We start from the raw sequence: 144,179 nt of genomic DNA, 5'->3' as shown, positions 1-144,179 counted from the left end.
CATTTTCCAGCTTCCAGGCTTCATGAGGGTATGCTTGATTCCAGCCACAGGGGGAGCTGCTGCTTCATCATCCACTGTGACCCCCAGTCCTTGATTGATTACTTCCTCATTCCTTTCCGCACACTACTGGATGATTTTTATGGTGTTGTAAATTAGTTAAATTAGCCTCCCCGCATAAGGGGTACCTGAATTTCTTATCTGATAGATGCAACTATCTTTTGGGTTGCTTAGGTCAATAACTAGATGGGCTATTTTTAATGGTCGGGTGCTCAATCTGACGCGGGCTGGCTCCTAACTCATGACCTCTTAGTCAGTAGTGATTTATTCCAGCTGGCTACTAACCAGCTGCACCACAGTCTGGCCCTAATTTTTAAAAATTCAACTGTAATAAATAGCAATAAATTGTCTGCTTTTTGTGAGCACAGTTTTATCTTTTTTATTAATACCCCAGCAAACAAAAGTAAACCATCATTTACTCTCCTCTTCCAAGTGGTTGTCACTCTTCCTAATTTGGAAGTGGGAAGCCTCCTTAAAATGTCGTTGCTGTTGCTGCTGCTGACTGGCTGGGTGCCTTCCTCTTCTCCTGATTCTCCTCCTCCTTCTCCATCCCCCTTCGAAGGAGGAAGAAGAGGGCGGCTGGAGGCACCTTCCTTGCATGAGAGACGGAGGAGTAGAAGGAGAGGAAGGCACCCAGCCTTACTTATCCTTGACTGATGAGAAGACTGGAATACAGGTCTCTGTCACATTTCAATTTTTTCCATATCATGCAATGGAGTTTAATTTTCGTTTTTTAAAAAACAAAAATATTACAAAATTTTGATGAAAATATTTTTAAAGGTTATCTATAGTACAGCCTCTGAGACTGGTTTCTGTGGTTTTATTTCATCACATCTGACAAAATATGTTCTTTCTAAGTATTTTTTAGGTCTCCCAATGTAACACTATGGCATTCTTGGTCTAGAGGTCCTCTATTTCAACAGAATTCACGATTGTCTATGGTTTTGTGTATCTACATCAGGCCTGCATAACTTGGCAGTAGTAAGGGGCCAAAATTAGAAAGGCTAAGCCTCTTGGGACTATAAATAGGTTTTTAGCACCTCACTTTCCAAGTAAGGTTTAACTCAGTGTTTCTCAATTTGGGGGTCGGGACCCCTGAGAGGGTCATGAGGTGTGTGTCAGAGGGATCACCAAAGACCATAAGAAAACATTTGTGCCAAGATGGTCCAGATCCATCATTGTTTGAGTACACAGTGCTCTCCAGATGTAGCTGCACTACAACTCCAAAACTCAAGGTCAATGCCTACCAAGCTCTTCCAGTATTTTCTGTTGGTCATGGTGGTTCTGTGTGGCAAGTTTGATTCAATTCCATCATTTGTGGAGTTCGGAATTCTCTTTGATTGTAGGTTAACTAGAAATCTCAGCAACTGCAACTCCCAAATGACAAAGTCAACCCCCTCAACCCCATCAGTATTGGGTGCATCAGGTATTTATGCCAAATTTAGTCCAGTGAATGAAAATACATCCTGCATATCAAATATTTACATTATGATCCATAACTGTAGCAAAATTACAGTTATGTAGTAGCGATGAAAATAATTTTATGGTTGGGGGTCACCACAACATGAAGAACTATATTAAGAGGTCATGGTCGTGGCATTAGGAAGGTTGAGAACCAATTGATTATTAATTAAGATTGTTGTTGTCGTGTACCCCATGAAGATGAAAAGACAAGCCTGGAGGGGCTGCAGCTGTTTGCTTTAGTTGAGCCTACTGGGAAGAGCAAGGATTCTTCCTCTCCTCTCTTCTCCTCATTGGGCCAGGCTGTGGTGCAGCTGGCTAGTAACCAGCTGCAATAAATCACTACTGACCGAGAGTTCATGAATTCGAAGCACGGGTCAGGTTAAGCCCCCAACTATAAAATAACCTGGCTTGCTGTTGACCTAAGCAGCTCGAAAGACAGTTGCATCTGTCAAGTAGGGAAATTTAGGTACGCTTTATGCAAGGAGGCTAATTTAACTAATTTACACCACCATAAAACTGCCAGCAAAACATGAGGAAAGGAATGAGGAAGTACAGCCACTAGTGGACGGTAAAGCAACAGCTCCCCCTGTGGCCGGAATTGTGAAGCTGGAAAAATGTTAAATGCCTTTGTGCCTGTCTATACTGTATGTTGTTTGTCTGTTGGCATTGAATGTTTGCCATATATGTGTTCATTGTAATCCACCCTGAGTCCCCTTCGGGGTGAGAAGGGCAGAATATAAATACTGTAAATAAATAAATTGCTGAGTTGACTGGGTGCAAACTGCTTTTGTACATTGACCTCAATTTGCATCAAATGAAGTAGGTGAGTTAAAAGGGGAACATGAGAGCAGGATAGAAAAATTGGGACATTTTCAAAGCAACTGGAGAAGCAGGATGAGAGAGGGTTAATTGGAGCTGTCCCTGCCCTATCAGGGTTGTGGAGGAACTGTCTTATTTGGTAATAGATCTATATTAAGATGCTAAGGGGGTTATTTTGGCTGAAGAGAGGGTAAAATTGCCTTAAGAAAATAAACACATATGCAATAGTAAGGCTAACTAAAGTCAACGAGTCTTACAGATCTCATCCTGTAAAGGACTGCACTTTTCTGAACACAGACGTCCCATAAAGACATACTAGGGAGCAATTTGCACTGAACTCAGTGTGTATATATATAGGCCTATGTTTTAATGCACTACATATTTTTAGATTGTATACCCACAGCAGGAACACTTTGGCTTATTATTGTTTTTAATTGATCATGTTTAAGCCACTCTGGGGGCCTTTTGTTGGAAAGTTTTAAATGTTTTAAATAAATAGAGTATTCTTAGCATAGAACTCAAGCTGTTTCATAGAGCTTTGCAATCTACTGATTGTGGACAACAGCTTCCAAAAGTCTCAGTAATATGTCCATGTTCTAATTGCCTGGTAGACTCCCTTCTACACACAGAGTAAATCTAGATCTATGTCTCTTCACCCTTCCTAGTTACATATCCTCCAATGGTCCCAATTTGGCAGGAACAGTCCCAAATTAGTTTTCTGACACCCCAGTTTTTCATCATTTTTAATATGCCCCAGTTTACAAAGACCTCACCTTACTTTAATTGTAGCAAAGTGCAAAAGTAATTTATCCTCAATTAGGTAGAGGAGAAAAGAAATAAAATCTTACATTTTCCAGTAAGATCAGACAAAAGTAAACTGTTGCAGCCTCTTCAATTTGTATGTTTGTCTCCGTTAATTTAACTTTTGCCACCTTGACCACACTCTGATATTGCTTGACCACACATGCCGCAGTGTTCATCTGGGAAATGTTGGAAGTTATGTACCCAATTTCCTCACTACAGTGTTGTTGTGAGTTTTCCGGGCTGTGTGGCCATGTTCCGGAAGCATTCTCTCCTGACATTTCACCCACATCTATGACAGACATCCTCAGAGGTTGTGAGGTCCTCACTACAAATATGGCTAGCTATTGCCAGCATCTTTTAACTCTCACACCCTACCCACAATGCTTTTCTTCAAAACCCAAGCGTTGCCATACTCTGCATCTCAGAAACACCCTGGCATTAAGCCACCTTAAGTGTCCCACCACTATTGCCTTGCTAATTTTGCACGATCTAGATGAAAACCTGTACTGTGTTAAATCTTACCATGCATATGAAATGAAAATAAAATGCATTTGAAGAAACTGGCTGTAATCCTAGAAAGCTTAGGCTGAAATAAACTGGCTCTTTCAGCCTAAACTGCCCTCAAACTCTTGCCATCTTTCCCCTTTTGATTTTAAATTTGTTTGTATTTATGTTATTTGAAAACAAATTACCTAGTTTTAAAAAGGTATAAGCTCCCACCTACCCTCAATGAATATTCCTCATTGTGTTTTCAATGGCTTGAGCAGATTTTTTTTTTTGCTTTCTGAAGTATGTTGCTACTTGGCAAAGTTGTGTCCTCTATGCTTTGCTGAACTCCGGAACACAGATGTCCCATTTGTGTTTCATTAGTACCTCAGTCTCTTGGAGGCTCCCGACCTCTGCACCAGGCGATAATTACCTGGCTCAAACCCATGCTCTCTCCAGCTGGCCGGGGAGCTGCTCTGCTCTCAGGCCAGGGTTCGCTCTGCTGTCAGCCCTTTCCAGTCAACTGGACGGCTCAATCGGCAGAACTGATCAAAGAGGGATTTTTTTATAAAAAAAAAAGAGGGGGAGGGAAAACAGGGGCAAGATTCCACCAACATTGGCCTGATCTGATAAAGCATCTTCTCAGAAGGATGCAGAAAGCCTTCCTAAAAGAGAAACTGGGAATGTCATGTAGAGATATCAAGAATGAGCTTGTCATGCCTTCTATTAAGCGCTTTGTTTTGTCCTATTGGAGGAACATAGAACGCTGTCTTATATCATGCCAGGTGTATAGTTATAGAAGGGAGAGTCCCCTCCCCGGAACCATGACATTTTCCTTCACTCTCAACATTTCTGGGTAGTTTGAGCATCCAGATTTCCAAAATCCAAAACATTCCAAAATACACACTTGCCAGATGGGTGGCTGAGATAGTGACACTTTAACTTTCGGATGGTTCAACGTACACAAGTGTTGTTTCACGCACATGACATGGAGACAAGGGAACTTTTGAACAATGGGCAGAAGTTTCCAATACTGCAGGGACAAAGTCTTTAGTAATAGCACACTTGTGCTCTACCCTGTTCTCCTATACAATTTTGATGTCTTAATGTATAGGTTGATAATCCCTTGCTTTGAAAGCTGAAATACAGTGTTCCCTCACTTATTGCTGGGGTTAGATTCCAGGACCACCCACAATAAGTGAAAAACACTATATTTATTTTAATATTTATACATTATTTTAGTAGTTATACTAAAAGTCTTTATCAGCCAATCATGTGTTGATAAACCGTGTCCTTCTCCTCCCATTGCCACTTGTTTCTCTCCCTTTGGCTTCTCCTTCCTCCCTTTCTTAGGCTGTAAATTGTAATTTTTTATGATTTATAATAGTCTTTGAGAGTTTATTGACAAACCGTGAAAAAGCGAATCCGTGAAAAGTGAACCGCAAAGTAGTGAGGGAACACTGTACTCTAAAATTCAAAACTGTTCACATGGTGGACTGAGATGGCAGGATTTTTACTACCTTGCTTAGAGATACTGCAGGAATGAATCTGGACCTTCTATATGCAAAGCATGTGCTCTACAGCTGACCCTTAGCACTTCTCTAAGGAGCTCTTATCCCCTTGTGACTCTGAGGATAATCATCTATATTGAAAGAGACTCCAGTAATTGTACTGGAACCATCTGACACGAGTAGCAAAATGAGTAGTGAAGGGACACAGCTTAGTGACAGAAGACATGTTTTGCATTCAAAAGGCTCCATCACCAGCATCTCCAGGTAGTTCTGCAAAGGCTTCTGGTTGATGCCTTTGAGTCCAGATGCCAGAATTGAGATGCTTCGGATTATAGTTCCCATCACTGGCCATACTGGTTTTGGGCTGATAAAAGATATTTTCCAAATATTGGGCTATACCACGTTAACTGCCATGTATCAATGCTGTGAAATCACAGAAGTGGTAGTTTACAAAGGCCTTGTCTGCCAAAGACTACCGTAGCTCCCAGGATTCCATAGTATTGAGCCATGGCAGTTAATGATGTGTCAAGCAGCATACTGTGTAGATCAGTGGTTCTCAACCTGTGGGTCCCCAGATGTTTTGGCCTTCAACTACCAGAAATCCTAACAGCTGGTAAACTGGCTAGGATTTCTGGGAGTTGTAGGCTAAAACACCTGGAGACCCACAGGTTGAGAACCACTGGTGTAGATGCTCCCTCAGTTGCCTTTCACTAGACAGATCAAGGGTCTGAATTATTATAAGGTAGCATCCTATATTCCTAATGCCCAGATCTTGTAAAAATTACTTCTTTGGACTACAGCTCCCACAATGTCTCACCTTTCTCCAGGCTGTGCTTCTGACTATTGAATTTACAGTTCATCAGCAATATCATGTCCAGCACAAGACATATTCAATTCAGATTCATCTCAACTTTCTCTGTTAAAAATGGTAATTGATTGAAAGAGTTTAGTAGTCCCCCAAAGAACTACAGAAATGTTCTATGAAATTTAAAAGACACAAGGTCAATAAACTTGACAATGGGCTAAGCTATATGGAATTACCATGAAATATAGGTCTTTCAGAGGTTTTCCAGGTAAAGATGAGGCTCCACCTTTAAGCAAGGCTTAAAACTAAATCTCAGGCCATAGAATCATAGAGTCGGAAGAGATCTCATGGGCCATCCAGTCCAATCCCCTGCCAAGAAGCAGGAAAGACACAATCAAAGCACTCCCGACAGATGGCCATCCAGCTTCTGCTTAAAAATCTCCAAAGAAGGAGCCTCCACCACACTCTGGGGCAGAGAGTTCCACTGATAAACAGCTTTCACAGTGAGGAAGCTCTTCCTAATGTTCAGGCAGAATCTCATTTCCTGTAGTTTGAAGCCATTGTTCCGCGTCCTAGTCTCCAGGGCAGCAGAAAACAAGCTTGCCCTCTTGGAGATCAAGAGTTCTCCAGACCCTTGATCATTTTAGTTGCCCTCCTCTGGACACTTTCCTGCTTATCAACATCTCCCTTCAATTGCGGTGCCCAGAATTGGACACAGTATTGCAGGTGTGATCTGACCAAGGCAGAATAGAGGGATAGCACGACTTCCCTGGATCTAGACACTATACTCCTATTTATGAAGGCCAAATCCCATTGGCTTTTTTTGCCGCCGCATCACATTGAAAGCTCATGTTTAACTTGTTGTCCACGAGGACTCCCAAGATCTTTTTCACACGTACTGTTAAGCCAGGCATCCCCCATTTTGTATCTTTGCATTTTTTCTGCCTAAGTGAAGTATCTTGCATTTGTCCCTGTTGAACTTCATTTTGTTAGTTTCGGCCCATCTCTCTAGTCTGTTAAGATCGTTTTGAATTCTGCTCCTGTCTTCTGGAGTGTTGGCTATCCCTCCCAGTTTGGTGTCGTCTGCAAACTTGATGATCGTGCCTTCTAACCCTTCGTCTAAGTTGTTAATAAAGATGTTGAACAGAACCAGGCCCAGGATGGAACCCTGCGGCACTCCACTCGTGACTTCTTTCCAGGTGAACACCCTTTGGGTTTGTTCGCTTAACCAATTACAGATCCACCTAACCATAGTTTTGCCTAGCCCACATTTGACTAGGTTGTTTGCCAGAAGGTCGTGGGGACCTTGTCGAAGGCCTTACTGAAATCCAGATACACTATATTCACGGTCTTTGTTATATAATTGATTACCTATTCCTACATGTCCACAACCTGAATCCTATAGATTCCAAAGAGGGAAAGATGCAGGAGAAACAAAACACATGTCATGAGTCACTTGCTGAAAGTTTCTGTTTCTCTTTTCCATGTTGCCTGGGTTCAACTTTAGTAACAAACTTATTTTTGCAGAATTTTTTACCTTATAAGGGTAAGAGAACCTTTCATTTCAGACCCGTTCTCATAGATAGCTTTCTCCTGCTTGTGTGTTCAGATGCTATTTGGCAAGATACAGACTACACCTACATAATTGATCCCCCGGTGTCAGCCCCTTGTGCTGGCAGGACTGTTAACCTGAAGGTTGGGTTGCTGACCTGAAGGTTGCCGGTTCGAATCTGGGTAAAGCGTGAATGAGCTCCCTCTGTCAGCTCCAGCTTCCCATGTGGGGACATGAGAGAAGCCTCCCACAAGGATGATAAACATCAAAAACATCCGGGCGTCCCCTTGGTGATGTCCTTGCAGACGGCCAATTTTCTCACACCAGAAGCGACTTGTAGTTTCTCAAGTCACTCCTGACACAAAAAAACCCTACAGAATTCATTCGTCCCATGTAGAGCCAGAGTGGTGTAGTGCTTTGAGTGTTGGACTATAACTCTTGAGACTAAGGTTCAAATTCCCGCTCACACTCTCTCAGGCTGCATCTACACCAGGCAAAGTACCTCAGAGAACTATGGAGCTGCCCTGGATACAGCATGGAGAGTCCACACTTCCTGGCATGAAAGTGCCTTGAAGCTTTCCAAAGAGAGGACTATCCTCTGAAAAAGATGAAACATGGCCACTTTATTTGGAAGTTAGTAAAGTTGGCTGGTCCACATGTATTTTGTATTTAAGCTTCTGCTGACAAGCCAGAAAGTAGTCCAGAGTGGGAGACCTGCTTGCATCCAAAGGCAAAATATTTCTATAAATGATAAACTTGCATGAGATGGCCAAAGGCTGCCAAAAAACCTCAATTGATGGGGAAAGCTACCATAACTTATTTAGCATGATGGGTAGCATTTTAGGCCATATGAAAGCATGGTCAGGAACACATACTAATAAAAACAAACCAAGCCAACATGTTTCAGGATGCATCAGATCCAGACTTTATAGCAGTGGTTCCCCAGGTGTTTTGGCCTACAACTCCCAGAAATCCCAGCCAGTTGACCAGCTGTTAGGATTTTTGGGAGTTGAAGGCCAAAATATCTGGGGACCCACAGGTTGAGAACTACTGCTTTGTTGGAACTGTGTGAGATGCTGATTCGCTTAGCAGGATGGAATTCAGTACTTTGGAGAGCTCCTTTAAAATACAGCTTAAACCTCAGTTCAAATTAGGCCTGTGCGATCAATGAAAAGAAATTCAATACTCATTATTAAATTAGGGGGGATCATTTCTAAAGTGTTTCTAAAATATTGTAAGGGGTCCATATTGCAATTATAACAATATAATGATATTTTTATTACTTTTTTGTTATGTAATTGCACCAGCGGGAAAGCTTCTGGGGCTCCTTTCTTCCTCATTTTTAGAGCTAGAGGGATGAAACTTGCTACAATGGCAGAACACATTTACTACTGCCCCCCTCCCCAAGTTTCAGAAAGTTTCACATACCCACTGATTTTTGGGAAATTTTTCATTTCTATTTTCAATATTACAACATAACCATGACATCATTACTCCCAGCTTTCAGAAAGATTTACACATCCACTGATTTTTAGGGAATTTTAACCAACATAAACTTAACAGAAATATTTCACTGGAAGACCCCCAGGGGTCATTCAGTCCAACCCCCTCCTGACATACAGGAAAAGCACAATCAACATATACCCATCCAGCCTTTGAAATAATAATAATAATAAATGCCAAAAAGATCTCAGCCGGCATTTGGAAACAATAAACATTGACAAAATTACGATCTGCCAACTGCAAAAGGCCACCTGTAACGGAAAGCCTTATTTTATTGTTAATTTTTGCCTATGTTATTTAATGTTGATTTAGAGACAAAAGTGGGCAGAAGTTAGCTACTGATGATTAGCCATGTGTCACCATGGTAACGTAGCTGCTTCGGTAGAAATGTAACAATTCTAAGCTAGTGAAAGGGGCGGAGCTAGCTGGAGGAGAAAAGGAGGAATTGTTAAAAAGAAAAGGGGAGTCAGATCTGGGTTTTCTAGTGAGGTAGAACTGAAAAGAAAAGGAATAGGGGAGAGACAAAGTTTCAGTCAAGTGGTTAATGTTGAAGAATGAAAGATATGTTTGGTATTGTATATATGTAAAACTGAAGAAGTAAACTATTGACACAAGTTATGATTGTTGGACTGAAGTAACCACAAATAAATAGTTCTCTGTTTCAAATAAAGAAAGTGCTTCTGAGTGGTAAATTGCTTGACTTAGTACCAGTAGAAGATTTGTCTCAAATATTGCCCCTCAGTGACTCATCATATTGTACATGCACATGTACAGACTCAAGGGTTTATAACTGGCAGAGGCTGGGATCCTGAAAGAAGGATTGCCCCCTGCCTGTTTATGAAGTGGACCCTTGCACCACCCTACTGGGATCTGCGTGCATCATCCGAAAATACATCACACAGTCCTAAACGCTTGGGAAGTGTTCGACTTGTGATTTTGTGATACAAAATCCAGCATATCTATCTTGTTTGCTGTGTCAAACTATGTTGTTTTGTCAATAATAATAATAATGCAGACTGTGCAAGGAAGCTGACGAAACCATTGATCATATTCTCAACTGCTGTAAGTAAATCGCACAGACAGACTACAAACAGAGGCACAACTATGTGGTCCAAATGATTCATTGGAACTCATGCCTCAAGTACCACCTCCCAGCAGTAAAGAACTGGTGGGATCACAAACCTGCAAAAGTATTGGAAAATGAGCACGCAAAGATACTGTGGGACTTCCGAATCCAGACTGAAAAAGTTCTGGAACACAACACACCAGACATCACGGTTGTGGAAAAGAAAAAGGTTTGGATCATTGATGTTGCCATCCCAGGTGACAGTCGCATTGATGAAAAACAACAGGAAAAACTCAGCTGCTATCAGGACCTCAAGATTGAACTTCAAAGACTCTGGCAGAAACCAGTGCAGGTGGTCCCGGTGGTGATGGGTACACTGGGTGCCATGCCAAAAGATCTCAGCCGGCATTTGGAAATATAGGCATTGACAAAATTACGATCTGCCAGCTGCAAAAGGCCACCCTGCTGGGATCTGCGCACAGCATCCGAAAATACAGAACACAGTCCTAGACACTTGGGAAGTATTCGACTTGTGATTTTGTGATACGAAATCCAGCGTATCTATCTTGTTTGCTGTGTCATAAAATAATAATAATAGTAATAATAGGAAACCTACTAGCTAAACTTTTGAGTCACTGCCTCTCAACCATGCCTACCTCACAACAATGTTGGGTTCAGCTCCCAACAATCCCCCTTTATCTCAAAATCCCTTTAGAGAACGAACATGGGGTTTCCCCTACCAAAACTTTCAGGAAGGAGGAGGAGGCACAAGGCGGTAAGCAGAATTCTGGGAAATGTAGTTTTGGAAGGCAAGGACCCATGAGGCAGAGAATTCAAAAGGCCTCACCCTAAACTACATTTCCCATAACTCCACTTGCTTCAGAATACCAGGCTGCTCTTGTTAAAACCTCAAAGTGACGATCTCTGCCTGCCTTTCTCTGGGCCAGCCATGTGCTGGAGGGACTTCTTCCTTTCCCGGCCATTCAACCAGGCATCCCTCCCTCCTGTCCATCCATCCCGGGACCCTCTTGCTGCTGCCCCCTTTAAGGAAAGAGCCTTGGGGCCCTTTGGGGGAACCAAATGCAGCCCTTTGGGGGGGGGGGGAAGCGGTGATGGAGACCTGGAGCCATTCACGAGACTTACATAACTCTTCTGAAAAGTAATAGGTTAGTGTTTTGAATCCTACGTCTTTTGCATGGGCGCCATCCGCGTTTCTTAATATCACATCGTATGTACGAATCTTACAAAATAGATCCAACATACGAGGCACAGCCTTTTGCACCTAATTCAAATGCATTCCTTGCTCACAGCAGAATCAAAAACCGCCACTGTCAATAACTGGAGAGCAAATGGCAGAAGATCCAAGTTGACTATGAGCAAAACCTAGCTAGAATCAACATTAAAACCATTGTGTGGGTATGATGATCATAAAGAAAGTGTATTGCTCTATTGAGCGGCAACTCTACACGAGAAAGGCCAAGCAAGCTACTTCACACAGACCTAGTAGATCAACTGAAAGCCTGCTTAATTATGACTAAATTGTAGCACATTTTGCAGATAAAATTGCTTGTTTTAACTGAGATGCCATAGTTATTATCTAAATAAAGGATGGATATAGACTAGACATCTGCAGGTCATGTTATTATAGATGCTTTTTGGTTTATAACAGATACTATCAGGTTATGTTAGAATAATAGAATCATAGAGTTAGAAGAAATCCCAAGGGCTATCCAGCCCAACCACTCACCATGCAAGAAAAGCACAATCAACACACCCCTGACAGATGGCCATTCAGCCTCTGCTTAAAAACCTCCAGAGGAGGTGACTCCACCACACGCCGATGAAGAGAGTTCTACTGTCAGTTCTTACCATCATTAAGTTCTTCCTAATGTTTAGGTGGAATCCCTTTTCTTGCAGCTTGAATCTATTGGCCCATGTCATTCCAAAGCCCACAAATCTGGTCTGGAAGGTTGGCAGTGGTCATCATTTCTCTACTTAATCTTCTCTGCTCCAAGCTAAATATAGCCAGCTCCCTAAGCTGCCCCTCATAGGACTTGGCTTCCAAGCCTTTGACCATTTGAGTTGCCCTTCTCTGAATGTGTTCTAATTTGTCAATATCATTCCCAAGTTTGTTTCCCAGAATGTTATTATAGATACATTTCAGCTCCTGGAGACTGAAGGTGTAGACAAGCAGCATGGAAAGATGACACCTACAGCTTGTATTTTGGATCCTTGCCCTAGGAAATGAAGTTTAGTGAGGCATTAGCACTCTTTGCCAGAGAAGGCTAAATCCTTGTAAAATTACAGCTCCCATGATTCCATAGCATTGAGTCATGACAGTTAAAGTGGTGCCAGATTGTATTAATTTTACTGTGTAGATGCACCTAGATCCATCAGGTAGGCAGACAGGCAGGCAAGTCAGGGTCTTTTCAGTATTAGCCCCAGGTTGTTTGGAAGCCACCCCCAAAGGGAACAGATATGCCCCCTGTATGTCTTTGTAAGTTTCTAGAGAGACTTTCAAAAATATCAGTTTGAAACTGCATTCTCCTGAAAATGCTCTGAGCTGAACTCAGTTTTGTTTTAGTTTTTGTAATTCCATTGGTTGATATGTATTTTTTTAAAATTGCTTTATGGTTTTAATTATCTTTTCTAAGCAACCTTGGGAGGGCTTTGTCCTGAAAAGTGGCATAGATTTAGCACTCATTACACACACATATATATATTTCACATTGGGGGGGGGCACACGGCCCCTCCCATAGCGTCTCTGCTGCAAAAGCACTTCTGTGGCTTTGAGTATCTCACCAGGTATTCACGAATCGCTTTCCAACATATCATTGTATCCATGAAGGCTTTTTTAAAAAGCAGAAGGGAAATAAAAAGGACGAAAACAGAGGTATTCATATATCATTGCAGGTTTCAAATGCTGAATTACAGAGGCAAGGAGAAAAAAAGCTTTATGAATGTATGAATTTAGGTAGGTTCTGTCATCCGGGTCAAAGAAACGCAGGGACTTGAAAGTGCAAAATGCCCTTCTTTCCCTGTGTAGATTAATCCAGATCAGGGTAGAAGTAGCATGCCGATGTGAGGTGGACATGGAAAAGAATGCATAATTTCTTTCTTTCAGCACACGTAGATACAAAAAATGCACGGAGAATCCTTGTAATGGTTGATCTGAATAATCTCACACAAAGAAAAATATAAAGAATCGGTAGTCGCGAGCATCAGCTTTTGTGCTATTCAACAGCACAGAGAAAGAAGGGCGAGGGTGAAGTTTGAGGCAAGTACAGAGTAGCGTAATTTCTCCCTGCACAGCCACAAATAAAATGAGTCTCGACTTGGCAGGATTAAATTAAAGATGGATCTTGTACTTGATGATAGTTTGATAGAACCAGAGTTTGTAGTGCTTGTATCATGAACATAAGTGGATCTCTCCAGTGGCTAGCTGTGTTTTCTTTCTGCTCAAGCATTTACCATGGCACACAAATGTTAACTGGTTTTATCACGTGCTCATAAGGTCTTTTTTCCCCTCTGTTATTATTTTTTTTAAAATGCTATTCAGGTGAGCTTTGCTAGAAGAGGATAATTCGACCATTGGCTAATGATTATGTCTCGACTTTAAAAGGGAGGGCTATTTGTAAAAGCTGCTGTTCACCTTTTTTGATACTGCATTTTCCAGAATATCGGGATATTTTTAAACACTCACAGGGAGGATATCACTAGATGCATATCCCTCCATATCAGCTCAGCAAACCAGAAGGCAATACTATCCAGAAATGAAAGTTTAGCCAGCAAAGCCAGACTTGCTGAAACCCACTGCTAGTGAAAGACAAGGCAATTTTTAAAGCCGTCATTTAAAGTGTGGTGGGCATATATCCTTGCATTCAGGTGAAGGGAAATGAGGGGAAGCATTGCTGTTAAAATGTGTTATAGGGGTCTGAATGTTATATGACAGCTCCAGAGAACAAGATTTGAATCCATGCTCAGACTTGGAAACCAACTGAGGGACCTTGGGCACAACAAGCCTCAGAAAATAGCAAAAGCAAACCCTGCTCTGATCAAATCTTGCCATTAGAAAACCTAATGATAAAGTTGCTTTATAGTGACCATAAATAAGGAATCTCTTGAAGGTAAAATAACCACAATTGCTGTTGAAAGCACATGCGTGTGCGCGCGCACACACACACACACACACACACAAATTAGTTAAGCATCTAATGAGAATAGAGATTCTGCAAATTCACAAATATATATGGTTTAACTTCAAAGCTATTATCACATATACACAACTATTTTATCAAGAGGAACAGTACATTTATATTAATTTTGTTTGTCGCTCACAAAATGAGAAAGCAATTTTCAATACCAGACCTGATTTGCAAGACTAATTCAAGGGAGCTGTCCTAGACCTCAGTTACCTAGCCATCTGGTCCATGGAACACAATGGGGCCTTACCTCTGAATAAGGGATTTTTGGCATTCGGGAGGTTAATTTTCCTTATCAAAAGTGTACAAAAATCCTAATTTTGCAAAGTAGCAATGCGGGGGGGGGGGAGAGAAATCAGCAATTGGGGGCAAGAAAACGTTGGTTATGCTGCACTAGACATTGCATACTCCGGGGATCAATTATAAAAACACTCATTCAGCTATTTCTATTCAAATGAACACCTGAAGAGAAGGTCTCAAATGGTTTTAAAAGTGTGTGGATATTACTGGATAAATGTTAGCCCAATAAAAGAGATCATCATCTGCTATTTGTGTGCATTTAAGTTGACACTAAAAAGATCTTTGTGGAGGATTGCCGTTTCCTCTTTCTCTCTGACTCCCCCCTTCCCGACAAACCCTGCTTTTTTGTGAGCATGCATCTTTTATTTCCTATTCCCTGAACAATTTGAGAATTGAAGAAAACCGTACCAGATGAGCCGTTCTTTAAGATTAAAGGGGCAGCATTTAGCTGAACACACCTGAACGAGGAAGGAGTCTATTCCCTTCGACACTTATAAATATGGAAGGTTACACTCAGAGGCAAAGTTACAAACCCCATAATAAGAATTCAGGAGCCGGCGTTTCAAAACAGAGCCTTGCATCTTGCCCTGTAGTCTCAGCATGAGGGCCGTTTGAGTTCCAAAATTTATTGTCCTGATCTTGCCATCCACTTTAGCCCTGTCCTTATATATAGGCAAAGGTGTATATTTTCTTCCTCAAAAAGTTTTTCTTACCTCCCACATTCATTTAGAAGCACAGGGCAATTATTCACCGATAGCACCGAAAGTATATTCCATTGTTCACTTGAAATATGAAAAATGCTCGTCTATTAAATCAAAATACCACCAAGCTTCTGGTGGGGACACAAGAGTATTAGAAGATCAAAAATAAAGAAGTATTTGTCACCTATGATGAATGGCAATCAATCAGTTGTGATTTCTTGTAAGTATGGTAAGAATAGTACCATTAAGCAAATAAACTGAATATAATGAAATGAAATACAACACCCCACTTTAGTCTCATAAACATCAGTTCAGGATACTAAACAGTTCCATTAAAAGTACTTTTTAAACACTGTTCTGAAAGCCTCTCCAGAATTGTTTCTGCATGAAGGGGGTGAAATGCTTTAATTAAATAAACAAAAAAAATTAAGATGTGTGTGTGTGTGTGTGTGTACAAAGACAGTGGGAGGAATAAGCAGGCATCAACCATTATTCTTAATAAAATCATTGTATTTCTGTTGCAAATTTCTCCAATGGAAAAAAAAAAACCCTGAATGTAGCTATTAAAACAATTAGTTTGCTTCCCACAGCTTGTATTTTATTTTCCTCCAAAAACGTTTAAAATGAACATGCATCTTTTGGTTTGCTTTTATAGACTTCGAGAGATTAAGCAAAGAAGGAGAAGATCTATCTGAAGCTGCCTGTGTTTTATTTGGTCGAAAAAGAGTTATTCAATATCCATTCATTTCAGGTTCTTTTCCAGAAGCTTAGGATATAATTGCATCGTTTAAAAAACTAAGCAAACATTTAATCCCCCTCCTCCTTGTGAGATTTTAATCTATACTTCTCACCAAATTGCCTCACTCCATACAAGAAAAGTCAATCCAAAAATTCATATTGGTGATTTCAGTCTCCATACACCTATTAGACCTGTTTCTTACAAAAGGGTCTTATTCACTACTAACCTGCTAAAATATGAGCTGTCAGTTTCAAATAAAAATAGACTGTATTTCCATGCATTTGCAAATGGTGACTGTTTTATAGAACAAAAATCATATCTGTAATCTGGAATTGCATTTGATTTTTTTTTTCAAGCCAGGAATGTTTGTCCATCCTCATCCTACAAAAGCATCAAGGGATGTTTGTTAATGCCGGTTCTTAGTTGGTGAGACTTCTAAGACCTTTTATGACCAAAAGTAGCATCCTCTCCTTTCTTGCTCATAGTCTAGAAACTCCGGAGGTAAACCCACTGATTGAACTATTGAGATGTTTTTATGTACATATATCATGCAGACACACACCTAGACATGGAGAGGGTTAATTGTATTTTATTCCTTCCCCCTTCCCTTGTACAGGCACTCTTTTCCGCTTCTTTCACAACTGTGAAAAATTACTCTCAACGATGGCAACCATCAAAGACCAAGCTCTGATTTCAGATCTAACAGTGACACCTGCAGTCAATTCAGACTCATTGATGCTTCTGTATTGATGCATGTCCTCTCGCAAACAACAACACATATGGGATTCTGCTGATATGGGTTGAGTATCCTTTATCCAAAATGCTTGGGACCACAAGGGTTTTGGATTTTGGGGATATCCCCCACACACCCCCCCCCCCAGATTTTGGAATATTTGTATTTACATACATGTTCATAATAAATTAATAAGCCATGTTGAAGATGGGACCCAAATCTAAACATAAAATTAAATTATATTTTAAATAACCTTATATGCATAGCCTGGAGACAATTTTATGTACTTTTAATAATTTTTGCAGGAAATAAAATGTGTGTATACAACCATCAGAAATAAAAATATATCACTATCTCAGCCACCCATGTGGACAATTTCAGATTTTAGAGAATTTTGGGATAAAGGATGCTGAACTGTAGATTGGAAAACTGGGCACATCAGAACCATGTCAGTACAAAAAAAGCTCATCATCCCTACAATATTAGAAACTTCCACAATTTGTTCAAAAGCCCCCTTGTTTCCATGAATGCAAACTCATATGTCCCTTAAAGCAGAAAACGTTGCCACATGATATCAGAAAGGCATGGCTTGTGGTAGAGGACCATCAGCTTAATCTTTTACATTCAAGTCACTTATCCATCTGGCAAACAAAGGGACATAATTCAGAGGCTGTGTTATAGTCTCAGATAAAGCAAGGTTGAACAAGACATCTTTCTGTGATCCTGATGGTGAGCATCTGCAAGTTGAATTGGGATGGACCAAGAGTATGATTCAATGTAATAGCTTTGCCAGCTTTTTCTCCACCATTGCTTTTGTGCTTTCAACAGCAGGATGACATGCCGAAATTAAAGTGGGACAAACTTTTCTGATCATTTTATAAACAAAACTTAGCTCAAGTAAATTTCTGCATGTCAGATGGCTATTAAAAGAACAAGAAGAAGCTAAAAAGAAAAAAAAGAGGCTGTGGGAAACAGAAAAAGTCTAGGGAAAGCCATAGCCTAACATTACAAGAAGGTCATGTTGTCGACCGCGTTTTAGGGGATCGGGCCCTTAAGGAGAGAGCCGATCCGGTCCTGAGAGAACGGACCTTGGTGGAGCCAATAGGAAAATATGAGCCGCAATACAACCTGAAGCCGAAATGAAGAAGGTCCGCCAAAGTTGAAGGAAAATCCGCCAAGGAGTCTTTATTGAGCGATTCAGCTGAAAAGGACTCTAGTAGTGATCATTCAGTCTACTAGGGTACCACATAATCAAAATAAAGCCATATTTATACAAAGTTTCAGTCTGACAGCCCTTTGAATTTCCCGCCCCACTCCCCCGCCCATCTGATCGCTGGTTGGCTAGGAGGTTGAACGAAGCGGGCTTTCGTTTCCCGCCTTGCTCTGTTGGCCCAATAGGGAGCTGCTTTTTGTCCCCACTCAAGCCAATCAGGGAGGAGAAGGCGGGAGTCACTGAAACAATGAAGTGACTGAGCAGGAAAGATCGGATTAATTCCTGCCCGGCCGATTTCTAAAGGGATTAATGACAGCAATCAAGGGTTCCTGTCACGTATACAGATTTCAGATATGCCTTGGGGTGGTGATGGGCCATAATTGACAAACTCTGCAGGGCGCCTTCCTGAGGTGTCCTGGATTTTCTTTTGGAGGAGATATGACAATGTTTGCCTTGGGGGCGAATCACCTTCCGGTCAATACTCCGAATTCGGCGACTCAGGCCCTATATTGTCCATGCAATCTGAATTTGATTGGGTTAAGCGGTGGCGGATTATCCTTTTGTTTTAGGGAAGGGAAGCCTGGGTCATAGGATCTGGGGTTCATGTTGAGTTCAAAATATTTCCTATTTGATTTCATGATTTGACAATTATGTGAAATAAAATGAAAAATAAAATGAAGTTGGAATATAAACCCTGCTGGGAAAAATACATATTTTCCGGGGATCCCAAAGAGTACAAATACATATAGGCAGATAGATAGATTTCAAGGAAATAAGGGAGAATCCATAAAGGTGGGTTACATTGCATAAGGGGGAACCATGAATGATATAAACAATTGAAAACATTTGATAAGAACGAAGTTCACAACATCTGGGGAACCCAATATGGGAATTCATAAAAGTGGAGTTTTAGCAGCATGATTTCACAATTCATGAAGTTAGCCCAACGATTAGAAATTCATACAACAGTGATTCATGAGGGTGTCCGGGTACATAGAATATGAAAATTCACGGATACATTGGGAAAAGAGTCCATCTGTGGTGGAAGGAATTCATAGAAATAGCATGGGGAAGAGGTACATGAGGGTTGCAGTCTTTGGAAATATAGGATTTCATAAGTTCAGGGGTAGGTCTGGGAAGAGTGTCCCTCTTATTCATAAAGTTATGAAGGTATGAATGAAACGTGGAGGGCGCCCGTCCAGGCACCCTCCTGGCAGCTGTAGAGAGGGTGAAGGTCCTTGGAGAACTATGTCTCCCCAGCGGGAGAGCGATCCCCCATCCACAGTTCACAGAAAGGGACCAGTGATCTCTTAAAAACCATCCCGCGGGTCGCGGGGATAGGAAAGTCCGGGATAAGGCTGGAAGAGAGCAGTCTGGCTTGAAAAGAGCAGTCGGTTCCGTTTGACAGTCAGCTGATGAGGTGCCGAGAACTGGACCGATTTTGGTTCCGCTGGTGGTCCTTGAGTCAGGAGCCTTAGGAAGGGTTAGGACTAAAAGAGGAGTGTGCTAGGTGTAATTTTGATAAAGATATGAGCCAATTTGTATCGCCCGCCGTATTAATCTATGGCGGAGGAGCCTCAGCCAGAGTTAAAAGGACGGACGTGTTAGATAGAGAGAGAGAGAGATTGCGTGCAAAAGAAGGAGTCAGGGAAAGACACAAAATAACCAGGTAGAGAGTGTTACTGTTAAAAATGAATGCTACTTTTATTGGGGGATTTGTTACATAGTTCAGGGAAGGGGAAAGTGAAGAAAAAAAGATCTTTTAACAATAGTCTGCTGCGGTCCCGCTCCGTTCCTTAGGTGATGGATCTGCGGAACTCTCCGCTGCGGGTTCAAATCAATTTGAAAGCTGGGGCCTCGGTCATCAGTCAGAGCTATGGGGAGAAGGCCAAACTTTACAGCATTGCCAATTTTGGACAATTTTGTTTTTGTGTTAGAGAGTTGCATCAAATCCCTGAAAGGAGTCTGTCTCTGCCCCACACACAAGGGGCTTTTGCAGGCAATTTCACAATTTTATTACCATTTCTAGACCACTTTGGGCTCAGGGAGGTCCTTTTTATCAAACATGAAGTGACACAGTAGACTCTACTTAGATTGGCAGTCACTTAGACTGGTGGGGAAAGTGCAACCTGTAGCTCATATGAATGCCCACCTGTTCATTGTCTTCCAAGTCCCTCAAGTCAAACACACCAACATTTGAAAATGAAGAAGTTCCAGAAGATATGCCAAGATGTAGATATACTTTAACTCCATATCCTCCTTCTAAGCCTTTGAAAACACTACAAACCAGCCAGTCTCAACCAGAAGTGACTTCCATTTTCAAGTTCTGATTCACAAGGAGATGGTTCAGAGGTGAAAATGGCCCTCTCTGTTGCAGTTGCCAACCTTGCTGTAGACTCTCAGAAACAACAGAAGGCTTTCATATCACCTAACATTGATTTTTTTTGGGAAGATTGAATTTAGGATCACCAGCATTTTAAGTATATGCACTCAGACCAGCTATAATCACTTTAATTCAATCATCCCATGGACAGCAGCAACATTTAACAGAAATGGAAATGCAACCTCAAATGAGAAGTCTCTCTTTCTTTCTTTCTTTCTTTCTTTCTTTCTTTCTTTCTTTCTTTCTTTCTTTCTTTCTTTCTTTCTTTCTTTCTTTCACACACACACTTTACATATTGCCATAAATGGATACCTGCCACCCTCAAAAAAGGAAGAATTTGCTTTGTCTAAAATTTAAATATACTATCATACATGTTCAGATGGAAACATACATTTGTTTTGATGTTAAATGCCATCAAGTCTACTTTAACTTATGGAAATCCATGAATGGTAGACCCCTAAGTCATCCTCCCATCAGCAACCCTGCTCAGGTCTTGCAGACTCTCCGCTGTGACTTATTTGAATGTGTCTATCCATAAGGAGTACAGTTGTCCTCTTTTCTTGCTGCCTTCTACCTTACCAATCATTATTGTCTTTTCTAGGGAGTCATATCTTCTCAAAGTTATGTCAAGTTGGATTTGCTCTAGACGCATTTATTTGTCCTTTATCCTCAGCACGCTTCTCTAGCAACAAATCTTGAATGAATTGATTCTCTTTTTATCTGCCTTCTTTTATTCCCAACTTTCACAACCCTACATGAAAATGGCATAAGTTCAGTGTTCAATTCTATATATTTACACTGTCCTTCCAAGTCCTAGTCGTCTTCTGATTTCTTGACTACTCAATGACTGTGCCAAGACATAGAAAACGTTGAACTATTTCAGTATCTTCATCATCTACTTTAAAGTAATCTGTGGTCATAATTTTTCTTTTCTTAATGTTGAACTGCAAAACTGAAATCAGTAATAAACCTGCAGGAAATAATTGCTGCAATAGAAATTAGAATGCAATACATTTCACCAATCTGGGGAAGATTAGTGGCCAAGGGATGTATGTTCATTCTGCTGTCCAGCAACTAACAATAGCTTCCTATTGCTGTTCCTCTGATGGTTCATTTTCTTCAATTACAGTAGAGTCTCACTTATCCAAGCCTCTGGATAATCCAAGCCATTTTTGTAGTCAATGTTTTCAATATATCGTGATATTTTGGTGCTAAATTCGTAAATACAGTAATTACAACATAACATTACTGTGTATTGAACTACTTTTTCTGTCAAATTTGATGTATAACATGAAGTTTTGGTGCTTAATTTGTAAAATTGTAACCTAATTTGATGTTGAATAGGCTTCTCCTTAATCCCTCCTTATTATCCAAGATATTCACTTATCCAAGCCTCTGCCGGCCCGTTTAGCTTGGATAAGTGAGACTCTACTGTACATTCCAATTTTCGATGTCATTAAGAACACAGTCCAGATATTTCTGGTCGGTTGACAATTCTGTTCATAAAAGACGTTATGCCTTTTTTTTTTTTTTACATGGACATCAGGACCCAAAATACTAAATAACTAAAATGGCTTTGAGAATCTAGGGCCAAAGTATTTGTTGTAGCTCTTTCCTTTTTGCATTGCTAGAAAGACCATGGCTAGGGGCCCTTCACATCATCTGAATATGAAGTAACTGGGGTGGAGTGAGTGGGGGAGAACCCTTGATCTATTATTTGTTTTCTGCTTCCACTATTATTATTCTGCTTCATCACACAGGCTGCAAAACAGAATAAGCAGCCTGTCACGGCATTACAAAGGGAACCCTCAACTTTTTTTTTCCTATGGAGTATGCAGATCATTGTTATTGCTGTTGTTGTTATCCATCTTGCTGACCCACTTTTCCAAACCAGAAAGAGATCTTCACAAAGTTCAAATACAATCACTCCCTTTCCATCTTCTCTTTCTCTCTCCCCCCTCCATCCTCTACAACCTCCCTCCCTCTTCACTTCTTGTCTTGAAAACTTTATGAATTTGGTGCTCTCCTTGTGGATATGAGCTGTGAATCTCTGATCTGATTCCTCCTGTATGCAAATGTCCTTGCTGCCTCTGTGTGTGTGTGTGTGTGTGTGTTAGAATGTACAAAAAGATTTCTTTATAACTTTTCTCAATATTCTGCTGATTGCCAGCTCAGTAGCAGATGTGCTGTGCTTAATGGTGCATATACAAGAAGCATTCCCTAATCCCTAAATGAACTTCTTATCTCTAAATATATACAGGATAAGCTATATAAACTCCATTTAGCTACTATGCTATTAAATCTACCAGAACTGAAAAGGGAACGAATATTGTTAAACCAAGCACCTGTTTGGGGGGGGGGGGGTATTAAAAAAAACATATCCCCCAAATACAAAACAACAATGCCAACAAATCAAAATATTAAAGCAGAAGTCAATACAAATAGGATTGTTTTGTGTTCAGCGAGAGCACACTTGCCGCTTTGGCTAATAAAGGGAACAAAGGTTTTTGTCCCAGAGCAGAAGAGCAAAGCTTGCACCAGCTTTTAGTGGGATCCACAGATCCATATTGCTAGGTGGAACAAACTGAGGTAAATTCAGTACAAAACCATGGGAAAAAAGGGAGATCACCATGTTCGTTCATAAGAACAAAACAAAAATCTAAAACCCACAGCCAGTCAATATCTTTATTAGAAGTAACTGCAATTCTACAACAGTGTGGGCACTCTCTAAAACTCTTTATTAGGGCTAAATACTTAAAGGGGTGTGGAAGATGGAGGCCCCTAAATTTGGATCAAGGCTTAATTGGGCTTCATTATCAGCTTGGGCAATTTATCCATCCGCCCAGTGCCCCCTCAGGCAGAATATAGATAAAGATTTTTTTTTATTATTATCATCAATAAAGCAATACAATAATCACAACCGCCAGGACTGCTGACTGAATGGTTGGCGGTTTGAATCTGGGAGGCAGGGTGAGCTCCCGTCTGTCAGCTCCAGCTTCCCATGTGGGGGCATGAGAAAAGCTTCCCACAGGATGGTAAAATATCCTGGCGTCCCCTGGGCAACCTCCTTGCAGATGACCTATTCTCTCACACCAGAAGCAACTTGCAGTTTTTCAAGTTGCTCCTGACATGAAAAAAAATTCAATTGTATGGATACAACCTTTAATATATACCTACCTGAACTGTAAGATCTTCATTAGAGCCTGTTTATCAGATGATCCAGGCTAGATCTACACTTCCATATAATCTACATTATCAAAGCAGATAATCCACATTATCTGCTTTGAATTGGATTATGTAAGTCTAATAGGGCTGTGCAAAATTTCAATTGTCCATCGTAAATTGGATGTAATTAGTTAGATTTATACATACGATGTAATATCTGACGCTCAGGCATTGCCCACGCCAAAAATTTAAGAATCGAAACTTTCAGTTGGTATTTTTTCATAATTTTCATAAACATCATAACTCTTTGTGATGTCGTTTTAATTCACAGAGCAACTGAACACTACCGGGAGGTGAAGCCAAAATTGTTTCCATGGGTGAGCACCTTTTGCCTTACAACTGTTTTATCCTTTTGCTGCATTTTAGAATTTTTTTGAGACTACTGGGCCGCTGAGTGCATTGCTGACCTATTTGTGTGCATTGGCAGCCAATAATCACCATACAACAAATTGTTTCAGTCAGGTACAAGCCTTTTTTACACATTTTCTAGTGCTACTGCTGTGCTATTTGTGTGCATTGAGCCAAAACACACACAAGTTGTTTCAGTCAGGCACAAGCCTCTTTTTTTTTTTTTTTGCAACATTTTCTAGTGTTACTGCTGTAAAATCAGTGGATGAGTGAAACATTTTGAAACATGGGGGGAGGTAACAGTTGTGAATGTGTTCTACAATTGTACCAAGTTTCATCTCAATAGCTCTAAAAATGATGGGAAAGGAGCCCCTGACGCACCCCTAATGGTGCAAGTACTTAACATAATAGCAACGGAAAATTATTACTTCCTTATAGTAATGAAATGGACCCCTTACAATACTTCAGAAACACTTTAGCACCCCCTGATTTCATAAGGAGCACTGAAACTTTTTTCATTGATTGCATAGCCCTAGAGTCTACACTGCCATATAATCCAGTTCAAAGCAGATAATCTGGATTTTATATAGCAGTGTAGATCCAGTCTGAGGCCCCTTCTATAATGCTCTATATCCCAGGGTATGATCCTAGATTATCTTCTTATCCCAGATTATATCCCAGTTAGTACTCATATAATCCAGTTCAAAGTAGATAATCTGGGATCAGATCCTGGGATATAGGGCAGTGTAGATCCAGCCTAAGAATACCATTTGAAACAGTGACTTTTTGGTGATAGCCCCTTCCTTTGAGAGCTAGTTTGTGCCATCCAGTGCAGCAACTCCTGGTGTCACCCATGAACTTCCCCCAATACCAGATCATACTACAATATTGTAGCTAAATATCATAGCATTTGACAAATTCAGTGTCTGTTTTTAAAAGTTGCCTTTCTCCCCACAAGGACTCAAGACAAAGCTAACTATAAGACTGTTTTAAATTAAAATTTGAATGCGATTTCCTGCTTCTTGAATGCGATTTCCTGCTTCTTGGCAGGGGGTTGGACTGGATGGCCCATGAGGTCTCTTCCAACTCTACTATTCTATGATTCTATGATTCTATGAAAAATGTGCTACTGCACAAAAAATATTATAGACAGTGGTTGTGGTGCACCTCCCACCCTGCCTTAATAACTCCACTGACGAGAGCCCATTATATGTTCATTTTGGTGCAGTTGATGATCTTTCATTTTATCCAGACATTTAAACTAGGATCTACTGTCCCCTTTTTGTTGGTGTTAAATGTTTTTCTTGTTTTTATGGCTCTTTTATTCTGATGATTTTATTTTCAACTTTTATGGTCTTAAGCATTCCATTCTCAGCAACTTAGTTAATATGTGTTACTGGGCAGTATATGCATGTGGCAAAGAAAGAGATAAATAATACGTAACTGTATAGTGACTTAGACACATTCTATTTTCCAATAGGGCTTTCCTTACTAATTCTGTTCCAGTTGAACAGAAGTCAGGGGTCTTACCACTGAGTAAATGTGTACAGGATCTTCCGTCTCTCATTCATGGGGTCATCATAAGACAAGGTCTAAGGTAAAGGTAAAGGTTTTCCTCTGACATTAAGTCTAGTCGTGTCCGACTCTGGGGGTTGGTGCTCATCTCCATTTCTAAGCCGAAGAGCCGGCGTTGTCCATAGATGCCTCCAAGATCATGTGGCCGGCATGACTGCATGAAGCGCCGTTACCTTCCTGCCGGAGCGGTACCTATTGATCTATTCACATTTGCATGTTTTGAACTGCTAGGTTGGCAGAAGCTGGGGCTAACAGCGGGAGCTCATCCCACTTCCAGGATTTGAACCATTGGCCTTTCAGTTAGCAAGTTCAGCAGCTCAGCAGTTTAACCTGTTGTGCCAGCAGTGGCTCCAAGACAATGTCTACTTGTTGTCAATTAAAAAATAACAGCCTACCGTGTCTATTCAAAATTAGGTTCCACTGAAGGATTTTAAAAACAACATCAACAAAAAAATCCTTTTCAGAAATGGAAAGCGGCAGCTGTCTGCCCTTTCTTTCTTTCTTTTTTTCTTTCTTTCTTTCTTTCTTTCTTTCTTTCTTTCTTTCTTTCTTTCTTTCTTTCTTTCTTCCTTTCTTTCAACTTTTCAAAAGTTACCACCTACTGATTGCTGGAATTCATATCCCTTTTTTTCTTTTACAGATATTCAAGGTAGATAAACCATCTACTATTTCAAGAAGGAAGATGAAACGGCAACTGCCCCGAATTTAAGTTGATAACTAAAGAAGCAAGATTTTCTTTTTTAAAAATGGAAACACCCTCTTTTTTGTTTTGTTTCGCTCTGTGAAGGTCCACTTGCTAAGCATAGTTTCTGATTCTGAGAGTAGGGACAGTCCTATTAAGGAAGTCGTGATGACAGATAATGTGCTCAGTGACTCTACATGAAACACATCCGCTAGAGGTAGCGGAGCAGTTATATTTCTTGGACCCTTCCCTATGGATGTCAGAGAGATATGAATTAAGACAAGGTTCAAAATGAATATTGTGATATGAATTCCTTCATGTGGCACTTCTAAAAAGCATATTGTCCCCCTTCTTGGAGTTATTTGATGGCTAACATAGACTGAGAAGGATTATGAAAGTTGTTAGACTGGTGTCGCATTCCCTGTCGCCACTCTCTTGCCACCCCCATCTTCTGTCTAGTATGTGCTTGTCTTGTCTGTCTGTACATGTCTCTCTGTGTGAAGTGTGTGCTGTCAAATTAATCATAGATGTGGGTATTTATATAGGGTTACCAACGAGTCTGAGGAGATGTAAAGTTGGGGAAGTGTGGGTGTGTCAGGGTAAAATGTAGGGTTTTGACCATGTATCGGGTCTTGGCACAAACCATTTCATCAATTTCATGCATGAGTTGACAGACAATGCCCACTCCTGACCCCTTTTCATATCACATCATACCTCCTCCTTTAGAAAATCCTGGGTTGTATGAATTTCTAAATGCTACCATATCAACTACTGGTAAAGGATTTTGCTAGACTTTAACCCACCAGATATAAATATAATTTATTTGATTTATACCCTGCATTTCTCCTAAATAGGACTCAAAGCTCTCAGTCTATGGTCCAGAAGGCCTAACCAAGCAGAGCTAAATGGCACTGTCTAGAAGAATCTTCCACCTTGTGCGATGGTGGAGCAGAACAAACAATTCAGCATCTGTATCCTTGCCCACAATGCCCTGCCTTATGCACAGAGGAAGAACTGTTTAAAGTTACAGACAATGTGGTCACTATTATTTAGCTGCTTGTGTTCCCTCTATTTTATCAGTTTTATACTTGTTTTTTAATACAAGGCTTATGACACGGAATAAATAAACAGTATTCAGAGCCGGCCCTAGGTATTTTTCAAGTGTAGGTGAACAGAATTTTGCCCCCCCCCCCAAACCAATCACTGAAAAATAAAAGCGTTGGATAAGCGAAAATGTTTGATAATAAGGAGGGATTAAGGAAAAGCCTATTAAACATCAAATTACATTAAGATTTTACAAATTAAGCACTAAAACATGTTTTACAACAAATCAACAGAAAAAGGAGTTCAATACCTTGCGGAGGCAGGCCGCAGGAGAGAGGAGTTGCCTCGATGGCGCCCCCAACAAGATGGTGCCACAGGCAACTGCCTAGTTGGCCTAGTGGTTGAACCGCCTCTGACAGTATTGCACACTGGGAAAAAAGATCTGATGCTGCTGTTCTTCTTTTGCAGAGACTAAAAAACGTCCTTCCAGGGGCAGAAGTGACATGAAACTGTAGAACCAGATGGCAATGATCATTAGCAATGGAGCAACAGTGGTCTCTCCTTGGAAAAGTTTGTGTAGTATGGCTTATTGCTGAAAAAACATATCATGCTGGATGGCAGATTAGGGACTATAGTAATAATAACAGATTTTTCTGATCTCTAGGGTGAAGTGCAATTTAGCATCAATTTCAGGCAACAATTGTTAATGCACAGATAGCTGCACTACCTAGATCTATGCAATATTAAATGTGAGGCGTTCCATTCTGTATTCTTCCCTCTTTCTTCAGAAGCCCAAATGAGTGGGTTGAAATGTTTTCTCCAGGAATCTTTATACCCTTCAATGCAACTCTATGGTCAACATCCATCAGAAATTGACTACAGAGTCCACTGTAGACCCTAGAGATTCCTAGATGCTTGTTATTTCATGCCGAACAGCTCTTACTATCAGGACGTTCTTCATAATGTCAAAGATTTCACGTAAACATTAGGAAGAACTCCCTGATGGTAAGAGCTGTTCAGAAGTGGAATATGCTGCCTCAGAGTGTGATGGAGACGCCTTCTCTGGAGGTTTTTAAGCAGAGCCTGGATGGCTATTCATCCTGAAAAGACAGCAAAGTGTGTTCCTGCATGGTCCTTGTGTCCTCTTCCAACTCTATGATTCTATGGGTCTAAGAAAAATAGGATTTTTTTTCCTGGGCCACTAACCCCAATGAATGTGGAGGGCTGACTGCATTCTCATTAGGTTGGCTAATCCAAAAGGGATAGTGAAGATTGTGGTTTTGCAGAAAGGCTCAACTTCCCAGCATTTACTCCTGAAACCTGCAGAACACCTGCCTGCATTATGTTCAGCTCATGTCTGAGCTATTGTATTGTCATCTTGGATGAACATTTTAAAAAATCCCCTCTGCTTATGAGGGAATGGGGGAGGAAATTCCCTCAAACAAAGAAAAGCCAACATTTCAAAAATGAAACCGCTTATCCATATGCAAATGTTTTGCGATTACTCCATAGAAATACTGTGTCCTAGTTTTTGAAATATATATTTCACTTTATGTCTCACACAGCTGGGTTTATATTGGCACTCACGCTAATATGCAAAATACACGTCTCTTGCATTCAGAAATGACTCTCTTTATAAAATGCCAGGAGGGCACCTGCTTTCTTTTGAAGGCTCCATCGTGCCAAAAATCGAGGCAGCCATTTGTGGCGTTCTTCCAGCTCGGACTATATCGCTTTCAAGGCTTGCCGCCAGCTCAGGACCAAAGAGTGTTTACTTCAATGGATTCGGCCTGGTCAAAAAGTTTCACACATTCTGTGGGAAGGCTGGGATAATTAGAAGTGGCCTTTTGAAGAGAGGAGGACGTCAGAGTTGATTGTGTGCCGTGTAATTATAGAGCTGATGCATGGATGGCACACAGACTTGCACATGTGCTCACAAAAGTGTCCTGATCAGCTGGAATAGCCTCATCTACATAGTAAAAAATATTCCTTATATAGAAAATATCAGCCAGTCTTTGTAAAAGTCACAGTTGCATTGCTAGGAAAATAAAAGGATGGAATTCACACTCATTTTGAGATGAGGGGAAACAGCCGCTTCTGTCCTTTGGATCATCTTCAAGATAGCTGCCTCAAATTTTGAAAGTTAAGGCTCAATGCTGGTCTTACACTAGAAAGAGACCTCTATCTTCTCTTGGACCTGACAATCCTTCCAACAGAATAGAGTTCGGCAACCATGGCCCTCCATATATTGTCGAACTGCATCTCTCAACATTGATCATATTGGTAACAGGAGTTACAGTCCAACAATATTTGGAGGGTCATTATTGCCATTACCAAGCCTTGTTCTATTAGAAGGGTCATCAGGTCCACCTCTTGTTTCAAAAAAATTAGGCTGCCATCTTATTTAGTATTTATGAGGTTGTAAATCATTCCTATAATCCAATAACTTTAGCGATTCATATTTATGGTCATTAACGTGTGAATGTGATCTCTCAAAGCTATGCTTTAACTCAGGCAGCATTCCAACTGGAGTGTTTCTGAGGCACTGCAGATCAAGATACTGAGAAACAATGACCAACATTCTCCTAGTCACAGTTCGCATTGACACATAGAGCTGAGACATGATCCAAAAAGGTCTCTCCAGCTATCTGTCTCAATGTGCCCTTTAACCAGGAGAATACTGTAATCACCATTTCCCAACACATTGATCTGCGAAAATCTTTCAGTAGGGGTGCTGTTTGTCTTAAAAATAGATATTGAGGGGCGGGGAAAAGAATCAGGGGAAGTAGTTATGATTTTTTTTTTGTGTGTGTGTCAGGAGCAACCGGAGTTGCTTCTGGAGTGAGAGAATTGGCCGTCTGCAAGGACGTTGCCCAGGGGACGCCCGGATGTTTTTGATGTTTTATCATCCTTGTGGGAGGCTTCTCTCATGTCCCCGCATGGAGCTGGAGCTGATAGAGGGAGCTCATCCACACTCTCCCCGGGTGGGATTCGAACCTGGCAGCTTTCAGGTCAGCGACCCAACCTTCAAGTTACGAGGCTTTTATCCCCTTGGCCACCGGGGGCTCCACAGTAGTTAGGCTCCACAGTAGTTATGATGATAGAGATCTATCAATGTAACTACATCTGACAATACAGCATATTGGCCCTAACGTAATGAAGGGCCTTTAGTCATAAACTCATAGAGTTGGAAGAGACCACATGGGCCATCCAGTCTAACCCCCTGCCATGTAGGAAAAGTGCATTAAAATTGGCCATCCAGTCTATATTTAACAGCCTCCAAAGAAGGAGCTTCCACCATACTTCGAGGCAGTGAGTTCCACTGTTGAACAGCTTTTACGGTCAGGAAGTTCTTCCTAATGTTCAGGTAGAAATAGAATCAGTAATGTTGGGGTTTGTCAGTGTAATGGAATTATCATACAATTATGCAACTTAACATCTTTGTGAGATTTGTGAAGAAAATATGGGTGGTGTATAAGTACAAACAGGGCCGGCCCCACTATTGAGGCACCTGACGCCGCCGCCTCGGGCGCAGGCCCGGGGGGGCGCCGTCAGGCTGGGCGGGAGGCGGGGCACCGCCCTGACGGTGCCCCGCCTCCCGCCCAGTGCGCCCTGGCCCGTCTGGCCTTTTCTAGCTGGCCAGACTGCAGCGGAGGTCCCTGCAGGCCGCTATCGCGGCCTGCAGGGACCTCCGCTGCAGTCTGGCCTGCTAGAAAAGGCCGGACGGGCGAGCGGGAGTAGCGTGGGAGGCGGGGCCAGCTCTGACGCCGCTCCCCCCCCCCCCGCCCAGCGTGCCTTGGCCCTGCCTCCCACGCAGCGTGGGAGGCGGGGCCAAGGCACGCTGGGCGGGGGGGGGAGCGGCGTCAGAGCTGGCCCCGCCTCCCACGCTACCCCCGCTCGCCCGTCTGGCCTTTTCTAGCAGGCCAGAGTTCAGCGGAGGTCCCTCCAGGCCGCAATCGCGGCCTGGAGGGACCTCCGCTGAACTCTGGCCTGCTAGAAATGGCCAGACGGGCGAGCGGGGGTAGCGTGGGAGGCGGGGCCAGCTCTGGCCCCGCCCCCCCGCCCAGCGTGCCCTGGCCCCGCCTCCCACGTTGCGTGGGAGGCAGGGCCAAGGCACGCTGGGCGGGGGGGGGGGAGCGGCGTCAGAGCTGGCCCCGCCTCCCACGCTACCCCCGCTCGCCCGTCTGGCCATTTCTAGCAGGCCAGAGTTCAGCGGAGGTCCCACGCTGCGTGGGAGGCGGGGCCAGGGCACGCTGGGCGGGGGGGCGGGGCCAACTCTGGCCCCGCCCCCTCACTATTCGCCCTGGCCCCGCCTCCCACGCAGCGTGGGAGGCGGGGCCAGGGCACACTGGGCGGGGCCAGGGCGCCGGTGGCGGGGGCGCTTTTCAGCACCCCCGCTTCACATCAAAAAATATCTCCGGCCGGCCCTGAGTACAAATTATATACTTTTTCATATTGCCACTATCTCTTCTTCTTCTGCTTCTTGCTCAGATCTCCTGGACTCTGTAAAGTGCTTGATGGTGGCAACAGTGGTGGGAGTAGCACTAGGGACCTCTTCACATGGCCCTATTGGGCCGTGCCATTGCACACAAAAGAGAAGGGGCAGGAGGCTGCTCGTGGCACCTGGCATACCCTCCCTCCTTCCTCTATCACACAGTGGAGATGGGACAGGGTGCCCAGGTTGGCACCCTGTCCCTGTCCCCATCTGATGGCACCCTTTCTGGCATCATATGGCAGCTACCCAAACAACACTTTCCTCTCTGTAGCAGCGGAGAAACACCTTTTGGTGCTTCCACCTCACTTTGGGAGAAATGTGGACAGGGTCTGCGGTGCGTCATGTGATGGCACACAGCAGGTTCCATCCTTGCCGAAAATAAACGCAGCAAAATGCGCTATGTGAAGAGGTCCTAAGACTTTGAATGATATAAAAATTCTTAAGAAGCAGGACAATATTCTGCATTTCCCTCCAGTGTTCTTGGCATGCAGGCATCACTCTACCAAGCTCATTCATATGCACGAAGAGATCAACTAGCAACGTTCAAGACAGCAGGGAGTGAAGGGGGTGGGTAGGAGAGAAAGTGAGAGAATTAGGGATTCCACGTCCATCTCTGTGCACTTTTCAGTCCTGTTGCTGACTCCCTGGGTGACCTTGGTCAAATTGCAACCTCTCTATCTTCCTTTACCCATCTAATATGCATCTTACTTCTATGGTCCAATATTTGTTTAGCTCCTAGGGCTGTTGTGAAGCTTAATTAATGTTTGCCAAAAGCTTTGAAATCAGATGATGGAAGGTGCTTATATAAAGTTCAAAATATGACAAAGACAACGGAGGGGTGTGAGCGTACGGGTGCGGGGGAAGAGAGGAGAAATGGCACAGCGCCAGAACATTCACTAGGCCCAAGCAGCTTCTCATATCAGGGTTGTCCATATTTCAGCTCAGAGTTTATCAGTAAAAAAATATACAAAGTTGTTTAAATAAAGGACTCATACATATTCAGCTGTGTACAGAACCAGTCAGCAGCATTTATAGGATTTGAAAACAGGAGGCTGCAAGAAGAAGAACCAGGAGCAAAACAGATAGTGGACCTTGAGCACCTTGCCATAAATAAAATCTGCCTTCTGTCGTGTTTGTATATGCTAAGGACAAACCTGCAGCGTAAATACCAGAGGAAGTGTGAAATTTTTAAACAGAGAAGATTTCCAGGGAGTTGGCTTCAGCAAAGCAAGCGAGAGAGTGAATCTTCAATGCTTTGTCTTCTTTCCAAGCAAAAACCTAGCTATATACACCAGATAACATCTGAAGTGGCAAACTAAAATGTGCACTGAAACTTATAAAACCTTTGTGTATACCTTTTTGAAAATCTGCAGGGTCAAGTTGATATTGTCAATTGCTTTGCATGATTTATTTGACATAGTTCAGATCTTGTGGAGATTTATCCTAAATGCACTAGTTAAGAGTCTAGTATGCTTTTGACACACTCATGATCTCTTTCCTTGTGTGAAATGAATACTATAGGGAGGAACATATGGTCAACTGTGATCCAAAATTGGACAGTCATAAGCCAAGATTGAAGACAAAGTTTAAGAAGTGAACTAGCTTTATCAAAGGGCTCAGTGAGACCTGGGATCTCAGGGATTTTCAAAGGTAGGAGCTTAATAGGCTTGATCGATCCATGAAAAATTTGATTCTAAACTCGTTTCAATACTAGAGGGGGCAGTTTTTTCGTTTTTGTTGCTAATAACGAATTTGGCCCCCAAAATTTTTCGAAATTAATGAAAATTCGTTATTTTCTAAATTAATTCGTTAATGGCGGACGCGCATGCGCGGTGGCCCAAAAACAGCCCGAAGGGGGGGGGACTTAGGGGGCTCTCCCGCCCTCATTTTTTGAGTGATCTTCTTCAAACTTGGTACAGTGGTAGAACACATTTAACACTGATAGCTCACCAAAATGTGGAACGTTTCCCTTATCCTCTGATTTTTGGCAAATTTTCATAGCTTTTATAATAAACCTTTTTTTAATAATTGCAGTAATCTGTTCCTGGTTTGAAAGTCTTATTTCCTGTTAAATTGGGTTGTCTTTACTGTGAAAGTCATTGTTCTACTTCAGAAACTTTGTTTTTGTGGCTGAAACTTTGTTAAATTGGTGTGTGTGTGATATATATTGTGTATATATATATATATAGTCCCTGCTTGTGTGTGTGTGTGTGTGTGTGTGTGTGTGTGTGTGTGTGTGTGTAGGTAAAGGTAAAGGTATCCCTTGACGTTAAGTTCAGTCATGTCTGACTCTGGGGGTTGGTGCTCATCTCCATTTCTAAGCCCAAGAGCCAGTGTTGTCCATAGACACCTCCAAGGTCATGTGGCCGGCATGACTACATGGAGTGCCATTACCTTCCCAGAAACACCCAGAAAATGGGAATTCCAGACAGGAAACAATCAGGGCCAGCTAATACCTCCCAACAAAGGATTCCCCCAGGTAGGAAGCAGCCAGGCTTTGAAGCTGCAAGGCTATTCAATGCTAATCAAGGTGACCAATTGCAACATTCACACTTGCCTCCCACAGACAAGAGTTCTTTCTCCCACCCTGGACCTTCCACAGATATATAAACCCCACTTGCCTAGCTTCGCACAGACGTCAAAACCTCTATGTCTGCCACAGATGTGGGTGAAACGTCAGGAGAGAATGCTTCTGGCACATGGCCATAGAGCCCGGAATACATACCACAACAGTGTGATCCCGGCCATGAAAGCTTTCGACAACACAACCACAGTATCCATTCAAGTTCATGTAGCGTAGTATGGAATGGAGACCTGTATTGGGGGGAGGGAGGGTGCGAATCTGGGCCCCTGGGAGCAGCCGAGGACGGGCCTGGCCCACACCCCCTCGCATCCCGGGCCTCTTCCTTCCTCTTCCTTTTGTTATTTAAACTATATATTGTGAAATTATGGTGTGTTTTTTTTCATGCGTGTTCTGTGTTCAAGATAGGGAGACCAAAGAGGAAAAGCAAGGGAGGGACGGAGGCCCCAACACTTCCGGCTCCCATGCGAACTCCCCCTTGTGTGCCTTGGAGGGTGGAGCATGCTCTCCCTTTCTCTATGGCTCTTTTCAGGTCGCTTGGGAACCCGAAGTGCCTCCTCCCTTTGCCTTTGTGTCCAAGAAGGAGAGAAGGACGTTGCAAGGTTTGCATTGAGGGTGTTTCTCTGGTGGGTTTGGCTTGGAAGGGGGCTCATTAAGGCCCAATTAATTAATGCACTGAGCTGAGGCGAGGCGGCGGCGGCGGCGGCCATTTCCCCCCTCCGTCTTCCTCCTCCTCCTCGGCCTCCTTCCCCCTCGCCCCCTCCCATTGGCTGAGCCTCCCATTGGCTGAGGGGCAAAAGGAAAGGAGTTTGGGTGCTTTGCAAAAGCTTTTTTTTCTTTTCGAAAAAAACGAAGAAATAAGAAAAAACGGCCTCTCGCGATTCGAAACTGCGATATCCAGACGTGTGGACAACCAAGGTTCGATATTGCTTCAAAACAATAGAAAAAAACGAATCAATAACGGTAAACGGGGAAAACGAATTATTTGAGCAAGCCTAGAGCTTAACATTGGCAGACAGCATTGATTCTGCCTACTTGAAGGGACTTTCAGGGGAGCAAATTATGTTTCCTACACATTAGCTTTGAAACATCCTCAAATATGAAGATACTTACAAGCCTTATGAGCATAATGTGTACATAGAAATGCCTCCTATGTGTTCAGTGTAGCTCACTCCCAAGAAAGGTAGGATAGATTGTCAGCAGGCTTTATTTCTGAGAGGACTCACCAACATTATTTTAATATTTCTTAGTGCTTGACCATTAAGTACACTTCCAGTTGATAATTCATAAGGTCAGATCATTTCAGGGGTGGGAGAGTCAACCTCTCAAATTCAGTTGGGATGGGTCAGCTCTCACCCACTCTGTTGCCAGAGTGGACAGCACTTCTCAACCTGTAGGTCCCCAGATGTTTTGGCTTTCAAATAACATCTGGCAAACTGACTGGGACTTGTGGAATTTGTAGACCAAAACACCTGGGGACCCACAGGTTGAGAACCACTGCTCTAGGGCTTAAAGAGTAGGTAGAGAGAGTATGCATCCCATTTGAAATCCTGTGGCTGCCTCCTGTGGCCTTGCAGTTTAGTGAGACCCAGGACTTCTATGCATTGTATGCAACTCTAAGCATTGTAAAGGCTCCTCTCCTAAACTACAAGTCCCAGAATTCTGCGGAAGGCAGCCAAAGGTTTTCAGATGGGATAATACTCCTTGCCTACTTTTTCAGTTCTAGTGTGATAGAACTCATGATGCTGCTCCAAACAGCAAATTCTAGATAGTGTAGATGGGTCAACCAGGTGATTGTTTTCTTCTATCAAGAGAACAGAGGTATGTGTTCCTGGCCACCGTCTCCCTAAGCTGTCCTACTGCCCTCAGGTACAATTAACTATGGTGCCCCATCACCAGTGTTGGAAGATTCAGCTGCCAGTTTGACTGGTTTCTCTGCCCTTTGATCCAAACTGAATCCACATGAGGGCTATATACTAGTTACAGCATGTGCAGTATCCTGCCCCGGTTTGACACCATTTATGCCATGCTCACCCATTTTAATCTGAATGTAAATTGGGCTTGAAAGACAGTTCCCCCTTTCAGAAGTCTACTGGACATAAAAGGACATTTCTGGCATGTTCACAGTATTGGATTATTTTAGGTTACACAACATCAGTGGGTTTTTTTCCCTTCTTCCTTGTAAAGTAAAGGTAAAGGTTTTCCCCTGACATTAAGTCTAGTCGATTCCAACTCTGGGGGTTGGTGCTCATCTCCATTTCTAAGCTGAAGACAACTCCAAGGCCATGTGGAGGGCATGACTGCATGGAGCGCCGTTACCTTCCCATTGGAGCAGTGCCTATTGATTTACTCACATTTACATGTTTTCAAACCTCTAGATTGGCAGAAGCTGGCGCTAACAGCAGGAGTTCACTCCGTTCCCCACATTCGAAACGCCAACCTTCCAGTCAGCAACTTCAGCAGCTCAGCGGTTTAACCCGCTGCTCCAAATATATCTGCGTATTAACCAAGACTCTACCATATCATCCACCTGTACTCCCACTGGATGGCACCCTTACCCTGCTTTCCTTCTTTTCCCTCTTTAACCCCACAAGAACCTCTCTGTTTCATGTGTGTGCATAAATGTGTGTGCTGGGGGAATTAAATGTCTCCTCATTCAGTTTAGACCACATTTAAAGTTCCCAATCAAAAGCCTACTTGCAAATGCAATTTCAAATTTGTCTGAAACGTCTGCCTAAGGTTTGTGTATGTATGCAATTTGTTCTTTACAAATACACTAGCTGCTTTGAGGCCCCATCTACACTGCCATATAAAATTCAGATTATTTGCTTTAAACTGGATTATATGGAAGTGTTGACTCATATAATCCAGTTCTAAAGCAGATAATATGGATTATAGGGCAGTGTAGATCCAGCCTGAGACACTTTTCCTGATTATCTGAGTTTGGTAAGGGAAGAGACTCCACAGAAATACAAGAAAAAATTCTGAAGAATTTCAAAAGAGGCATTTCTGTCAATTCACCTTTTATCAATTATAACTTCTTTTTAAACAGGAATACTTTGAGTGACTACAATCAACCCTTTACATTTGCATGGTAGCCCTGCGAAAATGGGAAAACAGAGAGAAACAAATAATATATATGTTTCCTGAGAGAACACTTCTCTAGGAATTGCTAGATCCTCCAACGTGACTCAGACTATGGCCAATGTCCACCAGCAGTTAACCAGAGCTGCACCGGGGAATCTAGAGCTCCCTAGAGACATTTTAACCAAACTAATCCATTTGAAATAAATCCAAAACAGTCAAACGTAAAAATGTGAAAGCCTTATTGTAATGTGTGCCAGAAAGCATATCCCATCCAGATCTGATTTGGTTAAAATCACTTTCCCTATAAAACATTACAAAAACTAATAAAGAAGACACTGGGAGACTGCAGCTGTATATTAAAACACAAACCCAAGTGAGTTGTCTGTAAAAGTGACATTTGTTGTCTAGGTGTTATTAAGCTAATAAAAACTAATGAAAAAACAAGCTCAAATTTAAAGGGAATGCCAGCAGAAAACCAAAGGTAAGATTATTAGTGGAGAACCCATGTCTTGCATGTACCTAACAGCCTTGACAAAATGCCTGAACCGAGCCAGTTCTCTTCAGGGGGCAGACTTCTTGGCTGAGATGACAAAACATATCCTGTCCCTTCTGGAGCCGGGCAGTTTGCACATGTCGCTTTCTAACAACTTCATCATCAATCTCCTACTAACAACTCCAGTGAAAATGAGAGTGAAATGCTGATTCTCTTAATTTTGATAGGAACATACAAAAATCCACAACGTTTTTCAAGTATAGAAAAAGAAAACATTTCAGCATAAACAAATAATTGAATAAGTGGAAATTTTCAACTGATAGATTCATCCATCCAGGTTCAGGAATGAAAGGGTTTCGATCTTCAAAATCTAGGTTTTAATTTCTATGTATTCAGACATTTGGTGCAGCATTTGGGTTCATGTGTTTCCTTTCCTTTTTCTTTCTTGCTTTTCCTTTGGTCACTCATCGGCAACAGCAAAATGGCCAGCAAACACAAGTAAGCATTGAATTCGGCAAGCATTAATAAATGTCATTTCATTTTTAGTGTTTGCCAAAATTCCTACATTTCTTCATCTTCAGGACAGAAATAATTTGAGACTTTAAACGTTTGATTTGAAAGTGGAGAAAACTGGAATAGTGACAAATTTCTTCCACTGCTACGGCAGACAGAATGAAAAACAGTATGTGCTTTCGCCCAAATATCCATGGGGAGTATATTATATCACAGACAGTATGGACCATAGAGAGTAAGTAGTCAAAATATCTTGATCGAAAGAGATGTTTGTTCAATGCAGGAAATAATGTTTTTTAATACAGGAAGCTAGTTATAGAGAAATCCCTAGCCAAAATCCCCTAGATTGAGAAGTATGTATTACAGAATTGGGCAAAGTGGAACTATGGGGCCACATAGGCAAAGGTTTCCCCCTGATGTTAAGCCTAGTCGTGTCTCACTCTAGGGTGAGGTGCTCATCTCCATTTCTAAGCTGAAGAGCCGGCGTTGGCCATAGACGCCTCCAAGGTCATGTGGCTGGCATGACTGCATGGAGCAGTACCTCTTGATCTTACTCACATTTGCATGTTTTCAAACTGCTTGGTTGGCAGAAGCTGGGGCTAACAGCAGGAGCTCACCTGGATTCGAACTGCTGATCTTTCGGTCAGAAAGTTCAGCAGCTCAGCGTTTTAATCCACTGCGCCACCAGGGGCTCTTTGGGGTCACATATATCCCCCAAAATTGGTTTTGCAGCCCCTGCTTTTAACTATTTCCCCTGACTTCTTTTATTCTGCTCTAAACAAAAGATACAAACAATCTCCTCTGGCGCCTTCCAGGAGTGGCAATTCGCTCTTTAAAAAATTACTATTTAATAGCAAAAACAGAAAACCTTTTTTTCAAAACCAGAAGCAAACTGGGGTCAATTGTATTTATGGTTTATTTGGCACTATGGCTCTCTAGAGCAGAGCTTTCCAAACCTTATCAAAACACTTGTCCCATGTCGCCTGTAGTGTGTTGCATGAAAAAGAAACCTTTGAATTTATGTGAAATAAGCAAATCACATATTTTAAAAATTATAAATGCAAGGTGTTTATGAGATATGCTGTGTCCCCATAAGTTTCATTATTACAATTTATGCATATGCCCATATCTCTTATAAGAGGTTGGTTTAACTTCTGTCTTGTTAGAAAACTGAATTACTGTGTCACAAAACGATGCATGTCTAAAAAGTGTGTTACAACATGAAATGTTTGGAAAGGTCTACTCTAAAGATTTCTACTCAAAGTGGTGGTCCATGGAGTGGGGAATTTCCAGAGAAAAAAGGACTGAGATCCATGGGTACAAATATGGTATCAGTCTGCCACATCAAAGAACTCGGGCAGTACTACTTTACAAGGTCTAAGGGGCATAACATTCCCACTCTGATTCATTACAATTAATGTAGCAGGTATGTGGTCAACAGAGCCCCTGGTGGCACAATGGGTTAAACCGCTGAGACGAACTTGCTGACCGAAAAGTTGGTGGCTCGAATCCAGGGAATGGGGTGAGCTCCTGCTGTTAGCCCCAGCTTCTGCCAACCTAGCAGTTCAAAAACTCAGAAATCCCGCAACAACAAACCAGGGATGAGCTTGCAGCACTGTCTAGTTTGGAAGAAGTTAGCAATGCCATCAGCCAACAACAACAACAACAACAAAAACAAAGCCAACAGACCTGATGGGATTCCTGCTAAAATCTTCAAAGCGGGTGGACCTGAGCTGATACAACTCCACCAGCTCATTGAAAAGGTGGGTGACCGAGAAAATCCCAGCAGACTTCAACACCCTTTTCAAGAAAGGGGACAGAACAGACTGTGGGAACTATCATAGTATCTCCCTTCTAACCTCAGCTGGGAAAATCCTCTCAAGAATCCTTGCAAACCTCCTTCTCCCTGTCTCAGAAGACACCCTCCCAGAATCCCAGAATGGCTTCCGTCCCTCCAGAGGAACAGTGGACATGATCTTCACTGCTCGACAGCTCCAAGAAAAATGCAGGGAACAAAAGCAACCTCTGTACATGGCATTCATTGACCTTGAAAAGGCATTTGATACGGTAAATCGCAGCGCTCTCTGGACCATCCTCCAAAAAATCGGGTGCCCTGACAAATTTGTGAACATCCTGCGGCTCCTCCATGATGACATGATGGCAACAGTCTTGGACAGCAACGGCTCCCAAAGTGACCCATTTAAGGTGGAATCACGTGTCAAGAAGGGATGTGTTATTGCCCCTACCTTATTTTCCATCTTCATCGCTATGATACTTCACCTTGTTGATGGGAAGCTTCCCACCGGAGTGGAAATCATCTATCGGACAGATGGCAAGCTATTTAACCTCAGCAGACTGAAAGCCAAAACCAAGGTCAACACAACATCTGTTATAGAACCCCAATATGCCAATGACAACGTAGTCTGTGCACATTCAGAAGACCTACAATCCAGTCCAACCACCTTCGCAGAAGCATACGAGAAGCTCGGCCTCTCACTGAACATCGAGAAAACCAAAGTGCTCTCCCAACAGGCACCAGCTAATCCCTCTGCAATGCCAGGGATACAGCTTCATGGTGTCACATTAGAAAACGTTGACCATTTCCGCTACCTTGGCAGCCACCTCTCCACAAAAGTCAACATCGACACCGAAATACAACACCGCCTGAGCTCTGCGAGTGCAGCATTTTTCCGTATGAAGCAGAGTGTTTGATTATCAGGACATCCATAGAGATACCAAGGTGCTTGTTTACAAAGCCACTGTCCTCCCAACTCTGCTCTACGCCTGTGAAACGTGGACGGTTTACAGACATCACACCCAACTCCTGGAGCGTTTCCATCAGCGTTGCCTCAGAAAAATCCTGAAAATCTCTTGGGAAGACAGGCGGACAAATGTCAGTGTGCTTGAGGAAGCAAAGACCACCAGCATTGAAGCAATGCTCCTACGCCATCAACTCCGCTGGACTGGCCACGTTGTCCGAATGCCTGATCACCATCTCCCAAAGCAGCTACTCTACTCCAAACTCAAGAACGGGAAACGGAATGTTGGTGGGCAGGAAAAGAGCTTTAAAGATGGGCTTAAAACTAACCTTAAAAACTGTGGCATAGACACTGAGAACTGGGAAGCCCTGGCCCTTGAGCGCTCTAATTGGAGGTCAGCTGTGACCAGCAGTGCTGCGGAGTTCGAAGAGGCACGAATGGAGGGCTTAAGGGAGAAATGAGCCAAGAGGAAGGCCCGTCAAGCCAACCCTGACCAAGACCACCTTCCACCTGGAAACCGATGTCCTCACTGCGGGAGAACATGCAGATCAAGAATAGGTCTCTTCAGCCATCTACGGATCCATCCCCAAGATAGCAAAAACGGAGGACCATCATCCTCGAAGGGATTACCTAAGTAGGTAAGTAAGTAAGTTCAAAAACATGCAAATGTGAGATCAATAGGTACAGCTCTGGCGGGAAGTTAACGCGCTCCATGTAGTCATGCCGGCCACATGACCTTGGAGGTGTCTACAGACAACAGCAGCTTTTCGGCTTAGATATTGAGATGAGCACCAGAGTCGGGCACGACTAGACTTATTGCCAGGATAAAACCTTTATTTTTTACGATGTGGTCAACTCAAGACCATTCTGTCTATTTTCCAACTATTACGCTGAAAACACTTTTGGAAGACTTCTAATTATAACAATAAACACCTTACTACCACCATCACTCACTATTAGACAAAATGTCACATTTTGATTTAAACCTAGGCAATCTAGGTAAAGAATCGCCATAGCATTGCTTTCCAGTGCATGAATGGTACTCCTTTGACAACACAAACCAAGTCTGTGAGACAACTGTTTTGTTGTTTTGTATCTGCTTTTTCATGTTCCACTCTTAAAAGTAGTATATCAGCAGCCTGAAGACATTTATGTATTTGAACTCTGATTTCTAAATAGAAACACTGCCTACTTTTTGGAAGGGCACCAAAAATAAGAGCATAGAGATGTAATCTTACTCCCCACCTTCAGTCACTTCCAGATTCATCCACTCCCAGTTTATCCCAATATATGTCTGGATCGTGAAGCTGTCTCAGTAAGTTCCCTACCATGACTTCTGTATAAAACTCTAATATGCAATACATAAGACTGCATTACACCTGATATGTACACACAGCTGTAAGGCCCAGTGGCTGTTTTTAGTGACTAGTCTACTTAAATGTGCTGCCTAATTTGATCTTTTCCAACCACCAGTCCTTGTAGTTGCTTAGTTTTGTTAATCTTTACATATTTCAATGGTTTTCAATTTTCTTCTTTCCAAACTACAGCTTAAAATTCTTCTCTGGATATGAATTCTTATTCAAAAGCAGCAATAAATGTTATGTCTCAACAGACTAATTATTTCACAGCTTTTGCATCTATCACAAAGCAATTTTATTTGAATTCAGCTTTTTTCCTGTTTGCCTTTAAAGTTCGTTTTGTTATATATTTATTGAAACATGCAGGGAATCCTTGATGTACTTAAAGCAAATTAAAATCATTTCCCCGTAGTGTTGAAAACTAGGTAGTATAGTATATGGATAGAAAAGGAATACTGTAGACAATCCTCCCATAACCTAATCCTCAGCTAGATGTGATCACAAAACGTTGTGGAATTTAGTACCAACAATCTGACATATCTAAACTTCATTAAAAGCCATTAAGGGTTTAACTATCAACCAAAACAGATGGGACATCCAGCAGTGGTTGACTGTATTATCTTTTTATAACAAGGCATCGACTCTGAAGTTTGATATCAAAGTTAGCACTATTCTTTTGGTGATGATAGTGGCAGATGTTTGAAGCCTATAGATTTCAAATACTAGTTTGAACCTTCTCAAATTGCATCTGCTTCCATCAACAAACTTGTGATACATTGGTTCTGCAGAATACCAAGCTGATGCTTTAAAGATGATTAAAGAAAACTAAAAGACTTGTTAATATTGATGTGTTAGGAAATAAGAATGACAATTTGCTTTCAAAAAACACAGGTCTTCAGAAATGTATCTGATTTACAGGAGAAAAGTAGAAAATGGATTTCAAAATGATTTGGTATTTGTAGATGGGATTGGTACACATCACATGTTTCCCAATATACAGTGGTGTGCATGTTGTGTGAATAAAATATACAATATACTTATATAGGGCAGTAACAAGTGGTAATTGAACACACTTTAGATATAGCAATTCTGCAACAAATTTTATTTAAATGATTTATACATTCAAAAATTGAATAAAATTCAAAAAAGCCCTACAAGTAGAGCATTCTTGTACTTCTGACAACTTCTACCTATGTCCTGTATGTCTTCTCTTCCACCTTTCTGAGTTTCCTGAGAAAAGTTGTTCCTGATGCAGCCTGAAGGACTGCATCAGTGGAAATCCTGAAAGTCTTGGAACATCAAAAGGAAGTTCCTTGGAATCTGACCACTTGCTGAAATGAGATTAGAAATTGCTAACTTAGAACAACTTCTACTAAACTGACAGTTACCTGGAAGGTGGGATAATCAATACAATGGTTTACGAATGCCAAATTTGAATACTACTGAATACTAAATTTAAACTGTAGTGAACTAAGAAAAAAGTGATCACATAACACTTTCATGCATTTTACTGTCACCTGTATCGGTTTATATGGCTTCTTCCATTTCTTTGTCATCATTGTGTAGAGATCTTAACTGCAGAAATGAAGGAAATAATGCCATCTGCTGGAAATCATAGGATTAACAGAATGTTTTCACACATGTACTGTTTAAAACATAATACCGATTGTTTCAAAACCTGAATTTCAAAAGCACAAGCTTAAGTCCCCACTACCCCTGCAAATGTTTATAGAAATGTTTTCTCCATAGTTTACTATGAGTAATTAAGTCACATAGTCTGCAAAAATAATTAAAGACTACTTAATTGCTCTTAAACACTTGGTATGGTTATGTTATCCTTTTCTTTCCTTTGAACATATCCGCAGTACAATAGCAAGTGATTGTCTTGATAGTTTCAATTTACCGACTGTTTTATTCAGTATTTTCTTAGCATCATTTTATATGTATACAGTAGAGTCTCACTTATCCAAGCCTCGCTTATCCAAGTTTCTGGATTATCCAAGCCATTTTTGTAGTCAATGTTTTCAATATATCGTGATATTTTGGTGCTAAATTCGTAAATACAGTAATTACAACATAACATTACTGCGTATTGAACTACTTTTTCTGTCAAATTTGTTGTATAACATGATGTTTTGGTGCTTAATTTGTAAAATCATAACCTAATTTGATGTTTAATAGGCTTTTCCTTAATCTCTCCTTATTATCCAAGATATTCGCTTATCCAAGTTTCTGCTGGCCCATTTAGCTCGGATATATGAGACTCTACTGTAGTTTTCCTTTAAGTTAGTGTGAGCCTTCTGAGAGATCATCTTCGACATTCAAAAGAAGCCAAGCGACTGTGGGATTGTGCTGTTTTTTTTATTGTTTTCCATGGAGAAATACATCATCTGTTTACAAAATAGCTCTTGAAAAATACAAGGAGTACAGATACTATAAAACAAAGCAACTCCAGTCATGAGACACCTACGTACATCATGCGAAAGCAACAGTCTGATCTCCAGGTTATGAAAACTAGAATTAAAAAGTCACTATACAGAAAAGAGTCCAAGTTCCCAGCTTGGCAAAACTTGGGTGCAGATACATGAAACGTTTAATAAAATGGGGGGAAAAAATTCCTGATGTGTAAACAAAACGAGACTAAATTTGAGCCTGGCAAGTTCGATCTAAACTCCATAGCTACACAAAATACACAGACAGCTTGTACACTTCAACTGTTAGTTAAACCTTTTGGATTGTGTGGAAGGGGAAAGGGGAGGAAAGGAGAGAGGAAAGTGAGGGAGCATTTTGAAAAGGGGTGGAAGTTGGGTTACAGCAGGCAGTATAGGGCAAGGGCAAGAATTCTGTATACTTGACATTGCAGACAAAATGGCAGAAAATAAAAGATCTTGGTTACTGCACAGCTGGGGAGGTAGGGAATAAGCTACAATCTCCCGAGTCTGGGAAAATTAACTTATTGGGAACAGGAGAAGAGTGAGTCATTTTTACCTCAACATGGAAATGCACATGAAGGAGAACTGAGCACAATGCAGGGAAAGAAGTCATTAAACATGCTGATCAGAAAAAATATGGGAAGGGCAACTTAACCATCCCACGTAATTTTGACTGAATCAAAGTCACATATAGTTTATCTCTGTCTGATAATCAGTCACTGGCATTCCTCACTTTTTCTGCTGCTTAGCCATGAGAGATTTCCATCCCTTCTACACAATGTTGCTGCTAATCATTTTTATAGCTCTACAGAACAAAACAAAGACAACTGGATAAGGAAAGTTTATCAGATCTCGTAAGTGCCTGCTAGAAATGTGATTTTTTTTTTAAAAAAAGTTAATCAGAGAGACTACTTTCAGATGAACTATCTAAAAATAAAACTGTTAAAAATCCTAGGGCAAGCAAGATCTGCATTTTATATTTAAAATCTGAGATGTTTGTAATGGAGACAGGACTCACAGAGTGTACAAAACTCTCATATTTTAGTGATGTAAAGGCCATGAGACAGGGTTATGTTTCACAGGCACAATTTATTTATTGTTTCATTAATGGGGAGGAAACATGTCATTTGTGCCAACGGGCCACAGTTATAGATCTTATGTAACTATAAAGACCCATTTAAAAAAAACACCAGCATTTAATTGGCATGAGTCCTATTCCGCACATACAAACAGAAATACCTTAAAAGTAAAAGCATCTGTATTACTTCCCTCCAAGTAATATGCTGACAGGAACAGGATGGGAATAAGGAGAAGGCTTGATTAGGTCCTGGGGCAATTATTTGATTTTTGGTAACTAATTTGTATGCATTGTAAAATAATCCTCCAAATAAAAAATAGACCACATCTTAATCATGCCCCATCAAATACCCAATACTTCTTTTCTCAAACTTCCAACCTCAAGCCTTGACATTTTCTTTTAAGGGTTTACTGCAGCTTAATGTTAACTGCGCTAGATATAGTGCATACTTTTACTTTCAGTACACAATATATCAGGCCCTTCTCCAATTTGAAGGTCACAGATATTGAAGAATTTCTTCAATAAAAATAAAATCTTTCAAGCTGAAGCGCTAAAATTAGTCATAGTCCAATAAAAAAGTACATAAAAGTGCATTTAAGGGATTCTTTTGCCAGTTTTAGCTCTAGTTGTTCCTCTTCCAAACAATGCATCAACATAAATCCAATCAGTAAGTCAAATATGGCTAGAAATAGTATTCCCACTCTTTTTAAAGGCAGTAATCCTCTGAAGTATTAAATGTAACTGTTGCTAACACATTAATAGTACACCTGGCTTCATATATTAACCTGGACCTCCAGATCAAGTGATTACAGCCCAGCAAGGGAAGTGCACAATATATACCTAAATCCATCTGTGTTCACATTCTTGTCTTGCACCCTCTGTCCTCGGTTTCAGTATTAGAAGACAACAGGTTGAATTGGCAGATACTGTTTATGGACCCCTGAGGTTGGTTTTATCGATTCAATCTTAGTTTTATTGAATTTTTGATAACTGGAATAGGATTTGCAGGGAGAGCAGGGATATCAGAAAGGTCTGTACTGGGCATTTTCTAAGCAGAGAGAGAGAGAAAAGAGAGAAACACTGTTAAAACAATGAGATTAGGAATATGGAAAAATATGGTAAACACAGGGTGGGGCATAAAGACCAGCCACATTTTGAAAGGGCATTTAAAATGAACAAACCTATCTATTTCTGAAAAGTACATACAACAGTTTTGTTTTAATGGGTTTTTAAAACCATGTCAGACAAATCATTTTGTAAGGATGCAGTTTTAAATCAACAGGCAGAATCCTGCTCAAACTCCAGCTTGATATCCCCAATACCATAGCATGCTTATGGCAGAACACCTTGGCAATTGTTGAGTGGATGCTTTTACTGCTTCCACATTTTCTGACATTCTCTCAATTCTAGGTCTGCCGTGTGATTTTCTTTTTAGTGTTGTTCCAATTGCCCGAAGATTAGAAATCCATAGCAAAAATGTTTTTCTATCTGGTACAGATGCATTTTGACCAAGCGCAAAGTGTGTACAGAATGCTCTCTGTTGTAATCACAGAATGATTGTTCTCATAATATTCTTGAACAACAAAGCCCCGATGTTCACCGGTCTAACCAATGAAGGACACTGAAAATGACAGTCTAACTCAGGAGTCTCCAAACTAAGGCCTGTGGGCCAGATGCAGCCCTCCAAGGTCATTTACCTGGCCCTTGCCCTCAGTTTTAGACTTAGGCTCACCCAAAATCTGAAATGATTTGAAGGCACACAACAAAAACAATCCTAATTAACTTGACTACCTCATTAGCCAGAAGCAGGCCCATACTTCTCACTGAAATCCTGATAGGTTTATGTTGGTTAAAATTGTTTTTATTTTTAAATAGTGTATTGTTCCTTCATTGTTGTTGTTGTTGTTTTTTTGGCACTACAAATAAGACATGTGCAGTGTGCATAGGAATTTATTTGCATATTTTTTCAAATGATAATTCGGCCCCTCAACAGTCTGAAGGATTGTGGACCGGCTCTCTGCTTAAAAGGTTTTGAGGACCCCTGGTCTAACTTATCAAATTAGATCTACCTCACTGTCACGACCCAGGCGGCAGAGGCACCAATAACCATACACAGAGGCCAGAATCTAACTAATATCTTTATTGAAGGAATATATAAAGTTAATAAAAACAAGTATAGAAAATAGTCCAGAATTAGACCCTTCAGGAAAGGTCAGAATTAGTCCAAAAAAGCAATGTCCAATAAGAAATATTAAGGTCCAAAGTTGTAATCCAATAACCGAAACACTCACTTTGCCAAGCAAAGTGAGGGGAGATGACAAGGTCCTTAGTCCATAAAACTTGAGCGTGGCTAGGAAATAACTTGATACTTGAAACAAGGCTTGAACGTGGAACAAGGTAACTAAGAACAAGAACAAGGTCCGTGGAATAACTTGGTAAAATCCGTGAAACAAGGCAAGGATTAGTCCTGGGAAACAAGGCAAAGTCCGTCGGTAAACAAAGGCTGGGAAGCAAGGCGAAGGCTGGATAACAAGGCAAGGCTTGAGCTGAAACGAGGCTTGAATCGGAGCGCGCTGTCCAGACACAACTCGCTCCGTAGGCTGACGAATTGACTCCGCGAAGTTGCTACGCGGGCAAAACACCTATATAGAGTCCAACTTTCTCACCAAAGCGGTTCTCTGGGAATCAGAAACGAAAGCTAAACTCTGAGACCAGATGTTAAACTCCTTAAAGATTCTCACGAGAACCAATGTTAATTGGCAACATTCTTAGCTGCTATCCTCGCACTCCTGCGCGAAGCTGAATCCAAACTTCTCTGTTGTTTACAAAACTCCCGGCGCAAGAACACGGGAGAAGTAGGCTCTGGGGTTGTTTGACATACTTCTGGGGCACAACTTTCTTGCAGGTGCAAGGTTTCCAGATCTGCCTGGGAAGGATCTGGCTGAGAGGAATCCAGTTCAGACTGGGAAGGTAAAAAACCCAAGTTTTCATCTTCATCAGGGATTACAATGTCCTGAGCAGGACTACAAGGCCCATGGTTCATCACACTATCCCCCTCCTCAGGGCCCCTCCCAACCTGGGGTCCTCTCCCCGAGGCGCGAGGTCGCGGTTTGGTGGGATAGGTCAGATGGAAGCGACGGGTTAGATCAGGAGCATGGACTGTGGAGGCGTCTTCCCAAGAGCGTTCCTCAGGCCCAAAACCCACCCAGTCAATGAGATATTGTAGGCGGCGGCGATGAAAGCGAGAATCCAAAATGTCCTCAACCTCGAACTCCTCCTCCCCATTCATCAAAACAGGAGGGGGGGCCGGTTGGTCTGTATCAGGACGCACACCATCCGCCGGAAGGAGCAGGGAACGGTGAAACACTGGGTGAATGCGCATTGAACGCGGAAGTTGGAGTTTGAAAGTCACGGGGTTTAATTGCGCCACCACTGGATAGGGGCCAATGAAGCGGGCATCTAACTTCCGGCATGGGCGGTGGGAGGGCAGAAAGCGAGTGGACAGAAAAACCCGATCTCCTACCTTGATTTCGGGGCCCGGCTGGCGGTGTTTGTCAGCGTGGCGTTTATAGTCCTCCTTGGCTTGGTCCAGTTGCTGGAGCAAAAGTTGTTGCACCGCTGTGAGTTCCTGCAGCCAATCCTCTGCTGCGGGAACTTCTGAAGTTTCAATGACAGGGGGAAAGAAACGTGGATGGAAACCGTAGTTTGCAAAGAACGGCGTTTCTTTTGTAGAAGCTTGAACTCCATTATTGTAGGCAAACTCAGACAGTGGTAACAGAGAAGCCCAATTGTCCTGTTGGTAGTTTACATAACAGCGAAGATACTGCTCCAAAGTGGCATTGGTGCGCTCCGTTTGCCCATCTGTTTGGGGATGATGAGCTGAAGATAAGCGAGAGTCTATGCCCAGTAGTTTTTGTAGTGCCTTCCAAAAACGAGAGGTGAATTGAGATCCACGGTCTGTGACTAAACTCTTGGGCAATCCATGTAGTCTGAAAACATGCTGAAGAAATAGATCCGCAGTTTCTTTGGCCGTGGGGAGGCCTTCGCAGGGAATGAAATGGGCTAACTTGGTGAATAGGTCCACCACCACTAAGATCGTGGTGAATCCACAGGAAGGTGGTAGGTCAGTGATGAAATCCGCGGAAATTATTTCCCATGGGCGAGATGGGGTAGGAAGGGGGTGCAAAAGCCCTGAGGGCTTCTCCCTTCGTATCTTGGAGCGCTGGCATACTGGGCAGGTGTTGACATATTTTTCCACATCCTTGCGGATCTTGGGCCACCAAAAATCTCTTAGGATCAAATGCATGGTTTTAAATAGTCCGAAGTGTCCTGCTGGTTTGCAGTCATGACACAGACGAAGCGCTTTTTCCCTGCCCGGTCCGGGTGGGATATAAACATGATTTCTATAGCAGAGCAGCCCATCTTTAAGCGAAAAGGGAAAATGCAGACCTTGGCGAAGTTGGTCCTGCGCCCAGGCATCTGCTTGCTGACTAGCCCTGATTTCTTGAGCACAGATGGGTCCTGGAGTAGGGGAAGTTGAACCAATGGGACTGGATTTGGTGTTCCCCACTGTGAGCGTGGCAAAGTTCTCAGGTTGTAGCAGTTGGGATTCAAAGGTCTCCTTGCGTCCTGCAGCGTATTCCGGTTTACGTGACAGGGCGTCTGCTTGCTTGGTTTGAGCTGGGGTCACATAATGGATCTGGAAGTTGAAACGTTCAAAGAATAAAGCCCAACGTTGCTGCCTCTGATTTAGTTTGCGGGCAGTTCTTAGATGTTCTAGATTACGATGATCAGTGTGGACTTCAATGGGGAATTTGGCCCCTTCTAGCCAATGTCTCCAAGTTTCAAAGGCTGCCTTTATGGCCAGTAGTTCTTTTTCCCAAATGGTGTAATTCCTCTCTGGTGTGGTTAGTTGACGAGAATAAAAGGCACAGGGGTGGAGGTGATCTCCCACCGGTTGTAAGAGTACAGCCCCAATTGCCACATCAGAGGCGTCCGCTTGCACCACAAAAGGGGTTCCAGGATTTGGGTGCTGTAGAATTGGCTGGGAGGTGAATAGTTTCTTCAGTTGCTGGAACCCTTTCTCTGCTTGATCAGTCCAGCGGAAAGGCTGCTTTCCACGGATGCAGCTAGTGATGGGGTCGGACCAGCGGGCAAAATCTGGAATGAACTTGCGGTAGTAGTTCGCGAACCCCAAGAAACGCTGCACCTCTTTCTTGTTAGTTGGCGCCCGCCATTCCAATACTGCTGAAACTTTGGCTGGATCCATGGAAAGCCCTAGAGGCGAGATGCGGTAGCCAAGGAAATCTACCTCTTGTAGATCAAAAGCGCATTTTTCTAGCTTGGCATAAAGTCCATGATCCCGCAGTCGTTGCAACACCATTTTGACGTGGTTCTCATGTTCTGATTGTGATCTGGAAAACACCAAAAAATCGTCCAGGTAGATTATCAAGAATCTGTCTAGATAGTCCTGAAAAATATCGTTGACAAAATGCTGGAACGTTGCGGGAGCTCCGCATAAACCGAAATTCATAACTCGGGACTCGAATAATCCGAATTTAGTCTGGAAGGCGGTCTTCCACTCGTCCCCTTCTCTGATGCGAACTAGATTATAAGCCCCCCGAAGATCCAGCTTGGTGTAGACCTTGGCTCCTCGAAGTCGGTCCAGTAGATCCGAGATTAAGGGCAGGGGATAGCTGTTCCGCTTGGTGATATTGTTCAATGCTCTGTAGTCCACCACCAAGCGTAATTCCCCTGACTTCTTCTTCACAAACATCACTGGGGAGGCGGCTGGGGATTGAGAGGGTCTGATGAACCCCTTGCGAAGGTTTGTCTCTAAGAATTCCCTGAGAGCTTCTTGCTCTGGTTCAGTCAGGGAGTAGAGATGCCCTCGCGGGATCGGGGCCCCCTCCACCAAGTCAATGGCACAGTCATAAGGTCTATGTGGGGGTAATTTTTCGGCTTCTTTCTCATTGAATACATCCCAATACTCGGAGTACTTCTTTGGCAAGGTGATAATGGGCTCGGAGTCTGTGGCATGGCATACCTTGGCTACGAGGCAATGGTTTTGGCAGTACGGTGAAGCAAACTGCAGTTCTCTGTTGGACCAGGAGATGTTAGGGTCGTGGAGTGTCAGCCATGGAATTCCCAAAATCACAGGGAAATGGGGAACCTCGGTAACAAAGAAGGAAATCTCTTCCATATGTTCCCTTATCCACATCCTGGTGGGTTCCGACCACTGGCTTACGGGCCCCGTCTTGAGGGGACGGCCGTCTATGGCTTGCACCACACGGGCATTCTTGAAATCATGATATTGTAATCCCAGAGAGTCGGCATACTCTCTATCGATGAAATTGTTGGTAGCTCCAGAGTCTATCATGGCGTGGATCATGACGGGTCCCCTTTTTGCTGACCATAATGTGACCACGAGAAGGAACAGGACCCCGGTTGGCGGCTCTTGGATGGATTTTTTGACCGGGTTGGCGAGCCTCTCTACACCCGGTCGTTGGCTTCCCCCGCCGGCTGTGTGCCAGTCGGCTCAGACGCCTTCGACTCCGTGGAGGACGCCGCCGCAAGCCGGGCAGCAGGCTTCCCCTTGGCTGGGCACTCTCTGGCGAAGTGGCCCCCGTTCCCGCAGTACCAGCAGAGGTTCAAGCGTTGACGACGGGCCTTCTCGGCGGCATCTAGTCTGGGACGCACATTGCCCAACTGCATCGGCACCTCCTCGCCTCCTCTGGGGTATGGGGTTGGCGGCGGGGGTCTCCACACCGGACGTGGCTGAACACTGGCGGGAGCGGGGGGTTTTGCCCCGGCTCTACCGCCCTGGCCTCGAACCCATTGTTTCCTGTTGGCAATCATGACTTCAGCCCGTAAACATTGATCAATGAGTGCCTCGAGGGTCTGGGGAGGATCCACCTTGGAGATTTCTTCCAGCATTTCAATGTTGAGACCCTCCCGAAATTGTCCTCTGAGGGCTACATCGTTCCAGCCGGTGTTGTGGGCCAGCACGCGGAACTCGGCTATGTACTGAGACATGGGTCTGTCTCCTTGAAGGAGGCGCCGGAGTTTGTGACCGGCTGCCTCCAAATTGTCCTCGATTCCCCAGGTCTCCTTAAGGTGATCCAAGAAGCGTTGTGCTGAACTTAGGTGGGGGGAGGCTTGATCAAACAGGGCCGTCGCCCAGCTAGCCGCTGGTCCGTCTAGAAGACTGTAGACCCACGCCACCTTGATGTCTTCTTGGGGAAACTCGGCATCACGGGCCTCTAGATAAGCTTGACATTGGCGGCGGAAAACATGAACCTTAGCAGCTTCTCCAGAAAACTTGGTAGGCAACGCCATGGCCGGGAGGCGAACTCCGCGCTCCCTCAACCCTTTTATTTCTCCATCCTGCGCGTTGAGTCTGTCACGGATGCGGTCCACTTCGTCCTTGCTGATGGTGTAGCTGAGCGGCTGTCCAGCCGGCGCGGCTCCGGTAGACATCCTGGCCTCGGTTAGTTGGTGCTTATGGGTGGCGGAGTCAAACTGTCACGACCCAGGCGGCAGAGGCACCAATAACCATACACAGAGGCCAGAATCTAACTAATATCTTTATTGAAGGAATATATAAAGTTAATAAAAACAAGTATAGAAAATAGTCCAGAATTAGACCCTTCAGGAAAGGTCAGAATTAGTCCAAAAAAGCAATGTCCAATAAGAAATATTAAGGTCCAAAGTTGTAATCCAATAACCGAAACACTCACTTTGCCAAGCAAAGTGAGGGGAGATGACAAGGTCCTTAGTCCATAAAACTTGAGCGTGGCTAGGAAATAACTTGATACTTGAAACAAGGCTTGAACGTGGAACAAGGTAACTAAGAACAAGAACAAGGTCCGTGGAATAACTTGGTAAAATCCGTGAAACAAGGCAAGGATTAGTCCTGGGAAACAAGGCAAAGTCCGTCGGTAAACAAAGGCTGGGAAGCAAGGCGAAGGCTGGATAACAAGGCAAGGCTTGAGCTGAAACGAGGCTTGAATCGGAGCGCGCTGTCCAGACACAACTCGCTCCGTAGGCTGACGAATTGACTCCGCGAAGTTGCTACGCGGGCAAAACACCTATATAGAGTCCAACTTTCTCACCAAAGCGGTTCTCTGGGAATCAGAAACGAAAGCTAAACTCTGAGACCAGATGTTAAACTCCTTAAAGATTCTCACGAGAACCAATGTTAATTGGCAACATTCTTAGCTGCTATCCTCGCACTCCTGCGCGAAGCTGAATCCAAACTTCTCTGTTGTTTACAAAACTCCCGGCGCAAGAACACGGGAGAAGTAGGCTCTGGGGTTGTTTGACATACTTCTGGGGCACAACTTTCTTGCAGGTGCAAGGTTTCCAGATCTGCCTGGGAAGGATCTGGCTGAGAGGAATCCAGTTCAGACTGGGAAGGTAAAAAACCCAAGTTTTCATCTTCATCAGGGATTACAATGTCCTGAGCAGGACTACAAGGCCCATGGTTCATCACACTCACCTCTCTATTTCGACTACAGCTCACAGTGCTCCCTCAAATTGTGGGAGGTCTTTATGTTCCACCCTGTAGTTTTAGACTTGCAATAAGCTAAAAATAAAGGTACTACTATGTAATAAAGGCAACAAAGATGTACACAGATCAATGTGCTCAGGGAATTCTGCGACAATTAATCACCTGTAAAAAAATTCTCCTGTTTATTATGTTAGAATTCCACTAACATGACATGCCATCATGTCTAGACCCAAAAGCAAAGCAAACGCCTTCCCTCAATTGCACTGACAGTTGGGAACCAATCGGTATTATCTGCTGGACTTAATTCCCTCCCACATTGCCATTCCCTTTTCCTTATGTGTTCTGTCTTATGTAGATTGTAAGCCTGAGGGCAGTGAACTGTCAAATTAACAATTGTAAGCTGCTCTGAGAGCCTTTGTGGCTAAAAAACTGCATAAAAATACTCCAAACAAAATAAAATAAATGAAGAGTGTGTGGATGATTAGGGCTATACAACAAAGCATAAAACATGCAAAATCCCAATAACTTCTTGCACTAGTTTTGAAGGATAGACATTCATACCATTGAGCATCTCAATGGCAAAACGAACCCTACATTATTAATGTTTTCTGTAATAAAACGAAAATATAGGCTCACCTGAGGAGCTTGCAGAGATACTGTTGTTGGAAGCGTTTCTGGTTGAGAAGCCATATCTGATTCTGTGTCAAGTAGTTCCTGAAGGGAAAGGAAACAAGAACACTGTGTCAATATGTCTCAACTGGTTCCCTATCAAACAATAGCAGTTCATATTCTCCTGCATTACCTGTGAGGAAGATGAAAGTCTCTGAAAGGGACATTCTGAGCTACCAAGGAGCATCCCATAATTGTAGGATTTTTACTCATTATGAAGATGGATTTTGAAAAGGTGCAGATGACCAATCCACAACCATTTTGGAAGTCAGGAATTCATTAACTTCTGAAAGTTGATCTCTGCTCTCTTACTGCTTCAATGGCTTATCCTGCCTTGCCTTGGCCAAACATTCCTTCCACTGTTCCATTCAACTTTTACCTTTTCCACACACATACACTGGCAAAACACTCCCTACTCCTTTTGCTCTTATCTGGCAGTTTCTTAAAGGAATTTAAACTTTCTTGTGTTTTTATTTTGACTCCTAGTCGATAGCAGGCCATCTACACAATGACAAGTGTCTCCACAGAGGGCATCAAAAAATACTTGTTTAAATTGATGTAAAAAGACAACTGTGAGCAGTTGGAATCCAGAGCACAACCTTAGTTTCCATCTTATTTTACCTTAGTTTCCATCTTCTCATGATCACTCACATCAAGACAACTAGCATCTTCGTTTATTTCTTCCTGTCACAAAACAGGACAAAAACACTTCTGAGCATAATAGGTCAAGACAGAAGAAGACAGACCTTCTGACTGGGATTTAAAGATCTGTCTTCTCCAAAGGTTGAATTAGACATAACATGATACAAATATTCAGCTGAATTCAAAGAAATATGAGCAAAAGGGAGATATTTGCTCCACAAATGCCTGTAAAAGAGCTATAACAAAAGTTTAAGCACAACCTGCAGCCTTTTAGGTGTTTTGGAATTCAGCTCCCAGAATTTGTGACCACTGAACAAGCTGGCTATGGCTTCTGGGAGTTGGAGGCCTAAACACCTGGAATGGTTATGCAGGCCTGATGTAGAGAAATAAGTGATCAGTTCTACAGAATCTTTCATGCTTCTATCTATACAAGAGTTTGCAAAAAGAGCTAATACCTTATGATCATGAGGTCAATCCCCCAAAAGCACGTATTTATCACACTTTTTGGTTATTTAATATTGTCACTATTCATCATAGCTGCATTTTACATGCATATTTAATGCATGCAAAACCAGAAAACATGTGGGTGAGAACAAGCCTGGGAGAATCACCCAAAAATCTCCAGAGGCACTGACATCCTTTCAGCTGCAATTCCCATGGCCTCAAACCATGAGGAGAGGGGGAAGAAATAAAACAACTACTATTATTACTTCTTCTTCTTCTTCTTCTTCTACTACTACTACTACTACTACTATTACTACTACTATTATGCAGCACACTTGAGCCCTGAAAGGCTGGCTCCAAGAGGCTTTAAACTACTGAATTTGTCATGAAATGTCAGGCTCATCCTTATAAAAGCAAGGCTATAAAGCACATTTAAAGTGTATACAAATGAAATATATATAACCTGAATTTCAACAGAACAGGTCTAGTGCCAATTACTGCATACTATAACAGCTTCAGAGGGGTTGCACATAACAGATTCACATGCACCCAGCTTTTTTCAGGAAGTTTTCACTGAGTATCTCTTCCAATAAAACATCTGCTGAACATCTTTCCAAGTTTGTCTTTAGAAAGTGCCAGTTTGTAAAATGCTTTTTCAGCTGAAAGGAAACAAAAGCATGGCACGTTCTCCCTGCACTGCATGCTGACAATTACCATAACTATATCACATGAAAAGAAAAAAACAAACAAACAAAGAACACTGTAGCACCCAATAGATGAACTGTGAAGAGACAGTCACATGACATTGAAAAAAGAGATTCTGATTTTTGAAAATAGCTCAACATGTTTCATCCTGGACAGATTTTTATAGCTTTCCTCAGGGAGTGTTTCTAAAGCTTATGCCTGGCAACAGATGAAACAAAAAGGTCATAAAAAGTATTTCCAGACTCAAATGCATTGGACTTGTTTTCCAGAATAAAAAAATCCCTTCTTTCAACATCCTGAGATTTTGTTTCTTTTCCACAATATAACATCAACTGGCCTAGTGGAAGCCCATTAAAAATTATTTTGATACTGCTATGGAATCAATGCTATACTTGTGGTACTGCTACCTAGCAATATACATTGGCGTTCGTAGTCCGCAAAAAAAAGTACCTCTTCAGTTTTTATTTTTTTGGGCGACTCTTCTTTATGAGGGGATGATGTCCGCTTCACACCGACTACAGGGCTAGTTACTTTAGCTGCAGTGTTTCCTGAAGGTCTCTGTGGTTGGTTGACAACACGGGTTGAAGGAACTACTCTAGAGATGGTAGGCTTTGGTGGTGGAGAGATGGCTGGCTGTGTGGCAGTTTGAGGAATGCTTTCACTTGAAGTACCTGGGGAGATATATTTTCATAATTACCATATTTAGACAAGTATAATGTGCCATCAATTGTAATGCACACCTCAATTTTGAAGTGTGCATTGCAAAAAAAAAAAATCCTGCTGAATGTAACACGTGGCTTCCCCTTGGGATGGCTGACAGGCAAGGGGAAGCTGTGCCCCTCCATCAGACTGAGTCAGGCGAACTTGCCAGCTTCATTCTGGCAGACGGGCAGCAGCTTCCCAAGGCTTCATTCACGAGGCTTTCAAAACTGAAGGGGAAGTTTTGGAAGGTCTTGTGAATGAGGCCAGTTGGGAGGCTGTGTCCCTCTGTCAGGGTGAGGCTGGTGGGTTCCCAGCCTTGGCCTGATAGAGGGGCACAGGCGAGTTTACATGTGCAAGTCGAATGCACCATCAAATGTAATGCACACCTCACTTTTCATTATGTAATTTTACCCAAAAAAGAGTGAGCATTCGATTTGAGTAAATAAGGTACAAGGCCACTAAAAGATCTACAACACATTAAAAAGTGGACTTTACACTAAAAATATAATCTGAACTCTGTGAATGATCAGAAGAAAGATTTCAACAGCCACACACCACATACAGTGCCCCCAAGCCTTCATGTAGATGTATCTGATTGATACTTCAAAGTTATCATTTTGATTATCAGTAGTTCAATGCAAGTGTTTGAACTACCATGTGTAGACTTAAAGCGGGGTGGCCCCATACTAATCTATGAACTTCCATTGTGCATCAGCTCCATGTCAGACCAGCAAAATTATGCCAGTTGTATTTTATAAACTTTTACAGAATGACAAACAAAAACATGAAATGTTTTTGTCAAGTAGCACACGTCTATTGATAATAATAGTGAGCCTGTATGACAGAGAGGGGGGGAGAGAGAGGGAGGCTTGGTTTAATGGATAAAAAATTTAGAAAATTGTAGAATTATATTGGTTTCCTACCCCCTGAGCTTTCACTGGAATTTGTTTGTGGCACAGTGACTTCAGAAGCCTGTATGTTGGTCACAGAAGCTGCCGTCACAGCTGGAGCAGGACTAGTTCTGCTAAAATAATAAAAAAGAACAGAACACAGCAATGAACTACAGCAAACTTGCAAAACATCCCTAAAATCAGTTGATCAGCAAACCAGTATCATCATTGATAAGCCTCCAAATAGTTCCCTACTATGTCAAAACTAATCTATTTGAAACTACAACACATGGTTGATGAGGTGCATTCAACTCAGTGGGTGATGAATTGTTCATGCCTTAATTACAAGCCTATACAAATTCCAATTCATTATACAGGTACAATCATCCTTGCTGATAATTCTGGAGGAAAAGCATTCTGTCGGTTGCAATAAAAATGATATTCCTGACAGGAGTCTCTAAACATGTAGTTCTAGGGAATCCCCTGAACAGTAGAAAGAGGAGCACAACTGCCTTGATTCTCCATGTCTAGCAACCTCTTCCCTTTATTTCAAACAAGCCTGCTACTGCAGGGAACTATAGCGCTTATTTATTTTAAAATGTGGGCAAATTAACCTTTTAAGGCCCTTTTTGGAAGCCTATGACTTTTAAATTACTAAAAAATCATTGGGGGCTGTGCAGTGATGGTTGGAGTGTGGAGGGATAGGTGTGTTGTTTTGTGATGTGTGCTGGGGAAAGCATTTGATTTTGCTGTGCAATAGTACAATGACAATAAAGCTATTCTATTCTATTTCAAGGGAGATGATGTAAGAACATAATAGAAATAGAAACATCACTATCAAAGGGTCCATTTATTAGATTTTTCTTATAATTTGTGGAAAATTTCAAACCTTATTGTCATATATATAACAGAATTAAAAAATAGACTGTAAAGCTGTAGAGATCAGCCCCAGGAGCAGAGCTTTTAGATGATAGATACAGAACCCCAAAATAGTTTAAACTCTTGCTTTTATTCAAGGTAGGATTCTATTCACATTTCTTACATAGATATGTTTAAGGCAATTCTAGTCAGATTAACATCAATTTACTTTGATAACCTGTTCATAGAGGTCTTAAATATGAAGAAAACCACGAGGCAACTCTATATTTACCATAGAGTTCAGCTGAAAAATGTATGGTAGTAAATAAGCCTTGCAATATGAACCATGTCTCATCACACAGTATGATTTTGAATAGGTTTACAAAGGTTTTTTAAAAACAAACAAAAACTTGTAGGTACACTTGGTGGTACATTTAAAATCAGAGTTAATATTTGAGGTGCATACCCCTGAGAGCTCCCAGAACTGTTTAATGGACTTGTCTTCATAGCACTGGTAGGTGAAGGCACAGATGTGCTGTTATCACTATCCATGGATAAGTCTAGACTGCTGTCATTCAGTGCTGTCAACCTGACCCCTTCTGTTGAATGCTGAAACCAATAAAACAATAAATCACAAAAGCTTTTCAAAAGGAGATATAATTTAAGGAGACTTGAATGAAACGTAATCACACATCCTATATGACAATGTGAAAAGCTATGTACAAACACTGCTCTCAAGTTATGGGCTTGGTTCAATGTTCCTTAACAATCCACACCCCTGTTTCCAGCAGTGTAGGACCAATATGGGTTGTATATTGTGAAGCCTCACTTTAGTATGTGTATGCTTCAGAAACATATGACAATTCCATGAATTTCATGGGCTTTTCTTAGGAAAAGAATAATCAGAGGACTGAGCTTGTTTCATTTCTAAAATACAATGAGATCTGGTACTTTTAGGTTATATGGGTCCCACTTCAGAAACATACTATAATTTTAAAAAAAAAATACAACAAAATTTGCATCAAGTCATGCTTTCTCATCATGGCTATTAGTTGGAAAAGTGATGAAAAAGCCCAAGACACTGCCATTTTGAAAAAAAAAGAATATAAAATAAAGAAATAGAAAACACTGAATTATGGTTTTGAAAGTAAAATTTCAATGGTAGCATCATTTCCATGTTTCATAGCCATGTAAACTGCATTTTAGTTGTACAGTAGAGTCTCACTTATCCGACTTCCGCTTATCCGACACTCCGTATTATCCGACGCCATCTAGTGGCCAATTGGAAACATTGCATCTTTCACTCAATCCAAGGTGAGAGCTGTGGCTCTTTCCCTTTCGAAAAAACTGGAAGGAGGAAAGCGCATCTCGGGAAGGAAGGGGGGTGAATCATCCCATGGGGGGCCATTTATATGCGAGGGAGGGAGGGAGGAAGGGGAAAAAAGGAAACGCATGGCTCTCCCTCCCTCTTTCTCTTGGTGCAGGCAGAGCCAAACCGGCCTTGTTTTCAAATCAATGGCTCGTGATTGGAAAGAAAGAATGGGGAGGGAGATAAACCAAAGCAGCGGGCCCGGGCTTGGGAAAGGGCCACAGGCAAGGCCAAGTCAGGGCTGGCAAGTGGGGCGGGGGCTGGCTGCCTTCTGTCATCTCCTTACCTGGGTGGGTGGGTGGGCGGGCGGAGGATCCTCCCTTCCTCCTGCACGCGCGCACACACACACACATTTTGCTCCAGATCCCCCCTCTCTCTCCTTCCTTTTTCTCCCCCACGCACTCTCTCTTCCTCCTCCTCCTCCTCCTCCCTCTTCTCCCTCTTTTAACCCCTGTCAGCCTTGCAGCAACTTGCACTTCTGGCTTCCTCCTCCTCCTCCTCTTTTAACCCAAGCAAGGATCATTAGAGGCTTAGCACCCTAGAAACACAAGAGACCCCCCCCTCCCTTCAGAGGCTCTCCAGCCCAGCCCCGTTCTGCCAGGCTGGAAGGCACAAGCCAAGCCCTCCTCCCAACACAGAGCCACCCAGCTCCAGGTGAGATTCTGGAGACAGTTGACCAATATCAAATATTTAGCAAATTTTTGTTTCCCAGTGTTGCCATTGCTCTGCTCAATATGGGATTCTAGAGATGATTAATCTACAGTATATCAGTGTGTTCCCAGCTTCCATGGGTTTTGTATTTCAAACATGATGTTTTGATGCTTAATTTGTAAAACCATAATGTAATTTGACATTTAATAGGCTTTTCCTTAAACCCTCCTTATTATCCAACATATTCGCTTATCCAACGTTCTGCCAGCCCGTTTATGTTGGATAAGTGAGACTCTACTGTATTATAAAATATCAGAAGCCTAGCTACTCCTCCACTGTTTTTTTCATTCACTGCTTATTGTCACACTTAGTGAGAAAAAGTATTCAAAACGAATCTATATATCTGATCTCTACATGTACACCAAATTCATTTTTTTATAATTCTGAAAGCTTGCTACAAGAGCCCAGAAAACTGCTGTGAAAAACTGATCTCTAAATACCCTGAAGACAAGTTCCTTAAACATCTTTCCTGTCTTAAAATTTCAGGTTTCACTAAAGTATGAAAACTTCAACCATCTGGGGGCAATTATCATCCAAACAGCAAACCATTATATTAGAAGGGAATAGTGGATTACTTCAAACAAATCTGTGCCTGTTCTAGTAATTAAGGTATGATGATAAGCATTAATATAATTGAGATCCTAAATATCAATCTAGAATCCACTTGTCCTATAATACATACAACTGATAAGCATATCTTTACCTTTTTCTTCTTCTGAAGCACATGACTGGGTAGCAGCTGATGAAGTTGCCTCCTTTTAACATGCATTGCAGCAATTTTCATATCCATCTCAAACATCTTGCTGTTTATTGCTTGCCTATAAACTACAGAATGAGAAGAACATTAAGATATTTCTACTTTGAGGAAAACCATTAACTGAAAGAAATGTGCAAACCTGAGCACTCTGTTTTTACTTTCTTCAATCCTGGTTAAGTCTTCCTTCAATCATGAGAAAGGGAAACTGGAATAATGCCACCCCATTATATTCTGGCACAGAGGCAAGAATTCAGACCTGCCTCTCATCAAACAGAAGAATTTCTTCCATTTACAAACAAAGCCAGCATCCTCAAGGAAAGGAAGAGATCAAACTGTGATTCCCTTCCATATTCTGAACCCCTGGTGCCACCTCCTTCACTATTAAAAAAGTCCCTTGAATCTGATAAAACTCATACTTCATCCTTTTAATTATCTCCAGCACCAATGTTCAGATGGCACAAAGGCAAATGGCATGATATGATAGCTATCACATAGTTGGAAGCCAACTGCGGTATCCCAGCTACTGTCAATTCAGATAACAAGACAGGTCTACTAAAATTTGGGAACTGCCATACAAGTATTTCCCAGTAGTTGTCTCAGTAATTCTAAGGAGGACTATGATCCAAAGGAAAACTAAATTAGACAACTACCAGTATTTCTAAAAGTCAAGCTTACCAGTGTCAGTAAAAGACTGGATGTCGTATGTAAGATCAACACTCAGATTTTCAGAGTTCTCAGTTTTCTTAAACACTAGCCCAATCACCCACATTGTCCGAAATTCTTCCCTGGGGAAAAGATAATACAATGAAAACCATAATCACACACTTCTGAGATGCCTCTTTTGCTTAGCAGCTATCACCAAGCAATAACTGTACCTGCAATTCACAAATAGACAGTAATGGAAACACTAAATTTGCACAAAATCCTTAACACACCCATAAAATCTGGAATGTTCCAAAATTACACACATTTTGAATGAAAACATCAACCAGATTATGAGATTTGCACTTTTAACATACAAAATGATGCTTCTGGTAAATGGAAAAAGACCTAGCATGATTTAAATATTTAACTAAAATATTCTTAAGTCAATGAGAAATACGCTATATGATAAAAAGACAGCTATACCAGAGGGTTGTTGTGTGTTTTCTGGGCTGTAAGGCCATATATATACCTCACAACCTCTAAGGATGCCTGCCATAGATGTGGGCGAAATGTCAGGAGAGAATGCTTCTGGAACATGGTCATACAGTCCAGAAACACACACAACAACCCTGATTCTGGCCATGAAAGCCTTCAATAACACAGTTATACCAGAGTATATTGTGTAGTTTTGACAATCAGACTCATACAGTGAACAGTAAGTGGCTATAGCTTTTGCACTTCACCAAAAACAATCACACAGCAGCAAGTGATTTTTTTGGCTATGTTACATTACCAGCTATGCTAATGAATGATGAGCAACTATGGCCCTATAGATGTTACTAGATTGCATCTTCCATTAGCCATAGGCAGTATATTCAGTTCTAGAAGTTGGAATCCAACAAAAACTGGAGAGCTATAGGTGTTCATACCACTAACAAATACAATATATTCCCTGTATGATTACAAATCTATTAGCATTAGAGTCTTGCAGGTGACCACAACTGTGAAAGCCAATGTCTTATTGTTTCCAAATGCTGGCTGAGATCTTTTGGCATGGCACCCAATGTGCCGATCACCACCGGGACCACCTGTACTGGTTTCTGCCAGAGTCTTTGCAGTTCAATCTTGAGGTCCTGATAGCGGCTGAGTTTTCCCTGTTGTTTTTCGTCAATGCGACTGTCACCTGGGATGGCAACATCAATGATCCAAACCTTTTTCTTTTCCATAACTGTGATGTCTGGTGTGTTGTGTTCCAGAAATTATTATTATAACCGGTATTACTACTACTACTACTACTACTACTACTAACAACATACCATAATATCTTTCAAATGCTTGTGTAAAGCGTTTGAGTGGGATAAACACTTCAACACCAAGGATAATTATCACCTTCCAGCTGTAACTGTATGCCAAATTAGCACCTTATCTATGGAACAGGTTTAGATCCACAGGTGTCTTTAAACCACTGGAAGGCTCCTTGAGGGAACAAAATCTTTTCATGTGATAAAAGAGTCAAAAACCAGATATGCACCTCTAGTATTTACAGATGGTCTTATTTTTTTTTCATGTCAAGAGTGACTTGAAAAACTGCAGGTCGCTTCTGGTGTGAGAGAATTGGCCGTCTGCAAAGAAGTTGTCCAGGAGATGTCTAGATATTTTACCAGTTCGTGGGAGGCTTCTCTCATGTCTTCACATGGGGAGCTGGAGCTGACAGACGGGAGCTCACCCCACTCCCGGGATTCGAACCGCTGGCCTTTTGGTCAGCAATCCTGCCAGCAGAAAGGTTTAACCCATTGCACCATCGGGGGCTCAACATGGTCTTAATGCATCATCTTAAGAAAATATGAGAATGTATACCATCTTTCATATGATTGTGCACACCACCACTACCACATCTTCAACATGTTTTGCACAAAAGTTTATAATTAGTGAAGTTGCCAGAATCTGTACTTGCCAGTGCACCTTTGGATCCAACCCAATATCTGCAATACAGTATGAGTAATGTCGAAGGCTTTCATGACCAGAATCATTGGGTTGTTCTAGGTTTTCCAGGCTGTATGGCCATGTTCCAGAAGCATTTTCTCCTGACGTTTTGCACACATCTATGTCCAGGTTGGTTCATCTCACCTCTGCAGGAGTCTACCGTATATCATGCAGCTGTGGACAAATTTCCATAGGGACCACTAAACGCAGTACCAAACAGGAATCAAGGACCATGAAAGACACTGCAGACTAATCCAACCAGAAAAGTCAGCCTTCAGAGGTGAGATGAACCAGCCTGGACACAACATATTATTTGAGAACACAGAAATGCTTGACCACTCTAACAACTACCATGTCAGACTACACAAAGAAGCCATTGAAATCCATAAGCATGTGGACAATTTCAAGAGAAAAGAGGAAACCATGAAAATGAACAAAATCTGGCTACCAGTATTTAAAAACTCTAAAATCAGGACAGTAAATAAAGAACAACACTCAGAAAACAAGGGAAAGACAGGAAACAAGGGAAGACAGGAAACAATTAGGGCCAGCTAACACCACCCAACAAAGGATCCCCCAACCTTATAACCTGTGGATGCCTGCCATAGATGTGGGCAAAACATCGGGAGAGAATGCTTCTGGAACATGGCCATACAGCCCGGAAAACTCTCAACAACAAAGTATGAATATCTTTGCATAAAACTTTGTATTTTCTGCTCTCGCTGATGTTTCTTTCAATAGCCTCATTAAGACGAGAAGTCTTACTTGTCAGGATTTTCTTTGGGTGCTGGGAATGACTGAGGGTTTACATGAGCCAGTGTAATGAATTCATTCTTTTCCAAACTTCCAACCAATATACGGATTTTTGACTCCACCAAGCCAACCCTGCATGAAAACAAATGTGTTAACACTGGACAGTAAAAGTAAAGAAATATATAATTTAGTTAAGGAACGTAAATTCCAATTTGAACTCATGGAAGCAGTAGGTAATATAAAACTGTGTTCGTAGATCAGCTAATGGACACTTCTGGTGGAACAAATTTTGCTACATGTGCTGTTCACCACTTGGCCCCTCCACCCACCAATATCTGCTCAGTGAAGTGGATTGCAAGGAAAGAGAAGAATGGGAACTATGCCCACACAATGTTGTGGGCATTCAATGCTGTGGACATTCATGTCACAAACATTCAAGGAAAATAGGCAGTTATTGGCATAATTTGTTAACAGCCTAATGCTTGTGAACTAGATTCCATTCACAAAAAAAATTGCTGTTGGGTTTAGTAGGGGTTAATCCTACACCCATGTGAATACCCTTGTAAATTTACAAGGACTGGAGGCATCTAAAAACAGAATTAAAGGAAGTATAGAGAGATGTGGGATAAGACTCTTCCCCTGCTGTCAGAAGCTTCCTCTAGAACAAAGTCAAATAAATATTTTAGACACATGTAGACAAGAGAGAGAGAGAATGTCATAAATTTCATGACTACTGATCACCTTGATTTTCCAAACCTCTCTCTGAAAACAAACCCTAAAGATATGCCCAAACAAATTCTTAAACATTTGTGTTTTCTGGCATGAAACTCCAATTATATGTGAAATGTGGATTTATGATAGCAAGGTGCCTATTTTAATTCCCTGTTGGAAGAAAATGATGACCATCATGATTTTTTAGAAATAAAAGAGACTGCAATCTTTTGGCACTCTAAATACAAAATTCTTTTGTGGCCCAGGGTTTATTTGCTTTAGTTAACAGTGTACTTTTCAAGTGAAGTTCTTTGGATGAAATCAAAGCATCTGCAAAATGCTATTCTTTATATTTTAAAAATAAAACTATGCATGATAAAAATACATTCTGTCAAACCACCATCCTCCATCTAGAGCAGTCACAATTTATGAAAAATAAAAACATAAAGGTAGAAAATGGGGTTCACACCCCAATAAATGCTGACATAGGAGAAAGGGGACAAGTAATCTTTTAAGTTACTTACCATTCTAGTCGTTGTTTTTCTGTTGGTGCACTTGCTAGAAGTACAATATAATGCCTTCAAAGATAAAAGCAATATGTATTATATACTGTCTCAGTTTTTGAAAAAACAATTAAATATTAATTCTGACTAAATTACAATGATATTCTTATGGTCTTCAAAAACACACTCCCTATGAACCAGATCCTCACCCTAATGAATTCTGTCTGCAATAATGAACAGTATTAATCAGTAACAGAAAAATAGATTTGTTAATAATTTTTGTAAACTTGGAGGTGGGGAGATTTAATACTTCGAGCCTTACAGCTAAATATGATTTATTGGGAAGGATGAACATAAATGTATCCTTATTGAAGAAAGCTGGTGCCTAAGGGTTCATAGTGAGAAAGAATGCATGATTAGCACATATTCTGGGTAATTCTGGGAAGTAAAATTCATGAAGTGGACCAATCCTTTGCAAAATTCAAGCAATCTTCACAAATCCAAATGCATGGGCCTAATACAGATGGCATGTGCCCTGATGACACACATAATTGTATTCTTCGCCCACACTTTGGTCCTCAAAATAATCTGCTATCTTTATTGAAGGGGAGGCAACAACATACTTGTAATACAAGGGAAAGAATTGTAGAAATATGAACCATGACTCAGCCACTTCTGAGAACATACAGGTATAGAGTGTATTTTTCTCATAAAGCAATAGACTAAATTGGGGGGGAAATCCAACCACAGAAAAGTAATGCAGCTTTGTACAATATTTGCATCCTGCATTGCATTGGCAGGGACAGAGCTGGGGACATGCTTTATGAATGTTGGTTTGTCAGCAAAGTTAGAAAGAATAAGATCTATGATGCAAAAATATTACAACTCAACAAAAATTAGAATTTTAGTTAACTCCCAGTCCATACTTTCATGTTTCATAAAATTAGTATTACATTTATTTATTTATTTTTAAAAACCCTGATATTACAGGGCGTAGTCAACACATTCTGACAAATACTAGAAGCTAGGCACTTTTCCCCAGTATTTACATGCTACAAGAATGTGCAATCTTACATGAGGGCAAAGAGTATTTTCCGAAAACTATTTTATCATATTCGTATTGATAGTTTATGATCCTTCGTTTCAAAAATACTGCATGAATTAGTTGGTAACTATTATTCTGGGATATAAAATAACTTAACATTTTGTACATTTTGTAAGGAAAAGGATGTGACACATTAAAATCATTAAATATCAGTTTCTGACATATGGTAATGAAAATATTTGTGTTTTATTAAGTTTTCCTCTTTTTCAGTCATATGGGCTAGAATTCCAAAACGCTTGAAGAAGAAAAACCACTTATTTCCGCATGCAAGTCTTGCAAAATGATTTGTACATCTAGTAGGTGCAGCTTGGTGAAGGCAATCTTTGGATCACAACGAACAAGTTTTTTTTAATACGTCTGATTTGAAATTGCAAGGCATTTTATGGGCATCTTTCAGGAGTGCTTTAGTTGTGTATTCTTGCATGGCAGAGAGTTGGACAATATGGCCTTTTGCTTCGTCTCAACTCTAGCAATTCTGTGGTTTTATAGGGGAGAGCTGCTCTACTGGATTTGCCTCAAGAGTTGTCTGAATTATGCCCAAGACCTTTATGAAGCTGGGGCTCATATCTGGGTATAAAAACTAGATCTTGTTGGAAATAAGCATTTGCTGCATTCACTATTTAATACCCAAACACAAAGAACACATTTTCTCCTGCCACGAAATAGCTTGCAGCTAGCTCATTATTATTCAATTTAGTGTCCCTATTCAAACTTCTGTAGCAGTTAGATTTTTTTCAATTCTCATGCTAAGAATTTACTTTTATTTCGTTGTTTCCCAATTAAGTTTTTAGAAAGCAAATTCATATTACTGATGCATACATACTTAAATATTACTTGGAGGGAATTCATGACTGGTACTATGATTCTAAAAATTGTGCATTAACCTAGTACAACTGATTTTAAATCCTTTCATATGTACCTTAGGCAATTAACATACCTACATGCCAATACATACAATACAATGGCTCTCAACCATTGCCCCCTAAGCTTTCTGACCTTCAACTCCTAGAAACACCAACTAGTATGGATAAAGTTTTCTGGGAGTTAGAACCCCATAGTATCTGGAAGCTCAGAATCTGGGAAATGCTAAAATAGAAGAGTAAGTTGAATGCTATCATTAAAGGGGGTTTTGTGTTTTTAAGTATGTTATTTCTGATTTAGTAAGCCAAATCTTCAAAGGCTGGGAAAAAGTAATGTATACAAATTCTAATATTAATGGTTAGGAAACCTGCAACGAAGTATTTTTAGAAACATTGGGAAGTAAATTAATAAGAAATCATGCCAAATAAGGTGCTGATATTTGTAACTGGTAGAGATTTGACACTCGAAGAGCTAACTCCATGAGTAAATCAGTTTCAGCATTCATCGCACATTGGCAACATGAGTAATGAGAATTATCTTTAGTATTCTTGGAATTATCAAAGGCTTGCAAATGCATTATTTTCCACTTTGAAACAAAGTAGATTTAATCTTCCATAAAAGATATGAACCTTTGTTAAGCAAGAATTTAAGAAGCAAAACACAGACACATTATTATGGTCATCAATCTTTTTTTTAATAGGGAAAAGCTGTAATGTCATTCTTTTAGATTAATACATAGCCACCCTATACAGAAAAGTTTACTTTTCACCTTGAGTGGGTAAGTTATCAATTTTAACCAAAAGTAAACAAAATACTCATTTAAAATATAATCATGCTTTCATTATAATACAAGATCTGTACAAGACTTCCTAACAAACTAAAATTTGAAATATCATGAGAGTAATAATATTTTTATTGTCCAAAAATTCCTTCAGAAAAGTTTGAAGATGAGCTCTGGAAAGCCTTTTGCTAACAAGTAGAGTCCACAAGTCTCTCATTTATTACCTAGATAAAACATAGATGAAAGTATGGGAATCAAATCATCCCTTGTCTATCTGCTATGACACCATTAGTTGTTATCCAGTTTAATTGAAAACAAAAGAGAATTTTTTACAGATTAATATATTAATAAAGCATCTTTCATGCCATTAAATACATACTTGTATTTTTGAAAGAAGTTTGGAGCTTCAAAAAGTTTGGACCACTCTGCCTTACTCAGCAAAATTTCATCTGTGATAGCAAGACCTGAATTACAAAAACACATTTTAGCATCTTCGTATATTATTTCTTCCACTAGACAATAATTCATGCATTACAAGGGTTTAATAATATACGGATACAAACATTACAGCTACCCAACTTAAAAGTCTGTTTTAAGTAGGCCGTTATGGAACATTTATTTATTATTTAAGCTTGTTAATAAAATGTAAGAACTTTGTACTGACAGGCTTAGGTCTCTTTAAAGTTTTACAAAACCTTTGCATACTGTACTGCGGCTCATCTTTTAAATAGAAGATTATTGGGACCAAACCACTACCTCATAATGAAAACATGTTCTTGGTCACTGAGTTACCTATGGTAATCTATAATTGACTGAGGATGCTTATAATGATAAAGCTCCAACGCCATTTTATATCAGGGAAAATACAGATCACACAAGGCTCCAACCATCCCTTTAAACCTACCCCCTTGAGTTGATATTTCACTAAGAAATTGCCACAATTAAAGGCCTCCCCACAAAACAGCAGTTTATCACCACCTCCCAAAATCACAAAAACTCCAAAAATTAAGAGCAGATGCTACGTTAGGTGAGTTGAAGAAAACAACAGCATGGCTCAGAAGTGGCCTGTGTTGGCAAATATTGGCACCTGCCCCCAGCACAACTGTCTACCCTGGGTTCTGATGGGAAAATTCTTACTAGGACCCTTTCAGGTTAGGAATTCATAGTGAACAAACTTATTACTGCTCCAGGAAAATACTTTTTAAGTGAATACAAATAGTATATTTGAAATCAAAGCAACTATAGGCAGTCCCAGAATTACAAACATCCAACTGACAAATGACTCATAGTTAAGAATGGAGGTGAGACAACAGGAAGTGAGAAAATTCTGCCCCTCGGAAGGAAATTTCACTCCTGGAAGAGTTATCATGGGGAAAAGGTGTCTCCACTGAAGCTTTATAGCCAATCCTTCTTTTCACAAGCCAAATTTTTCAAAATCCAATTCTCACAGGGACAAAAAGGTGAAATCTTCTGAACAGGGGCAATCAGCAAAACAATGTCTCAGGAGTGTTCAGCCCTCCCTATGTTATCCAGAGAACGCATATTGGGGGGGGGGGGGGAGAGAGAGAGTGCGAGCGCACGCTCACTGGACCTACACTTTAAAATGTCCCTGTTCCGACTTACATACAAATTCACCTTGAGAACAAACTTACAGAACCTATCTTGTTTGTTACTTGGGGACTACCTGTATTTCCAAGCATAACACATAACTACTAGGATGGCCAAAAGAACTAAAGCTAGATGATAAACTATTGTCAAGGGTTGCTCCTTTTGAATTAGTTGAGAATCCTCTTCCTAGGACTAAATACCTAAAAAAAACCTATGGGGTTCAAAGAATATTAGCTAAGGAACAAACATAAATGAAATCATATTATTTAATTCCTTAAAAAATAGATTTTCAGAATTGCTTACCTTGTTTAAATTCTTCAACCATGACCATACGTGTTGAAACGGACACATTGTAGGTGGAGTTCTGCTGGGGGTATGCTGGTGTAATTATAGGCATAAGATGGTACCTATCACTGGGGTTTACCTATACATAACAACAGCCAATCAGTTTTCTTCAATCACATTCAAGTTAAAAAATTTGGATCTGTCCACTGAAAAAAAAATAAATCTAATGCCACAAATAAAATGCTATACTGATAGCTAAGAGCCATTTCAAATCATGACGGTTGCTTTATAACTCACTACTGAGAAATTTCATACAATAATTTCCTGGTATCCTACTTCTAATTTATAAACATTGTAGCAGAAGATTGCCACTGCATTTTAGAAATAAAATAAAAAACCTCTTTTCTTTCCATTTGAAGTTGACTATCCTACTTCATAGTCACACAATTCAGGAGGCATCCGATTCTTGAGGAAGTATTATCAGATGCACAATTATCTGGAACCCCTTTGTAATATGTGGTGTAATTACTCCCGTAATTGTCAAGAAATAGCCAATTTTATTTTTAAAAAAGACTAAGTACCCAACGGAACCAAATGTGTTTAACATAGATTTTATTTAAAGCAGTATATTTGATGAAGGAAGGGAGGAAAGGAAAAGTACGGACGCATTTCAATACTTTTAGATGTTATTTTTAAAGCTGAAACCCTTTCATTTTGTTTAGATACAAGAGTGCATACTTTTCATATGTGAAAGGGTAACAAGGCAAAAGGGTGAACAAGCATAACATTTGATGCGGGCTTTTAATAAAGCTATGTTTGAAACCAAGAAGTGTACAGTCTTCAGAAACACCAATTGTATTTGTGTTAGCCAACAGGCTCCAAAGCCCAGTACTCTGTAGTCATAAGTGTCATTATCTCCAGCTCAGTTTCAGCAAGCCCAGAACTTGTAACTGGTAGAAAATATCCTATTCTATTCCACTTTGTGCCTTGTGCAGGTCTCATATGAACCCAGCGAAAAGCCCTGCATCACATAACCCTATTGCAATGCTGAAACTAAGGAGATACGGACCAAACAATGGAGCATCACTGGGAGTACCATGAAAGCCACCCTGGGTTTTCGAATCGAAGAAACAGACTTAAGTACAAATGTTTTTCTTGCTCTCCATGATAAAAGGATACTATTTTTTTGTTGAAAATAAGCAATTACACTTCTGATGTAGGTGAAGTGTACATACAGTCTTGGCCCAACATGGAACACTATTTTGTGCTTAGTACAGTTGTTTATAGATTCTCAAGAAAACCAGAGTTGATGAAACTGAAAACTGAAGCATATTCACATTTAAGCTTGGGCATCTCAAAATTACTAAATTTTAATATCAAATTTACACTAAATTTTAATATCAAATTTACACTAAATTTTAATATCAAATTTATTATCTGGGACAAAATTAAGTAACATTCCTTTTTAGTGCTGTAAGACTAATATTTGAATATGAAACAAAGAGCTGTTCACTGGGGTTGAAGCAATTGGATTTACAGTTTGAACTTATAGGGGAAAAAATAATACACTAACCCTTGGGTCCCATACAGGCAAATTAAGATTGCATTCTTCTGGCTGTTTCAATAGCACTGGATTTGGCCATTCCCTGTTTAGAGAGATTGTAGTACTGAGTAAGAAAAATACTTATAACAAGCAAGCAAACATGTTTGAATGCGAGTCTTCAGTTTATAAACCAGATGAAATTTCTTTTCAAAGAGAACTGGCTACTTCATTTCTTGATTATGGAACGAACTTATTTCTTTTAATCCATATAACTTTCATGGTGTTTAAAATCAGCAAATGTAACAGTCGAAAAAAACCCATTCATATTGAGATATACTTGCTCACAGTTTAGGGGGACTCAAAACTATTATCCAGCAATTTTATATGAAGAACATTAATGTTTTAAATTAATCCCATTTGTGAAAAACAAAGTAAACTACTGTCAAGAAAAAATACTGGTACGGTATGCATGGCATTTTTTGGACAAATACATATAATATGCCTCCGGGTTAGCTGCAGCCTTCCATGCTCAGACAGTCTCTTAAATGGTATGATGAGCAAAGTGCCACCAATGCTATTGTGAAGTATTACATCATTTAATATATGTAGTTTTAAATATATTTTATTTACTATTAGACCCTTTTGCTCATGTGGTTTATTTCACTGAAGGGATTATTTCAATCATCACAACTGAAAGGAAGGAAATTATGTGGAGGCACATCTACATTGCAGAATTAATGCAGTTTGACACCATCTTAAATGCCATAGCTCAGTGCTATGGAATCCTGGGAGTTGTAATTTGGTGGGGCACCAGCACTCCTTAGCTAGGAAGGCTAAAGACCTTGTAAAACTACAACTTTTATGAGTTCATGACATTGAGCTACAGCAGTTAAGTGGTGTCAAATTGCATTAATTTCAAAGTGTAGATATATACTAGGAGACAAGAAATATTTAGGCTTTGGTGAAGGGGAGAGCACTAAATATTACAGAGGTAATAAGACAGACTGTGCTAGTGGACAGCTGCTAGAATGATGCTGGATACAAGGGTTTACTTCTATATAATACAAATTTGAATTGCCATTTCATATTCACAATATTACCCATTTGTTGTGCATCTTAAATGTTTATGGGGCAAGTTAAACAGATATATATCTGAAGCGTTTACATAAACCAATTGTTTATGTGTGTAATGAACCACAACTGTTTTAGAATTTTAAATCTGACCAGAACAACCCAAAAAGCACAATTCCACTTTTCCTAGTTAAAATTTCAGGGAAGATTCAAATGAGTCTGAAGAAACAAAACAGGAGTACCGTAAATGGACTATGAAGTCATGAAATGTATAAAATGTTTTTAACATTCGAAATATATCACAATGTTTTATCAACTCAATTGAGAAAGCTATGTTAGAAAAATGAAGTCTCCAAGATCCCGCAACTTTGAATGAAGATGGTAGGACAGCTAGCACATTTTGCACACAGAATCCTGAGATTTTAACTTTTAAAAGTGTACGGTTCTTCGTGCAAAACTTTAAAAAGATTACCTCTCTATTGAAAATGCCTTTTTGTTCTTACTGGAAATATTTCAGGCAGCAATTTATTTATTTTTTGAATTTGTAAAGTAGAGATGGGCATAGTGTGGTTTCCAGAGTTGATTTTTACATTTCTGAGGGGCCCTTAGATATTTATTATAAAATATATTTTTTTAAAATTGTTTGCCCTCAAGTGCCCTAAAGAGTATGAGAGGCATCTTCACCATATTTTTGCTAACCTTGTAGTACTATAGGACCATAAGAGGTCTTTAAAAAAATAAGAAGTGACTTCTGCTTAATTCCTACTGTTAAAAACGTGACCTCTTGGAATTAAAATGGCATGAGGGAAGGCTAAGAATATGGTGAAAATGTTCTTGTGTCTCCTAGAAGTCATGTGGGGAATTTTTTTAACCCTTGCAGGGTGGGGGATATAGCCCTTCAAGGACCCCCAGAGGGCTAATACAGTAATCTTTCACAGTTGCCCACCCCAGCCTAGATTCTGTTATTTCCTGAAACACAGGGCATGGCAATCACAGCATGGATAAGACTGGTAACTACAGTAATCCCTTCAGATTTGTGGTTTTGACTTTTGTGGATTTGATTTAAAATATTCTTTCTAGGAATCTCTAGTTCCTCTGATATGACTCCATGGTCAGCTTCTAGCAAAAGTTGAACACAGTGTTGTGCTGGAAGACCTAGATATTCCTAGAGAGGTGTTCGCTCAGGTAAAAAATAGCAATTTCTTTATTTGTATTTTTTCACTTTCATGGAGGTCCTGTGCCCCTAACACCAGCGAATGTGGAAAGCTGACTGCACTGCAGCCTAATTGTATAATTTTATGGATCCCATTCCATTACACCACACCACCTAGATTAGGCATATATGGGGCACCCTCTGTAGTCCTTCTGACATTATAACAGATGGAGTCACAAACGAAGTGAACACATTTCCACCAGAGACTACATGTTTATTTTTAACACTTCAACAAAAAGTTGAAGATGTACAATGAGGGCTATAAAATACGACTTGACAGTTGTTCATCCCTGGCATGGTGTCTTGCAATTCCCCAGGGAGATGCAACTATTCCTTTAGGTGTACTTCTTAACCTGACACCATCTGAAGGAATGCCATAGAAACAACACTAAAATTCAGGGTCAATAATAAATTTTATTTTAGTGTAATCTAAAGAGACATACCATTTAGAAAATACCAAGAAAAATTTATGTACAAGAGTTGATGCTATTGCATTTGGATAAAGCTGGCATGTTCTTGCTACTAGCATAGCCCAGGAAACTCCACCAAGGAAACCTAATATATTGGAATAGATGTTGTGCCCTGTTGTTGTAGAGGAAAAAAAGACAGACAGCTTTAGTCATTTTCACTCAACTAGGAAAAAAACAACTTTTTAAAAGAAGTCAAGTTTGTAGAACTCCACTTACGTTTGGCCCACAGTTTGATAGCTCTCAGTGTTAACCTGAAATTGTCAATGTTTGGTACTAGATGGAGAATTTCATCAGTTACCCTGCAACCTAGAAAACAGAAACCCAGGTTGTATAATTAATTGTAGAGAAATATTATGCAATACTGAAAAGCTTAGTGATTTCTGATGTCCCTTTTGCTCTTCACTAAAGAATACTTTTATGTCACATCATGTCTTCTTCCCAAGCCGGCCAAGGGTTGAGTCAACAGATCCGTTCAATTATGAGCTATGAGACTTATTATGGTCTTATTACCACTTTTTCAACAACAGAATTAAGGTACAAAACACCAATTACAGAGAGTTACCAGATCAGAATTTTGGACTAAATTGTATCCATTCTGAAAGTCAATTTCAGGGTCTGAGCTGTGTGATTCAGTTAATAAATGACATCACACAAGCCAGCCAAACAATTCTGTCTAGGCTGAAAACACATTGGCAAGGCAAGAAAATTCTATAAACAATTTGACTAAAATAGTTTTCCAGAAGCTATGCACTCATAGCTGGAACACACTGCAGGTCTATTCCACACTTTATTATCTCCTACCTTCATGTCTCTGACATGGGAATACGTCTTACAAGGGCAATATGTAATTCTAAAAATCCTTGCGATTTGAAGCACAACATTCATATTACACCTTCTTATAGCAACACCAGAGACACTCCAAGTGGCCAGCTACTGGTCAAAGGACATTTAGTATAATGCCAAGTTTTTTTTAGCTTTGTTTGTGTTTTCAAATACATTTCAACTTGTACCCTCGGTTTGCTTTTGACACGCTAAATAAATAAATATTCCTATTAGAGGGTGAGTTCCAGCATTTGGTCTACAGGACACCTGATGCTTCTCTCCCTTTCAATACAACAGATTACAATATTTTGCTGAAATATTTTAAATTGTTTTACGTTCTTTGGTTGAGTGAACTATAAACTGCTAATATATTAGAACATTTCAACTTAAGAGCATAGATATTTTGTACCAAAGAGTTGTAACCATAAATAAAAAGCACATTAAAGAATGGGTAAAGAGCCTTCCTTAGCTAATTTTTAATCTTCAATACACTTTTAAGTAGCAGGTCATGACTTAATATGATGGAGATTTTAAATTTGCGCTAAAGAAGGCAGATAGTATGAATTCTGTTTCTGGCAGTGAAAAAAAGTCAATAAAGTGGTTTTGCCATACATTTAAATTGTTATTGTAAACAGTTTAAATATATGGCAAAACCACTTTAACTGTAATTTTGATCCAGGTTTAGTCACAGAGGAAACCTGCTGATTTCATACTCTAAATATGACTAACTTTGGATTCAACTCATTATATAACATTAGCATTTATATAACTGATGGCATACAAAATATTTGCAGTTTCAAAAGACTGGCTTCTCACTTATCACAAGTACAGGCAGTCCCTGTACTTGTAGATACGAACAGGTTGAGGGCAACCAGCTGGGGAATGGTGTAGCTAGCTCCCTGTTGCTCTCCAGTCAAGATGAAGGTGGCTGGCGAAGGAAGCTGGCAACAGACTTCTTTGCGCCTCATCTCCAGTGTGGATGGGGACCTTTGGCTTCCTGCCAGCCCCCTTCGCCAGAGTCTTGGAGCTCCAGTTTCATTTTAAAATGTACCAATTCCAATTTACAAACAAATTCAACTGAAGAACAAACCTACAGAATTTATCTTGTTCATACCTTGGGGACTACCTGTATTACACTGCAAATGATAATATACTCACCATTAAGACTTCGTATGCATCTAATGTCTAAATTTTTTAGTAGACTATCATCTCGAAGGTCCAGATCTTCAGGAATAGTCTGCAGTGCTAACCGGGCAAACAAGATATCTATCTAAATGGGCAAAAATAAAAAAGATAAGTAGGTTCTCACTACTTTCATTTATGCATATTTAGTTATACAATTCAATAACTATATCGGGAGAAAGCGAGGATAAAGATAAAATAACTAATCATATGAAATGCCAGTGTCACTTTCAAATGACTTTCTAAGCTATAGTTAAGTTACCATGTCTGTGGATGTACTGAAAACCACAGAACTTAATTTTCTATATAAAAAAAAATCCAAGAAAGCACACTGTTTACTATACAAAAAACACAGGCAGCTTAGAAATATTTAACTGCCAATATGTTCCTACATATCTGCCCCAGGATAACTGTGTGGGCAAGTAAGAGTTGAACTCTTTAAAGTGCTATGTGTATTAACATACATTTGTTTACAGTGTATAGTCTAATTCCATTACATTTAATATGGGGCAAAAGTACATTCTAATGGATTAATAAGGGCAAGATCATGACTAGTCACTATTATTTCCATTCCTTTAAGCTATTGTTCAGCACACACATGGGGTAATAACATAATAATAATAATAATAATAATAATAATAATAATAATAATAATAATAATAATACTTTATTTTTATATCCCGCCTCCATCTCCCCCAAGGGACTCGGGGCAGCTTACATGGGGCCAAGCCCAGATAAAAACTGCAAACCAAATAAAAACATCAAAAAATACAGACACAGCTATTAAAATTCAACACTCTAAACATAACAAAAGAATAAAATGATAATCATATTTAAAATGGATTTGGCACCCAAGCAGAGGGGGTAAAAATGAACTGGGCAAAGTACGAGTGAATATTATAACATGAGGTAGTTGATTGAATGCAACCGTCAATGTGAAAGCAACCTGGGAGGGGCGGACGCTGTGACTGTAAGCAAACTGATAGGGCAAACTAAAATGTAGTACAGTAGATGAGGAAATGGCCGCAGCTTTAAGGTCTATCATGGGGTTTTTTGGGGAGTTCATTCTCCAAAAGCCTGTTGGAAGAACCAGGTTTTAGGCTCTTCCTAAATGCTACCAGGGTGGGGGCTTGCCTAATCTCCCTGGGGAGTTCCAGAGCCAGGGGGGCACCACAGAGAAGGCCCTCTCCCTTGTCCCCACCAGCCGCGCTTGTGATGGGGGTGGAAGCGAGGAGCCCCCCCTCCCCCCAGACAACGCCAGCTCTTCGGCTTAGAAATGGAGATGACAGGGGAAACCTTTACCTTTTTATTGTTGGAAATGACAATCTCCATCAAGCCCCCTCTAGCAATCTGTTTGTCTATGATCTTGTTGCTTACTGTTTCCTGTGTGTATGTTCTGGTGTACATCTTTCTTTACTCTATGGCTTCTGGGAAGTTATAAAAGAGGCTGTAGACCATATGCTCTCTCTCTTTCCTTTTGACAATGTGACCTGTGATTGCTGTTTTTGTTACAAGAGGGTTGCCCTGGTCAGCTGGCACAGAGAACCATCTCAAAGATATTTGAAACCGGACTGATACGTTTTTGTACCTGTTTATACTGATCACATGAAAATTGTGAGTAAACCACATATGTTATTTCCATCAAAGTCTATTTTATTTTTGTCTCTTAAGTGTATGATATGAAACTTTGAGCTTGCTATTAAAAAAACCAAGTGCAAATACATCATTTCATCAATATGCAATGTAATATAAGACTTGTTTTATGGGCCACTTCACCATTGCCAACAGCTTTTAGTGATTACAAACACATGAGGCTGGGAAAATTCATATAATGGCTTGTTTTTGATGAGCTGACAGCTCTGTGAGGGGATTAAATATGTAAAGGGTGTAATTTCTGTAACTGTAGTGGTATTTTATCATGGCACTATAATAAATTCAGGTATAATGAATATGTATGTAGTGCCAAGTGGTAGACAACACTGCAAACCTACAGATTAAGATTACTTGTGCACTTATAATGCAAGCAGTCAAAAAATATGACCGGTACATATGAAACTATGTGTTTGTCTTCTGGAATGATGGACAAGAGATGCGTGGGGTCAAAATGCTGTCTTATTTTCTCTTACCTCTATTCCATCAAAGCACAGCTTGATAACAGGAACAAATGCTTCTTCAACAGCCTGTAGAATAAAATATTTTGCAATGAAGTGAACATATAAGGAATCTATACAGAAAGCTGAACTATTTAAGAGGTTGTGTGAGGGCATTTTGTCCCCTTTCAATCTACAGTTCTAAAAAACCCAACAGAAAGCAGCACTAAAGTACTACAATAGAAACTGAATTTCTATACAGGAAACATTTAGTGTGCTTAACAACCTGAAACTAGTGTTACATCTATTTCACACAACAAGGGATATCATGAGGATGGGAGAATTGATAATTGTTTAAGAGAACATACATACCCGTAAATCTTTTACTTCTTCCTGCAGCTTCAGTTTTTCATAAAATGAGGTGAAAAAATCACTTCTGTCAACATGCCTTGGTGCTACACATAACGCATCAATATCTGCACCTAAAATAAGCGTGCATAAACATTGTTAGATATCATATGAAGCTAAATGATGCAACACCTAGTTTTCCATAGAAATGCTATGCAGAAAGTATTTTCAAGTCATGTGTTTATCAATTCTGCCAGCTGAAATATATTATTTGATGCAAAAAGAGAGCATAGCTTTTATATTAGAAAAAAATCTAGAATCAACCACTCCAATGCAGCTATGAATCTGACTTCTAATTCACAAATATTTTAATCAGGGTGGGCAACTGTGGGAGACTGTAAGGCTGCATTCATCTACTCAAAACTTTGGAAAATCTCATAGACGTTCACAGTACTCCTCCAAAATGTACGCATTGCCTCCATGGCTCCTTTTCAACCTGTAGAGGGTCCTAGGGAAAGGTAAAGGTTTCCCCTGACGTTTAGTCCAGTCGTGACTGACTCTGGGGGGTTGGTGCTCATCTCCATTTCTAAGCCGAAGAGCCGGCGTTGTCCATAGACATCTCCAGGTCATTTGGCCGGCATGACTGCATGGAGCGCCGTTACCTTCCCGCCGGAGCAGTACCTATTGATCTACTGACATTTGCATGTTTTCGAACTGCTAAGTTGGCAGGAGCTGGGCCTAACAGCGGGCGCTCATTCCGCTCCCGGGATTTGAACCTGGGACCTTTTGGTCCGCAAGTTCAGCAGCTCAGCGTTTTAACACACTGTGCCACCAGAGGGTCCTAGGGACCACAAAAATAGGCCCGGGCCACATGGTGCATTTAAGCTAAGACCAAATGTAAGCTACTTTAATGCACAAGTATATAATTTTGCACTCCTCTTGTAAGCCTTTGGATAAGCATTTCATTTTGAATGTGTATGTATTTTATGAGCTGATAGATAATTAAAATGTTCATATTCAACAAAAGTCAAAACACATTTTGCTGTTTAATTTCACAAGTGGTCAAACTGCATATATTCTTGTTATTTATCCCATTGTATTATTTATCACATTTTGAAGAACACAGTGAATGCCATACCCAGACCCAGATGCACAATTTGTAATTTCTGCAGCATTGTTCAAAGGGTGGTAGAGAACGCTAGGGAAAAGCCCTTCATCTCTGAGTGGTTAGGATTATATGATGCATTAGCAATTTGACCGAACATTATTGAAAACTGTAAAAATCATACATGAAACTATAGTTCTAGACAACCAAATTAGATTCAAACATATCCTACCAAGAATGAAGAGTCCCAGTGCTAGAACCTGACAAACAACTGACACCAAAAAAGGGACTGCATCACCCAAGACAAAGGTGTATTGTGAAAAGGAAAGTGGAGAGCACTGCTGTTCAAATGCTGTCACACCAACAGCTACACTAGTGAATTGGAATTTAGCCAAATATGCCATTATATTACAACAAATATCTCACTAGAAAGTAAGTTAACAGAAACCTCTAGGATTAGATGGTTAGTAATGTGTAAATCAAATTTAATTGGAACTGCATTAATTCTAAATTCATTTTAAAGTCTGCTTAGCTTTATACTGGCACTTAATACAAACCTTCAAACACAGAAACCATTACTTGGTATATTACCTGCAAAAGATCTGAGGAAAAATTCTCACCTTAATATGGCCTTCACATGCTGTAGAAGGCATAAGCATATTATTTGAACACTGCGTGTTTTGAGTATCTTACCAGTGAAGTCTGCCTGTGACATACAACCACAGTCCTGATTGAATGAAGTACACGAGACTGACTGCCATATCAATATGTGATGGAAACACGTCTAGATTCAGCAACTACTTATTATGAATAGGACACAAGCTCCAATGAACACCTTATTTAATCACATATCTGTTTGCAGGGAACCCACTATTTCTTAACAAAATGTAACATTTATACACATAGAAAATATTTATAACCATTATCCAGACACATTACCTTTTGTGTGTACACCTAATCTGTATGAGCCAAAAGTAAAAATTTTCCCTCCAACATTCTCTATTACAGACTGTGGAAGATTCTAAGGGAAGAAAACACAGAAACTGAACGTTTATGAGCAATGCAAGCAACACAACATTCAACCATACAAAACTAAAAAAGACAGCTATAAGTCACATAGACAGCAACGTAGTGCTGTGGTACTGACTATGTAGTTAGGGGATAAGATTAACTACGTAGTTATCATTGCTAAATAATCATCAAGAGTTTGCTTGTTGGAAAATAAGATAAACTTGATACAGTATTTATCCATTACATATAACAATAATGTCTATTTACAATTGAATACTATTTCTACTTAAACTCCACTTCTATCAACAGAAACACATGCTTGGTGTAGCAACCCTCATTACAGTGAACTGGCTACACATTTAATTGAAAATCCTACAAAGTCCATAACTTGTTTCCCAACTGCTAAACATTTTTATGGACAGAGGAAATTGCCATCTTATTTCCAGTGATATCAAAACACAAGGAGCAATTTGGAGAAACCTGAACAATCAACTCTGGCTACTATGATTCTCAATTTCCAGACCCTCAAATATGGGGCTCCTATAGTCTTTGACCACCCACCCACCCACCCACCCCCCCCCCCCCCCCAAATTCTGGCTGCAAAGAACTGGCACTGTAGTTTAATGGCATGTTGAGACCTAAGACAGAAAACCAGTGTTCTAACCATGTGAAAATAAATACTGTAAAATACATTACTTCATACCTTAATTTCGCTGATTTCTCGTATCCACTCCTTTACAAGGTTATTTAGTTTCCCCAAAATTAGAATTCTGTTGATGAAACACATTACAAAAATAAATTACATCCAATCAAGAAATGTAGACAGGCATCATCCTCTTATATGATACTAGCTTTGCCCGGCCACGAGTTGCTGTGGCTTATGGGAATCATTTGTTGGCCAGGTGGAATAGCAATGAATAGCCTTGCAGCCTCAAAGCTGGCCGTTTTCTGGAGTAGCATCCTCAATCAAAGAGCCGTTTTGAAGCCTGGCTACTTCCTTTGCAGGGGAATCCTTGTTTGGCCAGCTTGAACTGCACTGAAGAGTCTTGCAGTTTAAAAGCCTGGCTGCTTTCTACATAGGGCATCCTTTCTAGGCCTGGTTGTATGGGAAAGAGTAGGCTTGTGGCTTCAGAGCTTGGGGGTTTTCTATCTAGAGGAAATCTTGGTTGGCCAGGTTGAATAGCCTTGCTGCTTGCAAGCCTGGCCGCTTTCTATCTTGCAGAACCCTTGGTTGGTCAGTTTGAATAGCAATTAATAGTCTCAGTGTGGCAGGTATGAATGCTGCAATTAGCCACCTTGATCAGCATTTAATGATCTTACAGCTTCAAAGCTGTTTGCTTCCTGCCTGGGAGAATCCTTTGTTGGGAAGTGTTAGCTGGCCCTGACTGTTTCCTTTCTGGAATTCCCAATTTCCCTGCTTTCAGAGTGTTGTTCTTTATTTACTGTCCTGGTTTTAGGGTATTATTATACCACAGTAATTATTTCATATTACTGTAGAGTCTCACTTCTCCAACATTAGCTTATCCAATGTTCTGGATTATCCAACGCAGTCGGCCTTTTAGTAGTCAATGTTTTTGTAGTCAATGTTTTCAATACATTGTGATGTTTTGGTGCTAAATTCATAAATACAGTAATTACAACATAGCATTACCGCATTGAACTACTTTTTCTGTCAAATTTGTTGTATAATTTGTTGTATAAATGTTTTGGTGCTTAATTTGTGAAATCATAACGTAATTTGATGTTTAATAGACTTTTCCTTAATCTCTTCTTATTATCCAACATATTGTCTGGAATGGTTGGTACTCACCAAATTTAACTTGCATAAAACCCTAGAGGCCACATGCTACTTATGAGAAATTGCTGCACTTAAATGCTTGGTGGTTAAATTGAAACAACACTATTTTGGAACAACAGATCCCGAACTGCTATGATTTTTCTCTCTCCCTTTCCTTTGGAGAGGGGGACCAGATGCAGTATACTCAAAGAAGTGATTTACTACTGAGTAATCCATTCCCGCTTCAAATCAATTTAAGTTATCAAAACCACAGAATGGTCAGCTGTAATCAAGAAAATCACTTTTATAAAGGAGAGGGAATATAGTGCAACAATTACTAAAGGTCCCTTATTGTATTGTTTCTATTACTCAAATATACTTCTATATCAGAGGTGTTCTCAAATTGTGCTCCGTGGAACCCATCTGGAGGAGCAGTCTAAAAAACACTGACCTAGAGATTCCTAGACTGAACACCTCTTTAGGAATGTCAGGACTACCAGCGTAAGTTGACCAGAATTGTGTTGGAGGACACCGGGTTACCTAGAAAGGTGTATTCTCAGGTAAAAAACCTCAGCATTTTTTCATTCACTGTTTCTTTTACTTTTGCAGCTAACCTCAATGAATGTAGGGGGCTCACTGTGTTCAGAAGTCTAGAGCAGGGGTCCCCAAACTAAGGCCCGGGGGCCGGATGCGGCGCTCCGAGGTCATTTACCTGGCCCCCGCTCTCAGTTTTATAATATAATATATTGTATATACATATAATATTGATAATAATATTATAATGTAATACAATATAACACTAATAATAATACCATATAATAATATTAATTATATATTCTATATTACATATAATATTACTAATAATATTACAGTATAGTGGTATAGTTCAATATAGTAATATATAATGCTAATATTGTGCTATGCTAATAATATAATATATTGTATGTACATATAATTTGTAAGCCACTCTGAGTCCCCTTTGGAGTGAGAAGGGTGTGATACAAATGTAGTAAATAAATGGAGTAAATAATAAATAAATAAATTTTAGACTTAGGCTCACCCAAAGTCTGAAATGACTTTAAGGCACACAACAATAACAACAACAACAACCCTAATTAACTTGACTATCTCATTGGCCAGAAGCAGGACCACATTTCCCATTGAAATCCTGATAAATGTATGTTGGTTAAAATTGTTTTTATTTTTAAATATTGTATTGTTCTTTCATTGTTGTTGTTGTTGTTTTTGCACTACAAATAAGACATATGCAGTGTGCATCAGAATTTGTTTGTATTTTTTTCAAATGATAATCCGGCCCCTCAACAGTCTGAAGGATTGTGGACCAGCCCTCGGCTTAAAAAGTTTGAGGACCCCTGGTCTAGAGATTCAATTTCATTTATTATTTGATTCATTCCCTGTGTTTCACTTTGTACAGGCTTGAAATACTTTGAGGATCTAATCACTATTTCGCTGCTCTACATAACTCCTGTATTATTTTTGACTCCACTGCATGAAACATTGAAAACTGGAAAACTATAGTTAGTGCAGTTCTATTAGTAATTGTTCTGTATAATCTCAGTATTATTTTTGTCACAAAACACTGATAAACTAAAAATGTGATGCTTACCTGCGTTGCAGTTCCTCTTCCTCCTCAAAGACGCCAAAGGGTTTTAGGGTTTCAATTAATTTCTGAGTAAGTATACAGTCATTCTCCTTTGGGGCAGCTAAACTGATGGGTGAGGTAATGCCATAATGCTTCTGTGGCTGCTGCGCTTGCTGTGATCCCTGGGTTGTAACTGGGCTAGTAAAGATAAATAAAACAAAATTAAAAGAAGTGCTACATCAACACTAATAAATCAATCAACATATTTGGGGCAAGTATCCACAAAAGGAAAGTCAGACTTTTGGCAAATCATTTAAACCAGTGGTTCTTAACCTGTGGGTCCACAGATGTTTTGGCCTTCAACTCCCAGAAATCTTAACAGCTGGTAAACTGGCTGGAATTTCTGGAAGCTGTAGGCCAAAACACTTGGGGACCCACAGGCTGAGAACCACTGGTTTAAACAGTAACCGAAATATTATAAAGAACATTTCGACATTACAGTCACTTTGGATGCATTTAAGCAACAGAAATTTTGGCTAGGCATAGGCACTCTTTGGCTAAGAAGGCAAAAAGACCTTGTAAAACTACAACTCTCTGGTTTCCATATAATGGAACCACAACAGTCAAAATGGTGTCAACCTACATCAATTCTACAGTGTTGATGCACTCACAAACCTTTACATCTATCTTATGCAGAATCAGCTCAGTTAAGATAAACAGTGACTATAGTGATCTGAAAGAACAAACTTATGATCCTCGATGTTTAAGAAAACTACTTTGGCCTTTAGCTCCACCACCACTATATGTAGTTCATCAGCAATCCAACGTATACTCTTCTAAAAGTACATTATCTACATTGGTTCAATCACTCCTGACTAAGTCACACAATAATTGACTGGCAACTGCCTAATAACAGAACAATCAATAGCTTTAAAAGCGTAAGAGTCCAACTGGATCAGGCCAAATGTCTTACGCAGTCCACCATTCTATTTCCCACAAGATATGACCAGAAGCCCATTGTGCAGATAGAAGTTATTTTATCTATTCCCAAGTAACTGGTATTCAAAAACATATTGCCTGATCATCAAGCTAATGTATAATTACCATGAGCAGCGACCCTGTCTGATTTAAACCCTCCATGAATTTGGCCAAACATGTAAAGCCAATTGAGCTGGCCGTTATCACTACATTAATGACAGTAAACTCCATCACTTAACAGTGTGTGTAATATAAAAACCAAACAAAACAGACCAAACCAATAAACAAAAAAATTGGCTTCTATCTCTTCTAAACCTTCTGCCACAAAGCTCCATTGGGTGATCTATAGTTCTAACATTATGAGATGGAGAAAATTCTTCCTATTTATCTGCTCTATGTCACAAATATTATGAATCATTTGTTTTAAAATATAGCAACCAGAAATCTACACATTCCAGCTGCAGTCACACAAGAAGTCTTATATAGAAATCAGAATGTGGCATACTGGTTTGAGCATTGGGACAACTCTGGAGGTCAGGGCTCAAATCCTTGCTCAGCCAAGGAAACCTACAGGATAATCATAGGAAAGTCACAAACTCTCTCAGTCTCAGAGGAAGTCAATAGCAACTTGCCTCTGTGCAAGGCTTGCCAATAAAATATCATGTAAAATTCACCTTTGGGTCACCACAAGGCACAATAAACCATTTGGATCGTATTAAGATGCTAGCCACAGATGCAGGTGAAATGTCCATACAGACCGGAAACCACACAACACCCCAACAACAATGTAATTTGTCTATCTGAATAGTCTGGAGAGATGTCAAGGCCTATTTTTTCCCTTGAAGCCTTAACTTTTTTCTGGAAGAAATAAAAAAACAGATTATAGGAAATGGCTTTTCTTTTATAAAGAATAAAATGTTTAAGACCGTTCATATATATATCTGTGCTCTTAAGGCATTCCCAACTTACAGTGTCCCTATCATGTGACGTTTTCGACAAGATTTATTACCTTTGCCCTTTTTTGAGGCTGAGAGATGTGACTTGCCAAGCAGGGGATTCAAATTCTGGTCTTCAGAGTTGCAGTCCAAAGCTCAAACCGCTGTACTACACTGGCTCTTTATTATTCCCCATTTTTCCATTTAAAAAAGCCTATGTAGCAGGAAGATTTTTATGCAAGGCTCTGTACAGTAAGTTTGTAGTCCAGGGCCACTGAATAACAAATGGACATAATTATGGTACCAACCCCTGGCATATCAGAAAAATTGCCAATTCTCCTACATTAGCTAGCTCAAGAGGCATTGATGATCATTCTATGAGATCATTCTAAATTTTGGTCCAGGTTTCCTTTCAGAGTTTTTATTAGGTGAATGAGTGCATTATATCTGTTTGCCAGTATGTAAGACAAAGAGAAATATATTTTTCTTTGTATTACTAATGTCAGAGGTTTCCTCTGTTAGACCTCTGTTGCTTGAGTTTCTTAACCTGACAAAATAAAAAAAAATCCTTACGTGCAAGGTGTTCCTCATAGTTCAGGCCCTTGTAGATCTACTAGTAAGCAAAGTGTTTTTAAACTTATTTTGCAATTATTTTCTGAATAATGGATATTTTACTATACTTTTATACCAAACTAAACTGTGTATAACAAATTTTATGTTTCTAAATCAACAATATAACTTCCCTCATTTTTCTGAACATCTTCGGGAGTTTTACATACCTCCAAAACAACTTGATATTTTACATCTCTAATATACTGACTGAGGGTGGGGGGAGAGAACACTGGAAGAGAAATGTAGCACGTGTACAGTCATATATTAAACTAGTATTTAGTATGCTCATGTTCTATTCAGAGATTTCATAGCCCGAACTGAAGCCAGTGGATTTTGGATCATACTGAAGAAATAATAAAGCCTCCTTAACTAGACCTAAAGTTGAAAGCATGCATACCTCAAATAATGAGCATTCCTTTTAATTTCATTCCTTGTACCTTGAGCAAAATCCCTTAAACCTTTAAAATATTTAACAGAAACATCTTTAATGGTAATTGATACTAGGTGATAGAAGAAAATTTACACTGTCATGTGGTTGATATAAGCTGTCTGAAATGCATTCACTTTAATAAACCACCTATGACTATTTTTGAATACAAAGGAAAATATAGGAAGTTTCTCAGCCAGAACAGGTACAATATTTAAGTGGATTTCCAGCCAAATGTCTCTCTGTGTGTGTATCTGGATAGCATAGGAAAGGGTTAACACCTCTGTTGTATTTGTTTTGCTGTCTGTGCCCCTGTTCAGAAGATTTCACTTCACATTCAGTCCCTGTGATAATTGGATTTTGAAAAATTTGCCTTGTTGTGGAAACAAGGGTTGGTGATAAAGTGGAGACACCTTTTCCCCATGATAACTCTTTGAGGAGTTAATTTCACTTAGGGTAGATTTTTCTCACTTCCTGTAGTCTCAACCCCGCCCCCCCTCTGCTGACAGACACATCGGTGGTTTGAATCCGGGGAGATTCTGTTAGCTCCAGCCTCCCACAGGAAGGTAAAACATCAAACATCTGGGCATTCTCTAGGCAATGTCCTTGCAGATGGCAAATTTTTTCACACCAGAAGCAACTTGCAGTTTCTCAAGTTGCTCCTGACACTGACACACACACAAACCCCATTCTTAATTATGAGTCATTTGTAAATTGGATGTTTGTAACTCGGAGATTTCCTGTATAGACTAAAAGCCACTACATTATTGTTTGACAATGTATTTGGGTTTGTTTAGCTATTTGTTTATTTTCTAAAGAGTTGTCTATTTCAACTTCTAGCACTCCAGATTCCTTTGATGTCAACCTCAAAGCTCCTGAAAGCATGACTAATGGTCAGGGATTGTCTAAACCTTCTAGAGAAGAAAGACTGAGAAATAATATGTCTGAAATCTAAATCTACTGCCAAAAGTTGAGATCAATACAAACTGAGTTCAATATAATATTGCTGTGGCAAAACACATGACTTTTACATCTATCTATATCTATCTATATATAAAATAGTGATGGACAAAACAAAACGAAACACCCCACAACCTCAAAAATTGACAGCACAACCCCTCATCCACGCCTCTACGTTCATACAACAAAAAAGAAAAGAAAAATAAAGTCCTAATTAGAGGGAGAGGAGTAATAGTTTTTATCCAATTGCTACCAGTTAGAAGGCTAAGCTTCGCCCACTTGCTCTCCTAGCAACCCACTCAGCCCAGGGGACAGGCAGAGTTAGACCTCACTTAGGCCTCTTCCACACTGCCTATAAAATACAGATTATCAGGTTTTAACTGGATTATATGGCAATGTAGACCAGGGGTCCCCAAACTAAGGCCGGGGGCCGGATGCGGCCCTCCAAGGTCATTTATCTGGCCCCCGCCCTCAGTTTTATAATATAATATTTTATATCATTTTAATAATATAATATATTGTATATACATATAATATTGATAACAATACCATATAATAATATTAATTATATGTTATATATTACATATAATATTACAGTATAGTGGTATAGTTCAATATAGTAATATATAATGCTAATATTGTGCTATGCTAATAATATAATACATTGTATGTACATACAGCTGCTCTGAGTCCCCTTCAGGGTGAGAAGGGCAGGATATAAATGTAATAAATAAATGTAGTAAATGAATAAATAAATAATTTTAGACTTAGGCTTGCTCAAAGTCTGAAATGACTTGAAGGCACACAACAACAACAATCCTAATTCACTTGACTATCTCATTGGCCAGAAGCAGGCCCACACTTCCCATTGAAATCCTGATAGGTTTATGCTGGTTACAATTGTTTTCATTTTTAAATATTGTATTGTTCTTTCATTGTTGTTGTTGTTTAGCACTACAAATAAGACATGTGCAGTGTGCATAAGGAATTGGGGTTTTTTTTGTTTTTTTCCAAATGATAATTCGGCCCCTCCACAGTCTGAAGGATTGTGGACCGGCCCTCTGGTTTAAAAGTTTGAGGACCCCTGGTGTAGACTCACGGCCCTTCCACACAGCTATATAACCCATTTATAATCTTATATTATCTGCTTTGAACTGGATTATCTTGACTCCACATTGCCATATAATCTACTTCAGTGTGCATTTTATCCAGCTGTGTAGAAGGGGCTTCATATAATCCAGTTCTAAGCAGATAATATAAGATTATAAATATACAGTACAGTCTCACTTATCCAACATAAACAGGCAGGCATAACGTTGAATAAGTGAATATGTTGGACAATACGAAGGGATTCAGGAAAAGCCGATTAAACTACAAATTAGGTAATCATTATACAAATTAAGCACCAAAACATCATATTATACAACAAATTTGACAGAAAAAATGGTTCCATGCGCAGTAATGCTATGTAGTAATTGCTGTATTTACAAATTTACCACCAAAATATCACAATGAATTTAAAACACTGACTACAAAAACACTGACTACTAAAAGGCAGACTGTGTTGGATAATCCAGAACATTGGATAAGCAAATGTTAGATAAGTGAGATTCTACTGTAATATGAAATAATTACTGTGGTAGAATAATACAGAACAATATAATCTCTAAAACCAGGACAGAAAATAAAGAGCAACACTCTGAAAGCAGGAAAATTGGGAATTCCACAAAGGAAACAATCAGGGCCAGCTAACACCTCCCAAGAAAGGATTCTTCCACAAAGGAAGCTGTGAAGGGAGTATTACCAAAGTCATTATTATTACTATCATTACTATTATTGTTGTTGTTGTGTTGCTGTGAACCGTGAAAATGAATACAATCTGGCTACAAGTATTCAAAAACACTAAAATCACAATACAGTAGAGTCTCACTTATCCAAAATTCACTTATCCAACGTTCTGGATTATCCAACGCAGTCAGCCTTTAGTAGTCAATGCTTCTGTAGTCAATGTTTTCAATACATTGTGCTAAATTTGTAAATACAGTAATTACTAGGTAGTATTAGTGTAGTGTACGTATGTCCGAAGGCCTTTCTGCTCCAGGATCACAGCCTTACAGAACAACCTTAAGCAGGTTTATCCTGTTAAGCTTCCTTACACACCAATAATTGCAAGGATATGCAGAAATGAGTGAAAGCTTTGAGAAAAACCAGAAGCTAGTGGCTATTGAGTGCCATATAAGTAATAATTTTGTAATTGTGCTGTGCCCAAATACTATCAGAGGTACCCAACTTTAGATTCGTCTTCATTTCTACAAGTTTTAGCAATTATTCACGAGACCAATATGGTTCCAAGTGTACAAAATTATGCCCAAAGGTACAATAGAAAGTATCTATGGTCGTTGTCAAATGCATCCAAGATCACTGTGCAGAAACAATGGTCTTGATAAGAGAATTATTATGGTTCTTAAAAGTATTAGTCCCGAATTACTGAGATGTATGAAAGGACATAGCATAAAGTTTGTCCTGATGTCCAGTATCACATAAGCTTCAGTTTCGCAATGACACTGCTGATGCAACATTTGTGAAAACTAGGAACAAAGAACTCTAAACTAGTAACTAGGTTTAGCCATATATGTCTAGGTAGTAGAAAGACTAATAGCCCTTTAAGGGTAATTAAAATGCTGCAGGACAGTATGTGTGCTCATGATTTTTTGAAATATGAAGTATTTTGTCATGCATACAACTCGCCCATTGCGCCAGCTCTACTGGCTGCCAGTCTGCTATGGAGCGCAATTCAAAATGCTGGCTTTAGCCTATAAAGCCCCAAACGGTTCCGGCCCAGCTTACCTGTTCAAACGTATCTCTCCCTATGAACCATCTCGGAGATTAAGATAGTCCAGGGAGGCCCTGCTCTCGGTCTCGCCTCCTTCACAGGCATGACTGGTGGGAATGAGAGACAGGGCCTTCTCAGTGGTGGCCCTTCGGCTATGAAACCTCCCCCCCCCCCCCCAGCAACATTAGATCAGCCCACTCCCTTTTAGAAGAAAGGTAAAAACTTGGCTGTGGGATCAGGCTTTTAGTGAATAGAGCAGTGTAATGACAGATCTGGAAAATATGGAATGACTATGGAAAGGCCTGGACTATGACTATGGGCGGTGTGATTCCTCATATAATGTAATGTTTTAAATGTTTAATATGTCTGGTTTTAATCTAATTTAATTTAAATTCCTGTACTGTATATGTTTTAAGGCATTGAATAATTGCCTCTATGTAAGCCACCTTGAGTCCCCTTTGGGGTAGAGAAAGGCGGGATATAAATAGAGCAAATAAATAAATAAAAATGTATGTATGTGCATGTGTGTGTATGTATGTGTATATGTGTGTCTGTGTGTATGCTTTGGATAGCATAGGAAAGGGTTAACACCTCTGTGGTGTTTGTTTTGCTGTCTATGCCCCTGTTCAGAAAATTTCACCTCACTTTCATCTCTGATAATTGGATTTTGAATATTTTGGCTTGTTGTGGAAACAAGAATTGGTGATGAAACAAGAATTTAGTGAAGACACTTTTTCCCAAAATAACTTTTACAGGAGTGAATTTCTCTCATTTCCAGTTGTCTCACCCCCATTCTCAATTATGAGTCATTTGTAATTCAGATGCTTGTAACTTGGAGACTACCTGTAAATGAATTAAAAGTAATTCGCTATGTTTGTCAGTAGTTGTCCAAAAAGCAAACCAAAAACAGTTATACCTATCCTTGTGGTATAACTTCAAAATGGAATGGATTTGGGTGGATGTGTGCTGTGCAAGTCTTGGAATAAATCCCCTTATCTTTTCCAAGGCTAAGTACAATAAGAGTGGGGTGGTTTCTGCGTGTTGTGACACACCTGAAGAACTTCAGAAGTATAGCACGACTGCTGACAGATACTCCAACACATCTCCTAATCCAAAGTCTGAAGACTATCATGATCACTGAATCATGATAGTCTTCATGATAGACTACAGACTATCATGATCACTGAAAGAGGCCCAAATACAGGGAGCCCCCAAGTTACAAACAAGATAGGTTCTGTAGGTTTGTTCTTAAGTTGAATTTATATGAAAGTCAGAACAGGTACATTTTTAAGTGTAACTCAAGTTCAAAATTACTATTTTAGAAAGGTTTTGGTAGCATACGGAAAGGTTAACACCACAGTAATATATGTTTTGCTGTCTGTGCCCTGTTCAGAAGATTTCACCTTACTTTCTGTAACTGTGACAATTGGATTTTGAAATTGTTGTGGAAACAAGGATTGGCGAGAAACTTCAGTGGAGGCATCTTTTCCCCATGAGAACTATTACAGGAGTGATTTTTCCCTTCCTAGGGGCAGATTTCCTTTAACTTCCTTCTGTCTCCATCCCGTTTGTAACGAAGGGTTGCATGTAAACTGAATGTTTGTAACTCGGAGACTGCCTGTACTTGCTATAAGGTGAGCATAATAGTTAATCCTAATTATTGTAAAAAAAAAGAAGTCAAATTACATTTTGAAGCTTGTGAAAACCTTACTGTATTTTTTTAAATATAAGATTGCAAATGTGGGGTCTCTTCCAACTCTACTATTCTATGATTCAACGAAAATGTCCTCTTGATGATGGATGCCAGTTGGGTTCTTTCTGGCTGGCCGGAGTAGCCGCCCCCCAGAGGACCTATGTGTGCAGGGCGGATTGTACAGGAGAAGACAAACTTGTAAGTAACCTGGACCCAAATGATACAGGTCTTTAAAGATTAAAACCAAACTTTTGAACTTTTCCTGAAAACTAACTGAGTAGTGGAGTGACTGTATTATAGGTGTAATATGTTCACTCCTCCATGTTTCTGTGACTAGTGTGGCTGCTGTGTTGTGAACTAATTGAAGTTTATGAACTTGGTACAGAGGTAGCCCAGTATAGGGTGCATTGCAGAAGTCCAACGTTTAGGTTACCAGCTTGTACACTACCATCATTAGGTCCTCTGATTCTAGGAAGGGACACAGCTGCCCTATCAGCTGAAGCTGGTAGTAATCACTCCTGACGGTCGCATCTACCTGGACTGAGATTTGGAGACGGGTCCAGGAGCACTCCCAAGCTTTGAACAGTTTTTCAGGGTGAGTGTAACCCCATACTGAACTGGTCGACAGGCCTCCATCCCTAGGTTAGGACCTTTAATGGCAAGTACCTCTGTCTTATCTGGATAGCTTCATTTTGTTTTTCCTCATCTTCCCATTACCTCCTCCAGGTATCCATTCAGAAGAGATATGTCATCCTTAACTAAAGATGTTTTTCTAATTCTCTTTCTTTCTTTCGAGGTGGTAAATCTATTTCTTTTCATTTTAACTATGTGAACTCACGCTGAAGGATATGGATGATTGTATGGAAAACTGAGCCCCATGTAATGATGGGGCTGGCAGAGAGCAAGAACACAGTACCCTCTGAATAACACTTCTAAACTTCTATTTATCATTTAAATAGAGGTAGAAAACTAATGGAATACATTCCCAAGTTAAGCAACTGGCTATAAAAGCTTATTTGGTTCAGTGTAACAAGTTAAGGATAGCAACATCTGCACAGCTAGGAGCTTGCATGATAATGAGTGGCCATGGCTGAGGATTCTCTCTGTTTCAGCAGCAAGTTCTTTCTTAGAAGTTCTAATGTTTTTGATCATCTTCATTACCAAGCCTGGTGATACTTTTAAACTGGCCTTGGTACCCAAAAATGTTTCTATATCACCTCGCTGCCTCCTCACATCCCTTAGGGCAGGACTTCTTAAACGTTTCCCATGCACAACTTCTTTCTGCCTTAGAAATTTTTCCATAATCCCAGGTATATAAAAATAGGTATGAAAATTAAACATTTACTGATAATAAATCAGTATTTGCAAGGCTTGCTAAACAGGATATTTCCCTTTTTGTGGAATACAGCCCAAGCATTTTCTGCAGAATCTACTAGAAAAAATGTATGTTTTTGCTAATAGATCCGTGTAAATGTTCAGTAATCTATTATTGCTAAATTTTTCATGACCCCAACATTGAACTAATGTTTAACATTGAACTGCATTCTACAACGCCGATACACCTAAGAGAGCATCTGCATTGTAGAATGAATACAGATCGACACCCTTTCAACTACTATGGGATTTTCCCGCTCAAAGATTGTTGATGCCAAGATGCAATAGCACTGAGCCATGGCAGTTCAAGTGGTGCCAAACTGCATTCATTCATACAGTGTTGAGCCACCCCTGGCCTCCACAGGTCAAGGTAAGCTGGCCAGAGACCAAAGGGGAGCTTCCCGATCCTGGCCTGTGGCTTATCTCCGCTTTGCCTTAAGGGGTGGCTATCTCCTTCAATAAAAGAACGTAGTTTTCTTTGATACAGATTTAAAATTTGCACCGTACTTGCTTCATACAAATGCAGTTGCCAAAAAGAGACTCCCACTTGTTAATAGCAATCACATTTGCGGACCTGTTTTCATCTGGATCAGATGATGGTTTTGGTCACCATCCTTTTTCGTATGGTCATAACTAAAAGAAAAATTCAGAGGCTAAATGTGGTAACAGCAGCACTCTCACACTGCTGCTCAGCTAACTGGTATCCCAAGGCATGCTGCCTCTAATCCTCAATTATACAGCCATAAGAACCAAAGTCTTGCCCTTCACAAATGCCCATCACCTCCTTTCAAAGTTAATGGCCATCAACATATATATGAACTACTGAATGACAAAGAGCCTGTCTTTCCTAACTTAAGAAAAAGACCTACTACAGTACACAGGAAGCAAAATGCTCCTGAATTTACGCTGACCTCTGTCCAAGGCAACAAATGATTTGAGATTAATTTCACAAAAACAGCAGAAATACACCGAAGCTTCTCATTCAAGCACCATGTGGAAAATTAAATGGCTAGTAGGATTTCACTGAAAAGAAACTTACAGTAGAGTCTCACTTATCCAACATAAACGGGCCAGCAGAACCTTGCATAAGCGAATATGTTGGATAATAAGGAGAGATTAAGGAAAAGCCTATTAAACATCAAATTAGGTTATGATTTTACAAATTAAGCACCAAAATATCATGTTATACAACAAATTTTACAGCAAATGTAGTTCAATATGCAGTAATGCTATGTAGTAATTACTGTATTTACGAATTTAGCACCAAAATATCACGATATATTGAAAACATTGACTACAAAAATGTGTTGGATAATCCAGAACGTTGGATAAGTGAGACTCCACTGTATTTACTATCCCACTTTATCAGCTGCAAATAGTTATAACAATTCAAAATAATAAACAGCAATATTTTGAAGCACTTTTTTTTAATCATCCAAGTTATTATCAGTCATGTTTCAGACTGCGTTCCTTTACAAATTAGTCATTTTTCATTTTCTTAATACGTATCAACCACAAAGCAAGGACAGCCTTATTTAATTCCACTAAACTCCTGAAAATTTCAAATGTAGTGTCATATCAAGATAGCACATGGCACAAACAAAGTCAAGAATTACATTTAGCACATAGAATTAGTACATAACGAGAAGATATCATTTGGAAATGGTTATCATGTGAGTTCCATAATACTATGAAAAATCAAATTTAAAAACAGAGACCATGGGCAATTTAAAAATCCTTTGCCCAGCTAAACAAAGTTGCTTGCAACACATTCCACACACCGCCTAATTTAGCTTGTTCCAATAGTCACTATCTGACTGTGTCTACAAGTCATGAAACAAATTTTCTTCCCACATATGCAGTGATTTTATAAGAGCCAGTAAATAAACCAAGATTTTTTAAACAAACCAAGATATCAGATCACTGATTGGTTTAGCTTGTGCTGAAGTTGTTGACTACACTTTCCTGCTTATTAACACAAGCTATGACTGTATGAACTTTCCAACTTCATTTCAGAAATTCAATAAAGTGATGCTTACATTTAGACATACCTATAGGTGATTTACACTCTGAATCACTTTCAAGTATTTATCCATACCTAGCTGTTTGTTAAGCACAGCATTTCTAGTCAACAATGTATTTGATTTGTAGATACAATGTATGATTTGATACTTTTTTATTTATATTTGCTGCAAGTAGAACATTAAGGAATATTTCCTGGAGGGAAAAATGGACTGAACCAATACAATTCTAGTCTAGAATACAAAAATGTTAACTGTCTCTAAGGTAACTCTAAATACACTTTGAGATTCTTCAAGTTACTTAATTTATTTTTTTACAGTAGAGTCTCACTCATCCAAGCTAAACGGGCCAGCAGAATGTTGGATAAGCGAATATCTTGGATAATGAGGGATTAAGGAAAAGCCTATTAAATATCAAATTAAGTTATGATTTTACAAATTAAGCACCAAAACATTATGTTTTACAACAAATTTGACAGAAAAAGCAGTTCAATATGGAGTAATGTAATGTTGTAATTACTGTATTTACGAATTTAGCACAAAAATATCACGATGTATTGAAAACATTGACTACAAAAATGTGTTGGATAATCCAGAACATTGGATAAGCGAGTGTTGGATAAATGAGACTCTACTGTATTACATATTCATGATGTGAAGACCTTGCAAACAATACTAAGAACAAAACAATAAGAGGTACTTTTAGGAATTAACAAAAAGCTAGAAACATAAGGCTTGAAAAAGAGAACAAAGGAATAGGCAAAGGGTAAACTACAAACAAGGCCACTCATAGTGACAATGACAGAAATACACTTAAGAATACTTCAAACTGTTACATGTGTTTACGTTGTGAGGTGAAGGTTCTCCTGTGGGGCAGAAAACATTACTTTTGCTTTACATGTCTTAGGAGGGCTGATGGGTATTAATGCTGTCTATAAATGGTGTGCAACTTCTTTCAACAGAAAGAAAATGAGTATGCAAAGAGAAAGAAGTTGGTAGCATAAGCTATGGTAAATGGAGGGTGCATCTAGAATTAATGCAGTTTGACACCATTTTCTGCCTCATCACACTAGAGCAAGAATCCAATTAAAATCTGGTTTCTGCCTCCTGCAGAATTCTGGGGTTTGTAATTTGGTGAGGCCCAGGACCTATCTGGTTGAGCTATTAAAGGGCTCCAAGCTCTAGTGTGATGAGATCCTTTGACTGCCATGGCTCAATGCTATGGAATCCTGTGAGGAGTTGTCTGACAACTAGTGTATATGCGCCCTGCTTCTTTCGATGCATGGAGCATAACACCTAGGCATCAATGGAGGTAGACACGTATATGAAAGCTTATGCTACCATCTTCTTTATCAAAGGTGCCTCAAGAACCCTTTGTAGAAGGAAAATTGATGTCGAGTCTCTAAGGGTTAGACAGAGATGCTTCCAGCAAAACGTGGAGAAGTGGCCTTGGCTGCATCTCACTACCCCATTTAACTGCCATGGCTCAATGCTATGGGGTGATGGGAATTGTAGTTTTACAAGGTCTTTTGCCTTCTCTTCTCAAGAGTGCCGGTGCCTCACTAAATCACAACTCCCAGGATTCCGTAGCATTGAGATCATAGAAAAAGTGGGGCCAAACTGCATTACCACAGCTATTTAATTACTTACTGTTTTGGCTAGTTATTATAAGTTTGCATTAATGCATTTGTTTATGATTTTGATTTGATTTGTTTTGTTTCTATTGTTTATTATGGCATTGAATTTTTGTCATCTTTTATTGGAAACCGCCTTGAGTCCCCAGGGAGATAGGGCGGGTTATAAATAAAGGTTTTTTTAATCTCCCAACCTCTGAGGATGCCTGCCATAGATGTGGGTGAAACGTCAGGAGAGAATAGTTCTGGAACATGGCCAAACAGCCCGGAAAACATACAACAACCCTGTGATCCTGGCTATGAAAGCCTTCGACAACACAAAGTTTATTATTATTATTATCAATAGGGGTATAGCGTCTAGATCCAGGGAAGTCATGCTACCCCTCTATTCTGCCTTGGTCAGACCACACCTGGAATACTGTGTCCAATTCTGGGCACCACAGTTGAAGGGAGATGTTGACAAGCTGGAATGTGTCCAGAGAAGGGCAACTAAAATGATCAAAGGTCTGGAGAACAAGCTCTATGAGGAGCGGCTTAAAGAACTGGGCATGTTTAGCCTGCAGAAGTGAAGGCTGAGAGGAGACATGATAGCCATGTACAAATATATGAGGGGAAGTCATAGGGAGGAGGGAGCAAGCTTGTTTTCTGCTGCCCTGCAGACTAGGACGTGGAACAATGGCTTCAAACTACAGGAAAGGAGATTCCACCTGAACATCAGGAAGAACTTCCTCATTGTGAGAGCTGTTTGGCAGTGGAACTCTCTCCTCCGGAATGTGGTGGAGGCTCCTTCTTTGGAGGCTTTTAAACAGAGGCTGCATGGCCATCTGTCGGGGGTGCTTTGAATGCGATTTCCTGTTTCTTGGCAGGGGGTTGGACTGGATGGCCCATGAGGTCTCTTCCAACTCTACTATTCTATGATTCTATTATTCCTCTAAAATGCACTTTGTGAAATGGTCACCAAAGCCAACAATCATGGTCAGTTCTTTGTTTGGTTTTGTTTTGGGTTTTTTTTTTTAAACAACTTTGTGTTTTCACGTACATTTCAACTTGTACCCTCGGTTTGCTTCTGACACGACAAATAAAGGGTGCACCTGCGTTGTAGAATGAATGCAGCAGATAACGACACCCTAGCCCAGGCATGGGCAAACTTGGGCCCTCTAGGCGTTTTTGAACTCCCACAATTCCTAACAGCGGCAGTTAAGAATTGTGGGAGTTGAAGTCCGAAACATAGAGGGCCCAAGTTTGCCCATGCCTGTGCTTTTAGATCTTCTCTGTCCAAAAGTGCCAGTGCCTCATCAAACTACACCTCGCAGCACTCCATAGCACTGAGCCATGGTGGCGCCGGACCGCATTCAGTCTACAGCGGAGATGCAGGCCTGTGGAGGGCGAGGAAAGCCGGCCGGCGACGAAGGGAATCGTCCCCATCCGAGCCTGATCCCCGCTTCCCCGAAGGAGGCCGCGATCAAGAGTCACGTGAGCAGACTACAGGGACCCGACAGTGAGGCGCGGGAGGTGGGTTTCTGCAGACTGACTGCCATTAATGGCTTCCAGTAAATGCTAACCCTGAGGTCAGGCAAAGGAGGGCGCGGATTGGCTTCCAAAGTTGGGGGCCCAAGACGGGAAAAGAGGCCGCCGCGTGAAACCGAAAGGCCTGGGCTGAGAGAACAAAGGGGGCTGCGAAGGCCGCACCGCGCGGGGAAGGTGGTCGGGAGGCCGCTAAGGGCCCCGGAAAGCCTCCCGCGAGGCCTATTCTATCTCCCACCCTCCCGCTAGGCCTCACTTACAACGGCATCGTCTTTCCGGCTGTGGGTGAAAGGCCGCCACCTCTTCCCGGGACAGTCACTTTTCCCGCCTCTGGAAAGCGGGCGTCGTGAACATGATACGGGCCTGGTCCAAGCGGGAATATAGAGAGGCTGCTTAGGCCTGGAGAAGAGGCCGGCCGCCGCCGCTGCTCCCGTTGTTGTTGTTCTCGCCGCCGCTTCTAATTCTTCCTCTTCCCCTCCGGCCTCCTAACATGGCGCCCAGGCGCTACCACAGCAACGTTCTGGAGCGGAGGGAGGGAGGGGGCAAGTGGGCGTCATGACGTCATGACGTCGCCCACCCTTTGCGTCGCCTGACGCAAGGGAAGGCTGGAGTTCGCGCGTCAGGCTAGATCTAGGCTAGGCCTTCGCTGGCCTCGCGGGAAGTGTAATCGGGTCGGGAGCTGAGTGTGGACTGGTAACGGTCATTGGATTGACTGCGCTTGCGCTTGGGGCCAATGGCGAGAGGAGGATTTCAAATCGGCCGCGCATGCGCGGGGGGTGCGATGATGGAAGGCGCTTAAATTTATATATTGGGTTGCTGTGAATCGTCCCGGGCTGTATGTCCATGTTCCAGAAGCATTCTCTCCTAACGTTTCACCTACATCTGTGGCAGGCATCCTCAGAGGTTGTGAGGTTTGTAGGAAACTAGGCAAGTGGGATTCTCAAAAACGGAGGAATTCCAGACAAGAAACAATCAGGGCCAGCTAATCACCTCCCAACAAAGGATTCCCCCAGGCAGGAAGCAGATAAGCTTTGAAGCTGCAAGGGTATCCCTCCCTAGTGACATCCAGCAGGCTCCATCCCTTTTGAGTTTTAGAAAGAAAATGAAGACCTGGCTATGAGAGCAAGCATTCAAAGAATAAGTTTAGTTGGCTTCGACTCAGTCTGGACTATGTACAATGTTTTGTGGATGAATAGCTCAAGTATTTTGTATTATTTTAAATCTGTATTTAATTGCTTATGTTTTATTCTTTTGTATTGTTGTGTATTGGCATTGAATTCTGCCAGTTTTGTAAGCCGCCTTGAGTGGGATAGAAGAGCGGGATAGAAATAATGAAATAAATAAATAATGAAATAATAATCAAGGTGGCCAATTGAAACATTCACACTTGCCTCAAACAGACAATAGTTCTTTCTCCCACCCCGGACATTATTCCCCAGATATATAAACTCCACTTGCCTAGTTTCCAACAGACCTCACAACCTCTGAGGATGCCTGCCATAGATGCAGGTGAAACGTCAGGGGAGAATGCTTCTAAAAACATGGCCATACAGCCCAGAAAACTCACAGCAATCCAGTGATTCTGCCCATGAAAGACTTTGACAACACAATTTATGTATTATTATTGATTTCATCCTGCTTTTTGCTCTTAAAGGAGACTCAGTGTAGCCAACAAGGTTAAAAAAATACAGTGTGTAATTTATAGATATTAAAATAGAATTATAAACATAGTATTAAAATAAATCGTCAAAACACTAATTAAAAATTGTTAAAATAAAAACACCCCAATTCTATTAAAATACCCCCCAAATCTGTTAAAACACAATCAGCACCCTGTCTTTAAAAAAAATTCCGGATTAATTTACCGTTGCAGAAAACTCAGCTGATTTTTTTAAATTAAAATTTGTTTTATGAAGTACAACATAAACAGAATCAAAGGGAAAATAGCAAAACTAGCATGAAATTTGTATGCTTCTGTGTGCATTTTTTTCTACATTATATATTGTTCCTGCAACATGCGTGAAAAAACAAAGTAAAACGACACAGCACTGCAAAAGGTTTTACTGCAAATCTGTTGTCACTCCTTAATGCACCCAAACCAGTGATGTTTGTAGAGCAAAGCTTTCCAAATATTTCATGTGGTGTTGCACAACTTTTATCTAGCATTTCAAATGAGTTGATTTTCTTCCTATCATCGTTTGCCTTTCCGCTTTCCCAACCAAACACAGAAAAGCAGAGGACTGCACTGACTACAGATGTCACATTCAATTCCTGGAACAATTCTATTAGCATTGCCTCCGAAAAATCCTGCAAATCTCTTGGGATGACAGGTGGACAAATGTCAGCATTCTGGAAGAAGCGAAGACCACCAGCATTGGAGTGATGCTCCTACTCCATCAACTCCGTTGGACTGGCTATGTTGTCCGAATGCCCAATCACCGTCTCCCAAAGCAGCTAATATACTCCCAACTCAAGAATGGAAAATGGAATATTGGTGAACAGGAAAAGAGATTTAAAGATGGGCTTAAAGCTAACCTTAAAAACTATGGCATAGACACCGAGACTGGGAAGCCTTGGCCATTGAGCGCCCTAACTGGAGATCAACTATGACCAGCAGTGCTGCAGAACTCGAAGAAGCACGAATGGAGGGCGAAAAGGAGAAATGTGCCAGGAAGAAGGCATGTCAAACCAACCCTGACCAGGACCACCTTCCACCTGGAAGAACGTGGGATCAGGAATAGGGCTCCACAGTCACCTATGGACCCACCACAAAGACCCTATGCTTGGAAGGCCATCATAGTCAGACAACAAAGGATTGCCTAAGAAGACAGTAAAAAGACTTCTTGACATGGCCTAGCATTATTTAACCTCTATATAATTACACATTGTAACCCAACACATTGAAGCACATCTTTATTGTTATTTTGTTAGATTTATATCTTAAAAAGCAATGTGGAAGGGTATTTTAAACCCTTTCCTACATGCTGCATGTATTCTAAATCTTAAATTACAACTGTTACTATTGGGTATCAAAACACTTTTTAAGGGTGAATGCATGTATCTGTAATAAACCACAAACTACACGTATCTTAAATAATAATAACATTTTATTTTACCATGAATACACTATTTTAAAATCATTTAAAAAGTAATGTGACAGAACTATGATTAGGAGCTATGATTGAAAACTTAACAGCGTTTTACACTTCTTAGTCAAATTCAGGATTATTTTTGAAGAGATACTCTGCCTGTTGGTGAAATGATACAAAGAAACACAGTTACAAATTCTGCATGCTGCATGCTATGCATCAATCAATGTTAATCTTTTCTTAGATTAATGAAAATGCATTCAAACTCTCCCATGATTCAGGCATAGCTGTAGTAACAGACAATAACTTTGACATCCTCGCTGCCTAGTGCCACAGCTATGCCCGATTCATTGGACATTTTTGCACATCTGTCTACTACTGAGTCCATTTCATGTAATCCCATTGTACAAAATAGTCAACATGAGAAGAATTTGGCTCATTAGGGATGCATCTACACTGTAAAATGAATGCAGTTTAATTCCACTTTCATTGCCATGGCTCAATGATATGGAATTGTTGTAGGGTTTGTAGTTTGGTGAGGCAATAGCACTATTTGACAGAGAAAGCCGAATAATGTGTAAAATTACAACTCTGAGGATTCCATAGCATTGAGCCATCACAGTTATTGGAGTCAAACTGCTTTAATTCTTCTGTTAGTGCTATAGTCCTCAAATGTTCTAAGCTGAGGGCCGGTTCACAGTATCTCGGACTGTTTTTTTTTTTTTTCGTGTCAGGAGCAACCGGAGTTGCTTCTGGAGTGAGAGAATTGGCCGTCTGCAAGGACGTTGCCTAGGGGACGCCCGGATGTTTTGATGTTTTATCATCCTTGTGGGAGGCTTCTCTCATGTCCCCGCATGGAGCTGGAGCTGATAGAGGGAGCTCATCCGCACTCTCTCCGGGTGGGATTCGAACCTGGCAGCTTTCAGGTCAGCAACCCAACCTTCAAGTTACGAGGCTTTTATCCCCTTGGCCACCGGGGGCTCCTATCTCAGACTGTTGGGAGGGTGAACTCTAGTTAGAAAAAAGCATGTATGAATCCCTATGCACACTGGACATATCTTAATTGTAGTGCAAAAAAATGAAAGAACAATACAATAGTTAAAATGAAAAACAATTTTAGCCAACATAAACCAACCAGTATTTCAGTGGGTTGTGTGGCCCTGCTTTTGGCAGATGAGATAGTCAAGTTAATTAGGATAGTTGTTGTGTACCTTCAAATCGTTTCAGACTCAGGGCAACTAAATTCAGGGCGGGTGTCAGTTAAATGACCTTGGAGAGCCGCATCTGGCTCGTGGGCCATAGTTTGGGGACCCCTGGTGTAGATGCATTCTAGATTGCAAAGCTACAAACAATTTTCTATAAATGGTAGTGGGACTATAGCTTTAGTGACCATTTTACCAAGTGACACAACATTTATGAAATTATGAAAACGGCAGATTGAATGTAACTCAGAATGATCCAGTGCTCAGACACATCTTGACACCTTTCACCTTAAACTGATCCGACATCAATGGAACATTATGCCATATTGTAGTCCTGTACACACTTGTCTATGAGTAAGGTCCACTGGATTATTTAAAATTCTAATTTTAAGTAAACATGCACAGGACTATACTGTTAATGTTTTTGATGCTAACATAGATACACAGCTAAAGACCCAGGGATCTGTTTATACCTGTTTGGACCATAACCATGAACAGTATAGTTCAGTGTTGCCATATTCCTCATATTATTTTCATTATGCATATTATTTTAATTTGTACTATAAATCGGCAAATCCAACATGTTCACTGTTGCATTTTTTAATACGATGATTTATTATTAGCATCATTTTTTTCCAATAACCACTGATCTGCGATAACCAGTATATAGTAAATAATGGTTGAAATGCTGGCCTAGGATTTTTACAAGAAACAGGCAATTTCAGAAACTGCTATTTTTAAAAATGTTACCACTGTGCTGAAATGTATCAAAAAGATTATTTCCTGCTCCTGGAGGTTTCCAGGAGAAATACTTCACTCCTCATTTTATTTACATTTTTAGTCTGCAGAAAGGGCTATGTTAACAGGTTCAAAAATAGCATTGGAGCCCATACTTTATCTCTATTGTGGTAGACTTCTGATAAGGTCAATGCACATATGTGTGTGTGTGTTTAATTTTTCTCAACAGCATTAATATGAAGAAGACTCAAGTATGTAATGGAAATGGAACCCATGTTTTTACTCTAATCCAACATAAATAGACAGACCAATTCGCCCATATAAACAGAAAATGTGTTTTCTTACCAAGAAGTCAACAGGGTCATCAGGCCTAACCATGCAGCACTGATTCAAGCCTTGCATAAGAGTTGGCATGACATGCTTCATTAAATAGTTTCTTAATGGAATGGACTGAGCTTCCAAAAGCTCTTGTTCTTGTCGCTTCACTTCATCTAAACGTTTATTCTAAAGAAATATGGACATTTTTCAATAAACACAAATCTTTAAAAAGTTATGTTCAGGAAGAAAACAAAATCACAAGCCAGGTTTGGTTCAAAAATCTTAATCTTTAAAAACAAATGCCATTAAAAAAAACTTTCCATATTTTTATCTGGTCCTGACTTTAAATTCGAATGAGTATAAATACATGTTGTTAGAATATGATATTGTTTAACTTAAGCATCATGCTCATCAGAAACCTTTGAAATAACAGCAAATATTTAAATACTGTAAAAATTTGTTTTTTACAAGGCAATTCATGTACAAAATTTTGTACCATCTATGTACAGATTGACTTCTTCACCTTGCAATCATTTTGGCCAATGTTATTTAGGCTAATTAGCAACCATTCTCCAGAGTTCTGGTCTTTCACATCACTTGCAGAAAGCATGTGGCTCTCCAGATCCTACTGGACTCCAAACACATCAGCTCTGACATTATAGGAAAGAGGTGGCTGAAATTGCAGTCCAGCAATACTTCTACGCTGCCATATAAAATCTAGATTACCTGCTTTGAACTGAATTATATGGCAGTGTAGACTCATATAATCCACTTCAAAGCAGATAATTTGGATTATATGGTAGAGGAGGGGCCTGAATCATAGGTTCCTCACAAAAAAATAGGAAAATTCTATTTGAGAAATAAAAAATGGCTTGGAGTCTAGCACAGTCCCTGTGCTAGGGAAATTTATAGCTTATTATCACCAGATAGTCCTTGCGTCAAGCAGCTTAACTAAGTTCTATCAATATATGTACCACAATGATTAGGAAATTGCCAGTCAATTGCAAAAGGGAGAATCATTTTGTGTGAAAAGGCATATCTTTATTCTCCCTGCTTTTTGGTTGGAGCTGATAACATCAATGTATCCATACCATGGAAACAACATTTTTGGCCTAAGCGCTTTCAAATGATCCAGCTAGTATGGACAGTAACTGTGCTGGGTGAAGGAATGTGGGAGTTGTAGTCCAAAACAGAATGGAAAAGAGATGTCTAGAGTTTATAACAGCTAATGAAGATTTATGAAATAATTATGTCAAGAGTCAGACGCCAGTTTACATACAAAACAGAGTTTATTCCCAAGATAAGCCAGAAAATAACATAAACACAGGAAATATCCTTGAAACACTTCACTTTTCAGTGTTTCGAGAGTAGATTGGACAATAATAACTCAAAAATGAGCCACGCTAATTTCCCATGCTGGCATTCAATAAAAAACTAAATAACGCTTCAATTCAGCTTTGGAAAACAAATAGAGTTAATTGCTGGAAAATAAACAAACTAGAAAAGCAATAAAGCTGCTTCCACGGTGCAGATAAGCCGAAAGCCTCAAAGGGATGATGAATAGCCGTCGTCAGAAGAATCCAAGGTCAGGTCAGGAGGCAGCAGAAATTCCGAAAGACAAACCAATAGTCAGAAGCCGGGAGTAGCCGTCAGTCAGAGGGTGTAGACAGAAGCCAGGTCAAATTCAATCCAAAGTCCGAAGAGGGTGCAGTCATCCAAAACAGGTCCACGATAAGACACAGCGAGAGCCAAGCTAGGTGATATCAGCAGATTCAAATCATAGTCCAAGTCCAGTCTTCATGGAAACACAGAGATCCCAATGGCGCCTCAGCAACACCTTGCCACACGCAAAGTGCAGTGGCCAAACATTCCCATTTTATTCCCCTTCCTCCTGGGTGACCAAACACTCACACCCAAACACCAGGTGTCCCAAATCTACTCAGAGTCTGAACTCCACACAGCTAGAGCTCGTGGATCTGGAGTACCTAGCAATTCATCGGAGTCCCAATCATCCTGCCCACACTTAGCCCCATGAACACTTAAAGAACCATCCTCCCTTTTCCAAGCATCCCAATTGGGATCAGCTCCTGCAGAAACCCCAGGTTCAGAAGTATCCATAGGCCCCAAATCCCCAGACATCTCCGGTGGCTGTGCCCATTCAGTGCCCGCTTCCCCAGCCACCACCTGTTCCTCAGCATCCATCTCCCCATCTGAATCTTCCTCAAAAGATCCCCCATATAGATCTCTAAGTCGCTTCCTGCGCATCTCCTCCAGTGAACCCTCATCACGAGGGTTTTTTCTTCCTCTTCGAATTCCATCACCATCAACCATAATCCCCGAAGGCGCAGTCACAACACTATCCCTCCCCGCAAAGGCCCCACCCACTGGAATTAATGTGGGATCCGAGACCTCTGTAATTACTGAGGGCCTGTTACATGATGTGTCCAGTTTCAGTAAAGACCGGTGAAACACCGGATGAACCTTCAGCGTGGAAGGCAATCGCAATCGAAACGCCACAGGAGAGACCTTAGTAACAATGGGGAAAGGACCTAAGTACCGAGCCCCAAATTTCCCCGCATGCGTCCTGATATGCTTAGCAGACAACCACACCATGTCCCCTTCTTTCAATTCCACTCCAGGCTGACGATGTTTGTCAGCTTGTGACTTTTGCGTTGCTTTAGCTTCCACCAGAAGCTTCCTCGCAACGTCTTGCAAGGCCTTGAGTTCACTGGAACGATACACTGGATCCGGGGACACAGTATTTTGCGCAGGCGCTACTACTCCACGTGGATGGCAACCATGCATGATTTCAAAAGGCGAGTATTGGCTAGCGCTATGTGTCGCCGCGTTATACGCAAACTCTGCCACCGGTACCCATTGAACCCAATCCCCAGCTTGCTGCAAACAAAAACAGCGCAGATACTGTTCTAACAGACCGTTCACCCATTCAGACTGCCCATCAGTCTGCGGATGGAATGCAGTAGAGACGTTCAGTTTAGTTCCAAGCTGCGCATGGAACTGTTTCCAAAATTGTGAAACAAACTGCGGCGCTCTGTCCGAAACAATAACCTCTGGAGCCCCGTGCAGACGGAAAATATGGCACACAAATAATTTGGCCAACGTTGTAGCCGCCGGTACTTTAGAGCATGGGATAAAATGAGCCATCTTGGAAAACAAATCAACCACCACCCAAATACAGGTGTAGCCACCCACCCTAGGCAAATCAGTAATGAAGTCCATGGAAATAATCTGCCAGGGCTTTTCAGGGACTAGCAGAGGCGACAATAGACCACAGGGCCTACCTACTGGATGTTTACACTGTAGACATATAGCACAGCTATCGCAGTATTTTAAAATATCCTGCCTCATCTTGGGCCACCAATAATGACGAGTAATGGCTTGCACAGTCTTAAACCTGCCAAAATGTCCCGCAGTTGGCTCATCATGATATGCTTGTATGATTTCCAAGCATAGTTTACCAGGCGGCACGAAAATCTGCCCATTACGTGATAACACCCCGTCCACATCCTGTAAATTAGGCAGTATAGTTCTCATATCCTGAGAGAGCAATATCAACTGCTCTTGTGTCCACCTATCCTCTTTTTGAGAAGACAACACCCGTTCATGAAGATCCTGCCTGTCCTGTACCACATTTAACACTGAAACAGGTAAAATGGTTTGTTCAAGAAGGATTTCAGCAGTTTTGAACTCAGGCTTCCTAGATAAAGCATCAGCCCTCAAGTTCTGCTTCCCCTCTACAAATTGTACCCTGAAGTCGAACCTGGAAAAGAACAATGCCCACCTAATTTGTCTCTGATTCAGTTTCCTTGCAGTTTGCAAATGTTCCAAGTTTTTATGGTCAGATAGGACCACTATCTGATATTTTGCCCCCTCCAACCAATGCCTCCAAACTTCGAAGGCCACCTTGATCGCTAGCAACTCTTTCTCCCAAATTGTATAATTTTGTTCAAACGCAGTGAGTTGTCTAGAATAGAAACCACAAGGTCTTAATCTACCAGACGGGTCCTTCTGCGAGAGTACTGCTCCCAGAGCATAATTAGAAGCATCTGCCTCAACAATGAATGGTTGGTTCACATTTGGATGTACTAAAATGTTCCCATTCTGAAAACTACATTTCAGTTGTTCAAAAGCCTTCTTGGCCTCCATAGTCCATTCGAACGGACACTTCTTTTGCAGGAGTTGGGTTAACGGCACTGTCAATTGTGCAAAGTGCGGAATAAACTCCCTATAGTAGTTGGCAAAACCCAAAAACCTTTGTACATCCTTCTTGGATGTTAATTCTTGCCAGGTATTGACAGCGTCCACTTTTCTCGGGTCCATTTTCAGTTCCCTCCCAGATATAACGTCCCAAAAACTCCACCTCAGACACATGGAAAACACACTTGGAGGCCTTAGCAAATAACCCATTTGCCCTGAGCCTGGACAACACTTGACGCACATGTTCCCCATGTTCGCGAGCGTCTTTCGAAAAAATCAATATATCACCACAAATTTGTCTAAAAGGTCCCGGAACACATCATTAATAAATCTTTGAAATACCGCTGGAGCATTACAGAGCCCAAACGGCATTACTAAATTTTCGTAAGCGCCGAAACAGGTGTTAAACGCTGTCTTCCATTCGTCCCCTTCCTTTATACGCACCAAATTATAAGCCCCACGCAGATCTAACTTCGTAAAGATGGAAGCTCCCTGAACCCGAGACAACAACTCAGGGATTAGAGGCAAAGGGTACCTGTCCCGAACAGTGTACTTGTTTAGCACACGGTAGTCGCACACCAGTCTCAAGTCGCCTGTCTTTTTTGCCACAAAAAAGACTGGAGCGGCCGTAGGTGAATTAGAAGGTCTAATGAAACCCTTCTGCAAGTTCTCATCTAAGTATTCTCTTAAAGCCTGTCTTTCAGGTACAGTAAGCGCATACAACCTGCCTGCAGGCAACTTAGCACCTTCCACCAATTTGATCGCACAATCATAAGGCCTATGTGGTGGTAATTTATCCGCTTCCTTTTGGCAGAACACATCCCAGAAGTCCTGATAACAAGATGGAACTCCCTCCATATCCCCACCAACTTCATTTAGTGTTAAACACACCGGTGGGTCCAAACTGATAGTTCTGCGTACCCAATCCACCCGAGGATTGACCTGTGCCAACCAGTCCATGCCTAAAATGACATCATATCTAGGTAGTGCAGTGACATCAAAAGTTAACATCCCCTTCTGCCCTTGCACTTGCCAGGTTACACCCGCTGTTTCTTGATCCACCATCCCGGAATGTAACAACCTTCCATCAGCACCCTCCACCCAAGCTGTGACTTTCTTCTTTACAATTGGAATTTTATTCTTCTCCGCAAAGCTTTGGTCTACGTACGAAACTGTAGCCCCTGAATCCAAAAATGCCTGGGTACTAACTGGTCTCTGACCCATTACACACAATTGTATGGCCACAAACACATGCTTATTCCCCCTAGGCAATTGCATCATAGGCCCTAATGCGCTGGATTCATGGCGCATTAGGGCTGCCCTTTTCCCGGCAGCTGAGATGGTTTTAGAGTGCAACCATGAGCAAAATGCCCCCCATTTCCACAGTACAAACACAACCTTAATCGTCTGCGTCTGTCTTTCTCCTCTTGGGACAATTTGCGTTGCATCCCAAGCTGCATGGCTTCTTCCCCAGAGTTCACAGAGGCACTAGCATGATACTCCACTACTGGAGTCCCACGAGTTTTCTTTCTGAACTCCATTCGAGCCTCTATCCTACAAACTTTGGTTACCAGCTCATCCCAATTTTGAGCTGGTTCCACACGAGACAGCTCATCCTGTAAACATTCATTCAACCCAGCAGTAAAAACCAACATAAAAGCATGTTCTCCCCAGTCCAGTTGATGCTTAAGCAAATTAAACTTATTCAAATAATCAATTAAAGACCCTTTACCCTGCTTTAACCGATATAAAGCCCAACCTGCATTTTCCTTTTGTAAAGGATCTCCAAAGTCTCATTAAGAGCTGCCTTAAAGTCCACCAAATTATTCTTAATTGGGCTATTGCCCCTAATTACATTGACTGCCCAACGCCCCACTGGCCCAGTTAATAAACTTAAAATAAATGCAACTTTGTTAGTGTCTGTAGGAAACGAAAGATCAGATATTTGCAAAAAATATAAGTCCACTTGAGCCAAAAAAGTTGGTAGTTTTTCCCTGGTCCCATCAAAACGTTCAGGCACAATGACCTGTCCTTTAATCTGCTGTGCCCTCTTTAAGGCTACCAATTCCAATTCCAAAGCGGCCAGCCTGTCGTCCAGCCCAGCCATGTTGACTTGGCTCTCTCTGTTGTTGTTGTTTGGGCGTGTGGCAATCTGTCAAGAGTCAGACGCCACACAGCTAGAGCTCGTGGATCTGGAGTACCTAGCAATTCATCGGAGTCCCAATCATCCTGCCCACACTTAGCCCCATGAACACTTAAAGAACCATCCTCCCTTCTCCAAGCATCCCAATTGGAATCAGCTCCTGCAGAAACCCCAGGTTCAGAAGTATCCATAGGCCCCAAATCCCCAGACATCTCCGGTGGCTGTGCCCATTCAGTGCCCGCTTCCCCAGCCACCACCTGTTCCTCAGCATCCATCTCCCCATCTGAATCTTCCTCAGAAGATCCCCCATATAGCTCTCTAAGTCGCTTCCTGCACAACTCCTCCAGTGAACCCTCATCACGAGGGTTTTTTCTTCCTCTTCGAATTCCATCACCATCAACCATAATCCCCGAAGGCGCAGTCACAACACTTTATGAGCAACAAATTAATAAGGTTGATTGAGAAGTATTTCCCTAATATTGAAAGAGATTGGGGATTTATTAATATACTAGCTTGGAGACCCGGCGATGCCCGGGTCATTTGAGAAAGGCATTGTTTGCCTGTGTTCCAAGTGTAGCCTATATCCAATGTCAGCTGGGTTCAGTGGGTGTGGGTGAGCTCCAACTCCCATATGCAAGTCCCATCGTCCAGTGTCCATCCCCCTCCAAACAGAGCCAGTATGTAGAATAGGTCATGAGGGCTCCATGTACCATGTTTGGTCTTGATCAGTCATTTGTGTGGGTCGCGGTGCTCTCAGGAAGTGAGTGAAGGTATTGGAAGTCCCATCGTCCATGGTCCATCATCCTCCAAACTGCACCTGGGTGTAGAGTGAGTCATGGGTGTTCTCTGTTTGAAGTTTGGTCTTGATGAGACATTGATGGGGGTGACAGTGGTCTCAGGAAGTGAATGACTATACTGCAAGTCCCAACATCCAAGGTCCAAGCTCTTTCAAATCTCACCAAGATCTAGAGTGGGCCATGGTGGGTCTATGTGCCAAGTTTGGTCTTGATCAGTCATTGGTGGGGGTCACAGTAGTCCCAGGAAGTGACTGAAGATATTGTAAGTCCCCTCATCCATGGTCCCTCTTTCCCCAAACTGCACCAGGATGTAAAGTGGGCTACCCTGCACCTGCGTGTCAAGTTTGATACAGTTTTGTCATTCATGGGCATCACAGTGGTTTGTGGGAGGTGAATTGGATGAATGTACTGCAAATCCCATAATCCTTGGTCCACCCTCCGTCAAACTGCTGCAGCATGTGAAGTGTGTCATTTGGGATATGTGTGCCTGGTTTGGTTCAGTTGTGTGATTTGTGGCAGTTGCTGTGGTCTCAAGAAGTGAGGGAAGGTACTGCAAATTCCATCATCCTTGGTCCATCCTGCCCCAATATACATCAGGATGTAAAGGGGTCGACAGGAGTTCTGTGTGCCAAGTTTGGTCCATTTCTATCATTGGTGGGCATTGCAGTAGTCTGTGGGAGTTAAAGTGTTTGAAAGTACTGCAAATCCCATCATCTGTGGTCCATCCTCCCCCAAATGGCAGCAGGTCATAAAGTGCATCGTGGGGATGAAGTGTGCCAAGTTTGGTGCAGATCCGTCATTCCTGTTGGTCTCAGTGGCCTGGGATAGTGGCGGCCAATCAAAACGCGAGCACATATTCCGCCAGGCCAATCAAAACGCTGATACATACTCCGATTTCACTTTTATTATATATATAGATAGATGGTTGGGTGGGGGACTGACTAATTGTGAGATTTATGAGCTAGTAATATGTTGCTAAATGCAGAAGTATGATTATACAATAGTTCTTAAAGGGAGTAGTATAGTCAGAACTAAAAAAAACAGACAGAGTGTGAGAGCTTGGTAGATTGGTTTTTACATTTGTTAGTCTTACTTTTGTATGTATATTTTGTATATTAGTTTGGTTTAATATTTTTGCTGTTTTAGGTTAGTGTTTTATATTAGGAAAAATGTTTTTCTCTTTGATGTAATTTTGTGTGTGTGTGTGTTTGTATGTAAGTATGCATGTTTCTTTGAATAAAAATTAATGATAACAATAAAAAATGGTTAAAAGAGGGTACCGAAGCATCTTAGCAGGATGCATCAAGCCTCGCTAGAAATCTGGATTTTGGTATATCTCTTAGAATATTAAAACTGTAACATGGCCTATGAACATTTATGTTATAAAAGGCTTTATCACCCTTGTCCCAACAATCAAGCGTCAATGTTACAAATGAAGGGATATCTGTGAAAGACTGGAATATACAGAATTGAGCCTGTGTTTCTTCTAAACCAATTTAGCTTAAAAAAAAAACCCTGATAGGCCATATTTGCAGAGAAAAACCTGTACAATGATCAAATCTCATGAGGATCCATTTATTGCGTTGCCACTACTCTTTCTGAATGTGTTTACTAGACATCCTGCAAGAAATCACTGAAAGAATTCAGTAATGTATTATTGTCTCTCTTCTCTTGAGAAGTTATTTAAGAACAGCAGTGAAAGTACACCTTCCTTCCACCTCCTCACCTGAAATGTGTGATGCTGTGAAAGAATCAACTATGGCCTAAATTCAGCTGCCAGTCCCAACTATAGTAGATTTACTATATCAATGTTATTTACATAAGTGCTGACTTCTTTTCATGAGCCTTCAATTTGAATGGCAATCCTATCACAGGTTCAATCAGCAATTAGGTGTACTCTAGTAGAAATTAACAATTGAATTTAATCTCACATTTAAATTATCTGGTGTTTAATATTAACTTACCCATTCTTCCCAATTTGCCAGTTTTTGAGCCCGTTCATCAGCTTCTTTTTTCTCCAAATCAGCTTTTTCCTTAGCTTCCCTGGCAAGGCGCTCCTCTGCTTGTTTCCGTTCAAATTCTTCCAGTTCTTCATCTGTCAAACCATAATTTCTAGGCTCGCCAACATTTTTTATTATTTCTCTCACTATAACACTGTTTTCCAGACCCTCAAACTTTGATACATCTTTCAAGTATAGAGACAGGAAATAAGAGAAATAGTGCATTATGTCACACAGGATGCATACAAAACACAAATAGTAGTCATCGTCAAAAAGAACAATTTTTCTATTAAAATTGACAGAACAATATTGTTTATTTGCACACTTCTGTGGGAAATTAAACATAGAGTCATGATGGAAAATTCAAAGATTTCTAGACAGATGTTCTCTCTATTATTATTATTATTATTATTATTATTATTATTATTATTATTATTTAAAATAAGTTTTTTATTTGCCTCTCTCCCATTTTTACAGGGGTCCCAAGCCCTACCCCAGCAAATATGGTGGCTGACTGTAAATATTAAAACAACATAACAGTTTAGAAAACATACATATTCAAAAACCATCTGGAAAGGCTGCTGGATGAGATTGGTCTTTGATGCTATTGTAACTGCAGACAGCCTATTCAGCTGTCAGATTTCTTCTGGTAAGTTAAAAGGTCCTCTGCTTAACACTTCCCAAATTGTATGGGGTGAATTATACAGGAGAAGGCAATGCTATTGTATCTTGGATGCAGAGTGGTGTCAAAATTGTGACCTTCCAAGTGTTCTGAACTCCAGTTCTCAGAATTCCTGGCTGCTGGACAAGATAACTAGGGGTTCTAGGAGTTGGAGGCCCAAACATTTAGAGGGACACAAGTCTGACACTGCTGAGTAGGGCTTACAAGATGACAACTAACACTGTACCTTGCCTGGAAACTAATTGGCAGCCAATTGAGCGATTTTAATATAAATGTAATATATTCATCCTAAATTTGTCCATAACCAAAACTAAAGTTACCAATCCTGGTACAGAAGTAGCTCAAAAAACTCTGTGTTGCAAGTACAGCCTTGAGGTTACCAGTGCATGAGCTTCAGTTCTATGAAGGGGTGCAGTTGGCATATCAGTAAGCCCTCCTGACCATTGTTGCCTAGTGCTCTCAGAAATCAGAACAATATTTGACCTGGCATCAATTGATGAATAATTACAATAACTACAAAGAGTTAAAATCCATTACATTAACTATGTAAGTGGAAGCATAATAAATTAAATGGTTTCTACTATACCAATATGCTGGGGATGCATTTCTATTTCATCAAAGTAGTTGAGAACAGTTTCATCCTCAGTATTTAATTCCCTAAAAAGACTCAGGGCTCTTAAGTATCGGTCCTGGGCATAATGAGTTCCAGCGACAACAGATTCAGGAAGATTCATGATTCGATTTTTCAGAAATTCATCAGGTGCATTCAAAGAAACAATAAAATCTGTGAAGAAAAGCAATTCTTAAAGTTAGGATTGATTCACAGTAGTCTTCTAAATTGGAGTGACTGGATATGTATTTGACAAACCCTTCAACTGTCCTGATTTGGCAGGGACAATATTGATCAATCCTTTGTTGTCCCACTTGTTAATCTGCATTTAAAATCAGGTTCTTTTTCCTCCTCCCACTTTCCCCATTTGTTCTCAGTTTACTTCCATTGCTCTAAACGGAATTCAAGGTATGAGAAACAGTTTGCACTCAATTAGCAGATGGGAGGAGAGTGGTATCTTACTCTCCCAGCAGACCAGGGAAATGCAAACTGCTGCAGCCTTTCCTAACTTGACTGTTTTTCCTCATGGATAACTTTTGCTGTTTTGAACCTACTCTGTTCAGTTAGTGGTGTGGTGGACAGCAGATTGTGCTATTTACTAGAGCTGTGGTAAAGAGTCCACTCATCCCCTTCTCAATCTGCATGGACAATGAGTGCCTGCATGAGGAATTATAATCCAAGAGGTTATGGGAGTCTGAAATGTGAACAGTGATCATTACCTTAAGTGGTCGTTATTCAGTGGCTGGAACAGAAACAAAGACTTTTCTTTACACTGCATATATTAATCAGTGTATCCCTGTGAGAGTAACTGTGTTAACTACCTAGGTAATATCTGATAAGGACCACCATGAAGATGATGACCACTATTTATATTGTGATTTTCAATTCTCCCTGACCTCACTGATTAAAATCCTTCAGCCATTCACGCACTTACTCAGTCATGTGCATAATAATTTATCAATTAAGGTGACACTTCTGACACATGATGTGGGCTGCCATCCAAGGAAGTATATGCCAAATAAAATCTATTCATCTTCTAAGGAGTCAGAAGAATTTTTGTGGTTTCCTTTTCACAAGCACTTTTCCCCTTGGCTGGATCCTGATTCTGGTTGACAGTTAGATGTTTTGTAAGAACTTTTGCAAGAAAATAAAGATGGTGGAAGGGGTCTGCGTTCTCTATCGGAGTGTCATTTTTGCTTCTAAAAAAGCAGATGCTTTCCACCTATACTCCCTTTTTATATCTCCAGCCAGTTCTCAGTTTAGAATGAAGGAAAATAATCAATCAATCTAGGATGGCCTTAAGTACAACAAACTTACCAGGCGTTATTACTTTATCAAAGTGATGAATTTTCCCTCTTGAATCATCCTCTTCCTCCTCTTCTTCAACTACATGAAAAATTACAATTAACATGCATAGCAACATGCATAGCAACTAGGGTATCTCTAGTTTGCAAATGAGGTCTATTATACATGAAATTTTTCCCAAACGTTTTGTCCCAATACAGAAATGCTTGTCCTGACTCCAAAAGCTGTAGCCTTGTAGGTGTTAATCCTCCCCTTCACACTTCATAAGTTGTATGCTTGATACATTGGCATTTTCACAAACTATAGTTACTTCTGGACCACAGCAAGCAGCCATGGTTGGCCATCTCAAGTGAGCCTTGTGATCTTATGGCTAACAGATATTATCTTCTTCTTCATTCACGCAGTTGTTTCCGACTCTTCATGACCTCATGGACCAGTCCACACCAGAGCTTCCTGTCAGCTGTCGCCGCTCCCAATTCCTTCCAAGTTGAGCCAGTCACTTCAAGGATACCATCCATCCATCTCGCCCTTGGTCAGCCTCTTTTCCTTTTTCCTTCCATTTTCCCCAGCATCATGATCTTTTCCAAGCTTTCCTGTCTTCTCATGATGTGGTCAAAATACTTTATCTTTGCCTCTGATATCTTTCCCTCCAGTGAGCAGCTGGGCATTATTTCCTGGAGGATGGACTGGTTGGATCTTCTTGCGGTCTAAGGCACTCTCAGGATTTTCCTCCAGTGCCAAAGTTCAAAAGCATCTATCTTCCTTCGCTCAGCCTTCCTTATGGTACAGCTCTTGCAACCACAGGTATTATATTAATCAAAAGCACTGATGAAGATCTAACTACCATAGTTACTTTCCAAAATAGTACTTTAACTTAGTTGAACTGGGTAACTAATTCTACATGACTTTTTGGCTAAGTATACAGTGGCATACATAATGTACATAAGGCTACTGGACATTGCAGCTCAATATCAGGAGGGCACAATTCCCAACCATGTTCTGCTGCAGAAATTGGCATAATCTAGTGGCAAGATTGTCAAAATATGCAGCATGTGTGCTCAGATGGTATGAGGTCACTGATAGGGCCCAGCTGCAGAAGCAGGGCAGAGTTTGAAAGGGCTCTTTGAGAGGCAAATTGATAGTGACCATTGATGTGACAACACAGTTATAACATTCAAAGACTACTCTTCAAGACCATACTTTAAATTTAGGGATAAAACAGATGATGTGCCAGACGTTTCTGAAAAGAACTAATGATTTTTACATTTTTTTAAAGTAGAGGTGTGTGTGTATGGGAGTCAGAGAATGAGATTAGAACAGTGGTGCTGTTCAGGAAATAACTTTCCTTCCTTTATCATTCTGCTAATCCATATTAGGATCCTCCAGCTGCTTTAAAAATGAAAAAATGAAGCTGAACAGGTGCAATATCACATCATAAATCTATAATATCCTATCCAATGTGGCCTTCAGGTGTTTCCATGGAGGGCTAGAACTGTCTGAAAGGCTATCAGTTAATCACTCCTTACACTGCAGTTTAGTCCTTATAGTTTTGCATGCAAAAATGGATTTATCATGAGGATGGGCTTGTGCCTTCAGACTGCATAACGAGCAGTTAGGCTCCCTGGATTCCAGACAGCACATCATCCATGTCAGCCTACATATCTATTATGATTCTTGGAGGCCATACAGATTCCCTCCTATATAGTACTTAAATCTGCTGGGGTACAGAGCAGGGATTTTCAGCAATGACCTTAATGTATGACTGACCTCATTGCCCAGGGAAATATACCTCTGAAAAGGCAAACTATACAACATAACAAGAATTACATAGCTACATATCCTTCCTTCTACATAATATGTGTTGTTATTATCATCATCACCACCACCAGCACTATGAGGTAATATTAAATATCACTGAGTTCCAGTCTTAAGAAAAAGATTGGGTAAAATAATAATTATAATGATCATAATCATAATCATGTCACATTCCAAGTACTGTCATTTTGTAGAATTGTGCTATTGTGATTCTACCTATTAAAATTTAATTCAGATGTCTTGCCAGCCCATTTGGAACTAGAACCACAGTTGTTTTTTTCTACAGAAAAAATTACATTAATAATGTCTCTATTTACACTCTGCCTTTTTTTCAAAATTGGAATTCAAGTAGTTGCATCTGCCAGTATTTCTAGGTTGACTTTTCAGCACAATAAACATTCACAGCCCATTAATAACTAGCACTGATACTTACGATTAAAAAGATCCTTTGCCAGCTCATAGGTTTTTGGAAACCCATCCAGAACATACCCTTGGTTTCTACATGGCATAGATGTTAGTGTTTCCCTCATAAACCTAATCACATACTGATCATCTATACGACCTAGTTTGGAAACAAAACATGCATTATCTTATTCCCTTCATCATTCATAGAAAAAGATGTGAGACACCGAAAGGAACAGATATTTATAATGTACCAAGATCTGTGTATCTAGTGCAGAGCTTTCCAAACATTTTGTGTTGGTGCTGCATTTTTAAGACATGCATCTTTCACGACACAGTAATTCAGTTTTACTAACAAACCAGAAGTTAAACCAACTGTTGTAAGAGATGTGGACAAATACATAAATTGTAATAATGAAATGTATGGGGATACAACATATCTCATGAAAACCTTTCACACACACACAGACATTTGCTTATTTCACATCGACTCAAGAGGTTTCTCGTTACGTTCATGTGACTGCAACCACATTGCAACATAGTTTAGAAAACTCTGATTTAGCCAGTTCTTAACGTTTTACTTTATTCCAGCGTCACGAAAACACATGTCCTGTGGTCAGGGAAGTGTGTAGTGTGGTAAGGAGTGTGGATACCTAAGACTGTAACATAGTCTTCATCCCTTCATGTGCTCTCTTTCAGTGTGATGTGTCAGGAATGGAGGGCAGTTTTCCTTCTTCACCATAACAACATGTCTAAGTGGAAAATCTTTAATTTCTCCACAGGTATGAAAGACATCTTTACAGTCATATAGAGGCTGGTGGGATTAGAGGGATATACTGTTGGAGATTTAAAATCCCCCTGAATGTCATAGGCTAGTTATAGGCTAGGAATTATCCTATGAGAGCTTCATGAATTACATGGAAATATGGATCAAGGTGTCCATATTCTTCTCCTATCTTGCCAAGTTCCCTTCAACCATAAGCTAGGTCCATCAAGTCACAGAGGAAACAGAAGGCTTACCAAGAAAGCACCAGGCACACAGCCAGCAATTCCTATCAGACAGCATTTCTAAGAATAAGATGGATATAACCTCCTTCCTTTCATGTGAGGCTCAATAACAAGGCATGCTCACTCTTCCTTAGGCTGGATCTACACTGTCCTATACCCCAATATGTGATCCCAGATTATCTGCTTTAAACTGAATTATGTGAGTCTACACTGCCAGATGGGATAAGCAGATAATGTGGGATCAGATCATGGGATATAGGCCAGCTTTATATTAAGCTTCCCAATCCAAATCTAAAACTCTACACCATAACACATAGTTGGGGTCAGTGGAAAATCAATGGTCTAAATCATAGGTTCCCAAACTTATTTGGCCTACCACCCCCTTTCCAGAAAAAATATTACTCAGCGACCAGGAAATTAATTTTTTAAAATTTTTAATAGCAATTACGGTAAACAGAAGGATATATGTAACTGTGGCCATCACCGTGCCTCTGGATTGCTGCAGTGCCCACCAAGGGGCAGTAATGTCCACTTTGGGAATCACTGGTCTAAATTAAAGAAGGTATCTATTTTATATAAGGTGCATAGATATATGTATGAGCTAATGTTTTATTGCTAATCAGTTGTACCTGCATTTTGTTCCATGTTTTCTTTAACTGCATCTAATAATTCCTGAGCTTCTTCTATATTGTCTCCTTCTTCTGCCTCTTCTTCTTCCTCCTCCTCCTCCTCCTCCTCTAATATAGTTTCTGGTATATCTTTAGGAGCAATAATTTTCTCCTATGGATGAAAAATTAAATAAAATTCCCAAAAAACATTTTTTGTTTCAAAAACACAAAAATTAAGCCAACAACCTGTCATTTCAACACCCTATTGTGTTTAGAAAAATGCACTAATATAGAAAATTTGTAATTGTTATCTGATCTTGTAAGGCATACTTAAATATTCAAAACTTTTATAATTTACTAGCTGTGCCCGGCCACTCGTTGCTGTGGCTAGGACTTTATTTTTCTTTTCTTTTTGTTGTATGAACGTAGAGGCGTGGATGAGAGGTTTGCTGTCCATTTTTGAGGTTGTGGGGCATTTAGTTTAGTTGTTTTGTCCGGTGCCGTGATTCCATTACCCTTTTATATATATAGATTGACATCGCAATCCCACACAATTATTTTAAATGGGACTTAATCTCTAACAACCTTGGAGTCATATCCTAAGCTGGAAACATATAATTGTAGCAACATCAAGCATTTGTCCATGTAAATGATTTACAAAGCATATCTAAAAGTGGTTAAATTCTGCCCAGAAATGCATGTACTGTTGAAACAGTATGGATCACTTTCTTCTCTTAAATCCATATATAGAATGGATAACAAAAATATGTTTACAGTGAATTTCAGTCATAGAATCATAGAATAGTAGAGTTAGAAGAGACCTCATGGGCCATCCAGTCCAACCCCCTGCCAAGTAGTAGTGTTTGACAACAGTTCTGAAAATATTTTAGACTTTTAATAAATAGTTTGGCAGAATATTATTTTGTTAAATAAAGTGATTATTTCAAAGAAATGACAAAATGCATAGTTTGGAGAAATGTAATGTGATGCAAACATTTTTATTCCTAATTGCATCCACTGCTAATTTTGCATTCTAATCAGATTTTTAACAATGTCTCAAATTACTTACAAAAAGCAGAGGAACACACAACTCCAATGACATGCTTACCAGATTTTCTATTGCTTTAGTGATTACTTCCTTTATTTTAATGTGGTGCACCTTGTAATGTTTGCATAATTGTTCTGCTATGGAGGTTTTTCCTACTCCAGGTGGACCAAGTACACACATTTTGATGGGCTGAAAGAAAAGGATTAAAATGGGTTTGTGTTCATGTCTTAGCATTAGAAGAAAAATGAATTACTAAGGGTACAGTCCTACAGCATACCTGAGTTTCAGTAACTGATGGCCTTTCCAGACAGGCCCAAAACATGGGACCTGTCTCGCTTTTTACCTGAAGCATCCAAATGCTCAGCTTTTACTCAGGTAAAAGTAAATTTATGCAGAGTAAACTTTTTTTCCGGTGTACTCCGCATTAGTTAAACACCTCTAAAGATCTGGATTTTAAGCTAAAGTCCCAGTCTTTAGAGGTGAGAGTCCTGAGGGGACTGACTTCTGGAACTATGGGTCAGTCCCCACAGCCATCTTGCTTCTTTGGGCTCCAAAAAGCCTGTAGGAATGGGATGACGTCCATCTCATCCACTCCAGCTCCCCATTTCCCCCTCTAAATTTACCAGCGAGACCTGCCAGCAGCACGGGCTTCTCTCTACAATCCTGGAGCAAGAAAATGACATGCCAAGAGATAGAAGGGAGAGGGAGAGGAGGGATTTCCCCTCTCCCCCCCCCCCCCCCCACACCTCCTGAAGCATCATTTTTCCACGGCAGGAAGACTGCTTTGCCAGCAGGCCTCTCTGGTAAGTTTGGGGGAGCGAAATGTGGGGCTGGAGGGGGCTGAATTGCATCTAGCCAGGATTTGGATTAGGCGTGGGAACTACAACCTGAGAGGAATGGGTTGTTTTAACCCACTTCCTCTTGGGCTTTAGTATAGCATAGAAGGGCCCAGAAAAGCTAGGATTCAGATCACTTTATACAGGTGGAACACAAGACATACATTACCATAACTGATAAAAGGAAACACTCTTTACTGCCATATTTCCTTGATGGTCAGACGTACTGCAATTTCAGAATCACCGCCAACAAAATTACTGTACATAAAATACACCTGTGATTCTAAGATGCACCCTATTTATAGAGATGTTTATATAGGAGGAAAGTGTGCCTTAGAAGTTTAATGGATGAAAACAATCTATATCAGGTCATGACCTTGTTGATGGCACAACTTTATCCTAGGCACAAGACCTCTTACAAGGTTGTTTGGCAGGGAAGGAAGAGAGCTACCTTTATGACAACTGCTTTAGACAAGTCACAGTAGAGCACAGCAGCCATAGCACATCATTCCCAATATAATAACCCTGACACAGTGACTCCAAAATTTAGGCCCCTTCTACACTGCCATATAATCGAGATTATCAAAGCAGATGATAATCCGTATTATCTGCTTTGAACTGGATTATATAAATCTATACTGCCATATAATCCAGTTCAAATCAGATAATCTGGATTTTATATGGCAGTGTAGACGGGGTTTTACTCATCCCAACATACTGGAAAGCCTCAGGTTAGAGGCATAGCTGATGAGGTACTGCACAGAATAAGGGATCACTTTTCACAAACATTTTAGCCTCTTACAACTCTTAGGAACTCAGCACATGATGAATACTGGACAGTAACTACAAGGTTTTTTTAAGACAGAAAAACCAGGCTGTTTATATTTATTTTATGTAATTATTCCTTGCCTCCCTACCCCTTGTTCTACTTTTCTTTCTCCCTCCCCCCTCTATTCTTTTATCAGAGTGATTAAACCTTCTGAACTTGAGATGGAAACAAATATATGTTCTCTTTCCTTCCCTCCTCAAATGGAGGGAATGGGGTAGCTTTTCCACTAAAATTGCAAAACATATGTTGCCGCCCCCAGTAACCAGTAGGTAGCATTATCCTGCCCATCAGTTCAGTCAAATATTATATATTCATTAGAATTTATTATAAATGTGTACCAAACTATGTATTTTTAAAAACAAACATGTGGCCTGAGAGTATCATCCTAAACACGCTTATTCGGAAATAAGTCCCAAGTAAATTCAACAAACTTGCTCCCTAGTAAATAGGTCAGGGATGGTAGACTGTATTTTTACAAATAAATACTCTGATTTTCTGATAATTTAATCAGCTTCTCCTTGCCAATACACAGTTTGGACCACCATAGCAACATTAAAGTACATATATGCTATTTTTACCAATAATCCTCGGCTTTGCTTGTACTCATTGACAATTTGTTCTATGTTCTCCACGATTCCTCCTTGAGAAACCCACTTAATGTTGAAAGTCTCCTTCAGAATCACAGCTTCCATTCGTAGGTTCACAAGTAGTTCATCTAAGTGTGCTTGCTGAACAAAGTGTAATTGTAATCATCACTATCATATTGCTATTAACAACATTTAGAAGCTATTTTTCAACACAGATCATACCTCAAACCTCTGGGGGCTGGGATGTTGGAAATCATACAGATAATACTATTGATATTAATATTAACGGCTGATGAGTTATATACTGTCTAGGATATGAATAGGAGACTTAGCACACATATATTTTGGATCTTGACATTCATGTGCCCTCACCAGGATGGCCAACTGGATTACAGAAAGTGGAGAGTACCAAACTACCTTTGGGCGGTATAGAGCTTTGAAAAACCAAGATGAGAAATAAGATAGTTGCTAATTATTTTTTCCGCTTGTGTGTAAACATATTCTGGTCAGCTAATAACTATGAGTAGCTAGGTTCTCAATTACTTCAAGTTTCCAAACCATCTCAGTACATTCTGTGTAAACGTACATTTGTCCAACCAAAAGTTCACTAAATATGAACTATGTATAGATTCCCGTCTTGGGTTCACACTAACCGAATAGAATAACTTTATTGTCATTGTACAATGAAATCAAATGCTTTCCCCAGCACACAGCACACAACACGAAAACAACACACCCATCCCTCCACACTCAAACCACCAGAGCCCAGCCCCCGATGCCACATCAATGTGAAACCATGGAGTTCAATATTACAGCTCTAGGATAAAAGCTATATCTCAGTCTGTTTGTCCTTATCTTTGTCATTGTGTACAGTCTGCCAGATGGTAATAATTTTTTAAAAATATGCCGGGTGAGATGGGTCCTTTAGAATGTTCTGAGCTTTCTTAAGGCTGCGGGACTTATAAAGTTCTTCCAAAGAGGGGAGAGGGCAACCAAAGATTCTTTATGCAGTAGTGGTGACCCCCTGGAGCACCTTCCTATCTGCCACTGTGCAGTTACACAACCATACACAGATTCAGTAGGTTAGGACATTCTCTATAGCACAATGGTAGTAAGTCACCAGCAGTTTTTCATTCAGTTGTTGGTTCCTTAGAAGTCTCAGATAGTATGACCTCTGTTGGGCCCTCTTAATCAACACCTCCGTATGAATGCCCCAAGTCAGATCATCCTTAACAGTGACACCCAGGAACTTAAAACTGGCTACCCACTCCACTTGGTCTCCATTTTTGACCAAGGACTGAATTTCTGATTTATTCTTTCTGTAGTCCAGTATGAGCTCCTTGATCTTACTGATGTTAAAAACCAAATTAAAGTCCCTGCACCACAAGAGTAGCCGATCTACCTCATCCTCGATAGTCAGACTCATCCCCTTCAGAGATAAGACCCACCACTGTCGTATCATCTGCAAAAAGCATGCTCACATAGTTCCCAGTTCCCCTGTCCTTCCAGATGGGTCAGAGCAGTGTGGGGAATGATAGCTATGGATCTCACCATAAAGGAATTGTGCATCTCAACTTTAAAAATATAGCTACCACAGATGGTTCAAAATCTGAGAATTGCCAGGGGGGGGGAGCGGGGGGGGGTTGCTTCTCTGCATTTTCAGAGCACTCCTTCCCACTTGGTTCCCTAGGTTTCCATTAGTTTCTTAGTATTAAATAAATCTTTTAAAAATGGTAAATGACAGCAGCTGGTGGAAGGGGAAGCAATCAAGATAATGGTCTTTGAGGATTAACCCTTTACTCAAATCCTCATTACCTTCCCTCTACCACAGCTGCTATACAGCATGAGAACCAGAATGTCACTGGTGTACTCTTCAACAAACTGCTCCTGCAGGCTAAACATCTATTACCGTATATACTCCAGTATAAGCCGACCTGACTATAAGCCGGGGCATCTAATTTTATCACAAAACTGGGAAAATCTATTGACTTGAGTATAAGACGAGGGTGGGAAATGCAGCAGCTACTGGCAAATTTCAAAAATAAAAATAAATATAGATACTAATAAAATTACATTATTTGAGGCATCAATAGCCTAAATGTTTTTGAATGTTTACATAAAAATGTAATTTATGATAATAATAAGACTTTAATAAGATAAGACTATCTAAGTCTGATTACCTATATACTTGAGTATAAGCCGACCTGAACATAAGCCAGCCAGGATCCTCACTCGAGTATAAGCCGAGGGGAGCATTTTCAGCCCTAAAAAGGGCTGAAAAACTAGGCTTATACTCGAGTATATACAGTATCTGGAATCCCGAAATTCAAAACTGTCAAACATCTGAAATTGTCCACATAGATGGCTGAGATATGGACAGCTTTGTATTCTGATGAATCAATGTACACAAACCTCATGTCACACACAAAACTATTGTGCATGAAAATATTGTGTATAAAATAATGTTCAGACTATATGTATAAGATATCTGAAACTCATGAATTTCATATTTTGACTTGGATCCCATCTCCAAGATACCGTATTATGTACATGTAAACATTCATTATGTACATATGTGAAAGTACAAGTATTCCAAAGGTCAAAACAACCCTGATCCTAAGCATTTCAGATAAGGGATATTCAATCTTTATTATACAAATAAATAAACAAAGAAAAACAAATACATACCGTTAGATCTTTGTTTAGGAATGCACTATCTTTTGGAATCTTTTGTGTTTTTCCTGGGCCTACATTTTTGCTGATGCTCTTTTAAAGGAAAAAAAAAGATTAGATGCAGCAATAATAAATGACAAAACAAGGCAGAGGGGAAATAGATAGTTTATGAATTGTTTTAAGCCATAAGGCCATAACAAAAACAATCAAATATTGAGCAAATGGGTGCTGGAGAAAATGGCTATTTGTTCGAAAGCATCCTTGAAGCATCATATCATTTTCATCTGGACACAATTGCTGCAGATTTTGAAAGCTGGTTCAGCAAACTATGCTAATTTTTTTTTAAAAAATCAATACATAATTAGTAATGTAGCAACAAAAGAACTAATAAATAAGGATCTCAGAATAATTACAATTCTCCTGTTAAAAATGTACAGGAAATCCCCAAACATTTGAGGCATATGTTCCTCCACTGCCCCAACAGTATTACTTGAAAATCGAAAGACTGCTAATGTGTGAGAACCTAAATCAATTAGATGGTTTTCAAAATAAAGTTGAATTGAAAGACCCAACCAAAGACCCAACCAAAGAAGAAAATGATCAGTTGAGAACTATATCCATGATTTCATTTACTATGATATTGTTCCTGGGATATAGAGGAAGGAATGTATTAAAGTATTTCAGAGACCCATTAAAGTATATTATGCATAAAGACATGACAGTCATAAATCTTAAACTGCTTTACCCTCACTATTTCCCCAAGCGTGTGTATTGATTCGTCCACCGCGATTATGTAATGAGTTCTTGGTCTGTGATCTGCTACATTCTGTAACACTCTGGAGGGTGGAGGGGCAAACAAAAGTCATAATCGTAAATCAAACTCATTAATGTAATATACAATGAATATACAGAATATGATGACTAAAATCAGGTTTTATTTTGGAGCAGAGGAGCAGAGCATAGTAGCATCGTCAAGCCGTTCTGAGGTCGGGATAGGAGACAGCGTCAGGGTCAGGAAACAAGCCAGGAGTCAGGAGCAGAAAGCAGCCACAGAATAGAGAGCGACGCCAAGCAGTGTTTAAGGGCAAAGAAGAGAGCTGAGTCGAGTTCCAGTCCAAGGTCCAGGGATTGAAGTAATCAAAAGGAGTTCCACAACACGGAATGGCACAGAGACCCAAAGCAACGAGGGCGAACAGCAGCTAATGCAAAATAGTAATAACAGTCCAGTCCAGGAAAACCCACACAATTCCAGCCCTCCGCTGCAGAATAACCCGGATCAAACTTACATCTGTTGCAAAGTCCCAGTCCAGTCTTCAGTAACACGCACAGGAAACCCAATGGCGCCCAGCAACACCTTGCCACACGCAAAGTATAATGGCCAAACATCCCCAATTTATGCAGGTCTCCCTGGGCGTCCAAACCTCTAACACCCAAGGAACAGATGTCCCAACTTCTTAATCCGAATCAGAGCTCCACACAGCCAATGCCCTTGGGTCAGGCGTCCCAAATTCTTCATCAGAGTCCCAATTATCTTGCCCACACCCAACTCTATCCACACCTGTGGACCCACCCTCATTCCTCCAAACAGACCAAGTAGGATCTGCTTCTGAAGGTACTCAAGCCTCTCCAGCATCAGCAGCATCCATGGGCCCCGATTCCTCCCCAAGCACCTCCAGTGCCCGTGCCCAGTCTGTGCCCACTTCCTCCATTACCACCTGTTCCCCAGCATCCATTTCCACTTCAAGATCCCCACGTGAATCCCCCTCAGAAGACTCCCCATCAATTTCCCTGATCCTCTTCCTATGCAAATCCTCCAACGACCCCTCCTCGCAAGGATTTTTCCTTCCTCTCCTGATCCCACCACTATCATTCACAGCCTCCGAAGGCTCATTCACAACAACTCCCTCCTCCAAATTGAGGAAAAGTTTTGTGAATTATGGTAGGCTCAGGAGAACATGGGGGAAGAAAAATGTAGTTGTGTAGATGCATGAGGGCAATGAGTCACATTTCCCCCAACTGCTGCTCAGTTATATAACAGTGCTTTCTAAACCCGGGTCAGTTATTTGGATTTAAATGCCCAGAATACCCAGCCAACACGGCTAAGAGTAAACAATTCTGGAAGCTGAAATCCATAACACCTGGAAGACCAAAGTTTGAGAACCACTGTAATACAGGAACTTTGCTATTTTTCCTGGAAATGTCTCCCTTATTAACACTCAAATTACCAATATGACCTTAAGACTTTTTAACTGCAGACTGACTATTTTGTATCTAATTGGTTATTTATCCAACCTAATGAGCAAGTACATCACGCAAACCCTAATAAAAAAGAGAAACTTCTAACCTATCTGGTGACAAGATATAACATCAGATATATTTTGCATGTTTGGAACTACCAATTCAACTATTTATCTTAATTGTATTTGAATATGTGATTGGGTAGTATGCAAAAGTCTGGTTAGCTAATGCAGAATAAACTTGAGTTGAGGGATACTTACGCGGCCAAATCAACAATGTGAATTGCTGGAATAAAATTCCGTCCATCTCCAAATATAGGTATCATAGGGACCTCGCCAAGCCAAGATAGCTGAAAATAATTACAGAGTAACTGTAACTTAAGGATGATTTGGGAGGAATAATTTCCCCAAGAATGATTCAACTGTCAAATTATTGTTATGTTTCATATAAACACAATTCTACAGATGCATAACATTTCCACATATACAACCATAAAAGGACAAGAAAATAGTAAAGTAAAAGTATTTTCTTGGTGCTTAATGGCAAACCACATATTTGAGAAAACTATATGCATGGATATGTTTAAACAATATAATAGGGAACATGAGGTGAAATTTTTGACTGGTTTTTTAGAGGAGACTTGGAAAAGTTACTTTGGAGACTGCAACTTCCCAGAATTCCCAGGCAGTATGGTCATAGATAATTCTTGGAAGTTTTAACCCAAAAAGATGTTATTCATAGTCTCTAAATATGATACTGACCTGGGTACAATTATTTTTACAAGCTTTAGGAATCAGACTGAGAACATTGTAGGTCCACTGCAGGCTCCATGTCTGAGGATGGCCCTGACACAGTGCCCTTTGGGTGGCCTCTTCCACCATCAGTTGGACACTAATGGGCTTTTATGGTGATGCTCAACACATTAAATGCACCTACCTTAAAAAAGTAGTGTAGAAGTCTTTCTTCAGCTCCATACTGAAGACCTGAAGCAACAACATAGGTAGCAAATTTGCTTTTATTCTGTGGGAAAAAAAGAATGTATTGTTTGAAAACTTCTGTAACATTGCAATCTTCAGTTAATGCATCACTTGCAAAAACATCTTGCGACCATAAACTGAACACTAGGGGAAAACAAAAGGAGCTGACCCGACCATGTCCCATGGCCAGAAGGATCTCATGGCCAGAATTTATTTATTTATTTATTTATTTATTTATTTCTCACATTTATATCCTGCCCTTCTCACCCGTAGGGACTCAGGGCGGCTTACAATAATGGCAGCAATTCGATGCCCATACAAATCAATATAAAACAGTGCATAAAACAGTTAAAACTATTAAAATACATTATAAATTACAAAATATAAGTTTCAAATGTAAAATCAAATCCGTTCATCTTCATGCTTTATCCATAGTTCAGTCCTTGTCATCTTTGCCATTTATTGATTAAAAGCCTGGGCACACAGCCATGTTTTTAGGGCTTTCTGAAGTCCAACAAAGTTGGAATTTGTCGCATCTCTCTTGGGAGGGTGTTCCACAGCCGGAGAGCCACCACCGAGAAGGCCCTGTCCCTCGTTCCCACCAGCCGCGCCTCGGTGGCAGGCGGGACCGAGATCAGGGCCTCTTCAGATGATCTCAGGGATCTTGCTGGCTCATAGGAGGAGATACGTTCGGACAAGTAGATTGGGCCAGAACCGTTTAGGGCTTTAGAGGTCAAAACCAGCACTTTGAATTGGGCTTGGTAGCATATCGGCAGCCAGTGGAGCTGGCTTAACAAGGGAGTGGTACATTCCCTGTAAGTCACCCCAGTTATTAATCTGGCTGCCGCCCGTTGTACTAGTTGGGAGTTTCCAGGCCGTCTTCAAAGGCAACCCCACGTAAAGGGCGTTGCAGTAGTCCAAACGGGATGTAACCAGAGCATGGACCACCGTGGCCAAGTCAGATCTCCCAAGGAACGAGCGCAGCTGGCGCACAAGTCTTAGTTGTGCAAATGCTCCCCTGGCCACCGCCAAAACCTGGGGCTCCAGGCTCAGCGATGAGTCTAGGAGAACACCCAGACTGCGAACCTGTGTCTTCGGGGGACTGCAACCTCATCCAACACAGGCTGTAACCCTATTCCCTGTTTGGCCTTACCACTGACCAGGAGGACCTCTGTCTTCTCTGGATTCAATTTCAATCTGTTCGCCCTCATCCAATCCGACACAGCAGCCAGACACCGGTTCAGGACCTGAACAGCCTCCTTAGTGACAGGTGGAAAGGAGTGATGGAGCTGGACATCATCTGATGACACCGCACTCTGAAACTCCGGATGACCTCTCCCAATGGCTTCATGTATATGTTGAACAACATGGGGGACAGTACTGACCCCTCTGGGACCCCACAAGACAACGGTTGTGGGGACGAGCGGGTGTCCCCCAATGACACCATCTGGGAACGCCCCTCCAGGAAGGACTGGAGCCACTGCAAGACAGTGCCTCCGAGCCCCATCCCGGTGAGGCGTCCCAAAAGGATACCGTGATCGACGGTATCGAAGGCTGCTGAGAGGTCCAGCAGAACCAGCAGGGACACACTCCCCCTGTCCAGTTCCCGGCGTAGATCATCGACTAAGGCGACCAAGGCTGTCTCGGTACCGTGCCCTGGCCTGAAGCCAGACTGTGCCGAATTCAAAATGATCTTAACAGATTAGAAAGATGGGCCGAAACTAACAAAATGAAATTCAACAGGGACACGTGTTTTTCTTCCACTTAGGAAGAAAAAATGAAATACAAAGATACAAAATGGGGAACACCTGGCTCGACAGCAGTATGTATGAAAAAGATCTTGGAATCCTTGTGGACAACAAATTAAGCATGAGCCAACAATGTGATGTGGTGGTAAAAAAGCCAATGGGATTTTGGCCTGCATGAGTAGGAGTATAGTGTCTAGATCCAGAGAAGTCATGGTACCCCTCCATTCTGCCTTGGTCAGACCACATCTGGAATTATGTGTCCAATTCTGGGCACCACAATTGAGGGGAGATGTTGACAGGCTGGAGAGTGTCCAGAGCAGGGTGACTAAAATGATCAAGGGTCTGGAGAACAAGCCCTATGAGGAGTGGCTTAAAGAGCTGGACATGTTTAGCCTGCAGAAGAGAAGACTGAGAGGAGACATGATGGCCATGTATAAATATGTGAGGGGAAGTCATAGGGAGGAGGGAGCAAGCTTGTTTTCTGTTTCCCTGGAGACTAGGACGTGGAACAATGGCTTCAAACTGTTTTCTTTTGAGGCAGAGTGTGACTTATTCAATATTACTCAGTGGGTTTCCATAACCAATTATAATTTAAACTCTGGCCTCCTGAGTTGTAGTACAATGATCAATCCACTACAGGCAGTCACAAAGTTATGAACAAGATAGGTTCTGTTCTTAAGTTGAGTTTGTATGTAAGTCGGAACAGGTACATTTTTTAAGTATAACTCCACCCCCACCCCCGCTCCACCCCTCGTGTAGTGTTTTGCTATCTGTGCCCGTTTGGAAGATTTCACTTCACTTTCTGTCTCTGTGATAACTGGATTTTGAAAAAGTTGGTTTGTTGCAAAAACAACAACTGGTGAGAAAGCTTCTGTGGAGACACCTTTTCCCCATGATCACTTTTTCAAGAGTGAATTTCCCTTTCAAGGGGTAGATTTCTCTCACCTCCCGTTGTCTCACCAACATTCTTAACTATGAATCATTTGTAAGTTGGATGTTTGTAATTTGGGGACTGCTTGTACAACATCCTGGTTCTCCCAGAAATCTATACTACAGGACAAAGCCTATCATAAAAAGTGAACTCCATTTGTCCAGCTGATTGCTTTTTCAGCTTTTTTCTCACAACTCTTCTTCCTCATCCCTTACTATAAGTACAGTTCACAAAGAAATACTGAGAAAGAAATAGATTGAGCAGGTTTGTGAGGTCCCTGCCACTTCACAGAAGAATAAAGTCCCAGGGAATCACTTGAATGACCTAGAAAATACCAAAAGATTGTACAGTAGAGTCTCACTTATCCAACATTCGCTTATCCAACGTTCTGGATTATCCAATGCATTTTGTAGTCAATGTTCTCAATACATCGTGATATTTTAGTGCTAAATTTGTAAATACAGTAATTACTACGTAGCATTACTGCATATTGAACTACTTTTTCTGTAAAATTTGTTGTATAGCATGATGTTTTGGTGCTTAATTTGTAAAATCATAACCTAATTTGATGTTTAACAGGCTTCTCCTTAATCTCTCCTTATTATCCAAGATATTCGCTTATCCAACGTTCTGCCGGCCCGTTTATGTTGGATAAGTGAGACTCTACTGTACTTCCCCCCAGGCATAGTTACGTGAATCTACAAATATGGGTTCTGCAGTTATTTTGCTCTTGATTACAGGCAGCTCATTTTAACAAAGCCAACAGTTATATTCCCTTCCCTTGCATCAACATGGAAATAATTCAGATGGTGAGATTCTTAAACCTGCCTCTATTAAAAGTTCATAAAACAAATTTTCCATCAATACTTACATTTTTTCCAAGTTTTATAATAGTTTTTTCTGCATTGGTATGCTCTATAAAATTTGGATGATGCTTCCTTCGCCTATAATCTTCTTCAGTGAAAGGTATTTCTGGATCATCCTGGGCAGAGTGAAGTGATAGGAAGCAAAAAGGGGAGAACAAAAAATATTGATTAAAATGAAAACTTTGCAAATTTTTATTTTTATTTTGGGCAAACAAAATGTTAAGAGAGGAGTCTTAACATTAGCATGTAGGTGACACTTCATAACTTGTTTTAAATTGTTTTTAATTCTACAGATAATTTACTTTTAATAGTAACTTTTTACATGCATTTATATAGCTGTTTTTTAAAAAATGTATGTGTTTTAATTTTGGTAAATCACCTTTCATCCTAGTTCTGGAAAGAAATGAAGTGATAACCACTACTTCCACAACAGCTACAATTTAAATTGCAGTTTTGTGTGCTGTAAATAAAGCTATTCTATTTTTTAAAGGAAAAGGAAAAAAACACAAAAGCTTCAGGAATCAAATTAGAACAGGGAGATTCAGAGAAATGAGACTGCATTGCACATTTCATCACAAAAGATATAGTGATATAAGCACATATTCATTTGCTAAAATCAGACAGAAGTTTGTTCCTTTTTCCTCTGACTACTCACTGGATCAAGAGGCTTGCTTCGTGCCCATGTCATGATTGTTGATAGTAGAATGAACACTTTCTGCTTCTCAAAGTTGACTGATTCTTCATTTAACACTGTGTAAACATATAAGAGTATAGATGCTAATTTTAATTATCTATTTCCATAATTTTAGATCAGTATTCTGGTATGGTAATCTTTTCTTCCCCAGTAAATGGTCAGTAATATATAGGCAGTATTTTATTCCAAGGGCAGGAAGACAGGAATTATTTCTGTTTTTACCTAGTGTTCAAGGACAGTCACCATGGCCTCCCACAAGCCTGCAAACTACAGAATTTTACAGATAAAAGTGTCTCAGGTTGGGAAGATATTTTCTAAAAGCAATTTGTTCTGCAACTTATTACAAGCTCCCTAAGTTTTAAAAAATATAATTACCAACTTATTATATTGTTTAATTTTTAATTAAAGAAAAACACTTTAGGAATAATAGGCAAGAATGTAACATGTGAAAAAATGGATCAAAATATCTCTAAAGAAATACATGATGATGATGATGATGATGATAATTTATTTGTATGACGCCCTATTTCCCCAGGGGGGCTCAGGGCGGAAAAATAACCCTTTAAAAAGAAACTAGAAAATGTGTTGTCGAAGGCTTTCATGGTCAGGATCACAGGGTTGTTTTATGTTTTCCGGGCTGTATGGCCATGTTGTAGAAGTATTCTCTCCTGACGTTTCGCCCATATCTATGGCAGGTATCCTCAGAGGTTGTGAGGTATGGAGAAACTAAGCAAGGAAGGTTTATATATATCTGTCGGAAGTCCAGGGTGAGGGAAGAACTCTTGTCAGTTGGAGGCCAGCGTAAATGTTGCAGTTAATCACCCTAATTTGCATTGAATGGCTACATCTACTAGCTACTTTCTGCTTGGGGGCATCCTTCATTAACTGCCCCTAGTTCCCATGTCTCAGAGTGTTGCTTCTTATTTAATGTTCTGATTTTTGAGTTTTTTAATACTGGTAGCCAGATGGTAACTAGAAAATCCTATTAATTACATATATCTCAGTTTTAAAAACATTGTTCCTAAATGTTATATTGCTTTTGAAATGTATCCTCATTTTACCACTGAGAATCTCACTTTTACAAGTTTGTATTGTTATTTCAGAAACTGCCCTGTATAGCTGACATTGAACAAGAAGCTCCACATATAGTTTTTACATCAAGATTGGGCAAAATATGGTCTACCAAATTTTGTTATACTAGGACTCCCACCATTCTTCAACACTGCCATGATATTTAGAATTATGAAAATTGCAGTTCAGCACCATTTGGAAGGATGCAAGCAATGTAACATTAACATAAACAGAGCAATCTATGTATTTATCTTTTACTAAATGACAAACTGCAGGTGCAAAGATAAATGCCAAGCACGTCCAGAGTTCCTCATCTTACAGTCAGCTGCTAGTATTATGCACATGTTCCTAGTAGAAAACAGCTCTTTGGAAAGGTATATAAAGGATCTGGTTTAGAACAGAGAGACACCAATTTCCCCCAGCAAAAGATGGTCAATAAAATGCCAGTATTTGAGAAAGTCACCCAGCCAGCCTGCTGAACAGGCACACAATCTGCTTGAACCACAGTGTTTGATTCATTTGTACATGTGAATAAAAGAGGCAAGCTAAATTACCAAAAATTCAGCTTAGAAATTTTTGAGATATACAACCTAGCTATATCTATTCAACTTAACCAAAGCATTGAAATCTTGATGTATAACATTCACACGAATAAGATGACTTAATTTGCAGGTGTATGATTTACATACTTCAATGGCTATCTTGTCAATCAAACTACATCAAACACCTTCTTCCCAAAGCTAGTGGATGATCATTTTGCCATACAATTCTAGAGAAGAAGCAAAGTGTACTGACCAGTGGCTGCCCAGGTTGCTTCTTCAGTCTGTTTTGCATCTTCAGTGATGTTATAAATAATTATGTCACATTCTAACATGCGAGCTAACAACTCATCCCGAGATGTTGTCTAGAAAGAAACAAAAAGGCTGTTGAGGAGGAATTCACTTTCCTCCATGTTGCAACATTGTTTACAATATTTACTCTCAGATTTAAAGTATCTCTGAGATGCTCTCGAATTTACTGGACAGGTTATAGTATAATTTATAACCTTTAGAGAGGTATGACAGCCATTCCAGATCTGAGTCAAGCATTCAATAGAGTATCTTAGATAAACTCCTGCATGAACAAAAAGCACATCTCCCTGGACATGCCACCTTTGAAAATGAAAAAATGACACAAATTCAAACAGGTGTTTTTGCCATACCACGTTTGAGATGGTAAAAATCACACATGGCCTGTTCAAGGTATAAAATGGCTCACAAACATACTCAAGATATTAGAAAACCTTACACTGAATAGTAAACACTATTGTAATGAATTCTGGAAAAGAGAATGGATATATAGCCCTCATCCATCTACTGCAGTATGCTTTTTGGGGCAGTGTTGGGCAATTTGTAGGCCTCCAGAGATTGCTGGACTGTAACTCTCAACAGCCCCAAGCAGGTCTGTGGAAAGGTATTATGTGGCCTATAACTATGTCAGGCTTGAAAAGCCCTGTATCATTATTCTGATTGGTTCATTGATTGACCTTTTCTGTAGTCTGAATGCAGGCCCATAGCCAGGATTTTGATTTGGGGGGGGGGGGGGCTGAGTCTGAGTGAGAGAGGATCTACCCTAGCAAACCTTTTGTATCGTTATCGCAATACCCCCATGCATATGGGATATATTGAGCATGATGATCAGATCATGATATGAATAAACATAACAGTTTAAATAATAAATGTAAGGCCTTCTCGCAGACCACCCTGAAAATGTCATGCTACATGCTTGTGAATGTGTCACTTTTGCACTCTGCAAGCGGAGTATTTCACAGGCTGAACAAGATTAATACTCACTGAATATGCTTCCACAGCAAAATCTGGCTTTTTATCTGTTGCCTGTGAAAGAGTTCCCACAATTTGGTATAGTCCTTCCTTTGGTTTTGGAGGTAAAACTTCGGCAGCAGATCTCCCTTCATCTTCTTCCTCTTCTTCCTCTGCAATTTCGTCCAGAGAGGCTCCAACAATAGCATTTGAAAGGTACTTAAAATAAACACAAAATGGTCCATGGAATAATTAAAATAATTCAATTCATATAAATTATTGCAATGTTCTATTTGCAGTATTTGGGTCAATTGATAAGCATTCAATCAATAACCAACCATGGTATTGTGAGAATATGCTGTAGCAAGCTGCAAGATAAGCTATTCAGCCAAAAAAAATTGCTCACTAAATTAGCAAGGCTTCAAAAAATTACTTTATAAAGCTACAACTTCTACTACTCTCCAGGGGATATAGAGGCTACTGGGAATCTCCCAAAATTACTTTTTTGAGTTCTTCTACCTATTACTGTTTTTACATAGATCACAACTGTCACTGAGGAGACATCAAGTAGTATGCATAGATTGTACATGTAATATCATGTAAAAGCATTGGGTAAACCCAACCCTATTTATATATTTTTAATATTGTACTCTTTTCTCAGATATGGAAATCAAGTCAGCTTTCCCATATTAAAACAGATAAAAGCACACAAAAGGTGATTGGTATAGTCCTTCATTTGTTTGAGGTGAAATCTACAGCAAATACCCTGTTTCCCCGAAAATAAGACATCCCCTGAAAATAAGACCTAGTAGAGGTTTTGCCGAATTGCTAAATATAAGGCCTCCCCTGAAAGTAAGACCTAGCAAAGTTTGTGTTTGGAAACATGCCCGCCAAACAGAACACCAAAGCATGCAGGATTGGTAAATGCACATATCATAGAGCAGGGGTCCTCAAACTTTATAAGCAGAGGGCCTATCCACACTCCTTCAGACCGTTGGGGGGATGAATTCTCATTTGAAAAAAAAAATACAAACAAATTTCTATGCACACTGCACATGTCTTATTTGTAGTGCAAAAACAACAACAACAAAAACAACAATACAATATTTAAAAATAAAAACAATTTTAACCAACATAAACCTATCAGGATTTCAATGGGAAATGTGAGCCTGCTTCTGGCCAATGAGATAATCAAGTTAATTAGGATTGTTGTTGTTGTGTGCCATCAAGTCATTTCAGACTTTGGGCGAGCCTAAGTCTAAAACTGAGGGTAGGGGCCAGGTAAATGACCTTAGAGGGCCACGTCCGGCCCACGGGCCTTAGTTTGGGGACCCTTGCCATAGAGTGTTGCACATGGAAATAATGGTAGTAACAAGAAATTATTGATAGGATTCCCAGTTTGTCTGGTTATGCTGGTTTGTGATGACAACTACAGTACAGTATATAGTAAATGTTCATTTTTTTGTTCAACAATAAATGTGAATTCTTCTTCATGGAAAATAAGTCATTCCCTGAAAATATGACCTAGCACATCTTTAGGAGCAAAAATTAATATAAGACACTGTCTTATTTTTGGGGAAACACAGTAGTGTTAGACTATGACTCTGGAGACCAATGTTTGATTCCCCACTTAGCCACCAAAACCCACTGTTTGAGGACTTGCAGTAATGGCTTCAAATTACAGGAGAGGAGATTCCACCTAAACATTAGAAAGAACTTGCTGACTATAAGAACTATTCAGCAGTGGAACTCTCTGCCTCGGAGTGTGGTGGGAACTCTTTCCTTGGAAACTTTTAAACAGAGGCTAGATGACCATCTCTCAGGAGTGCTTTGATTGTGCTTTTTTTGCATGGCAGAGGGATGGACTAGATCAGGAACTGGCAAACTTTGGCCCTCCAGGTGTTTTGGACTTCAACTCCCACAATTCCTAACAGCCTGCCGGCTGTTAGGAATTGTGGGAGTTGAAGTCCAAAACACCTGGAGGGCCAAAGTTTGCCCATGCTTGGACTAGATGGCCTATGTGGTCCTTTCCAACTCTATGATTCTATGAATCATGGCGATTGTAGTCCTACAAGGCCTTTAGTCTTCTCTGCCCAAGAATACTGGTGTCTCACCAAACTACAGCGCCCATGATTCCATAGGATTGGGCCATGGCAGCTAAAGTGGTGCCAAACTGCACTAATTCCACAGTATAGACACCTCCTTTAGCCTGACCCCTCCGCCTCTCCCCGCTTCAGGCCTCACCTTCCCGATGTTACGGCCGCAGTAGGAGTCCAGGTGGTTCAGGAAGATCCTCTGGTTCCGAATAATCTCCTCAGCCTCCGCCACCGCTTCCTCTTCCTCAGACATGGCGGCGGTGGATGGGGAAAGGAGGGAGGGGCAGGACGCCGCGTAGTTGCTAAGCAACCATGGCCGCGCGGTTGCTAGGCAGCGGGGCCGCGGGATTGGGCCTCAGCAGTCCAGCTCAGTAGGGACACACCATCAAAGCACTCCAGACAGGTAGCCATCCAGCTTCTGCTATTTTATTTTTCATGTCAAAAGCAAATTGAGAACACAGTTATAATGTATTAAAAAAACTTGTCCTGGTGCTAATTTTTTTTTTTACCACAAGCTGGACACTTCAAGTGCCTCTGGTTAAAATCCTCCACAGAAAGAGACTCCGCTACATTCACGAGGCAGCAGATTCCACTGATGAACAGCTCTTGCCATCAGGAGAGGAGCAGCGGTGGTGGAATGGGTTAAACCCTTGTGCCGGCTGGACTGCTGACCTGAAGGTTGCCGGTTCGAACCCGCAAGACAGGGAGAGCTCCCATCTGTCAGCTCTAGCTTGTGGGGACATGAGAGAAGCCTCCCAGAAGGATGGTAACACATCCGGGCGTCCCCTGGGCGAACCTGCGAGACGGGGGTGAGCTCCCATCTGTCAGTTCTAGCTTGTGGGGACATGAGAGAATCCTCCCAGCAGTATGGTAACATATCTGGACATTCTCTGGGCAACGTTTCTGTAGACAGCCGATTCTCTCACATCAGAAGCAACTGCTTCTGACATGATTTTTAAAAAACCCGTCAAGAAGTGCTTCTTAAATGTTTAAAGGTAAAGGTAAGGGTTTTCCCTGACATTAAGTCCAGTCATGTCTGACTCTGGGGGTTGGTGCTCATCTCCACTTCTAAGCCGAAGAGCCGCCATTGTCCATAGACACCTCCAAGGTCATGTGGCCCGCATGACTGCATGGAGCGCCGTTACCTTCCCTCCATAGCGGTACCTATTGATCTACTCATTTTTGCATGTTTTCGAACTGCTAGGTCAGCAGGAGCTGGAGCTAACAGTGGGCGCTCAAGCCGCTCCCGGGATTTGAACCTGGGACCTTCCGGTCTGCAAGTTCAGCAGCTCAGCGCTTTAACACACTTCACCACCGGGGCTCCCTCTTAAATGTTTAGGTGGAATCTTTTTTCCGCTATTGCTTCATTGTGTCTCTAGAGCAGCATGTTTTCTTCTTTCAGTGTGAGGCAATCCTGGCACACTCACACACTGTTGAAAATACAGAATATGTATATGCCCCTCATCCTAAATGCTTGCGATCAGAAGTGTTTTGGAAATACTTTTATTCATTTTGGGGGGGGGGGGAGAGAATATATCTAATTACATATATGTACATGACGAGATATCTTTGAGACAGCACACAAGTCTAAACACAAAATTTGTTTATGTCTTCGATACACCTTCTTACCATAGCCTGAAAGTAATTTTATACAGAGTTTTGAATAATTTTGTGGATGAAACATTTGTATGCACTGAACCACCAGAAAACAAAGTTTCCACTATCTCAGTCACCCACATGGACAATTATGAATAATGATGATGATGATGATAATAATAATAATTTTATTTTTATATCCTGCCTCCATCTCCTCGAAGGGACTCAGGGCAGTTTACATGGGGAACAAGCCCAATCGATCAGAGATTAAAACCAACCATAGATTAAAAGTAAAGTAAAGGTAAAGGTTTCCCCTGACATTAAGTCCAGTCATGACCAACACTGGGGGTTGGTGCTCATCTCCATTTCTAAACTAAAGAGCCGGCATTGTCCATAGACACCTCTAAGGCCATGTGGCCGGCATGACTGCATGGAGCGCCGTTAACTTCCCACCGGAGCAGTACCTGTTGATCTACTCACATTTGCATGTTTTTGAACTGCTAGGTTGGCAGGAGCTGGGGCTAACAGCGGGCGCTCACTCTGCTCCCGGGATTTGAACCTGGGACCTTTTTGTCCGCAAGTTCAGCAGCTCAGCGCTTTAATACACTGTGCCACCAGGGGCCCCTAAAACATAACTCAGTAAAATCAAACAACATTACGAAAGACAATAACAATCAATAATTTGGACCGTAATGAGGACTGAAATTCTGGGGGAAGGAACTTGTGCAATATACTTCCAGAATAGGACTCGTGGACAAAATGTAGGGCAATAATAAATTAGAACTGAAAGAGCAATATCTTTTGATGCTAAACCTATAGGACGAAGGACAGGATAAAGTCCAAGGACTGATGGTATAGTTGGGGCCGAATTTCCTGTGAACTGTTTAACTGCAAGCACAATGGAACATCCACATTTTTAGATCTTTGCGGAACATGGACAGGGTGGGTGCCAGTCTAATCTCCCTGGGGACAGAGTTCTAGAGCCGGGGGGCCACCGCAGAGAAAGCACTCTCCCTGGTCCCCACCAAACGTGCTTGAGACGGTGGTGGAAGCAAGAGAAGGGCCCCTCCCGCAGATCTTAGAGCCCACACAGGTTCATAGGGGAAGATGCAATCACAGAGATAGGCAGGTCCCAGACCGTTTAGGGCTTTGTAGGTAACAACCTGCACCTTGAATTGGGCCCAGACACTGATCGGCAGCCAGTGGAGCTGTTGAAATTTCCGAGCCGTTTTCAAAGACAGACCCATGTAGGAGAATTTTGAAGTTTGGAAATTTTAAATAAGGGATTCTCAACCTGACAGCTGACATTCAGACTCCACTACTTTGGAAAATTTGCTACTTTTGGACTATACTTTCAAGAAATCCCAAGATGTAAAACTGGAATTTTTAAAGAGGGGGCTGCTGTGAGTTAGAAAATAAACTTCCAGAAAAAGTAATTCAACACGGTGACATTTGTTAGGCTACTTAGAAGCGTTGGCAGAGTGGCAAACTCCTTTTAATCCTCTCTAATTTCAAACCAGCAACCCTACTTCCTACTAGAGAATAAGTGTGTCTGAACTCAGGCAGAGGAATGGTATTAAAATAACACTGCCTTCTTCTTAGGCTAAGAGAGTACATCTTATTTAAGGCCACCCTGTTTTCCAAGACTGAGCAAGGATCTGAACCCTGGTCTCTTGGAGTCTCAGTCCAATGCTCCAACCACGACACCATGAACTACAGTTCTCATCAACTGGTTGTTCAAATTGTGAGATTTTTAATCCAGTAACATACCTCACAACCTCCGAGGATGCCTGCCATAGATGTGGGCAAAACGTCAAAAGAGAATACTTTTGGAACATGGCCATACAACCCAGAAAACACATAACAACCCTGTGATTCTGGCCATGAAAGCCTCCGACAACACAAATCCAGTAACAGCTCCCACCCATCTCGATGTAGATGATAAACATGTGGGTGTGTATTTTCAAGTCACCCATTGACTTTTTGATCTAAGGGGTTTCATATACAGTGATACTCTGACTTAAAGAGTTTGATTTGTTCCATTACCAAGCTCTTAACTCAAAATGCTCTTATCTCAAAGTGAATGTGCCCATTGAAATGCTATTCATCCTTTCTGGGGCCCCAATCCGCCTCCAATGTTTTGTTGCATGTTTTTAAATAAGAAAATGTACTTTATAAATAACAATGTATAAATGCACATTCACATGGAACAATAAAAAGAAGGATCAACTTTAAAATGGTAGAAGCACAAAGTTGTGGCAAGGAAGCACAAAGTGAAGAGGCAGAAGCATCATTTTCTTCATACTGTACTCATTCCAGCCTCTGTCCCTCTCTTGCTTTCTCTTTCCCTTTCTCTCTTCATGAAGCCAAACATACCAGGAATAAAAACCACACAAAATCAACTAACCCAAAGTTCCTCGAAGCGGATAAGAGCAAAGTGGACAGCAACCTCCCAAAGTAGACAAGAGCCCAAGTCACAGAGGCTGCTCCCTTTAAGCCCTAAAGCTAGTGCTCCTTTTGGTGCTAG

At 40.6% G+C, this 144,179-nt stretch overlaps 2 protein-coding genes and 1 long non-coding RNA gene across 5 annotated transcripts; 1 reads left to right on the top strand and 2 right to left on the bottom strand.

Moving 5' to 3' along the window:
- Positions 1–44,840: 44,840 nt before the first annotated feature.
- papola (poly(A) polymerase alpha) lies at positions 44,841–101,235 on the bottom strand. Of its 2 annotated transcripts, none has more exons than XM_062968448.1 (22): positions 100,989–101,235; positions 85,762–85,935; positions 83,061–83,127; positions 82,286–82,367; positions 80,266–80,375; positions 79,930–79,983; positions 77,780–77,891; positions 76,016–76,105; positions 75,773–75,911; positions 73,076–73,148; positions 71,521–71,641; positions 69,989–70,073; positions 66,884–66,937; positions 65,661–65,780; positions 62,943–63,052; positions 62,214–62,335; positions 59,897–60,039; positions 58,606–58,703; positions 57,431–57,651; positions 55,811–55,873; positions 55,157–55,234; positions 44,841–47,056 (listed from the first exon to the last, which is right to left on the bottom strand). In XM_062968448.1, the coding sequence occupies exons 1-22, from the start codon at positions 100,994–100,996 to the stop codon at positions 46,961–46,963; spliced, it is 2,220 nt and encodes a 739-aa protein (XP_062824518.1). In that variant the 5' UTR covers positions 100,997–101,235; the 3' UTR covers positions 44,841–46,960. The 2 variants fall into 2 exon arrangements, with proteins under 2 accessions (XP_062824518.1, XP_008107219.1); XM_008109012.3 differs by having other exon boundaries at positions 58,606–58,706; positions 100,989–101,233.
- Positions 101,236–101,326: 91 nt separating this feature from the next.
- On the top strand, positions 101,327–103,822 carry LOC134295554 (uncharacterized). The gene is made up of 2 exons (XR_010002178.1): positions 101,327–101,421; positions 102,957–103,822. It is a non-coding gene; the product is annotated as an uncharacterized LOC134295554 (long non-coding RNA).
- ak7 (adenylate kinase 7) lies at positions 103,818–140,363 on the bottom strand. 2 transcript variants are annotated; one of them, XM_003214323.4, is made up of 18 exons: positions 140,205–140,362; positions 137,994–138,179; positions 136,957–137,065; positions 135,052–135,146; positions 134,402–134,512; positions 130,811–130,894; positions 130,135–130,223; positions 128,382–128,472; positions 127,652–127,729; positions 124,955–125,104; positions 122,772–122,900; positions 121,685–121,835; positions 120,079–120,207; positions 117,843–117,911; positions 116,502–116,699; positions 115,198–115,418; positions 106,103–106,261; positions 103,818–103,976 (listed from the first exon to the last, which is right to left on the bottom strand). In XM_003214323.4, exons 1-18 carry the CDS (start codon positions 140,307–140,309, stop codon positions 103,938–103,940), a joined length of 2,193 nt encoding a protein of 730 aa, XP_003214371.1. In that variant the 5' UTR covers positions 140,310–140,362; the 3' UTR covers positions 103,818–103,937. The 2 variants fall into 2 exon arrangements, with proteins under 2 accessions (XP_003214371.1, XP_008107136.1); XM_008108929.3 differs by lacking the exon at positions 124,955–125,104 and having other exon boundaries at positions 140,205–140,363.
- Positions 140,364–144,179: the final 3,816 nt, after the last annotated feature.

This window comes from Anolis carolinensis, chromosome 1, assembly GCF_035594765.1.
Source record: "Anolis carolinensis isolate JA03-04 chromosome 1, rAnoCar3.1.pri, whole genome shotgun sequence".
Lineage (NCBI taxonomy): Eukaryota > Metazoa > Chordata > Lepidosauria > Squamata > Dactyloidae > Anolis > Anolis carolinensis.
This window is presented reverse-complemented; position numbering and strand designations above follow the sequence as displayed.

Bases quoted from the DNA above. Each gene is read 5' to 3' on its own strand.
- papola (XM_008109012.3), bottom strand. The intron at 77,892-79,929 runs GTAAGAGAAAAT...TTGCCCATTTAG, and splicing joins TGTGCTTTGATGGAATAGAG to ATAGATATCTTGTTTGCCCG. The intron at 58,707-59,896 runs GTATGCACCTCA...TTATTATTTTAG, and splicing joins AGTTCTGGGAGCTCTCAGGG to CAGAACTAGTCCTGCTCCAG.
- ak7 (XM_003214323.4), bottom strand. From the start codon at position 140,309: ATGTCTGAGGAAGAGGAAGCGGTGGCGGAGGCTGAGGAGATTATTCGG. The intron at 130,895-134,401 runs GTAAGTATTGAT...TTTTTCCCACAG, and splicing joins TTATAAAACTTGGAAAAAAT to AATAAAAGCAAATTTGCTAC. The intron at 116,700-117,842 runs GTAAGTTTGTTG...TTTTCTTCACAG, and splicing joins TGATAAAGTAATAACGCCTG to ATTTTATTGTTTCTTTGAAT.